Raw genomic sequence first — 144,179 nt, 5'->3', positions numbered from 1 at the left:
GACACGTGGGGAGTGATGTTCTCATTTTTGTGAGAGCCAGGATTGGGATGGCTAAGGAGGTGAGTGTGTCCAAAGTAGAAAATGGATGCATAGAGGAGAAGGTGGGATACAGTCCATTTCACTCTCCATGAGACACTGTCTATGACATTTTTCTTCTTCCTGTACACTGCACACTTGGGTAAAACTAAACGTTTAAAAAGTCACTGATTTTTTTCCTCTTTTTGGATGTCAGTTGACAATGACATAGTTTAACACTGTTGCAGGGAAAAAAGTTTGGTTACTGTAGTTTAATGTCTGTAGGAAAGGACAGCGATGCTCCAGGCGATACACAAAGCAGGGAAAGGACATCTCTCTCCACAGGGCAAGCTGCCATCAACACTGGTCAGAGGAATAAAGAAGAGAAGATGGATGTGGGGAAGGTAATAGTAAGCAGCGGGTTTACAGAAAGGCATGCCCAGAAATGGGTCGTGCTGCATAGAGACAGCATAGCTGAAATAAGTTGTGAGCATTTGGTTTAAGATTTTGTGGGAAAGGACGATTCTTGAGGAGGACTGTGAAGGTGAGAGTGTGCAGTTACTAGTCTCCTCTTGTGACCTCTTCAACTATCCAGTGTTATTTTAAGTCCTAGGCTCCCATGTGATAAATGCTCCCAAGAGCAGTGCTAAGTTTGAAAGCTGTGCCATATAATATGGATTTCCCATACAAATACAATCAGATCTCACCTCTCATGTGAAAATCATGGCTTTTCCTGTGTTGTGATAGCAGCAACAGTTTTTCTGGACTTCAGCAGCCTGGACAGCTGAGCATCCAAAAATTTGCTATGAAGTACTTGCACAGAAATCACTCCAGTGCTCTATACTGAGCTCACCAGGCTCTTGTATATACAGAGAGTAACTCTGTGTCACAGGACGGAGAGTTTAAGGACACTCACTGCCTTTGCGTGCAGTGTGTAGTCACTCTCCACATGCACATTAAACCTGACATGCTGGGCTTGCGTGATGTTTGCAGAGCTGCACGTGGGAAACTTACCTCTTTGAGGCTGCAGAAGCCACCAGTTAGCATCTGTGCGCAAAATCCTCCAAAATCCTGTTTATGGTCCTCGAAATACTAACCTGACTCTGCTGCTTGGGGATTTAATTCATCTGCTAAGCCTGTAGTCCAGCCTGGCTCTTCCAGCTGTCTTATAAAGATACCATTGGAGTGGTGAGAGTACTTTCTGAAATTATATCTTCTCAGAAAATAAAAATAAATATCCTTCCTAAGGAACAGAAATAACAAAAAAAGCTCCTCACCACCTGGTTGCTGTCTGCAAGTAAAAAGGCATGCACTTCAATATTTTCGAGGAACTCAATAGCAAATAGTCCTCATGAGTAGATGTGTCAAGCCTGGCCCCTTGTGAATGGATGAATGCAGGGAAATGCCCACAGGGAATCCTGCGTTACTTGGCACTGCTCCCATTTGTCAGCATTGGTGGACCTTGTCAACGCTGAGAAATTTGCTGGAGGGAAAAGACAAGGGCTAAAAGAGCAAAGAACAAGAAAAACCAATATAGAGACTCAAAGTATCTCCTATTTTGGGTTACTGCTGGTGATTGGAAGTGAAGAATTGTAGCTGTGATCCTGACCATGCTCCTTCCCATGAAATAGGGATTAAACCCCTCCAGCTCTGTCAACAGGCTGACATCTAGTGGAGGTAAAATAATGGGCTGCAGAACTCAACCTAAAATCATCTCTCTGAATGACTATACTGAGTTCATATTATTCACTGCAGATGTTCAGTTCATTTAATTTGTTCATTCCATTTGTGGAATATAAAGTAATGTTATGAATGAATCTATGAATCTTTACTGTAAACTAAAATCACAGATGATAGGTAAATTTGCAGCATTTCATTTAGCCTACACAGAAAGAAGATTAGGATCTAACTGATTCACATAAACCCAAGACTTTAGAAGATTTTCTCTACTTACGGTACTGTGTCAGCCAATCAGCTTTGTAAGACAAGGGCAACAGGACTGGGATTTGTATCTTAGGTGTTAGGAAACAAATACCTACAAAGTTTGGTTTCGGAGCATTTATGAAAGCTACTCTTACATCACCTTAAGAAATAATATTGGAGAAGATGCTATTGGTAACTCAGAAGTTGCCACATATATTATCTGTCTGTCTCTTAAGGACAAAATATATCTAATTATATAGAGAGAGTTGTTAGACTGAGAAATAAAGGGCTGAAACTACACTTCTCCAGAATCTTTTTCTTTAGGTCTTTGTAAATTTTTGCAGCTATAAGAAAAGTTTAACAGTCATGAGAAAAGGGCAGTGAAAATTGTGAGTATTAGTTTTAATATAATACTGTGAATCTCATGAAGATCTAGTTAAAAATCTCAGATCTTATTTTCTTAGAATTGTCCTACGCCAGCTTTATATTATGTTTCTTTTAAACCAGTATGTAAAGGCTGTCCATAAAGTTAAGTTAATTATGTGTCTGAAGGGAAGCTTTGATCCATTCATGTTTTATATGTTTTTCCCCCAAGATCATGTCACTAGACTAAAGTTAAGTGATATATAGATTATTATTTTTTTAAACCGCCATCTTAACTTTCTTAAGCAGCCACAAATATAAATGAAATCAGTTTCCTTCTGCATGTGCTGATTGTAAGATTTGGCCTCTGCAGAAGTCATTATTTGTATTTACATGACAGGATTCTGATTTTCTAAATTTAAAAAACCCACACCCTTTAATGACTGGGAGCAGTAATGCCATGGAGCTATGAATTTCCCAGCTCACATGGAGATAAAAGCAAATTTTGAGGGAGGGAGTTGTCCATCTATTCACCTGTGCAATGTCCTCCTTAAGCCCAGAAGTCATACAAATAAAATCAGCCCACTGTCTGCATCTGTTTGCCACACATTATCCGCTTGCTAGATCTAAACTGCATGGGTTTTATTAGCGTTTCCCCACATCATTTACCAGCCTCTGGATGTGCCTGGTACATCAATAACACTGCATGTGGTTATTAAGTAATATAAATTAATAATTAAAATAAATATTAACTGTTAATACTGTGCAAACACAGACATGTTCAAGGCAGTGTCTGGGATGGGCGAGCCCGCTTTTTGATCTGAGCAAGTGCTGATATTCACCAAATACAAATACTGGTTTCACTGGAGGCGTAAATAAGGAGAAGACACAGTGGTGAGTTGGAGGTGGAAAGCCCCCTCTGAACGAAAGCCCCCCCAGAACGAAAGCCCCCTCTGACTTCTGTCTCCCCTTTCTCCTTGCCCATCATTTTGTTGCCTGGGACTCTGCAGATGCACGGGACTGTGGGTCTTCCCATTAGACTTGGGAAAACATCTTGTTTGTCTCCCTTTCTGTGTGGTCTGATTTAGAGGCAGGATGAGAAGGGGAATAAAGCAGAATATGGCATTCGTGTCTGCTAGACTTCATTTTTGTCTTTTATCCGTGCTCGCCCCACACTGCTGAAATAGCCATCCTTGCCTGCAGGGTGAATCACCATAGCAGGCTCATCATGCCCCTGGGGCTATGCTCAGAGATAACAGGCATCAGGATTCACGCTGTTCATCGCCCGGTGCAGGGGAACATGCAGGATGGCTGCAGGATCGAAAGCAGGATGAGATATTTCTTGTATAATTAATACAAGGTAAGAGGCCTGAACTCCACAGGCCACAACCTCTGCTCTGCTGCTTCTGGTTTATGCCAACGATATTGAAAGCCACAGATGTATGTGACACAGAATCTGTTGAGTTGCTTCCCAGATAGAAACTCTGTCCAGCTACATCTGGTGTAACATCCCAAACTAACATCCCCTTACCTCCTAAAATGTGATTTACGCCTGCGCACTCGTGACTTCTGAATACAGGCTGTAGTTTCCCAGCACCGTCGTGCTCAGTTGGGCAAAAGAGGAGTCACTTGGTAAATCGAAAGCAGGTAACAGAGTCAGTTTTTCCCAGCAGAAGACAAAGGTTTATAAGACCATCATGTTAGGGGAAGAGTCTGAGTATGGTGTGTACCTTCATTCCTGAAGCAAGGAGTGCCTGTGCCGAGGAATCTGTTATAAATCACATTTTTAGTGAGACTGGCAAAGCTGCATAACTCTGGCCTCAGGGAATCTGTCTAATTTGTCAGCTAAAATTCAGTCTCCTGATAGAAAACTAGTCCATTCATGCTTCATGAAGGCTAATTACCCATGGAAGGAATCTGCTCAGGGAACTGTCAGCAGTGATGTGGTGTGGCACCATCATCCGGCTGGGAGCTTCCCAGGGAAGGTCGGCAGAGTTCCCCCTCCTGCTTGCGCCGAGCTTTAGCTGTGCAGCCGCTCTCCCCCCACCTCTCCTCGCCATGTGCACATCGCACCACGGCGCGGTCAGCGGGATGTCCCGAGAGACAAGTGGCCCGATGTGGTGCTTTTGCAGGGAAACCACTTGCTCCCGGTAGCAGGCTGTCATCTGCATCTGGAAGTAGCGAGAGTTTGTTGTAGTCAGGATGGTCTAAAAGAGGCAAGATTTGCAAGAAAAAGTATATTTTGTTAGACCATTAATGTTAGTTAACCATTACCCACGTCCTTCTTCAGACCTGCAACAGAAGCTGCTTACAAACTCACTGTCACTTATGTTTCACACAGAAGGGACACGAATAATGTACAGCAAACAGGAGCATCCAAAAATAATCCTGGGAAGAACCACTACTTCAGTTCTTAAGAACTTATTTTTTGTAATCATTCACTTACATTATGAACTGTAAAAACTCCAACACTGAATAAATTGCCACAGGTTTAACACTTCCCATATCAGAGAAGAGTTTTGTTTCTCTACTGGACTAATGAAAGTAGTCACAAAGATTTTCTAACTACAAATCACAGTTTAATTCCATTCCATAATGTTAGGCATGCAGTATTTTTTTTTTCTTCTAGGAAATAATCCTCTGTTGCTGGTCCTAAATGTCAGTAAGTACCTCTAGCTCTATTTGTTCCATCTTAGTAACATTTTTAAATAACCATGTTTTAGCGCTGCTACATATGTAGCCCAAACTTTAAGTATGTCACTAGAATGGTAATAAAAATGGGAAGAGGTGTTGGAACAATGGTTCAATATGGGGGGAAAACTTCATTCACAATTATTAGCAACCATTAGCAACTAGAGGTTCAGAACCTCTCAAGGCCAAGTTATCCTGTAAGAAATCTCTTCAATTGAGTTTTTAACTTACTTGAGGAGTTATTCACCATGCAGTTACGAACAGGTCTCCTGGACTGAATTAATTATATTGTAAAAGGAAAATAGTATGAATAAGAAGATAAGAATTGCTTGGGGAAAAGTTATGTGCAGCTCCAATGCTATATCCACTTTTTCATTTGTTGCTATAGAAAGGCTTAGTTAAAAAAATACAGTTACCAAAAATTGTTTGCTGCAATTAAAAAGTATAATGCAGGTTGACTGAGTAAGCCTGAATTCAGTAAGGTGCTGAAGCCAATGCAAGTTTGCAAGAAACTGAGCAGTTTTGGGATGATTAGCAACCTTAAAATAATGTCTGTGTTTAAGTTTCTTGATGTACCAAAGCCCCTCTGTTTGAGTCCATCAAGTTTGTGTGTTTGTTCTATTAGATGGCATCAATAACCAGTCTCTTCTCAGAGTGCTGTGTAGAAAAGGGAGCATAATTGTCTGAAAAGAGGCCTATTAAGTGTTTGCTTTTAAATCAAAGAACACTTTTGAAATATTAAATAAAGAGGGACTACAATATATAAGTCACTCCAACCCATCTCAAAATACTGATGCACATTAATGATTGACTTTGGGCTTATACATCTATTTGCTTTCGTATTCAAAATGTTGCATTGTTACCCTGGTAACCCCAATATCTCACAGAGTTTAGCTTATTCTCCATCTAAAGTACACCCTCTTAAAGAAATTCATACAGGTTCTCATGAGAGCACTTCTCCCTTTTTTCCCCATTGTTTGTAAAGGAAGAAATAATGACTGGTTTTGTTGTGAATGGGCCATTTTTGTCTTTTCTTCCTCCCCTCTCCCATCCCATTACGGATAGCTGAGATTTAAATGCGACAGCAGACCCAGCCACTGTGTTCACTGTTTAACAATGTTCCCAGTCTTAAATGAATTGGGCTGCTTTACTCCTGTATCGATGCACATTGATATGCCGCAAAAAGCCTTTCTAAGACATTCCTCTCCTTATTTTAGAGGATACCTTGGCTCTCGAAACAGTCTGGCCTCTCTTGTATTCCTTTAAACAAGGGCGATGCAGGTCTGCTCTGGTAGGCTGGTATTTTACTGGACTATCCTTAATTGCAGTGTATTTCAGCCCTTCTTAGCGTTCAGGGGCCTTTCAGCCCTCGGTGCAGTGGCAAGCGTCAAGAAGAGGTTGCCAGTGAGTCTCACAGCCCCACTTCTGCCCCACGGCATTCCCTGGTGGGGAGACAAGGATGGGGGGAAGAGCAGTAGATACCCTGTGGGAGACCGTACCTCTCAGAAGCCTGAGATGATTTAAATCGTCTGCCTTGAAATTGCCTGGCCTCCCTCCTGCACTGGTGGTGATTGCCGATGATCCAGCTCAGGGAGCTGAGGCAGGTGAACGCAACTGATGTTGGAGCTGACAGCTCTCGGAAAGGGGCAGTCCTGCTTTGCCCCGGGTGGTGGTTCCCACCTTTGCTCTGTCGTTTGAGGTCTAGCAGTCACCCGGTGGAAGAACGAGTTGATTCAAAGGGCCGATCCAGCAGGATGGCTGGAAGCCGACTCCAGGACTCTCTGCCCTCCTTCTTTCTGCCCGCTCTTGGTTGCTTGCGTCCCACACCTCACCACCTCCCACACTGTGCTGGTGTGAGTGTTTCTGTGGCCACACGTCCGTCTGGGTTGGTGACCTGATCTGACTGTTCTGCTTTTGCCTCATTATTCCCATACAGATCAGTTCCTGATGTTGTTCCACCACGTGGTGGCTCAGCTCTCACCTTAACACAAGGGAGGAGATGGAGACCTGCAGGAATGAGGGACAGGGAGCGTGAGAGGGAAGGACGTGATTAATTGGCATTGCCACCCTTCCCGCCAAGTGTGACAGGGAGGGTGATTTTGGGGAAGCAGGTCAGAGCTGGAAAGCAAGATAAACTTCACAGTTTGTGCTGGGCAGACGGCCACCCATACTGCTGTGACATGGCCCAGACTTACAGCAGACCTAACCCAAACTAGACCCCGAGCAAGCCACAGGCATCTCCTGAACCAGAAACTGCCATCCGCACCCCTTCTGTCCCCTCCTGGCACAGGGCAGCATGGGGTTGCCCACACCTGCCTGAGCACAGGGCAGAAAGATGCCAGTCAAGGGAAAGCTTTAGAGAATTAGGTCCGGGGAAAATATTCCCAAGAAGAGGTGGATGGACAAAACCCTACAGAGTCCGTCCCCTGAGCAGGCACAGCAGAGGCGCAGCCACACGCTCACCCGCAGCACTCCGCTAATGCCAGAAACAGCAAGAAGACTTGTTGAGCATTGTGGTTTACATGACAAATCAATGTTTGTTCCAGATGTTGATTTTTTTAATTAAGAAGATTTATTCAGGCTGAGGCAGAAGAAATGAAAGAAGCAAATGCAAGCTTAAAGCTTCAGAAGAGTTTCAAAGCTCGTTACTCGATATTATTTACTTGCTGCATAATCTCTTCTCATCACTCATTGACGTCCAGCAAACAAAGAGTTGAGCTGACAGCAGCTTCCAACTTCCTTCCTCAAGCCAAGATTCTCAAAAATACCTTCTTTTTAAAGTTGCATTTCAGACTCTACAGACACTCTGTCCAATAATGTCCCTTAATAGCACTGTCCTACTTGTCTTTCGCATTTAAGAATCTTGCTAAGAGGACTTCGCCATAAGCTAGTTAAATTTTTTTCGTAGCGAGAGTAAAGGGGAAAAAAATTCCAAAAGAAGCGAAGCCAACGCTTGTATAAAGACAAAACCTCTTTTCTTCATTTTTTTTTTTCTTTGATTCATAAAAACATCTCATTAATCACTGCAGGATTTCTGAGGGGAAAAGTATCTGACATCCCTAAACAACAATGTAAGTTAGACTCACGTGGAGCAGAAAAGAAAAGATTGACTGATTTAATGATTAAACACAAAGAGGATGTGTAAATGACTGAGGAATGTATCAGGGAACATATTAACTGCAGTTTCTCAGTGTGTCTACCTTTGTATTCTTAATAATTCACTCAGAGGAGATGGTCAAGCGGACTGTCTCAGTTAGCTCTTGCTAACCTTAAATGGAAAGAGGTTTTATCCATTTCAATCACAAAACCCCCCATCAGACTTTATCCACTTTGTGACAGTTTATAAATCTGTCTCAGAGGTGATCAAACCTTTCCAAATTTTGGATGATGTTATCTTCTTAAAATTTTGAAATTGGATGAAATAAAGTGTTTTTCAGATCTTTTAAAAAACAGTGACAATTTTTTTCCTCAGATAGATAATTCTCTGAAATTGTCCAGGTTTTGAACAATGTTTATGAACATTTTAATGTGAAGGACGAAAGAAATTTTCATTAAAAGCTTTGCAGTGTTTGGATAAAACCAGAGAAAATAGAGTGCAGCCTAATCTAGGTAGAAATGACAACGCACTGCTACTTTTATTACCACAGTTTAAGTATGGAACTGCAAATACTAAGTGCCAGCAATACAGTCTTAAGGAATTATATGAAAAAAGTACAGACTGAATTTGCTGGTTTAGCAAAAGAAATATTTAGTTTCACTGAATGAATTGCTCAAATGAGGTTAATGAGCTCAAGTGGCTATTTTTTTCCAGTCACACTGGAAATGAAGGTATTTTGTAGGAGTTACCTCCAGGAGATGACCAACCTTCTGCTGAGCACAGATAGAGAGTAAGTCGCTTTGACAATGAAAGTTACTCAGGGATCTAGAAGCTCCCGTTGACCCCAAACAAGGATGAGCATCTCTGTGGCCCCAGGAGCCATTCCCACCCTACAATCTGATCGCTTCCTGCGGCTCTTAATGCACTGAGCCTGGGCTGGTTTGCTCTGGGGTGGCTGGTCCTTGGAAAGCCCTCACACTCTAAATCGGATTTGATTCACGTGTACTAACACAAATTTCATCTCCTCCTTACATCAGCCTGTGAATTTATTGGAAAATAATGTCTGGGTTTGCCCCTAGAACAAGTATGGCACAAACACCATCAGGCCGGTATCCCAGGAGCTTTTCCCACACTAAGGGACAAAAGTACCCTGGGTCTCCACTGGCATTCAGTTTCTGGCACTTCCATCGACGACCCTCAGCAAAGGGAGAACCACAAGATGATGCCTATTGAAATGCAGTCAATGACAGGCTCTGTTGGCACAGGACCATCCTATCTCAACCAAACTACCAGACAGGGAGGTGTTATGTGTATTGGATGTTGGGGGAGCGGTGACAAAGCCACAATTCCCCGTGAGAGACGCCCAAGAACATGAGTGTCCCTGTCTGGGTGATTTTGGCTGCCACCAGCTTGGGTGAGATCTGGACTGATGACCATCTAGCCAAAAGGGTCTGCAGTTCGTTAGTTGCTTCGCGTGCCAAACTGCTCTATTGCACTGTTTCGGATTAACCTTACTACAGAACACTGCTTTGTGTAATGCAGCGGAGCTTTGCTCACTGCAGCATGTGAGTTACTGCCAGCCAGGGCTAGGGGCAGAGCTACTCCAGGAGCGCACCAGTGATTGACTTGGTATGTAGAGTTATAATTGCTTCCTTGGAGTAGTCCATCCTCCTTGTTCCAGTTGGGAACATGCTCAGTTACTACCCATATTAGGGGCATATTATCTTCTCCTCCATGAAAGCTTAGCTGTGTTGCCTTGCAAATTATTGGGAAAAAAAGCCAAAGCACCATCCATTTATGACCACTTCCATGTTCCTCCCCTCCCACCCCTGCAAAAGCCATCCCACAAAGCTTGCTCCCGCAGCCCTGGCCGTCCCTAGCACTGCAAAGTGGTCTCAACACGTGCCTGTCAGGAGTGGTGAGATGTGAGAGAGGCAGCCGTGGCTACAAGTTTGAAAGGAGAAGCCTGACGTGCGCTTTCCTCCTTGCCTTATTGGTTTGGAAACGGAGGGGTGGGGGGAGAAGGCAGTTTCTGGTTGTAACGCACATTTTCCTAGCTCAGCTTTGCTGGAGTACGCATGCTTGTGGTTCATCCTCACAAATGCCATGTCAGGCCCTGGGCCAATGCAAACACCAAGTCTGTCTTCAATATATATAATGAAAAAAAATAGTTCCAGCTCACTCCAAATTAGAGTGTGTTTGCAGAGAGAGGGAGGAAACAAGGAGGACTCTGATAGTTGTAGCCGAGTGATGCTGATCTCTGCCCTTCATAGGTTATGTTGTGGAAAGCACAGCTATTTTCCCTTGCTGGCATGTTTAGAGTTGATTATAATACAATAAAAATGTATTCAAACACACCAGGCTAAAGATCTCGAAGGAATGTATCTTAATCCTGTAGGATAAGAGTTTTCATAGGACTGTGTGGAAACTAAGGTGCCAGCACACCCTGTAATTTGAGGGACATACGGGTGCTTTATGCCATATGCCAGTGCGAAACCTCCAGTGTTCATTCCTGATAAAGACACATTAACAAGTGACATGAAATTTGTTGATTTTGTCTTTAAAATATTCCCACATTGTAAAAGTCTGCAAAAACACCTCCCCCATACTCATTGGTAAAAACATTCAAATCTGACATTTAAATAGGCTGAGATCTTGAAATCTCTTTAGTTTTCTTGTGCCTGGAGATCCAGTCATCCATGAAGCAGAAATAGCATGAATAAAATAAAATAAAACAAGAACTTTGCAAGAAAGGCAGCAACTGAAATGGGTCCTGACAAGTGTTTGATCACAACTGAAGACAGGAAGGAAAAAAAAAAGAGAAAAGTTAACTTTGTTTGCAGGTGGTCAGTCACTAAAAATTAAATTGAAAACAAAGGAGACCATAGAAATTAATAAATTATTCATGACAATTAGTTTGCCAAGCATAAATTCATGCAGTTTTCATTGAGAATAAAGATCCCAGTCTGGTTTCCTGGCCTGATTCCCTACAAGGTAATTACATTGTGCCTACTTTAAATTTCCCCTTCAGTTCAGTGTGATATATGTGTCTTCCTCTCCAAAACCTGTTGTCTAACAAACCTAAAGCCTGTCACTTGCCTTTTGATGTTGGATAGCTTTGGGTTTTACTACAGGACTTTTCATACCTCTACCCCAATAGGCTTCATATTTCTTAGCCCGATAGCATTAAAAAAATAGAGCTCAAGCCATAGCATTGCTAAATCCTAACATTTGTAAGTTTTTCATACAATTAAATATTAAATATTAATTATTAATAATTAATTAACATATTAATGCTCTAGTTAAAAAGTTTCAGCCATGCCACAAGCACAGAATTCAGCCCAGAAAGGGCACTGACTTTGCCCAGCCTCCAAAAGCTGCTGCACGTTTTTATCATTAGTTAGGAACCAAATTTCAGTTGGGCAACCCTCTGCAGGTATGAACCTTGCATCTTAATGCATCCCTGTGGGCTGGGGATTAGCCACACGTGACTTCAAGTTTTGGAGCAAGCTTAAAAACATTTCAAAAGCAGCTGAAGGCTGTTCCTGCAGCTCCACCTTTTGGGAGCTAGGGATCTACCAGATTGCTTGAGTTGGTTATTTCTTTAGTAGAAAAGGACTTAACATTGTATTTGTGGCTGACATTAATCTCTAAAATATAAAAAGTAAAGAACTGTGGAGGTTTTAAAGATGCAGTGATTCCTCACAGAAAGCCCTAAAATGCATTAGGCTGGAGATATTTCTATTCTGAGTCATTTCTGAAGGCTGCTCAGTATCAGCAAGGACCCTGATATATAGATATAGATATATATACACACACACTTCATCATCACCACAACAAAAACGTTTTCATCTGGCCTTTCTGCTTAAGATTCACTTGAAATCATTGTGCCAGATTGACTTGTGATGTAAGCAGACCATGTCAAACATAACGGGTCCACATCAAATCCAATACTCTTCTTGTACGTTTGAGTTGGATTTGGTTTCTAATCCTCCGCTTGCACGCTCACAGGTGATTGCAACCTGGAGACTACATGCCATAAAGTGCTGTGTACCTTCGGCGCTGTTAGGTAATTTCTGTGCTCCAGTGGGAGGTCAAATCATCTGGTCCGTTTTAAAGAGGGCCCAAGCACACAGGAGGAGATGGTACCCTGTATCGGTGGGCTGCAGACATCTGAAACAGGCGGAAAGCAACCTGGGTGCCGTGAACTTCCAGCACACCTGGGTCTGGACCGCAGCACAAGTCTACCTCTGCTGGAAAGAACAGGGATGTGCTGGAGACTGCCACGGGGACTGATCCAGAGCCCGCTGGAAGCTGTGGCACAGACTGCTCCCACTGGGACTTGAATCAAGTCTGCGGTGAGCTTTAAGATGAAAAGATATTGAGGTGACCAAGAGTGACCTTTAAGAGAAGAGAATGCCCCCAGAATAAATATCCACACGTGTTGGTTCCAGAAAGCAAAGGGATGAGTGAAAAAAATTAATAACTCGCAGATCAACAACATAAAGTCCTTTTTACCTCTTTTCACTATTCAGCCATGGATTAAATTGCTTTGATGAATATCAGACATGTATTTGCCTTTCATCACTTTTCATGTTCTAAACCTTGCTCCCAGACTCGGCATCTCTGTTTCAGACTACTAAATATTATACGTGCACAGGAGCAATTTGGTGTATATAATGATAGGCATGATTGTTAAATTGGTTTCCAGTGTCTTTCAGGCTGTGTCCCTGCAGAATTGCAATTAAACACTTGACGAACCACAAGGCCATGGTAATCCCGCTTCAAAACTCTCTGCTGGCAAGGATGGCAGTCTGCCTTCCTTCTCCGCTGAAAGGCGGAGAGACCCAGCCTTACTCAGGCTCTTCTTGAAAATACTCTGTTTTTCCCCTTTAGCTCAGTGGTTCAAGTTTCAGCTGTAACATTCTGCCCGAGTTCCCTATTGCCGCGTAACAATCTCCTCTTTGTTTAGCCCTGCTACCTCATTTCTCTCTATTAGCCTTTAATCCCTGTCAGGGTTTCACCTTTGCAACGATGAGGTCACAGCTCACGTTGATTGGGAAAGGAAATCCTGATGATTGTTGCTGACAGAAAGCTGATAATGCTGGTTTGGGCAGCAATAAATTCTCAGTCTCTAAATGAAGACTAATCTTTGAGCCAGAAATCACCTCTTTCAGTAGTTTTTTTTGGGCCTCATTCACAAATATTTTCCCATGCTCAAGCTGCTTGACCTTTGGAGCATTCAATGCACCTATGTTATTGTGCAGAACTGTTTTCCGGGCATCAAAATAAGCAGCCATCTATCAGTGAGAGGCAGGTGAAATTATGAAATAAATCAATGGTGTTATCCTCATTGGGAACGCAGCCCTTGGAGCTCTCTGCAGCCCTCAGTGCAAAATTGGTGTCTGCTGCTGAGCAATTCTGTCCTGTCAGCATTTCTGTTTCTTCAAACTTTTCTGGAAATCCAGTAGTTCAAATAATTCACAGTACTGTCAAAAACTTCACTTCTGCACTTTATATTGTCTTTTTTCTTTCCGTTCCTCCTGCAGTTCCCCAAAACAGACATCCCTTCAGCACGCCGCAATCTAAGCTACTCCTAGAGTCTTATCTACATAACAGAGCCTCAGCGCTCCCAAATGCAGGTCCTTTGTGCGTGAATTAACTCCCGGACAGCTGTATCCAGGTTCAATGCTCCAAGCAATGAGAAGCTGGTGGCTGAAACCTTCAGCTCGCTCTCTGCCAGTCCCGTCTGGCTATTGTTTTTTGTCTCTGCAGCAGGCTATACTCGCTCCTTTGATCAAAATAACCCTGGACTTGGGTCTGAATGCAGATTTGAACTTTACAAATCGGGTCTCCCCCAACTAACAAAGTGGGCATTTTACTCCCTTTCCTGCTAGCAGTTAACAAAACTCCCTGCTCCCGTGCACAGCTGGTAGCATTTTAGTCAGGCAATCCCTATGTAATCTATTATAATTTTTTTCTTCCTTCCACAGTGTGTTGCTCTTCCCAATGGTGAAAATCCACTATTGCCTGGCCATAATTCTCTCTGAATACAGGCTCCGGCAGAGCTCCTGAGGGGAGCGATTCAGGTGCCTGAGCACAGATGTGCAGCGCCGTAATAGATTGTTTAGGCTAGCCAAGATACCCGCACCGGGCTGGCGGATGTGATGTAGGAGCTATGGAAGATACGCACCTTTCCGGAAGGGCAGCCAAAGCCCAGGCAGGCTGTAATACAGTCCTGAAAAGATCTCAACTAATTTCAGACACTTGAGTCATTTCTGCAGCCTGTCCAGGCAACATAATGCCATCAGAGGGGCAGATTGCTTCTGTGCTCATCAGCTGAATGGGTAAGTTTGGCCCATACATTATCAGGGGTCAAAAACAGATCATTACATGACGGTATAGAAACCAGCGCTTCAGCATTTATACCGACATTCCCACCTTTGCAAGGACAAACATCAATACGTTTGTATTATAATCCTTATGCCTACAAGCATCTACTTTACATATCTTATACATGCGTGTATCAGATCTTCCAGTCCTTTTGTCAACTAAATCTACTGGCCTGTGGGTTAAACTCTTCACAGGAGAAAGGGAAGCTTTGTTCCTTGAATTATTTTGACTCTAGGATTCTTTCCGATTTTGGTTTAGTGAGAACTCTGGCATTAGCTACACTTTGTCTTGTGTGCAAGAGAAATTTCTTATTAGAGAAATTTGGCTGGACCAAGACTCCTAAACCTGCCTCACATCCCCGGCCAAGAACCCCCCTTCATGCATCCGCATCCCACTTGCTGTCAGGAATAGCCTGGTGTCTCGATGACAGCAACAAACACGATGGCTGTAGGTCAGACCAAAAGTCTAGCTCTCCATCTTGGACCGCAGAGCATAAGCAGATACCTGGGAAACGCTTAGGTAAACTCAGCCCAGGGTCCAGGGAAATACCGTTTTTGGAAAGCAGAGGCTGAGGAGCCAGCGCACACAAAGCGGAGACCCGCTGTCTCCTTGGGGCTGGGGGAGCAGTGAGGAAGCAGGAAGGGTAAAAGCAGGAAAGCAGCTGCGATACGGAGAACGCAAGCAGAGATGGTGGCCTGCTTAATCTGGTTTCCATTACCTGCCTTGGCTGAAGAGTGAATTTCCTTAATTGCAAGAACATTATCTCTGCAAGGGATTGGGCTGGATAGTCTGGCCCTTGTTTCTGCCCTTCATTTGTATGCCCTGAGATGTTGGTGAGACAAAATGCTGCATAAATGCATGGGTAAATACACTGGAGCGTAGCAGTTAAACCCAACAGGACCACAGCATCATCCCTCCTGCTCTCCCAGGACAGTATTCCAGATTACAGATCTCACTGTTTTGTGCTGACTCCTTTGAGCATCTGGCCATTTTCTGCCCATGCAGCTCCATTTCACAAAATTTAAACCTCAAACTAAAAACGGGCATAGTAATACATCCTGGAAGGGAGATGTGTGTGTAGATATGCCGATTGCTGATGGATAAAGACTCAATAGATGGCACTTATTTCTCCCGGACCAGATCAAACTTCTCCCGTGCATTGCAAACAGCTTTTTGTCTGCATCTCGTTACAAGCAGCTCTTAATGACACACTACTCTGCATTTTGTACAGATCAGTTGCTAAGAAGGACATGTACTATAGTTTTGAAGTAACTTTTTTTTTGCCTCTTCATTTTATACATCGATATAACATAAAAGCTAAAGGAAAACCAAGTAATCCTGATATTGCTGAAATACATACCTAAGCCATCCAAACTGGCAACCTGAATCTTATCAGAAAGAAAAAATAAGCAGCTCAAGATGTAGAAAACCCTTTAAGGAAGAAAAATTGGGATGTCAAGTACAGTGCTACTGTTCTGCAATGCCATTTTAATCCAGTTACACAACTAGAACTGAGTAATTAAAGTCACCACAAAGCTTTCTCCAGCTCTGCACTGAATTCATTATTTCCATTTCAAAATATAATGGCTTAAGCTAAAGTAACCACAGTGATATTGTCACAGCTCTGTGCTGCTGCAGCTAGATAGGATACCTTTAATCTTTCTCAAGAAATATAGCTGAAGGCAGACTCTTGCAGCAGAATAGCTCGAATGCCATACCGCAATTACATGACAGCCTTTGGGACTGAGAATTGCCTTGGGTTTCGGAGATTTTATATAAATAAATGTTCTTCCTTGAAAAACAAAAAGTTAATTTCATCACTGTTTTAACCCCATTGACTGCAGGCATTTTTCCTTCAAACCCCATTTTCCATTCTAAGTTCTCTTCTTATCTTTTTATCACCTCTTTTTGTTCAAAGGTTTTATAACAATTTTGAGAAAGTTTCCTTCGGAATATTTGGCCTGTCTTAGAGGTGACATATAGGTAGACTAGTGAAGTGCCTGAGAAGAGAAAGGCCTGGCACCCCTGACAAACTGGGGTTTCCAGGAAACTGGAAGGCTGCAGAGATGCCTGACCCAGGAATCCTACACAAGCAAGGCAGGAGGCAGGAATTTCAAAGGTCGGCTCGACCCTTCAGGGCACTGTCCATGGCAGAGATTTCAGCTTCTAGTGCACTTGGTGAGGAACACTAAGACGGTTCAACACCAAAGAGCCTTGGTGAGATCTGATTATTTGATCTAGAACAGAAGTGCACCTAAATTCTACCTGATTAAAAAAAATAATTAATGTAGTGGCTAGGTGCTAAAGCCTAACATATCCCTATTGACTGAGCATGTACAGGCTGCTGGTTTTCAAAAGTTTCTCAGTTCTTGTATTTTTGTAGATTTTCTTGGGGATGGAAAAAGTTGCCTCCCTGACAGAAAGGCCATCTGACCTAGGAACTAGGGAGCTCTTGCTCAACAGCCTGAGAGCATGCCAGGAAAAGAAAACAAAAAAAAAAGGGGGGGGGGGGGGGGGAGAGGGAAATCCTTGCTTACTTTAATACAGGAAAACCGCAAATTTAGATTTTTGATTAGCAGCAGGCAGTGCATCATTTGCTCCTCCATGGCAGGATGCATGCTCACCCCTTCTCCCATCAGCTCAGGTCTACGGTCACTCTGATTTGCCACAGCTTCGTGCTTGAAAACATCAGGCTTGTTTTGGCCAAGAAACAAAAACTGACCTGAGGCTTAGAAAATTTCTGCCCAAACACTAAGTTTGGCAAAATCCTGAAGAGAGTATCACGTAACAGGGAGTGTTGAGCAGAAGTAATGGTAGGCTGCACTGCCAGCTGCTCCTATAAAACAGAAAAGAGGAGTTGGGAGTTTGTCTCTCACTATCAATTACTGTATATTTCTTTTTTTTTTTTGCAGCACCAGGTGGTTTTGATCTGTGCAGCATTCTCCATATTTATACCTCTGACAAAGAAAACCAATGCGCTTTCAGATAGCTTTAGAAAGTGGTTTAACTTACCTCTGCATTTGCTGCAGAAATCAGGTACTCCAGAAAGGATGGGGTCAGGTTTTAAAAAAATAAAAAACGTACCCAGGCTTTACAAACTAGAGGGCTTACAACACAACAGGATTTTTATTTTAATTTGGTCTAGAAATAGTTATTCCCTAGGATGCAAAAGATCAATATCAGCTAGTTCACTTCTATAGGTGGGACTTCCTAATTCCCACCCCCTAGCAAAAGTTTTATGGCTTGGGACTGACAGATACAAAAAGGAAAAAAGTTCCAGTCTATGGAGAAGGGATTAAACTGTATTTCCCACAACATCAACCAGGTTCTAGCCACTGATTGATAAACAGTCCGCATTTTGAATTGCGCAAAGAACATAACTATTTTGTGGGACCGTGGAGGGAGGCTGCTGGCTTTGAGACCAAAACCTGGACAAAGGAATTATAGTCACTACAAGCATAGGTACATTGAACTATGTGTAACTTATTTCTATGGTAAAGCTAAAGGACTTTTTTTTTAAAAAATTATACCATTGTGTTGTTATTTGTAGCTGCTTTGTTGTGCTTATGTGATCTTTTAAGATAATCTAAACACTGGACTGCGAAGAGCACCTGGGTTAAAACACCTTCCACAGCAAGGCAGTGATTTCTTCATAGAGACACTGTGAAAGACCTGTTTGACAACACAAGTGCTTAAAAGGGTTGCATTAGCTGTAGCAATGGGACAGTGAAATGCTGCACAGGGTTTGAAAAGACTGCAGAGATGGAGGAGCTTCTCAAACTGGCTTTGGGAAGGAAACCTGTCACAGGATACATAACCCTTCTGAGTATTATGGAGCTGCTCTCTCAGATCTGGGTTGGGTCACCTGAATGTGGAGAAGCCTGAGCTTGGCCAACAGCAACACAAGCTCCTTGTGTCCGTATAAGCTGTAGATTTAGACTGCATCATACGTGTGCACTGAGGATTTCCACTGGTGGCAGATTAAAAGCTTCGTTCTGAGACAATAAGGGATTTTTTTTTTTCGCCTGTTGTTTGGTGAGATGCAGAGATTTGGACTGACCAGATTTGTTTTCAAAAAAGCATCTGGGTTTTGGGGAAATCACAGTTCTGTGTAAAAATGTGAATGCCCAGTCCCCAAGATACTGAGACTGAAGTAGCAATGTTCAGTTTTCAGTACTCTACCACAACATCATTGAGACAACAGAGTTTGTGTCCTTTCCCACCACGGACCACTTCCCAACTTTGGGGGAAGTCTTGTGGTGTTACTGTAAGACAGTCTCTAGAAGAACCTTAGCTATTCTGGAAGAAAGAACATCCAGTTTCCCTCTCTCTGGGGAACCACACTATCATTTCCAAAGAGATATATTTAAAATAAAAATAATTCAAAACCTGAATCATTGAAATTAATTATTTGAATGATTAAATTTGAAAAATCTGAAGCCTTTTAAAGAAAGAAGTGATCAATTCAAGAATTGTTATAGCATGTTAGATCTATCTTGCTCCATTACTCTATCTCTGGCTGGAGCCAGTGCTGGGTACCTGGGGCAAGCACGTAGTGCTTCTTCCCCAGGACATGCTGTGATCCTCCAGCAATTCATGGCTCAGAGTTCCTGACACACAGGAAAAGTCTTTGAAAAAATATCCCTCTGAGTTTTACTTCTGGGAGTCTGTGCAGCCACTTCTGTAACCTTGTGAAGTTTTAGTATCTACAATATCCTGTAGCAAGGAACCCACAGCTTAATTACCCCTTGTGTGAAGAACCACCTCCTTGTCCATTTTCAGGCTAACCTCTGCTAATTATGCACCTACTAAACATCATTTAATCTTTGCTTATGTATTGTCAAGTGAATGCTATCACATCTACTATTATTATCATAGTAGCTAAACAGCTCACACATAAATGAACCTAGTATAGCAACATCCCTATGAGACAGCAGGAGTAAAAGGGTTATTTGCATTGGCATTCCAGTTTGCGCCATTAGTACACTTCTGAAGTTAATCTCCTGGTTGTCCCCACCTACTATGCTTTGGTTTATACTGTGGAGAGGTCATAGAGTAACAGCTGGATTCACCCTGGATGAAAGTAAATCAAGATGCATACCAAGAGGGCTCCTAATGTGCTCCAGCCTCATGGATGTTCAGTACTATGCATCAGACTAGACTTTTTTTTCAGGAAAAACCTAAACTCTATGATTTCTGTGTTTCTGGAGGGTGAACATCAAATCCTTACCTTCAACTGTTTCGGCCTCCGGATCTGATTCTTTTATGCTTCGCTGCTTGCTGGTGTAGCCAAAGCCTACACAATTCACTCAAGGCCATAGAGAACATCAAGGGCAGCACGAAGATAAAGCACAGCCCTCCTGAGCTGCTGCTTACCTCTTCAAGACATGTAACGCAATTAAGCATGCAGTTATAACCTACTGCATCCAAACACATCAGGCTACATATGACTTCATATCAGGATGCACATCTGATCTGTCACTGGCTGCAGTCATACAAGATGCCCCCCATCACATGAACATGTCCCTCTCATCGTTTTTTCCTTCCCACAGAAAAGTGCTTTTATTTCCATCAATGAGCTCCACAGTGACCTAGGACAATTCCACTTACTGGCTTCTGACAAACCAACTTAGTCATGGATGATGATATAACTAGACTAATAATAGGTCAGCAGTGCAAATACTGTGAGGCCAGAAATAATATAGCATGGTGATGACAGTCTGTTGGTGCTGAAAGGATAAGTGGGCAGTATTACTTTTCAAATGAGATTTATTGACCATGAGCTGAAGGTAAAAAGGCTGCAAGTCATCCCATCAGTAGACTTTCTTCTGCTGTTTAACAAGTGATTATTTGCTCTGCTGTGTAGGTGGTTTACAGTTAGTTGAATCATACTGCCTTGGTATCTTACAGGATATCAGCATTTCTGTTCCTTTGTCCCAGCTGGAGGGCCAATACCATCGTCAATTTGCTTCAAGGTTTACATATCTAATCTCTGGTTTAAATTTAGGGGTGGGCAGTGGGAAAGCACAACATTACTTTCTATCAAGTCCAATATATTTTATTTTCATGCTGTAGTCAGGAAAGAATGGTGTTTAAGCAAATGCCTTTCTGTAAATACCTTAGCAAACACTTAATTGTTATACAGCCAAATTTTGAGGAGATTAAGGAGTAGATATGAAAAAACCCAACATTGTCATAAAAGTCAAGACAGATTAAGTATCTGCGATATTTACGTATGTCAATCTCACAAGGCATCTACAGATCTTCAGAAATCTGGCCATGTGGAAAATGGTTTTGGATCCTCAGAGCCTATCAAATATTTGTTGGGTTCCCCCCCCCCCAAGAGTTTCCTTTTTGGTGTATATATATAAAAAAAAAGAAGGTTGACATGTTATAGAGGGCCTAATGGGCTTAGCATTGCAGAAGAATCCAACAAAAAGAAAACAGGGGGTGGGGAGAGAGACAGAGAAAGAGATTCAGTCATTAATGAACTTCTCTGGTCAAAACTAATAGCAATGCTCCATTGACTTCAGAAAGGCAAATTCAGGCCATGAACCACAACTGGGAGAGAATAAAAGCATATTGTCTGGATAAGACATATGTGCAGTGTAAGTTCAGAGATGGATGCTACTCAGTTATTTTACCATGTTGCATTTATGAGCCAGTTGCAGGGTTGCAATTACCTGGATGCTCCTTATTTGAGCGTGAATTAAGTTTCATTAACATTTACTAGCTGCAGAACAGAGCAGCACATCAACATGGTGGCTTACACGATATTCCAAAGAAATACCAAAGAGCGTGGCAGGTACTGAAGAACCGTAGAGGGCAGGGAGGAAGAAGACTTGTGTATGCAATTTTAATTGCAAAGGAAATTAAATAAGCAAAACATAATTGCCAGGTTGGTATTTAGCCTGTGAACAGGCTATAATATACCTGCTTTTACAAACTCCTCCTTCAAAAATATCTGATGTAAAGTCTTTAACATACTGCAAATAGTTACGTTCTTGGATTTCCTTTAATCTCACATGTGTGGGACTTTACACCTTGAGTGAAGCACCTGTGGTTTGAAGCTGATTTGTTGAACTTATCTGTATCTGATAGTCCCCAACGCAGCATTGTAAATCAGTCATGGCTAATTTGGTTATAGCTATGTTTTAATCTCTTTTTTTTGTTATGACATCCTCCCTCTCAGAATGAGCACTGTCCTCACCGCATTTACCTCATCTGTGTTTACTTTTCCAAATGTTCGTGATCAGGAGCAGAAGTGAAGGAAAACAAGCATTTATAACTCCCTCTTTTCCTGTCAAATCAAGCCTGCAGCCTCCCTCCCAGTCTGCAGATCTGTCAGTAGAATAAGATTATTTTTTCAGACTCCTCTTTTTAACTGAAGTCCTCAAATTCCAGTTAAATGGAGCAGAACGGGGTGATTTAGAGTTTTGCATTTAAAGGTTACACCAGTTTCCATAAAAAGACCCTGATATTGGAGTGAATTCAGTTCAAGAGCCTTTTTAAGACCATTCAGTTACAGACCCTTGCTGGCCCTCTGGCAAGATGCACTGGGCAACACAGATTACAGAGAGAATCACGTTCCTTCAGTGACCGTTTCCTCTGACAAGGCATTGTTGGTCTTTATTTATGATAGGCAGTTTATGTGGTTTCCTGTATTGTTCTATTTATTATATTTTATTTTCATAAAATGAGACTATGTGTATTTTATATGCATATTTTAAAAAATACTATTTTAATAAAAAGATGCAAGTTAACTGAGACTAATAGAATGCCTTAAAAGAAGACGAGATTTGTTTCATTCAGGCTTCATCAATAAGTCATCTTGAACCATAATCTTGTTACGCTTTCTGTGAATGCGGTGAAAAAATATTCATTTACCTCTACTTTATCATACATAACAGAAAAATTATAGGATTTAAACTCCCTAGCCTGCTGTTAGTAGATCCTACCAATAGATCCACAAAGATGGATCCCACAAGACCCTCAGAGGTACTTCACACAGAGGTCTCCCTGGGTACAGCTTTTGGCAGACTGGGAGGTCTCATTGGTTTTTTCTGACAAGAACCAGCCAAGTGATTCATATACTGGAGCTTGTGGTCTATAAATAACTCATTATCTGATCTACATACAGGTAGCTATCAAATGCTCTTCTCTCGTCTCAGCAGTTGCACTGATTGTATCTGGCAGCCACTCAACCACCTAGATGCAAACTCACTGGGCTGAAATTACTTTAATCAGATGGAAACGGGAAAAGCAAACCCATGAACTGCCAGCTCTCCCCCGCTCCTTGTTCAGTCTTTATTTCTGCCTACACTGTTCTTCCATTTTGGTCAGTTCTCGGTTGAACATTTGCAGCTTCTTTGCCCAGTAACTTCCAAGCCTGCATTTTCCATCTTCCAGCTAATAATACTGAAAAGCTATAATACTGAAATATTAATTCCATAATAATTCCAGCTATAATACTGAAAAGTCCTCTTTGTGTTTCCTTCATTGCTTATAGACACCTTCCTCTACTGATAGCATCTGCTTTTGCTTATCCTTTCTGAGGAGCATGGTGAGATGACAGAAAACAGCTTTTGTTTGTCTACAAAGATTTTCCTGTTATCTGTTAGATTAAGCCTCATTTTCCTTTTTACAGTGGCTTGTCAACAAATGGTTATGAAAGCCCATCAGTGTGAAGATATGCTGGATTTTATTCTGCTGGATTTAGTGGTGAAATTCCTGTTGACACAAACGACTGGATCCAGCCCTGCACAAAAAGTCAGCTCTTGCCTACTGGAGACAAAGAAGAGCACCACCAGTTCTGATATGACTGTACCAGCTGTGCCCACCCTGTGTCCCCCCACCAGGGCAGGCCCCAGGAGGGCTCAGTGCTTTCGGGCAGCCTGGACCTGGCACTGGGGATGGGGTTCAGATGCTGAAATCAGGGCAGTTAGTAACAGCCTAGATGCCCCCTGGTCTCCATACTTTTACAGAAGGGCATGGTCTCCTGAAGTCCTCCATCATATCCCAAGCCACACACAGTTGTCTTAGATACCCTGAGACACCTAAAATGGCACTAGAAGCCCATGGTTAAGCAGTTGAATCCCACCCATCAGGTCCTTGTTGACAGTGGTATTTCTGACTGAACACCCACCTTCACAACATGTGGTCTTGGACCACTTGGAGATGAGCAGGACAAATTCATACAAGACTTTTGCTTACCAGTCTGCCTGGGGTCATCATGGCAGGACTGGGTGGGCTAGCTGAAGGCCACAGGGGGCTAATGCACAGGGGACCAGTATATTGGTGAGAAGCCTCTGCAGCTGGGCACCACAAGCTACCAACTCACCAAATTCCCTGGAGACCCCAGACTGCTCCTTACAGATTAACAGCCCTGTTTTACTTCAGACGGTCGCATTTCAGGTAGACCTTCACCTCCATCAGTAGGTGTTTCCAGACTGAAGAGGTGGGTATTCCAGGGAGCTCCTGTTTCCTTAGGAGGTGGCTTCACAACACTGTCCCAGGTTGCTGCTGCTGCCCCTCCTCCCTCCTGGCTCTGCTGCTTTGGAGACCTTTGCTTCTCACCCACTCACCAGGAGAAAACTACCTCTTCCACTTCAAAAGCAGGTATTTATGTAATTTTAAAGACTTCAGTCAGTTCAAGGAAAGAGGGACCCAGGAACCAAGCATGGTGGGAGCACCATGCTACAGAGCATTGTGCCCTTAGACTGGCTCTGCAGGATCAAACCACCCCTTTGGGACCCTCCCAGCTCAGGACATCCCACTGCAGACCGCAGGAGCCAACAAAAGCCACCCCATTAGCACATGGTGGTGAGCAGCCCTCAGCAACATGGGTGCCAAGCTGGATCTCTCCACAGAGCTCAGGACTGCAGAAGATGGTTTCCTTTTTGGCCTCCTCAATTACTATTGCCACCTTGCTGTGATCCCAGCCAGCCTTTCCACTGTTTCTGTGAAGTTTCTGGGTTATTAATTTAAAATATTTCCACAAACTGTCTTAACATTTTTGTATAGCTAAAGCTACCTATTAAGATAAACCAATTTATAAAATTTTCTTGTTCTCCCATGGAGCGTCTGCCACCCGAGGGTTCAATACAACTTGCATTTACTCCCAAAACATCAAAACATGGATTTTTTTCAGGTCCCCATCTACATTGTTTCCATAGACAGAAGAAATAGGTAAAACATGGTGTGAGGAGGTGAAACACTTGCCCAAGGTCTCTTCATAACGTTTGGTGCCTGACAAAGCATGAACTTTTCATTAACTTCAACGGACACCAATTTAGGCTTTTAGTATTATTGCCAGGAGATGAAATAAAAGTCAAAGTGTCCTGACCCCAGTGCAGTTGTGGAGAGTAATTGGATAATATTGCTTTAGGTAGCTTGGGAACCCCACACCGGGCCTCCTTGTCTTGCACAGGAGAAGCCACCCAAACCCATGCCCCAGCAGCCGAGCAGATAGGAAGCCAGGTCTGGTACAATAAGCACGGTCTGTTGGAAATGAGCGGAGCCAGCGTGGTTTCCCTGTACGCCTGGTGTTGGGTAGAGAGCGAAGACATGATGTGCCCTCCCTCCTGTTAATCACGTTTCTGCCCTCCGTGGGCTCGCGCAGCTCCCCTCAGATGCTGCTGGACCCCTGCGGCTCCGAGCAGCACACAACCGTCCATCCAGCTCTGCCCAGCGCTTCCCAGCTGGGAGATCAAACCTGTTGGCTCTTATTTTTCCTCCTCCTTGCTTCACTAGTAGTGTTTTCTCCATTTTGCTAAAAGATAACTGACTGTCACTGGAAAGAGGCTGAACCAAGTGTTTCCCATTCCATCTTGCAAACCCACTGCTTCCATATTCCAGAGGAGACAGGGGTCTGGAGAAGGGGCTGTTGAGTTTTGCTGTGGAGATACCAGAGCAGCCCACTGACCAAACTGCTCATTCTGCCTCCTGTCTCCTTACGGAAAGGCTCCTGCAGAGACAGCCTCTAGACTAAGTATTGAGTACAAAACCACCATTGAAGAGTGGATCTCCAGATCCAACCTCAACCTACCCCTTGGGCCTGTTCAGTCCTTCTGCCACTGCCTAGGTAAGCCCGTCTCTACCCAAGACATGGAGATCTGTTTTAGCTCCTCTCTAACCCTGTCTCAGTAAGCTATTTGCCTGCAGATCTGGGAAATTTTGTGGGTTTAGGAAAAAAAAAAAATCTCATTTTGTCAATGCCCTTCAGTGAGAGCAATCTTCCAGCCACCCACACCTATCAACTAACTGTGCTTGGCCAGACATCAAAAACAAAGTCAAGCCTGAACCACCAATGATTTCAGTCTAACCTTTGCCTAGGATGAGTTCAGGGAAGCCCACATGTTTTCAGACTGCATTAATACCCACTTCTTGGCTTGCCAAGATAGATGCTTTGCTGCATCTATCTGCCAGTCTCATCCATATAACCTTCTTCATTGGGCCTCTCTCTGACATGGAGCAAGCCAGAAGCTTTACAAACACAGTGGCTTATAGGGGCAGAACATCTCATTTTGCTTTGACTGACACAGACCTTGGCAGCTGAAATAGTCTTTCCATGTTCCCAGCTGTTCCACATCTGAGAAACTTAGGGAGGGGGAGGTAGAATAAGGGGCCAGGTGTGAAGCTTACTCAGGGTAGGGGTAAAAAGGAATTATAACCATAAACACTTATAAGAGATCAGCAGCCAAAGGTATATGAATTGGAAAGAGCAGAGTTGCTTGCATGAGTTGAAGACATGTCACTGAAATAAATCCCACATGTATAATTCAAGGCAAAATGAAACTCACTGTTACTAAAGAAAGTGAAGTTTACCATGAGCTGTGAACTGATGGGGTCTGATAAAAAAAAAATTATTGAATGTACTACTTGCAAATTAAGTCTCTAATCCATAAGAGATGAAGCACATCCTAGGTTGAAGGCTACAGAGTCCATTTTTCCTTCTGTTTTGTGCAGTTGTTTTACAAAGTACTTTATCATCTGTCAATACCACAGATAACCTGATGCTTCCTGGCAGAACTGGACAAACAGTCACCAGCTCAATATGTACAAACATACAGTGATTTTTCCACTTTGGAAGGGAAAAAACATTCTTTTCTAATTTCTAAATACTAGACAGCTGGCCACAGTTAAAGCACCATCTAGTACTTTCTGGTTAGCCTTAGTTAAACACATATTTGTAATTTTCAAAACCTAAACTGTAGTTACAGAGTTATGATGGTATCCATTACATTGGTGCTTTTTTATCATTATTACAACTTCTGCCCAAAATGTTGGCAGTATTAGGACAATTCAGCAGCATGTAATTTAACTTACCTCACATCCATAGTTGAGGGTGGTCCCTCTGATCAGGTCTGAGGTCACTGATGGGGCAGGTTCAGAGAAAGTTGCTCTTGCCTTTGCCAGGGTTAGCCTGGCTAGAGAATTCTGAAAGCACTTCTCTTTTATCAGCTCTCCCCCACCTTCACTGTGTGACCTGCACCAAATCTCACTCATGTGAGAACCATCAGCAAATGGCAAAACAAAAGAGCTAATCAACATGCAAAGGTCACTCTGCAAGAATCGCCAGGCCAAGATATTTATCACCTGTGGTGTCAGACATGATACAACTGTTGTTCTTTAATTTGATTTGTTTAAAAAAAAGTTAAATGCACTGAGGGAATCCATTTCCATCAGAGCAATACCAACAGCAGACTTAAGCTAGGTGTGATCATAAAATAATTGTGCTTTGCCCTCATGGGCTCTTAAACACTGTGCTTACCATTAAATCCCACTTTGCATCTCTGCGCCACGTGAATCGTCATGCACCGGCTGGTGACCTGCTCCTCTCGCCGCAGAGCAGAGGAACTCCTGTAGCCCAGTTGCCATTGATGAAGCAGAGGGGAGCAAGTCATGACTCCTGTCTCCTTGCTCCTTGTGGTCGGCGGCTCAGTGGAAGCTATGAAGTTACTAGAGCCACTAGCAGATGTGTAGATGAAGGCACGGAGGAGCTGGATGGTACACCCAAATTATCAGAACAACATCAAACAGCCCAGATCCTTAATCCTCAGTTTTTGTCATTACCAACATTATTTCAGCATGAGCCGGGGCATATCTCAAATGCTATAATCATAAAACTTCCAAGTTGTTCAGAGTTACCTACATGACATTTAGTTAACCTAGTTCAGCTATTAAGCACAGTTCCTGGGAAGAGGCTTTTTTGTGCTTCTGGACCCCAGTTTCCCCAGAGAGCGACCAGCACTGGTTGCAGGAGGGGAGGGAAAGTCCCAGCTTGCTGTTGTTCAAAGTCCTAGGTCTTCTGATGGGACAAGCCAGCTCTGCCAGTTGCCTTTTTAACACAGGAAGACCCCAAATGTCTTCTAACGCACTAAGAACCTGATTGTAGCATGAGTTCGTGGAAGGGCCATGACATTTTGTGGCATGTGAGAACACGCTATCAGTAGGACATGGGAAACAGCACGTGGTTTGGACTCCATGAGGGGGTTCCCCACACCCCTGTCCCAGTGCCACTTCCTGCAATCCGTCAGTCTGGGCCCATGATGAGGGACTGACCCTTTGCTGCAGTACTACAGGTGAAAGTGTCACCCTAGACTGAAGCTTGCAAAGAGCATGGTGGGTCCCCCAAATGGCCATGCAGGCCTGAAGGACAGACATCAACCAGTTCTCTCATCTGCAGCACAAACACACAGAAATCCTCAGGAAAACAGATCTGGAAGCAGAAGGGAGAAAGCATATTTGTATCTTGAGTTCATGTTGCTTCTCTGGATCCTCTGACCCAGTGTAGATGAAGCATGATTGATTCACATATTCTCTCTGCCACAGATGCAGGAAGCTCAGCGACCCCGTGTGGCCTCTCTTCCCATAGGGAGTGACAAAGTACCATCCCAAATGGGAATATCTTACAGAAGAGGGCTTTTGAGTCTTCTCTATTGCCCCATGCTTCACATTGGCTATTGCATTTTGAAGTGATGAGGCATGTGGATTCAGTTGTAAGAAGTAAGTTTAAAAGAGGGTGGCCATAAAGCGTCCCATGATCTAGATGTGATTCAGAGTGCCATGGTAAAATGTCTGGGGTATGAAAACACAGCGTGCCTCTGTCTGTCTGCACCGGCCCCAGATTTTCTTTCTGCAGCTCTTCAAGAACTCTCTTCTGGGTCTGGTGGACATGTTTAACTTCAGTTGCTCAGTTACAAGTAAAGACTCAAGTGATAGAAGAAAAGAAAAAGATGGATGCAGGGAGAGAAAATAAGGAGAGGGAGAAGAGAACCCAATAAAAGGAAAAGGAGAGGAAAAAAAAAAAAGATGAAATAGGATAAGGTGAAAGCAAAAAAAAGGGCTCATTACAGAACAGATAGCGCATTCTTAGCCACAGCAGGAATGAAAAATCTTTCATCAGATCAATGATTCTGGAGACTTGGTGGGTGTACTTTATGTCTCTCTCGTCTAGTAGCAGCAATTTCCACGCAGCCTCACACCTCCTGCGCTCACCACAGGCAGCAGGGAACAAAGACGCTCAGAGAGCAGAAGTGATGTTGGGAAGGGCTTTGGCATTCCTTGTCGTTGCAGAGCGGGGAGGACCGTTCAGCGTCAGACCAGACGGGTAATTTGAGGGAAGGGCGTCCTCCACAGGCACGCGGGGCCGCCCGGGGAGCCCCGGCCCCGACGGGCAGAAGCTGAGTTGCACAGAGGGCAAGCGAGGGTGCGGGGCTGCCTGCAGGCAGGTTGGAAACCTCAGCCAAACTGGGCACCCTGAGATATAAATCAGGTTTCTGGTCCCTCTCGCTTTCCTTAGGAGAAACGGTATTTCTTAACTAATGGCTAAGCGGGTGCTGGCCAACCAGAAGTGGCTCTGGCATTTTTATCAAAACTGTGCTTGCTTCAGGCTCGGCCAAGAGAGAACAATCAAATGCTATTTTGGAGGGTGACTGACTGCAAGCCCTTGGAATGAGCATCCCTGGGAGACCTCAGCTGACATCTTTTAAAGAGACAGCAAAAATCCTAGCTTAGGGAAGAGAAGGATTATTTTTTTTTCTTTTCAGAAAATGGCCTTTTCCACAAATCAGTAGGAATCTGTTTAATTAGTTCTGACTGGGTGTTAAACATAGTAAAAACCAAAAGCAAAGCGGCAGCCAATGGACCCAAACTCGAACCTTGCTATAGAAAACAAGTACCTTTCAAATGAGAAGACATAACAACAAGACAGTAGGTCTGCCCACAAGAGAAAAAAAAATTGCAGAGTGCTTTTATAAGCAGATTTTGATTTTCCAAAAAAGAAAAAAAGAAAGGAGTACATTTATTTATTCTGATTCTACTGAATTCTCACAGGCCTATCTTAAATTCTGCTTGGAACTATTTCAGATTCATTTCGAACACCCAAAAATAAGTTAGTCTGCTGTCCATAGCATCATTTGCTTATTTTGAGATGCACTAGATCGTCATGCAAAAAATAGATTAAAGTGCAGCTTGCTGTTCTTACAAATTATATCCTCACAATTTACTAGCAAAAAACGTTAAATGACACAGATTTGGGGGGGGGGGGGGGGGGGACGGACACACCAAACAATCATCTTCTACATTAACTCTTACTTTTGTACTGATCTAGTACAGCACACAGGTCATACACAATTGACAAGATCATTTTCCAGACACTTTACAATCTCATTTAGACAAGGACAAAGTGTAGACAAAGCAGTTACTGCAAGCAAGCCGACATGCCTGTCCATTTCTGTAGAGGAAGGGCGAGCAATATTTTCCATTCACAAAAGCTCTCTGAAATAAGTTGTGGAGACATGACATAAGGGGCATTACTACTGGAGAGGATGTGGAGGAATCTGTGCTCATCTGACACATACGGCAAGGGCAGACCCTGAGCCCCGGTAGGTACGCAGGATGCTGTGAGTGGCGGGCTGCGAGCCCTGGGACTGCCCACAGCCCGGCTGCCAAGGAGCGTGGGGCCCTCAGGGAGCGAGACAGGGCGCATCTGGCCACCAAAACTGGTGCGCGTTGCCCCAGTTGTGTGCGGGCTCTCAAATGCCCCAGCAACTCGTGCCCTGTGATGCCCAGTGTGGCAAATGCCAGGGACATCCCCACAGGACACCTGGCTTTTGACTTCATGTGGAAGTAAGCTAAAGTAATTGATGTTTCTTTCTCATATTCCTTGTAGTGCTGTTGACTGGCTGCTCACAGGGGATGCATAAACTATTTATTGCCGCTGTGCAGTTTGCTTTTGTCTCAGCAACCTGTAAAAGCAGTTGCTCTGACTTACCTGGTCTCTTACCTCCGCCACACATACTCCTTGCTCTTCAGTTTCTCCATTACCGTCAGATTTATTTGCCCATGACAGCAGCTATGAGAGTACCAAGTCCTGTCACAGCCCTGAATGCACCAACAAGCTCTAATTAGCACGACCAACCTGTAACGGCCTTTCTCTGTAACCCTTCCCTTCATCTGCCTCCCCCTGCTCCTCCTGGGGGCTTGGCCACCGGTGCTCCAGGCCAGCTCTGACGTGGGGTGGCTGGGTGACGCTAAGCCTGTCTCTGTGGAGAAAGTGGTGTGAGAAAGGGCTGCCAGAAGTCTCAGCTGGGGCCTGCGCTCATCCGTTTGGGACCTGCGCAGGGGCCCTCAGCCTTGGTCCTTGGCTGAGCTGTGCTGCATGTGTGCCGTGCCCAACCATGGCCAACCATGGCCAGTCTTCCCCATGGCCTGGGCTTGGCCTCGGTGCTTCCAGCAGCAGCAATATTAGGTTTTCCAGGCCTGGTTTTATTGTCTTGGATTCAGCTGGCCAATAAATGCATCAAACTGTCAACTAAGATTATTGTCCTGTTCAAAAAGGATATCATCTGGCAGCATATTTAGCAGGGACAGTACTAAATGTGTCACTCTTACTTGTGGTGAAATATGTTTTTACACAAACTGCGTCTAAACCTTGAATTTAACAGGAAAAACTCAGAGTGACCTTCCCCTGGCTCATCTGTTAATACCAATTATTACTCCTGATGGGACACAAGCTACACTTTGCTGCAAGTTCATGGGAAGTTTGGAGTTTACATGGTGTTAAAATGTCGCTGTAGGTACCATACCTGATTGCAAAGGGAACTGATCCTCTTCTGTGAAGGACTACCTACCTGTGAAAGCCCAACCCATAGACAGCATCCCTGGTGTGAGCTTCTTGTCCAGTTGCATTGGTGACCTCGCTAGTGTCAAGAGCGAGAGACTTGGGAGACAAGCTGTCAAGCTCAGCTGGGTAAGATAAAGGCAATATGGTCACTACATGAACATCTCCATCCCAGCAGGTGTGAATTGCTCCTCAGGCATCAGGATTTCTTGTTCCAAAGAGCCTGAAAGCTACACCTAATACATACATATACACAATTTTCTGGTAATATGCATTAACACCACCACAGAATACAGAAAAGTTGTGTGTCAGCATCCCCATAAAAGCCTTTCATGAAATACTAAATCCAAGCTGCTGAAACATTGCAGGAGGATCGCTAGAGGCTATTGTACCCGGCCAATGTTTCTAAGAGCCCATGCTCTTTTTTTCTGCCACAGCTGGCACCTATTTCCTACATCAATAACATTGTCACAAACAGACCAAAAATACAAATACTCATTTAAAAAATAAAGGTAGCAAGACCACATTCAGTGATGAGCAGAGCATATTCCCTGTGCTCAGTGGAACAAACAGCGTATTTAAACATCTTCTGACGCTTGCTCCTGAAAGGAGTTGTCTTCACAGGGGTACCTGCATACCAGCTGATACAAGGCAGCTCGTGTTGAATTGGTGGCTTTGTGCCACTCTTCAGAATTAGATATTAAATAATAATTGTGTTCACTTCAGCTACCAGTAAGCATATTTTTAGCTGGCTTGAAATACTGGCCGTCATCCACATCCACTTGCTAATTGAACTACAGATCATTACAAAGAGTTACTGTATTTACTCTGGAAACCATCTCTGTTTTAATTCCTTTATACTGGCATGGATGCGAGAACACAACTGTATTGAACCTGCTGCCGTAAAAAGTGCAGTCTGTCACATGTTGGTGACACTGGTGTAACTCAGTCTGCTCCAAAAGTCGGCTTGGGCCATGCTTTTCACTTCACCCCTCATTGCACGAGGTGGGAGATTTCACCAGGGCCACGTTTGCAGCCCTGATTGATCGCACGTGTTCAGGCACTGAAGCAGTCACGAACTGGACGGGCAAAGTGGACGCTGTAATATTTTTCCTGGGCCAAATTCAGGCGTAGTGTGATTTTGTGGTTGAGACAGGAACACATTAATGCTGCACGAGCTCCAAATAATGGGTGTATTCACAGTGCTGACAAGCAATTTGCTGTGTCGGAGTGTTACAGTCAGTCACCAGCGGCTTCCAAGAGTTACCGTACGCTGTAGTTAGGACAGCTACCCTGGAAAGGCACATGGGATTTCTCTCCAAATCATGCAATAACTTTTGTCATCACTGCACAAGCTTATCCAGCTATCATACGTGGAATGTACTGATTTGAACACTGTTAGGAAACTTGTTTGTTCTTCATTGCTATTGTCCTTGGCTGTCATGCCCTCCCTCTGTAAAAGGAGTAACTATGCTAGGATGACACACGCTGTGCTATTTTGCCTTCTCTATCTGCTAATAAATTACAGATCCATCAGGAAGTGATTTTTAAACCGAAGAAGCAGAAAGTATATCAGCCTATCAGCACATTCATCTGAAATATTCCTAGTTTGTTATTATTTTATTTGACTAACGCTATGGCCCCAATTACTCAGAACCATCTACGTACGCTGAATGCTTACTCAGGCAAACTGTCCTAATCCCACTAGAAATAACTCTGAGGCAATTTCTCCTGCCCTAAGACTTGTCCTCAAAGCAGTCCCTGAGGTAGCACACAAGAATTCTTCCCATCTATGCAGGACGCCTGACTTGTGGCAGAACAACCTGAGACCCGCCACTCCTCCCGTCGAGAATCTGGCTAGCATCTCTGAGCCTTCGCTCATTTGAGTGATTTTTGTCTCTCCATACTCATCTAGTGTCAAAGAAGATAGTTTATCAGGTAATTTGCTCCTATGTATTATCTGTAATTTTGTGTTGTTATTATTAATCATTCTTTGAATGATGTGTGATTGTTTTTCCAAGGCACATGATATCATTCTGCGTATGACTGAGCAGGTGACTCTTAAAAAGCAGACTAATCAACACTCAGCAGTCTGTACTTGTTCTCCTTGTTTTCTTCTAAATGCTCATTTACTTCTGTTTCCCCACAATTAAAAGGATTTGAATGTAGATCTAATCAATCCAAAGAGAGAACAGCAAAAGAAAAGCCCTCAAAGTGAGAGGATCTCAGTGACCATTTCATAAGCACGTTCTCCCACTTGAATGGCTTTCATGATTTGCCAATAAAAATTACAAATAGTTTTACTTTGTCCCATTTGCAACAAGTAAAACTTTATTGTCACAGGTTTGCAGGAGAGAAATATTTAATCTTTCCTATCATTACCAAATTATCAGCATTTTTCCATACGGATCTATTAAAAGTTAAGACACGTCACAGTGACCATGGCACTAAGCACTCTTTAATTTCATTATACACAAAACATAAAGTCATCTACTGGATCAATGTTCTCATATGACATCAGGACTATTTAAAAAGCTGCTTGCAATTTTCAAAGATGATTTGGGACAATGTAGGAAAACAGTTTTCCAGGAAGTAGTGGTAATCCTTCTTCTATCCTATTTTTACTCAGAAATGCAGGCAGAAGGGGTGGGGTGGGGGGGCTGTGTGTGGTGGTGTGTGGTTTCTCCTTTACAGAAAGAAGGTTGTCAATTAGTTTGTTCATCAGTTTGATCCCAAAATTAGATTTCTGCTGAAGTTCTTTCCACTGCAACTAAATACCACTTACAGAGGAAATAAAAGATCAAAAATTACAGTTTAGAAAATCAGATGGAAATCGGTTTTGTATTTTTGGTACTAAGACTACTTACTTTTCCTACGCTGGCAAGAGAAAGAACTTGATGATCTAAGGACAGTCTTCCATCCTCCTTTTCTTGGACTCTGTTAGCGTAATAAAACGTTTTACTTTCCAACTTAAATCAGAATTACGTAGGCTAGTAATCCCTGAAGTCAACAGTATCTCTTGTACTTTGGAATGTTCCAAAATCTCCATTAGTTGTTGAATGATGAAGGTCACCTGCTATAAATATATCTGCATCTTTCTACGCAAATAAGTAACTATTTATTGAAATCATAAGGACTGTAGAGAGGGCCACTAACAAGAATGAACATGTTTTGGGCTGATGGCATCCTGAAAACCAGGCTATGTATGGGGTCCGGATGCTCTCTAAGCGTGGGGGGGAACAAACACTATCAAGAGGGTGTCCTTCAGTCAAATTCTATTTATGAGAATACGTTACCACCAAATCTTCATTTAAGGAGTGAGAACGCTGCAGGCGGAGAAGCTTCCCTGCCACAGGGAATGTAATGAAGACTTCTGTATGTCCACAGTAAAGTTCTTATGGTCCTTTATTTGCAATGGATGAGAGAGCAGGGTCTTTATTAGTCTTATTCAAAGATCATTCAGGTCAATGGAAAGATTCCCATAAGCTTCAGGGGCTTTTGTATAAAAGGAAGAGACAAATGCCTAGCGCCAATAATGACCGATGAAATAGTGGGCTGTTTTGAGTGAGGAATGTGTAATATATATGCATAATTAATTTGCTTACAGGAGATATATTTTTGTATATTATACGATTTTTCTGGTAGGCAGAAACCATAGCATATATTTGAGTATTTCCCATTGGAGTTACTTTATTTCCTCATACCTTAACAAACATAACAAACTGAAACATGGAGCTATTTATTTTCTGTTCAGTAATAAAAAAGATACATTACTTTGATGCCCAGAAAATACATTAAACATTCATTTATTTGTGAGGGTTTCATTATATTATTACATATGCCTTGGTTTGGTGCATAGGAAGTGTACAGTTTAACATGCTGATTTTACTACCGATTTTAAAAAGTTATGGAGCTTTACTCTACAACAGGCAGGAGATGTAGGTCTGAGTTTCCCATGTATTGCTGAGTACAGACGAAATTGGAATTTAAGCAATGTGCCTTATCCTTGTAAGAGGTTAATTTCAATGAGAGGTATTTAATTAGAATCAAACATAATCTTACAATCAAATAATAAGTACAAAAAAGGAGTATTTTTTTAATACGTGCAATAGCTTGTTAGTCTCTTACTATTTCTAATTCCTTTTGCACTTCCTCTTGTAGCCGTAGCCGAATGGTGCTTTTTAAATATCTAGGCTAAACTTTTCAGAAATGATTAGCAATTCTGGGTGCCAATTCAGAGTTATCCTACAGGGGCCCAGAAGTGAGTATCTGGCGCGTCCTGACAATCTGACTCCTTCAAGGTAGTTCGTATTGAGGTGAAATTACTAATCCTTACCAAACTTCTTCCATGCAAAGATATCATATATTCATCCCAATGAACTCTGACGTCTATTTTCTTCCACGTCCTCAGTCACTCCGGTTATCCGGCCAAGGAGCAATAGTTAAGATCTGCCTAAACATTTAGAAAAGGTTTAAATTTCACTAGGCAGCTGAGCACTTTTACACACTACTTATTTATACAGACAACTACTATATCAGGCTCACTTAATTTGCTCCACCCTATGTCTAATCAACATAATAGCTTGTTGTTTATCTTAAACTATAAACCAAATATTTAAAAATAAAACAACAAAAAAACCACTATTGGGTTTTACAAACAAGTATATGACATAATAGTTTGTGGTAATGATTTAGGTTGGAGCGGCTTGCTTGTCTGGGATTTTAAACGCTCTCTCAGAACCAGTACTCAGAGACAAAGATGTGAACATTGACAATGTTACGATGAGATACCACTCCACCCATGACGTAGTTCATCTCCAGTTTCAGGATGGCATGGAAAGGTCCAACAATGGGCCTCACCTGGCGAACTACACCTGTTGGGATAGAAATAGGTTGCTGAGATTAATAGGGGAATCCAAAGGGTTTGGATGAGCTACACCTTCCTCCATTTCAGCAAGAGGAAAACTCCCCTTCATTTTCAGTATCGCTCATGGACAGTTATTTTATCTGTTGCAACTATATATTCTGAAATGAGTTGGGTTTTTTTTAACCACTTATTCAGAGCAATAAACTTTTTAAAAGTCCATGACACCGCTTTCTAAGTAGGACATAAGGAGACTTTCCCTAGGGAAGCCAGCACACACATTGCCCTGAGGAGCACATTAGCACACACACCTGGGAATGCCACGCAATTTCTGGTATTGTGTTGAAAACCACATTTCATTTGGAACAGTAGAAATTATTTGTAATGACAATTACAATGCAGCAATAAAATCAACACTTTCCCTATAAATATCTGATAACACTAATTTGTAAACTGACAGTGTGTTGCATTGTGGATGGATAACCCCCACTGGAAGCAATCGGAATCAAAGCAGGCGAGTTTAATGAGGAAAGGGGGACTATCACAGCGTCTGTCCCTGTGTCACTCCTCACATGGATGGGGGCCATTCCCTCACCAACGTCAGGGGTTGGTAATGAGGAAGCAAGTGGTAAAGGAGAAGCGATCTGTGTCTTCTACGGCTCTCGTCTTTGGGCTTGTTTTACACAGAGGAGCCCCAGTGCTGGGGCACAGCGAGACGGGGACTGCTGAGTGGTGAGGTCCTCAGGGGGGTGGCAGGGGGCCTTCCCCAGCCAGGACTTGCCCCACCACCCCAGCCAGGCAGCAGGGCGGGACAGGGGGCAGCCGGGTTCAACCAGGGGGCCCAGATCACCGGGCAAGTTCATGGTGATGACGCAGGGCCGAAGTCAAACTGGGAAGGCAACAAGAAGACCCAGAGCTGTGATGGAGCTGGAGACCAGCTCTCTTCCAGCACAGCTCAGGCAGTGACTGAAGCTGAAATGGGGCTCCTGGCCTCCGGGCAGGGTGTGGGAGGACCCTGGGGAGGCCCATCTGGGCCGGCCATCAGGTCTTACTGGTGCCTTGACGCAATGTGGCTAAACAGAACAGTGTTACAGCTATATAGCTGAGCTACACAAAAGAAAAGGCAATAGGAGCTTTGCCATTGCCTCCGAAGGCTCAGGCTCAGCCCGTAAACATGTTCTCACTTCACAGTTATTTTCTAGGTGCAGTGATTAGAGTAGGGAGCGACCAAATGGCTCACATCTGAAAGGATGTATCCAGAAGGTCAAATCATGTAAACCCGAGGTCATCCAGCAGGCACAGGGAGTCTGGCAGAGACCCCTTCCTCAGACCCCTCCTTCTGACAGCCAGCTTATCTGACAAGGCGTTTGATTCAGAAGGAAATACACAGTTTAAGAAAGGATTATTTAAGACTTATTCCTTCTGCATGCTGTGGGTTATGTTTCACAAGCAGGCAGCACACCAGCACCTTCCCGGAGTCCCAGCCGAACTCCTATAGCAGCTCCCTACGAACACATTGGCTTGAGATCTGATGGGAGAGATAAACGTTTGCTTATGCAGCCTGTCAGCACCTTTTTCTACGGCAGTGATGGCATTACAGTTTTGTCCTGTTTAAATACCAACTAATATCTTCAGCATGCAGTAAAATTGCAAACTTTTCACCACATTCACTTTGCTTGCCATATTTGATGAATATACTTTTTAAGCATCCTTCCCCCTACAATTTATATGTACATACATACATATATATATATATACTTTTTTTCTCTCTTTTTTTAGTTTTCTTGGCTACTGTCCTGCACCTTATAAAAATGACTGGACTTGGCAGATGATTTATCAAAACAGAAAAGCCTCGCTAAAATTGCCCTCCCTTTAGGGTAGCATTTAAAGCATTTTGCTAACAACACATCACATTATTGCAGGCAGTGCTTTAAATGACAGCCATGGAAACACGCAGCATTGGAATCACTCAGTACTGGCAAGCTGTTTAACCCACCCTGTTAGCAGCTCATGCAGTGATCACCAAGCCCCAGATGGCAAAGGTTGCTGTTTCCATTTAGCAATCTTTTTATAGAGTTCTACACTTTCTTGCTCTGCTCTGGCAGAGTCTGCTCTAGTCTAGAAGTGGGATAGCAAAATTGTGTATTTTTCTGACGTGACGCAATTCCGCTCAAGATGGTTTATGCCACGGGATGGCATCTAGCCATACATTATTGATGGAGCATTCAAAGCAGTTAGTAACTTTCTCATTCTTGTTTGGATGCATTCTGCTAACAGGAAGAAAAAATGGAACATTTATTTTCAAGGTGGAATGGGCAAACACACCGTGATCCATGTGGCAGGACTTTTCCACACAGTTCTCCTGCTTCACTTTTAAAATGAAGCCTAATAATGGTCTGAGAAGCAAATGCTGCACATGCCAAGACAGCTATATTGAAGCAAGAAATTGAAGGAATGTGCAAAGAAACACAATGCTCTCACAATACTTATTTATCCAGTTCGTTGTGCCAACGTCCTAGATGGTTCTGAAATGACCACCAGAGCAAAAGAACTATTTCCCTTCCTCTCCTATTAGATAGGATGATGCAGTCAGATGGGTTTGTGCTACAGTATGTGTCTAAGGATGCAGTCATTCTAAATGGGCAGAATTAAAAAAACAAGAGTAAGAAAAAACCTTGAAATGTTCTACTTGACAAAACAATATGACAGTTTTTCAGCTCTTAGCAGATTTATTCATCTAGAGTTTTCCTTTTTTTTGGTGAAAAGTGCCAAAATGGAAAACCTGAGCATTTTTCTCCACCAAACTCAAGGACAAATGCGGGTGGAAACCACGCAATAGCGAAGCTGCTTAGAGCCTGAAACCTGGCTATGCATTTATCCAGTTCCCAGTGATCCTGTTGCGGTGGTCCCAGGACTTGTCTCAGAAATGCTGTTAAAGGCTCCCTGCTATAATGTGTCCCTGCCTTTTGACGCTGTGTCTGATTCTGTAATGTCTTGTGCCTTTCGTGTCAGGGGTGAGGCAGTGCAGCTATTCCAGACGCAAACGCGGCCAGCAGTGCCTTGCGTTTACTCTCACAAACAGGTGTCTAAGGAAAAGCTTGAGACTCGGGTAATTCACATCCACGGCTCAATGAATCGGCCAGTATCTCGAGAGCATTTAGCACAGGACGCATTTGAAGATGCCATGTGTAATAATTCTGGATGTTTTTAAAGCAACGTGGATTTATCAGTTACTGCAACATTTGCATAAACATGTTGTTCCACTATGCCTTTTGTCAGACTAATGCTGGGTCCAGATTTGTGGTCTGGCATCCGTCAGCACTTATAGCTGAATATTAAGTACAAAAACATACTTTATAGTAATAGGAAGGTTACAATTTTTAAATGTACTGAAAAGTCAGGAAATGTAGAAATTAAGCAGCTGCTTTTTGATCTCTTTTTTACCAGTCTAAATCCAAAGTAGCTGGATGGAGCCACTCAGATTGGACACAGGCATAACTGCAGATTGGGAGTTGGTCCTGGATCACTGTAGCAGTACACACTGTGCTGTGAGTCACTCTCCAGAGGATGCCAGAAGAGCAATGGTGTCGCTCATTAAGTGACCTGAACGCAGAATGCTCTCAAATACCACCATCATCTGGTGCTCTCTGGGACCAAAGCTGCAGACTCTACAGTTGGTAAATGGGGTGAGCTTATTTAAGCAAGTTCATCCAAATCCTTTTCCAACAAAATTACATTTCAGCTAGGTTAGCATTTTCCACCAAAAAAAAAAAAAAAAAGGCCAGGAGAATATTTGCCTATATTAAACCAGGATGAATAACTGATAAGAAACAAAGAAGGAGATTTGCGCTGCTGCTGAATCCCTTGTGCCAAGCAATCTCAAGCATCTGTGTTGTCTTGCCTACAGGCACATTGATGCAAGCACACATCCAGCCTGATGTGCTGCTGTTGCTGTTTATACTCATCACTTCATAATCTGTGACCCAAACACAGACTCAGCCTACAGAAAACCCTATGTCACAGGCCAGGCAGACCACTTTCCAGCAGCTCCGCTCTGTTTGGTTTTGCTTTTTTGTTAACTGAGCAGAGATGTTATTACACGTCCCAAATCTGCTTGGGTATCTATCTTCATGGTTTGCTGACCTCCTTTTAGAAAACAATGACAAGTCTTCTTTTTCTTGCACACTTTGCCCTCATTGTAAACAGGATCTATGCCAATAATTTCCATCTGCTGATCTGTGTAAGCAAACAGTCTTGGCTTGAGAGGCAGTAAGTTTTTGGATGTCACAGTTATTTCTGCAGAGATAGTCTGACCACGGCCCAGAGCTTTTAAAGCTCTGTAATTAATACACCGAGCTGCTCTCTTGCCCTGTTTCTTCTTCTTTCATGTTTCATATTTTGATTTTGTCTAAGGTAAAAGTATGTCACCATGTGCAGTAAAGATATTAACCTAAATAATATGTAATACTTATTTTCAAGTGAGAATAATGACAAACACCAACAATCTTAGAGCTACTGTCATTGGATTACTGAGGCTTTGCTTATCAAAGAAGATGGGATAAATAAGATAGCAAGGTTAATATTGTTAATCTTCCTAAGCCTTTCAGCAGAATTTCTATTATTGTAATCAGATGCCACAGGTATTCCTTGGCTTGTCTATACCTCTTTAAGATATCATTACATTTCTGCGCTTTGAAATATGTGAGACCCTCAGGCAATTCACCTCTGTGTCTGGTTTCTGCTTGTATTTTTGCATTAGGCAGCTGATTTTCTAAGAAGCTCCATTTTGAACTTAGGAGAAACACTGCTGTTTTGTTACCACATTAAGGCATTCTGGATGACAAGTAGCCGCATTATCAGGCATTAACATTTTGTCTCCAGAAATCCAGACTTCTGATTCTGACTTCTGTACTAAGCTCACTGCCCAGTATGCTGAAGGAGCACTTGCAAAACTCTTTAAAATACCTTTTTTAAAAAAAACACTTTTTTTTTTTTTTTTTTCCACTGGTAACCACAAAATCTGCACTTGCAATGAATCTGGGTCATTGTGTTCCTTACACCTCTTGCTGAACACTGCATTTGCATTTTCTCTAGAGAAAGTTCCTCTAACAGGGATCTCCACGGTTAGCCCAAAAGCAAAGCAGAACCAAAGAAGATTATTTTCACACTGCCACTCGAAAAGGCTGGTTTGGGTTGGTAAAGAGGATGCATTATGTTATGTTTTCTGTTCCAAAGGTGAAGGTCGCAGGATTTTCTTGAGTCTAGTCAAATATTTAAATCTGTATGATCGTAAGAACACAGTAGAGACTTAAGTTGCACCCATTCCTCAAAAAGAGAGCCTCGGATAACCTCAACTTTTAAGGACCTCCACAAAATCAAGCTGAGAAGCGTTAGTGGAGCAGGCAAGGAATCAGAGGCCAAAGGGAGAGGCAACAGGGACTGCTGATTACTGGGGAGCTGTATCTGATGACTGCTGAAAGAGGGGATGTGCTGAAGTAACCCCCCTCTTGCCTTACCTGCATATGCATATGCAGGCATATGTATTTGTGTATATATAAACAATTCAAACTACTGCCAGATCAAAAGCTGTTCTTCCAAATAACCTGTGGGCTATGCTCAGGAAAATACAATAAACACAGTTATCAAAAACGTGATCAATTCCCTCAACCACATTTCAAGCTTTGTGTTAAGTAACAAGCACAAGCGCTCTTTTCCTCTTACCACCTTCTCATCTTCCCTCCCCCCACACCCCCCAAGGAGTTACAGCTATATCATTTTGTTCCGGTCATCACATGCCAAAAAACAGTAACCAAACTACCTTTTTTTTCCCTTTTCCTTTGTGCTCCCAGTGAGCACACAGTCTCCTTTCTGTGATTCTTCTCAGGTGGCAAGTTAACAAAGAGACACATGGCTTTTTACTGTCAGTTGAATCCAACAGTATTGTCCCTTTTTCACTAGTGCAGGACTTCACACATGACATTATAGGCAGGTGCTAATTTAGCCAGTTTTCCTGGGAACAAACAATTTATTTAGGAAAACTTGCTAATTTTTTTTTTTTTAAATACTGTTTCATTGTATGATCTGTGGTCAGCTAAAAACTGACCACAGCCTGCCTAATCTTGGGATGGATGGTGAGGAGTTACTGAGAGAGCATGAAGCGGTGAAAAGAACAACAATCCACTTTTCTGAATCATTAATCTATAGTTAACATATTCATCCAGTCCTAAATAGAACAAAACACATCTTTTTATTCATTCTGAGATCCATTTTAAATTAAACACTTTGTAAAAAGTAACTAAAATAATAAGAATGGGATATATATTTGAAATACCAAAGGCAGACAAAGTTGGAACATAGCTCATTGTTCGCTTTTCCTTCAAAATAAGCACACACTGCTACTGAATTTTGTCTTTTTTTTGTGTGTGTTTGTCGAAAAGCTGAGTAGGGAATGAGGCTTAACAGGTGAGAGGCAGGAATACATACTAGGGCTGAAAAACGCATAGCTTATTCTTGCAGAATGCATGACATTTTGGTAGCAATATACTCATTTCTATTCCTCATGAAATAAATAAATTCCCATATGAGATGCATAAGAGCCCAAGAAGCAAATCAGTTTTTTCCCCTAAATTTCCTAATCCTTGGGCTATGAGTCTACAGGTCTGATTGTAAGGGAAAGCTAAAGTCCATCACAAAATGTGCCCCCTTTGAAAAAAAAAACCAGGAAGGCTTGTCAAGAGAATGTGCTATTACATGGTGAGAGACAGTGCTGCCTGTTTTCAGATGGAACTTTGGGATGAGCTGCTAATGACACCTAGAAGAGAGAGGTTTCGCTGACACAAAAAAACACCTTATAATTTTTCCTCTAGCTATTTTCCTTGTGCTTTAAATGGATACTTGGAACATGAAATTATTAATTTGGAAAAATTCAAGTACCAGAGAATGTGGTGAGAGCTGTGGAGCTGGAGCCTAAACTCAACTGAAACTCAGGTAATTTATTGAGCCTTCCATTAACTTCCAAATAATCTCAGCCTATGTTCTGAAGTCCTACATTTGGCTATTCCTGGATCTCTGTTTCCCCACAAAAACCACTCCAGTCCTTTTTACAGCCTTGTCAGAGATGAATAGTCCTAGCTGCCACAACGCAACAGTAACTACCCTTTTTTAAGCAATGGATCTTTGGGAATCACAAAAATAGCCTTTAAATAGTCTGCTAGACTGTGTCAGGCCATGGGTATTTATGATATGTACAAAGCATGGACATAAGTTCTCCCCTAATGTTAGAAAACTTCTTCAATCCCATGTGGATGTTGCAGTAAGGAAGCCAAGAGGTTATCATCTCGGCCTCCTCAAATCTAAAGCCATTGCATGGCTATTAAAGAAAAGTAGCCCAAAGCACCGGCACGCTAGCGGTGAATGTGTGGTGAATAACTTTCTGTAGGGGAAAACCATGTTTACGAGTTTCCCTTAAGCAATACAAGAAGACTCCTCATGTTAATGCAAGATCCTGGACTATAATTTCAAGTTTGCTTTTCTCCTCAAGGCCTCTTGCTTTATACTGCTGGCCAAGATTTTCAAAATTAAGAGTAAACACCTCAGATGCATCAGTGTTACTTAAGAGCCTCATCATAGTTTCAAAAGAGATGTTCAGGCAATTAGGAAGCTTAGGACTAGGGAAATGATCGTTGCAGTGGCTATTCTGAAAGGCAAAGTTGATAGGATCATTCCAGAAGTGAGCAAGAGAAAAAAAAATCCAGCCATGACTAAATGCTTCCTTGGATCAAACCATAGGCAATGAGTTGCAGGTTAGGTTTGAAACCAGACTATCTCGGTCTGCAACATGTAAATACATATCTATAGTGTGAAGCCAAAACTATATAGCCAAATTGGTTTTTGGCTCTGTAGACCTCAACTCAAAGAAGTCATGCTAAGATTTGTAAGAAAAGAGTTATTTCTTATTCAGTATTCATTACAAATATACAAAGTTCATCAATAAGGTTGAAAAATAATTCACATACTGGTAAGAAACAGAAAATGCACATTTTAGGCTATTTCATGAATTTTTTTCTCTGTAAAAAGCTTTGGGGCTCTGCATATGTTAAAGTTTAATTAAATTCCTTTCCTAAAGACTGCTTTTTATTCCAAAAGGTTATGCCAAAGTAACGATATTTGGTGCTTAAATTGCTCTACCAACATAGCTATTGGAGTACTTACTGACCTATACCACACCAGGGGAGAAGCTAAGTGAATCAACTGTTGAGTAATTGCCTAATGTATCCTAGCTTTGAAAATGCAATGCTTCAAACATTGCACATTAGGGAATGTCTGACTGCATTTAGTGGAGTGAAAGCTGCAAAGTTTTTCCTTTCATAGCAATCCAGTCCTGTCACGTTTTCAACATGACCGTGATCCAGAATCAGAATCACAGAATAGTTGAGGCAGGAAGCGCCTCTGAAGACCATCTGTACAACTCCTTGTTCAAAGCAGAGTCACCTAGAGCATGTTGTCTGGGCTGTGTTCAGTATGGTTTTGAGTATCTCTAAGGATGGAGACTCCACACACAGCTCTAGGCAACCTGTTCCAGAGTTCAACCACTTTCACAGTAAAGAACAGAAGGTTTTTTGTATCTTTAAATGGAATGTCCTGTATTTCAATTTGTGCCCATTGACTCTTGTACTGCCCACACCACTGAGAAGAGTCTGTTTCTGTCTTCTTTACTAATCCAGTCATCTCTTTGTAGAAGGCTGCCAAGTTGGTCAGGCATGATTTCCCCTTCATAAATCCTTGCTGACTATTCCCAGTCTCCTTGTCCTTAATATGTTTGGAAATGGTTTCCAGGTGGATTTGCTCCATCACCTTCCCAGGGACTGAGGTGAGGGTGACCAGCCAGTAGTTCCCTAGATCCTCCTTCTTAGCTTTCTTGAAGATTGCAGTGACATTTGCTTTCTTCCAGTCCACAGGAACTTTGGATCATCACAATCGTCCACAGATAATTAAGACTGGCCTCGCAATGACATTAGCCAGTTCCCTCAGCACTTGTGGGGGCACCCCATCAGGTCCCATGGACTTGGGTGTGTCCAGTTTGTTTAAATGTTCCCTAACCTGATCCTCTTCCACCAAGGGCAAGTATTTCTTGCTCCAGACCTTCCTATTGCTCTGAGGGCCTTGGTACTCCTGAAGGCCAGTCTTATCAGTAAAGAATGAGGCAAGGCGGCATTGAATCTTTCAGCTTTCTCCATGTCTTTGGTCACCAGGTCTCTTGCCCTGTTCAGAAGCAGGCCCGCATTTTTCCTACTCTTCCTTTTGCTGTTGATGTATTTGTAGAAGCCCTTCTTGTTGCCTTTCACAGCAATGGGCTGTGCCTCCACAGGCAGTCTCACAGGCATTATGTTCCTCCAGTCCTCTCTAGTTCATGACTGTGCCTAAAGGCGCAATCTAGCTGTCAAACTGCAGGCATTTCCCAGACCACCAGATGTCTGCTGACTTCAGAAAGTTAATGTACACCTTAGATTCCTCCATCTCTCAAAACCTAAATAGTCCTTTTTATTTTCTCTCTTTTTTTTTTTTTTTGTGAAAAGCTATGTCTATTTCTCTCAATTACTTGTGACAATAACAATGTAGGCTCCTGCTATGTGGTGCTCTATAGTTTCTGATATAATCTGTTTTATTAATAAGTGGCTGCTCTTTGGAAAATGAAATATTTCTTGGTAATCATCACTGCAGGCATCAAATCATACAGAAAAATAGCTCTGAAGATATCATTAATCCTTGAGCTGCCACACCTGACAAACATAAATACGGTTAAAGGATTCAGAAAACTCATTAATCAAAATACAAGTACTGAAATAGATTTCCTCTTGCTTTGAAGTATATTGCCCTCATAACATTGTGAATTAGACCTTCATTCAACTTTGATGGTGAACACTTCACAAAAGAATAGATTTGGAGAATCAAGTTAGAGTTGGATGTTAACAAGGTTTCCATGCTGACGGAGAACTGCTTCACAGGCATGTGGCTGGCTATACCTATCTTTGCTGAAGTATCTTGGGACAAGATTTTCAAAAACATGTACTTTTCAAACATGGACCTCTCTGATCTTTATCCAAATTCCTAAGAAAATGGCCTAATTTTCAACTGTTGAGCAACCAAATGCTTATGAAATGCTTCAGAAGTCAGTTTGGACACATAAAATCACACTTTCGTAAGCTACATGAGACTCAGGGCAATTTCACTGTTGGTTTAAGCTGATCAAAACTAGTGATCCTGCTATATCCTCCACCACTTCCCTTGGATTAACACCTAAAAGAAGAGAACCAAAAGTGTAGCTTGCTGCACAAACACTAATGCTGACAACAGGGAAAGGGCTGGAGTGTTTGTTCAGAGGTAGACAGGAGAGGGGGATTTCCCTTTTGAGCACCAACAAAGCTCCAGAGCGCTTGATACAACCCCAATGTTCCCTGTTAGGGAACAGAAAGGCAACGGCGCTTTAGGTACTGTAACAGCAGCATGCACAGGACCCCTTATGACTTGGACCAGTTGGCGCAGTGCTGACCGCAGTGGCACGTTATCTCAGGAACAGGCAAAAAGAGTAATTCAATAACTGCGACTCAACAGTGCAGCTCAAAGCTGTACTGCGTCCTTCTCTGAAAGGTGTAAAAGAGGATCAGGAGTAGGGCAAGGCATCCCTCAGAAAAAAAAAGAGTAGTGTAACAAGGTGGGCCTGTGCCTGCGACCATAAGCAACTCCTATTGCTCAGATCTCTCCCAAGCTCAGAGTATCTATTGACCACAGTAAACATTTACAAGCCACGTAAAGAAAAAGCTCTCCTTTAAAGACTGCCCAAACGATTGTGTCTAAAATTCTCCAGGTACTCATAGCCTTTGAAGTTTCCACCTAGTACAAGTCTTAGTTTAAATTTAGCTAAAACTGAATCTGCTTCTCTTTTTGCCTTTCATTTCACCTCTAAAGAAAAAAAGGAAAAGGAAATTACAGTACAGGAATTACATTTCAGCGTGAAAAAGGATCTTTCTGCCTTATTCAACAGATCAGAAATTTGGGATTCAATTTATTATAAATGCTATCCTTCAACCACTCAACAAAGTTTAATTTCATTAACACTTGGGCTTCTCTAGAAAGCTTTGATTGCTGAAATGCATCAAATAAAGAGGCAATAAAGAGGCCTCATGGTATTAATACATTTTTTGGCCAGGAACAAATGGTAAATATTTTCAAAGCTATTATCTGTCATGTTGGATCATATGGAGCCTTGGGATTATGAAAGAATTAAAAACAACCTTTGATTTTACTGAGGTTTGGCTAGTTTACAAATACTATGATCTTTATTAAGGATACCAAATAACTTCAGAGAGATGTGCTCTTATCTTGGTTTGGCAAACTTCAAGTGCTTTTAGATCTCTGGTTTGCCTTCCAGCCAAACCTCGCAATGGGTTTTAATGTTGACAATGCTGCGAAATCACTCATGCCTAAAATGCAATAACTGTACTTGAAGTACCCTCATTAAAAAATAGTTTCCACTATGTATTTTTTAATCCTTCCTGTTCCACCTTTGAGAACGTGACATGTTTTATGTAGTATAAGAATCTTACATATTACAAAAACAGGTGGAAAAACTTCAAGGCTGAATGTCCAAAGCATGCAAAAAATGCAAAATCACATATATCAGCCTCCTGAGACTTTATTCCCACTATCTTATTTACAGGGGGTTTACTGTCCATCATGGTACATCATCATGTACACGCAGTCTCTCCATTTAGTGAGAATGGCTTAGTTTACCCTACCTGTCCCACAACCACATTATTCCGTTTCAGCCAAGCTTTGATACAGTAGCATATCCATGACACCTGGGCAATTAATTATTGTAACCCTATGCATTTCCTGGCAAAGAGCCACATTATGGCACACAGCACAAAATAGCTCTGTGATTCAATTTACCATGGAAGAAAAAGTACCTAATCCTGAGGATTTGACATGAAAGCCCTTATATAGCTGCTCAGTCATCACCTAGAGGCGACAGCTCTGCTGGTATTGTTAGCGGAACTTCTGACGAGGGAAGCTTTCTGAATCTTAATGTGTGTTAATCCCTGACCAAATTCTCAAAATAAGGCTGAAATAAAGGGTCACTTCACCACATTTGACCCCTTTAAAAATAAAAGTTAGGGTGGGCTTTTTTTTTAAGTGAGCCATGCATCTGTGCATCATACTGGGAAAGATTTACGATATGCCTTGAGTCTCTTATCTTCCGTCTCCATTTTTATAGGGTGTGTAGGCGCTACTGCAGGAATGAGATGCTTGCTATCAACCACAAACTCGGGAGCAGCAGCAGCAGAAGCAGCTGAATCAGTCGCACCAATATTTGACACTTAGAGATCCTCAGAAAAGCAGGTCTCTGACTACTCTAAACTGGGGCAAAGCACCTCAGAAGCCTGAATTCACACAGACATCTCTCAGAGGAATTGCTGTAGTATGTTTCTCGGTGTACTGGATTCCAAATCTGGCTTTATTGGCTCATTTATGTAATATCTCAGCCCACTGTTTAAAATTAATACCAAAAAGTGCATGCTATCGAATCTGAACCAAGGACATTTGGCACTCCCCTTAGCTGTTCCCTGACTCAGTCCATTTCTTTCCTAAGTTGGCAGGTTTATTCTTCACGCCACAGTTCACAAAACTTTGTCAGAGTTGCAGTGTGATTTATTTGTCTGCTGGCTTTATGGAAACTGTAACTGAAGGTAATCTGTATGAATGTTTTTGTAATACACTACACCTTCCTACCTGAGGGGTGAGATGAACATTGATCAAGGAGGAGCGTTTGATTAACCAGATATTTGCAATGTGCTAGAGTGAAATTTGGCATTAGGAAGGTTGTTCCACTCAAGCACTAGACTTATTCTCACCCAAAAAGCACTTTCAGCACTTCTCAGATACAAAACGAAAATTCACCTCCTACTTGAGTTGCTTGTTTGCCTCCAGAAGAGCTCTCCAGCCTGACATTTTTTCTGGAGGGAAGGGAGGGTGTTGAGAGATTTGACTACTGAAGGGCGCAGTCATCAGCATCCCGAAAGGGCAGGTTCAGGCAATAAATCTAGGATCCCGTTTACCAAATGGCTTCTGGGCACCCTCGTCTCAAATGCATAGCTACTAATTTCGACAGGGCAACCTGGCATAGAGAAAAACTCACAAAATATTCTTTGCTGAGGGGCTCCTCTTGTGAAAGGGGCAAGCCTAGATGAAACCAGAACAAAGATACTGAAAGGGACTGTGTCTTTTTTTTAATGTAAGGCTGCAAGACCCTGTTGAAAAACCTGCTGAATTATGTCCCTGCTCTGTGTGCTCACTGTGAATGACTGCACAGCATCGGTTTTGTATTGCCAGACACCATTGTTGTTTCATGCTAATGACATTATAGTCATGACAAAAGGTGGCTGTTGTCGCTTACTTTCTAGTAAGACTATCCACAAGGGGAGATATGTACGTCCTCCCCTCTGTGAACCACGGAGTTCTCCTGGATGCCCTCGCTCTGCCTACACCTAGACTCCATTCCCCACAGAAAAGCAACTGTAGGTGAACTGCTACTTTCAGCATCACAGCCTCGCCAGGACGCCCAAATCAGTCCGGGGATCTCATTATGCTAAACACCGTAGCAAATGCGCGGTAAGAGCCAGCCAGCCTCTGGCCCAAAGATAAAGAGTCTAGAGCAACAGAGGGTAAGGGAGAAGCAGGAGAGGAATGTGAAGGTACTTGCCCGGCACTGAAGAGCAGAGTGGGTCCAGGGACAAAGTTCAGAACCAAATCTTTTGCAATCCAATGACTCTGAATTTAATGTCAGACCATACAAACATTTCCATGGTGGACTATGAAAAGACTGCCACACTGGAAATGGCCAAACTACCTACGAGATACAGAACTACTACCCTTGTGCTAAAGACAGGTTTCCCAAAAAGTCAAACCAACCTCCAGTCTCCTCCTGCCCCCAACCAGCATGGGATCCCACAAGCACACTTTCTTATGCTATCTGGTTTTGTTTACCTTCTGATCATTTTTTAAGTCTCTGCCCAGCCTCTGGAACATATTAAACAATCATGATACCATAGTAGAAATTAGACTACTAATGAATCCAGTGTTGTGCCATCAGTAGTCAAGACACTTTCTGTAATGGTTCAAAAGTAACACCGTGAACTATCACACGTGTAAAAGAGGTTGGAGAGTCAGGACAGAGACAGCAGCAAAATCCTTGCAAGTAACAGTGGAGAGCAGTAATACATATCTGTAAATTATAAGCAACCATTGATACCAGTGTATTCAGGCTCCAGCACAACACCCCTGAGAAGCTCTATAGGTACAAGTGAAATTTTATAATTGTGTTGGCTTTGGATCTTTTTGCTAAGAATAGAACTATTCTGCTTAATAAGCAAGAATATATGCTTAGGTTAGCACCAAATGGGATATGGAAGATTTCAGCCTATCAAAACTACTTTCAGCTGCATTAAGAAATTTAAAAACCTTCCTGAAGTTTACCAGACTGCAAGGTGGTATTACAGTCACCTAAGGAAATGAATGTATAGCTGAGGGGGGAAATGTTTTATAGTATCTGATAATACCTTAGGCATTGATAGGACATTTTTGTACAGGTTGAAAATGCATTCTTCATTTTTCACTGACAGCTGGTTAAAGGAGGAATGCAGTGAAAAGTCTATAAAAGCTTTAAAAAAACCCCCAACCTGCATATGTCTGCAGTTCTGTTTTTCTCCTGCCCATGCTAACAAGTGATGTGCAGTTGTTAACAGTATCTTTTGGATTCAATGCCACCTTTGGCCTGTAACCTCACCAGGCAACAGAGAGTCTATAGCACTTCCTGAACCAGGAAAGAATGGGGTTTCACATCTCTTTTTAATGCAATTGGGTAGAAATATTGGAGGCAACTTTTTACACAATTCTTTTTCTTCAGCTTGCATGAAGTCTACGCACTGCCACTCCACCAGGCTGGCTTTCTTTCCATCTCATCCACTGGAAGATACTTTCTGTAGGTCAGCATAGCTACTTTTGCAGTCTGTTCTCACTTCTTTTGGCTCCTCCATGTCCAATATTGCTGATCATTGATTCCCATTTGGTATATTTTCTTTCCTTGATTTTGCAATACTATCCTCGCCTCTTTCTACTCCTACCTTTGTGGCAACTCCTCCTACATCTCATTTGGGAGACTGTGTTCTTTCTTTTTGTAACATTCCCTGGGGCAGCTCCTTCCTCTGTTTCTAGTTTCTTCTTTTTCGTTCCTCACAACCTGTTCCTACACACTCTCATCTCCTCCTATGACCTCAACTCTTTTTGCCAACAAATCACAAACCAGGCTGATTAGCCACTCTCCATGCAATCCTACATATTTCTTAGCTTCATTAACATCTTCTCCTTGATGTCTCAGTGTCAACTCAAAGGCATAATGGTTAAAACTGACAACCTGACTCTCTTCAGTCCACAATTCTGTGTCAGTGTTGAAGTCCTCACTTTTCTTCTGTAACTCCATCTCTAACAGCTCTTCCCACTCTCTAAACCTTTACCAAAAGAAACCTGTACCTTTTCGCTTTTTTTTTTTAGTGTTAGACTTTTGAGAGTATCTTGTTTCTTTCCATTCACAGAGAGACAGTTTAGATGCAAGTCCTTCTTAAGGCATCATCTCTCTTCTTGTTTGTTACCCCTAGCAAAAAACTGTTTTACTAATGAAGGACTTCCTGCAAGAGCATCTTCCTGGATCTGTCCTTTCTCCCCCTCTTTTCCCAGTGCTCCTTCCTTTCTTTGAATCCCTTCATTTGTTTCCTCTGCTCTGACATCAAGTCAAGGTTTATTACATTCAGGTCTTTCAGTAACACTAGTAACTATTTTCCGGCTCTTCTTCCACATGCTCTTACGCATTTCATCTCTCTCTGAGCTAGTCTATGTCTTTTCTTAAAAAAAAACCACAAACACCAAACCAACAACAAAACAACAACTCTTATAGAGGTTTTCTATATTTTCTCTTGTAGAGAAATTTTGTCTTGTAGAGAAAAGATATTTGGTGATCTAATTTCCAACAGTAGATAAAATAGCTTTGATACTCTGGTCATTTCTCCTGAAATATTACAGCAGAATGAAACATGCTTATTATTCCTTTTACCCATGCATCCATGATTTATTATCAGAGTAAATGTATTCTTTCCTCTACAATATAAGATTAAAAAATAGGCTACACAGATTGAAGAGGCATATGTCCATCAGTGGTCATCAAGCATGATGGTCCAGGTGTGCTTTCCCAGAAGCATATAAATCGATGGTTGCGGTAAGTTGGAACATTATATCTGGAGAAAGATTCCCATATACCTGTCTGTTACTGGCCCATACGTTGGACACTGGTTACTGGGCTAGTTGGGCATTTGCTCTGCTAGAGTCCTTATGTTGCAGCCCCACAATTCTTATGTTCCTATAACTTAATGGGATAACCAAGAAATCTTTCTGATATCGTCTATGCCCTTTGTCTTTTTCCACCCTTATACAAACCATTCCTCTTTCTTTACAAGAGGGACTCACTTTGTGAACTCCTATGGACTAAGATCCCATCTCATTTTTTTGTCTTGAATACTTCCCAGCACTTTATGGGAACACCTAATATTCTGATTATTAATAACAAGAAAAACGATATTATGATGAGAGCAGTATAACTGCTGCTGGCAGAATTATTTGCAATCCTAATTTCACACATACAACACGGTGTCCTGAACCTCTGCCCCTCCAGGTAATATCAGCTGGGGTTTTGTTTTGTTTTTCCTTTTCCAATTCTGCTGCAGGCAGTTTACTTTACAGCTTCCATCCATTAATCTCAAAGTACTTTTACATAGAGGAATTAATTAAGACTCTTACATACAAGAATTAATTAAGACAGTAGTAGGCATGTTTTATCATCTCCATGTTGCACATGGGGGAACTGAGGTGAAGAAAGAGTTGCCCAATTCTTTTGCAGAGCTGGGAATGTACTTAGGCACATACCGTATCCTCTCAGCCTGGTGTATAAGAATATCCTTTCTCTCTTAACGTGGTGAGGCAGATATCAAGTTTACCAAGTAAAATACCATTGACACCCAGTCCTGTTATTCAAAATGGAAACACTTCCCCCAGGCGACTATCTTGGCCAGTCAAATTTCTAAACACATCCTTCTTTCTTACTTCAGGCAGAAAGAAGAACACAGCACGAAAAGCAAACTAATGTAACTACTGTGGGATCTGATAACATTTATACTCTTCTAAAGAATCAACCCAATACCTGAAATCTGTAATCTTATCATCCTGCTTTAACAGACTCTCCCTCTTTCTCAGCATTCACATGTATACTGCTGTTTGATAAAGAAAGAAATATAAACCTAATGACTTATGATTTTTATCTACAGTTCATAAAACCTTTGCACAGCTGATGCTGTACTATCTTGCTTCTGAAATGCAACAGTGCCACCTTCAGATCATGCTAAATATGACATTTTCACAAACCATCAGCATGGAAAAAGGACAGCAGCGATTTTTCTTTTCATCCAGACAAGTCCTGCTAGAAAGCACAGAAGCACATGTATAAACCTGAGCAGAACCTGCACATTCACACATTGAAACACAAACGTTCACTGGGAACAGTGGTCTTTTATTTTCATAAATAAACATTAATAAAGAGCAATCAAACACTACTTTTTAATACCTGGCATATTAATTCTCTAAGCATGAGAATCACAGCATATTCCCCTGCCACGGCACTAGCAACTCACAGGGCAGAGCAGCACATCAGCTGGGACCTGCTCCTGCTCTGCAACCTTCACATAATTTGCCAACTACTCCTGGGTATGCTGGGTCCCAGAGAGCCAAACTACAGTATACACTGGAAATATATACCTGTATGCACGTGTGTGTGTATATACTAGATACACTATACACATTCATACTGGATACAGTACGCATTATATCCCCCAAGAGGGCCCTGCTCTGAAAGAAACCTACCAGAAAGCACGACCCCAGGTTGTGCTGCAGCCCCTCCTGCTAGATGAGGAGATGCAGGTCTAGCGTGTGACCCACACACACAGATATACTTCCCGCCATGTCTCCTCCCTGCCAAGTTGAGACTGTAAATCAAATGTGTGTGTTCCACTCTGAAATGTCTTGTGAACCACAGCATTTGACAGATCTCTTTTACCCTCAGCAGAGGTATTTATTTAAAACTGAACCAGCCTGTCATTAAATATTAAAACAGGTAACAGTTTCAGTAAATGCAGTCCTGCCTTAAAAATTTGATTATTATCCACAAATTGGTGCAATGCTGTTTAAAGAAGAAAGAACAGTTAATTAAAATTACCGTCTCTTTGCTGACATACTACATATTTCATATTTGATTTGATTATAATGGGCAAACCTCGTAATTTTAAAGCTAAGCCATTTGCATTTGTAATTAGAGCCAGTTCTGAAAAAAGTTAACATACTTCTCAAATTAAAGTTTAGGCCTCTGGTATTTTGAATAAAAAACCCATCTGTGAGATATTAGTTCAAATTACACATATTGGACTGGAGAATATTAAATCAATACAGGCTTGAAAATAAAGGTGGGAATTAATTAATTGAGTTAATTTCCTTAACCTTGATCTACAATATTATTGAGAGAAGAAAGTAAGCAGAAAACGTTCTACTCACCCACTGTCATACCGTCCATGTAACGCTTGATGATATCAAAGGAATCTCTTAAATTTCCTTCTGTTATGTCAAATATGATATCTGCCTGGTTGGCCGGATATGTAGGTGTGATGGCACGAAGAAAAATAATCTCTGCAAATAAAGAGCATCACAGAATGTACTAAGAAGTATTTGAAAACATCACTGAAGAGCCCGACAAAATTTGATCCAAAATTACTCGTCCTGAAAGCTGTTGGAGGACAACCCCCTCCCCTACTACTCCCAGTTTGTCCTTTAAAATGGAAAGAAAGAAGATCTGAGGGAAGGGACGATTCAGATGATAGATTTATTTTCTCCTCCTGCATTGTCCAAGAAGCCCTGAAGCCAAAACACTGTAACTTTTAGAGTCCAGAAAGTCCACTCTCAGAAACCAGTCAGACTTCCAGCACGTACCCAAGAGGACAACACAGAAGATCCACAGGGTGGGGAGTGGAGGGGACCAAACAGATAAACCCCTGAACTCCAATTCCCTTACGCAGTTACACAAAGTATTGCTATTACAAATTACAGAGTCTTTTTGAGTATTGGAGGAGGGGTTTAAGTTTAAAAAAAAAGAAGACTATTTTTCAAGCCCCTTGTGAGGGAGGTAAGTAGTATTATTCGCCTCATTACACTCGCTCTACAGATGATGAAACTAAACCATGGGGCAGTAAGAATTCACCCAAGGCCACGCACTGAATTAGAATTTAGGAACATCTTCTGGGCTTCTGTAGTACTCTCAGATCGCTAGGTCTCATCTCTTTTTATTAAATCATGAGGATGGACTAATGAGGGAACAATTTGGGAAGCATCCTGGGCCAAATCCTTAGCTCTGCTGCCAGTACACCTGGTGAGGCTGAAGGGGCGTGTGCGGGAGCAGAAGTGGCTATGGGGCATTCCTCTGTTCCCTCTGAAGTAGGGCCAGCCAAGGCCTGAAACAAGCCACACACAATCTATAGCAGCTCCACACAGCAAAGTTATTGGTGGCTAAATTGCTCCTGTATGAACAAGGATTAGGACATCTCTTGCTCTACTCCTTCTGCCTGGTACAGAAGTGAAGAATCAGCTTTGGCTTTCATTTACAACAACCTTCTGAGATAGCAAGGCTGAGACTGGGTGCATCAGAAACAGGGATTTAGGATCTTTAAAAAAACCCTTCAAAATTATCTTCCTTTCCTCCATCCCCTTCTCTCTCTGTGTCAGTGCCACACAGTAGGCTGCTGAGTGGCTCATCCTACAGGATGAAGGGCTGAAGGCAGTCATCGCACCTCTGGATGTGCAGGCAATCCCCAGTGAAGCTGCCAGAAAATGAATACAAGTGCCAAGGAGCAAAAATTGGCTCTTGATCTGTAAGTTTGTATGTGCACTGAGCAAAGTGTGTGTGATCCTTACAAAACTGCAGGACTTAAAAACTCGCAGGTATCGCAGAAGTCGAAGCAACTACAGAAACACACGAGCGCCCACGAGAGTGCAGCATCTGGGGCTGGAAAACTCACTCTGGATGACTGGATAGCCACTCACTTGGATGCTTTTTGAAATCTTAGCTTAAAAACTTTCTGTCCAGTCCTTGGAATTTTCCCTTCCTTTATTCTATATTTCAAAAAGAACAATACTTATTTTGTTCATAGATCAAAAACAGGCAAACCACAGTACTAGATAGTATATTCAAAATAATGTATTTTGCAATTAATGTTTGCATGTAGATAAAGGCTATGTTCTTGGAACAAGCCACCTGTCAATAGCAAACAACAGACCATAAACAGATGAGAGAAATATAATGAGCACCTACTTCCTATGGCAAAATCTGCAAAAAAGGGAAGAAAAAAGTCATAGGGCACACAGTTATTATGTGAGTAAATGCGGTAACTGGGAATTCAGACTCAATATTTCCTTAGACTGGGAAGCTGTATGAGTTAGAGCTCAGAATTACTTTCTTTGCCCCATAAAATTAAAACTCCTGGATACTGAAGTTTTTAATTAAATGAATAGTACACTATAATTTGGAACTGTGCAAACATTTTACTGCACTGGTAGCTAGTCTGGCTTTAGGCAAGGATTTCCGGTGGAGGTTTTATATGTTGTAGTCTATTAAATGGAACAACGAACAAACCACTTACCTTCAGGTCTTGTAAATTCTCTGAAGGTGGGCAGTGAAATGACAGTGTGGGAAATTGTGTGGACTGGATCCAACACACAGCTGACATCATTTGGTCGACAAGACTTAATGCAACGGATAGTATCTGTCTTTTCAAGTCTGACACTAAGAGAAATGAGAGAGAGATGCATATGTATCCTGAAAATGAATTACTGTGTGTTTTGCAATCCTGGGAGCTAGAAACTATAATTGATGTAAGTGTTCATTCTTCACCTCAAAAACTTAGACAAATGCAGATCATGAGAACTGCTGGGCCACTGAAAAAATTTGGCTTGGCTACGAGTTGCAGTCAAACACCCCACAAAGCCAGTTCTTCAAGCCAGGCGTGTAAGAGTAAGGAGAACGGTAGTGCATAAGATGCCAAGTAAAGTTGCTTTCAAAGTACAGACAGGACCAAACTAGGCCCAGATCCTCAGCTGCAGCGCACTGGCGTGGTCTCACCAATTTCAGTGGAGCTGAACTTATTTGCACAAGCCTTTCTGTACTCCATGTGATATCAGTCACATAAAGCAGAAGCAATTGTTTCCATTCGGGAAATCTGGCAGGAAATATCTGAAGGGCCAACTTTCTTTCATGATTTTCACTGCAGCAAGAGCCAGAAAAGCCTCTCTTCAGTCTTTTTTTTCACATCCCCCTCTTTCCATCTAAACTGAGAAAACAGAGAGGAATGGAAACTGGGGGAGGAAAAAAGTTAACCACATTATTATACCTCAAAGATTGAATTCTGAGTTTGGGGAAATGGTAAGGGTCATTTCATATTCCATCTCAACCAGCTGCTCATTCGTCCTTGAAAGTCTATTAAAAGTTAAATGACTTCTTCTCACCCTTGTCCACTAGAGTGAATTTAAAGTCACTTACAGTTCAAGAACTTCACACAATACCCGGTCTGTGTTCATGAGAGATGAAAGGGCTATGCTGGGACTTACAATGTGATTAAGCCCCACAAATGATCTCAACTTTGACCTGCCCATTTCTTCATATTTCTAAGTGGAAAAAAGAAAAGACTGCAGTGTCGGGGGGGGGCAGGAATTAAAAGATTAAAAGGAAGAAAAATTCACTGAGTAAAAGGAAAACAAAAATGGAAACTTTAGTTTGTCAGATACCTCTAGAAACAAATGGTTCTTGCTCTTTTCAAAATGTGCTACCCAAGTCCACACCTACAAGCCATATTTTTTTCAGATGTTCAAAGGGACTTTATGGCTCTATTAATAATAAATACATCAGTAACTTCTTATTATACGCTACCCACATTTGCTCATCAAAGAAAACAAAGCCAAACACGCTGATATTGTATGAAGCTAAAATAAAGATAAAAGAGAAAACATGAATCAACATTAAGGAAATCATGCTTCAACAGATGTGAACTGGCATAGTCCACGGGAAGGCAATGAAGCTGGGTTAATTTACACCAGCTGAGCCTGGCTTGTTATTCTTACTCTGGAGTTGATGTTTTGAGACTGGCCAGGAGAGACAGGCCAGGAGAGACCTTTTACTTCCCACCGTTATCTGCATACAAAATTTCATCATTTCCTAGAGATCTCACAGGGAACAGAATAGGGCTTTCGGCTGAAAAGCTTCATGGTGGTCATTTTAGAACAAATTAATTCTGGATATATGGGCATAACAGACTGACCTATGGTAACAGATTACATCCCCTTATTTTAAACCTCAGCCACCAAATTAAGAAAGGACTTCCAGGTAGCTGACCCTCATGTCTGTGAAATAAGGATCAGCTAAATTAGATAGTGTAGTTCCAGCGTAAAATAGTCTATTTCAAAATACATAACAAATAGAATTAAGGCAAAAAGTACATAATTCGTGTGATGTTTCCCTCTCTCCCCCCTTTTTTTTCCCTTACTGCGTATAGAGGAGTTTAGTAGACACATCTATACAGCCATAGAAACAAACACTGCATCTTTCCTCCTGAGCTGGGGTCACAACAGCCAAGTCAAACTGGGTTTATTTCCAATGTGTTTACAAATTCTGAAAAAGTTCTTTTAAAAGTTTTTCCTCTTTGCATTATGTAACACGTAAATAACAACTATGGCATCATCTAAATGTTTTAGGGACACCAATAAACAGTAGTTTGCATAATTCATTTTGGGATATTATTACTAATGAAGTACCGGTATGATACATACAGCATCCTAAATTTTCATAGCTGTATTTAGATAATGGAATTTGTATGCAAAAACATTGTGGTGGGAGTGTCTGAAGCATTCAGTATCGATCTGCCTTTGCTCCCTCCTGGGAAGAAAAGAGAGCTTTACTCTTGACTTCAGCTGGAACAAAATTTGACAAACGTTTCGGAAATTCTCATCTAATAAAGCCATGAATTTGTTTAAGATGAAGTCCTAAGTAAGACTCACATGCGTAATTCTCACTTCTGATTCACTGCAGTAAAGCATTCTGACATGAATTAGGTGCCCTGCATACAGAAACAGAGGATCACAATGATCACAAGTCATTTGTGTTAGTTCCTAACTAAAACGAGTTTCTAGATCCATCCAGCTGGTAACCATATACATGTGACAGACAAACATTTGTGTCAGCTCTATTTCTTTGCACCGTTTCTCTCCCCTCTTACAAATCCCACAACCTTTATTTTCTTGCATGCTCCGTCCACACTGCTGAACTTGAGTTTGTGCTTTCCTCTGCCTAAATATTCACTCTCTGATTTCCTTTCTTTTGATATCCCTGCTAATTGCTTCAGCATATCCAAAGTGCAGATGGTAATACTTTGTTCTCTCACTGTCTTCCTTCTTGGGTGCTGGTGTCACTCCTTTTCATATTCTCTGTTGGATTCAATTAGTAAGTTCTCTGGACCAGGAGCCGCAATTTCATTTTCATTTGGAAAGAACCATGCACGTAAATGGTGCTACATAATTACATACAAGTTCTTGAAAGTTCCAGCTACGCTGCAGCATTAAAGCATCTCATACAGGAGACACTGAGCTCCGTGTTCTTGAATTACTTGCTGAATGCAATTAATATGGTAGCATTTTACAATACTGAGGGCCAAATTCTCACACTCCCTTCTTTTCCTGCCAAACAAATATATATTAATGCTTGCAAAATATGAAGGTTATTTTTGAATCTTGATCCTACTTAATTATGGCCTCATAATGAACCAGTAGCCAGAGGGCTATTATATACAAGCATCTTCTGTGGCAGTAAGAAACCCCATTAGCTCAAGTAGCACGGGCTTGTGCTTTCAATATTTAAAGCTGGGACTCTATCCCCACTGGCAACTTCTGGCAGCTTTATAAGGATGTGTCAACAGACTTATTAAACATTGGCATTCCTCGTGAGACTTGAACTCCTGTCAGCCAGCTGGGATAAACTTTGCCCTAGGGAACATGTAATACTCTGGCAGAGTGCTGAGATCATGCCCCAATCTAGTCCTTGGCTGATGATGAGCCTGAGAGTCTGCAGCTTACAGCTAACAGAGTAATTCCCTGTGTTCAGGTGATTAAGGCTTGTGATCTTGCTTTAGAAGGTTCCTAGTTTCTAACCTTGTACCTTGCCTGTGCTGTCTGTATTTATACAGTGAAGCATTTTTTCCATAAATGCATTCACATGGGTTATTCCTCATTCATGTATGGACTGACTATTCTGCCTATGTACCGGGCAGCAGAGATATCTGATCCCAGGATGGCGTAAAAGAACATTAATTTTCAGATTGTGCCTCTGGGACTCAGCTATTCATATCTATCAATACAAGGACGAAGAGTAAAAGAAATCCTTTTCCAACTCACAAAACAAAAAAATTCCAAAGAAATTTCAGTTGTATTGCCTACTTTGTTCTTGACTGTATAGAAGTAAAGGAAGAAAGTCACAGAAGGAAGAAAGATTTGGATACTGGAATTCTGGCTGCCCTTTCAGGGCTGCTAGAGTTTGCTTGGGGATTTTTTGGTGGTGGTGGTGCGTAAAGTCTTTACAGTTAAAAAATCATCAGCTTTCATATAGAAGTTGGAGACACAAAAATGTTATGAGACCAATTAAAAATCTTTTTTCAAATGTTCCTGTAGACACATCTCATGATACATATAGCCTGTGAAACAGCGAGGAGCTCTCTGCTACTAGCCGAATGCTGTTAGGAAGTTTATTGCTGTTTTCCCATCATTACTTTTTCAATTCAGTGGAAATTCCACAGACAGGAAGACAAAAAATCTCTAAAATAACTGTTGTTTAGAGGAGATTCTCTCTTCTACCATCCTTAGAAGTGAGAATTGCGATCTGTACCTGGCAGAAATCAGCACAAGCTCACTGGCTGCAACAGAGCAATGATAACTAGCGCAGCTTGAAAATCTGGCTCCACACTTTCACAGTGACTTGTGTGCTGGGGCACCTCTGAGGTGCTAAAGGGCCTAAGTTATGCCCTTCTGATAGATCTTCAGAAAAGGCACACTATTTGCCCCATAAGTGATGAAACTCTCTAAAGATGTCTCAGCTGAGACAGCTTAAATTATGTACCTATTTTGTTTTGAAAAATTAGACCTAAACATATGCAGCTGTGTATCATCAAATGAGACCAACTCCACAACTGTGTGAAGAAAATTAATAGTTTTCAGTCTCGGTATATTCAGGTAATAAGCTCTTGGACACCAATTTCTGCTTTTTATAATGACGCAGAGTACACGTAAGAATCTCCCCAAATTGAGATTTTCAGTGATGGGGCAAGTGGAGAACTGTAATGATGATGGCAAATAAAATGCAAGTGCAGCATGCAACGGATGAACTAAAACTTTATTAAAATTGGGAAAAATAAGCTACTCTTAGAAGAGAAAAAGTAGCCAATGATGCCTCTAAGTTAGGGATCAAAGCTGTGCAGAGACAAAGATAAAAAGTTTGGCAATAAATGTGTTGACAGTTCCATGGCGGGAAAGTTGCATTTGAATTGTCAGAAGAAGATCTCTGGGCTCTGTGATTTGCCGCTGCATGACCACAATGCCACTGTGGTTGTTCACTTTTTTTGTGGTGAAAAACCCCTCCTGGTTCCCGCTGATGATGGACAGCAGAATTTTATCCCCAGGGACAGCATTGGAAGGGCCCATGCGGAAAATGTCGGTGGGTACTTGAATGTTGGTAGGAAAAGAGAGGTGATAGTAGGTTATTCTCAGAGGCAGGCTCTGGCACTCCTTATTTTCATTACAAGGCAAGCGCTCACAGCGACTGCAAGAAAAGTGAGAACACAAGACAAGAGGAAGATTAGCGTACATTTAGCAAGCGTGATAGGAGAGCAAGGGCAGTGGGGGTGGGAGAAGATATGTTGACTTGCATACTGTATCCATTCTTCAGCCTGGCACCTCAGTCATATTGCAAATGGACATTTATTAAATAAGGCTGAACTTGTCTGTAGTTGGTGCTTTTGGAGAAGCATGGCCATTTTCAGAATTGTTGCCCTTTGCACGCACAGATGGATTGAGTCTGGCACCTCAGCACGCGTGAGAGTATATTTGCATTTAGATCAGCTAAAGCTCTTCCTAGGGAGAATACTGGCTTTCTTATTTTCCCCCCAAGTTTTATTCTTTTGTTGATTGGACATATGTTAAATAAAGAAAGAGATCCCAAGTGGTTAGTGAGTTGATTGTGTCTTACTTGGGATGCCTGGCTGGATTTTAAGACTGAGCAGCAAGCTATTCTGAAAACCACAAATGTACAAGGAGTTGGCTTTTCTGAGAGACAGATACTGCACTATGTATGTTCATCATCTGACAGCATACAGAGGAATGTAAAACTGATCTCCAACACTGCCCGCACGTTAAGGTTTATTTGCTTTGAAAACAAACCTTCTTCCTCCTGACAGGGCACATTATTTCTCTGTGCTACCAGAAGAAACAATAGGCTAACATCCATCTAGGCAAGCACTGAAAACAACATCCAATGGCCTGATGTCTCCAGCATGTGCCCTACACATTCGGTCCACTCTTGCGCAGCCTCAGTCACAGGAATGGTGCTGGTGAGTGAGAAATTTGCCCTCTGCTGCTTCCTTCCCTTATCGCTAGGCATGGTATTACGGTGAAAGATCCAGAGAACTAGAAAGAGATCACCCACACAGGCTGAAAGTGAACAACAAACGTCAGCACTAGAAATCATGATCTGCATGGAGGGAGTGATCTCCTCCCTTTCTGTTACTGAGAGAAGTTCGTCCAGTAAAATACGGCACAGACGGGGCTGGGCATTAAAGTTACTGCTGTTAAAGAATGTTGTAGTTTACCAGCACATTAATGAAGATCTAACATGTCATGTATGTGGTGGGTTTGAGAAGTGTTTAGAGAATTGCATACAAGGAAAATTTATAGAAATTTCAGATTAAAGATGTGCCTAAATCACCATATTAAAATTGGTATCTGAACATCCTCTCAGACAGGTACGTGGAAGTAGAGGTAGACATGACGATGTCAGCTGGATGTTAACTTTGCAAAATTTGGGCATGATCCCCAAATTGGAGCATTTAGCTCCAAACTTGCCTCATGCACAACTATGAATCAATTTAATTATGTGCAAGAGTCTCTTCACTCAAAAGCAACGTTCAGTCCACAGGCTCAGGTTTTGGAACCTAAACTATTTATTCGTTTCTTTACTAAGAAATGCTTCAGCATGAAAGCATGGTTTGCTCCTTACTACCTCAAGGAAATTTGAGCACCCACTTCATTTATTTTATTTTGACATATAAAATTGAACTCCTGTCAGGAGTATCTGGTATCAACAGAGCTGTGGCTCATAAGCAAGCCCCACTTTGTTGCCAGTGCATAGTGACCTGAATTCCAGGAACTTCTCATTATATGCAAAATAAGCATTTTCAAAAAACGTAGTTAAAAGCACCCTCAGCTCTTCCTTTAATATTTTCTATGTTTTCTTTTAATACCACTTGCAAACGAAAGTACAAAGCAATTCTTTGAAGACTTAAATACATTCTTAATTTTATTCATGTGTGTAAAGAGCACGCACAAGTCTTCACAGGATGGCCGGCTAATTAGGTGTGGATACTCTTGGAATATTTTCAGGTATAGTGAGTTCTGTGTTCTTTTCTGAAATGTCATCAATAACCCACTAAAGAGAATTACTTGGTTTTGTTGAAATCATGAGGCTACTTGGTTTTGCTGAAATCATGAAGCAAGTCAAGACAGTTAATTTCTTAGTTGGAAATGTTTTCTTCATGTAAATCTTTTTGGAAGCATGTATCTGCTCATGAGCACTTACATGCTCATAAAGATGCCCTGATTTATTACTTTGTAAAATTAAAATACATTTTATAATAATAGCCAGAATTTTTTTAAGAGAACAAAAAACGGCTTCCTAAGATTTGAAAAAGGGCATTCTGCTGATTCAGTTATTTGTGGAGACAGATGTGCCTGCGGCTAGGAGCTAGAATTATTCAAAATTCATCATCTTTTATCTTATTCTTTGGTGGTGCACACTACACACTGCACACTTCACTATAGGTTTAGTTAATGTGCACTAATTGTTCCATCAAATAACCACAAAGGAGAGATAGCAAATATTATTGGTTTCAGGAACCAGAGTTCATTCTGGGGTCATGCACCACAAAGGCAATAAGCAATGAGCATTTAAATCCCAGTGTACTCTCTAGACCTTCTTTAAATGCTTCCCTTCAGTGGGCAGAAGAAAATCATACAGCGAGGGAATCCAACAACCTGCTGCTAGTCAGTGAGCAGCCCAAGACCCCGGGTGCTGGTCCAGCTCCGTGGCATCCCAGGATGGAGGAGCTGGCCGTACAGCTACCGCGTCCTGCCACCCCGCCGTGTCGCTGTGGGAGAGAGCACGGGGGACCCAGCAGGACATGGGGAGTGCTGAGGAGGCAGCAAGGTGCTACCAGAGAAACCCAATGCAGAGCCCAATTAAACATGCACCGCTTTGAAGTGAGGCAGTTTTAGACACATCTTTGCAAACCTCTGCAATTAGGCGCATGGGTTAGAAAAATAAGCATATATTGCTGCTAAGTGCTTATTCCTGAATTCGTTACTGATTATTTTAGCTCGCTTACTACTCTGTTCTCTTGGGTTTATTTATGTGGCTGAAATACTGGTTTCAAAGAATTAGTCATAGTTTGAAGTTCATGTACCAATCACTGGTTACTCATGAAGGAAAAGAAAACTACCAAAACTAGAGAGCTGCCATTTTAGATAATGAATACAACATTTCCTAATGGAGAAATGAGGAGAAAATACTTTCTGCCTTCCCTCCTGTTAATTTCTGTGCATGGATTTCATTCCATTGTGCCCAAAGGAGTTGAGAGGTATGCAACAACTCCTCATGAGCTGAAGGGAAAAGAACTTTTTATTAGCAGTATTTCTGGCTTTGCAATTTACTTCACACAGGGAAACCATCTCAACGCGCTCAACAACTAACCAAGTATTATTACCAAACTACACACTACACATTTCTGAAATTCGACCCTCTAGATTTCCAGAGCTGTAACAATCTGCCGGACCTCTTAGAATATACTCCACTACAAAGGCATTCGCTCATTCTACTATTGGTTTGTATTTCTCTCCAGCAGGTTGCACCACACCTTGAGGCTCAGATGAACCATCAGCTGGGTTGTATCACCACACTGTGGATCTCTACATTTATGTTAATAGACCAGCTGTGTAGGGAAGGTGGTTTTTGTCTTAAACAGACCGGAACTTAAAGGGAATGAAACCAACTGATGATTGGTTTTCACAGATATTTCTTAACTAGAGCAGAATCTGGAGTCCTACTTCAGGCTCAGGCAGGAATACAATACACAGCAGTACAGCAGACAGGATGGACAAACACTCTGCATGTTCCTCCTGTCTGGAGCCAGAAAGTCTCAAGGAGTTTTCAAGCCACAGAAAAGACAGACCCATCTTCATTTTGCCCTCAGCACCAAGCTTTTATGTCCTATCTTTGTCTCCTTCATCTCCCTTTCCCAACCTGGCTCCTTCTTCCTATCCCCTTTCCTTGCCTAATGCCCTTCCTGGTCACTCAAACATTTGGCATCAGGACTGTCTGCTCAGCCAGTGCCAATCCTCCTCTGTCTAGTCCATCCTCTCCTGGCTGACACTTGATTCTCTCAGTTTCTACCTAACAGCCCTAGTCCCAAAGCTTACACTCCTTCCCTCAGTATCTTTGTGCAGCAATACCAAATTATTCCTTGCTCTGATGGTTTTCATCCAAATCTGGCATCAATCAGCCTTACCCATAAGTTCCTGACTCCTGTGGTTGGTCTCCTGCTTGTCTCTCAGTTGTTTTACCCAATTTCACCCTCTGCCCCTCAAGTGTCTCCCAGATTCTTTCTCCTCACTTGGTCATACTTTCAGATCCTTCCCTTCCTACATTCAGCCTCCTTATCCCTAAGTACACTCTGCCTTCTTACCGAGTCGGCTCTTCTCTCACTCACGCTAGAAACAGCTTTCTTATCCATGGAGTCTGGGTGGTCTTTGAAAGCACAGAAGAAACAGGCTCTGGGGCTGTCAGGGCCAGCAACGCCTGGCCCGGGACAGATAGGAGCCAACATTATGGGGAAGATCAGGCTTCTTTCCTGCGCCCATGCGTGGGAGTGGGCTCAGACAGTCTGTGGAGTCGGTACCTGCACATTTTAGACTCCTTTAAAGAGCTGCAAGAAGCTCAGGTCTGCTAAATCAGAAGAGAACTGTTTGTTGCTAAAAAGGAAAGACCTCTCTACTGATAGGAAGAATTAAATTGCACTGAGGAAGACAGTCAAACACAGATTGCCACTGAGGCTATGAAATCCTTACCATTCAAGGACTTGAAGCAAAAGTTAAACAACTCTCAGAAATACTCCAGGTAGGCCTGATTCTGGTTTGGCATACAGAGGTGGATTAAGATCACCCATAAAGGTCCTAATTTCCTAAGGTTTATGAAAAAAGGCTAAATGCAATTTTATAAAGTTTGTAATTTCAGAAGTTTCAGAGGTTTTTGGTAACGATAACAAAAAGCACAAAAGTAATCTCCTAACAATTTTCAGATTTCTGCTCCAAAACATGACAGCAAGCTGCTAAAAGAAAAATAAAACCATCAAAATGTCTTAAATGCACAAAACAATGTGTTCCTCCCTACCCTTGTTCTTGGAAATGAGTGAACTGCTTTGGCTGAAATTTGCCAAAACTTGAGCCTGAGTCAGACACCTGGCATGTAAAATTTCAGCCGTTGGTTATGTTTTGGCAAAATTCTAAGCAGTTAAAACCAGATCCTAATAATGAGAAGCGACAGGCAACCTTAATAATACGTAGACATGTCTGGAATATAAAATTATTTCCCAATCTGGCTCAATGCAGCACACATTTCTGACACACTGCCATAATCGCTTATCTTTTCTATTATTTTTCTTGGCTTAAATATTACAAATCTTTGACTTCAGTGTCGCATAAAGAGAACTTAATTGTTATGCAATTTGAAAACAAAAAGTGTTTGGCAAAGCAGTACAGCAAGTTAAGTCCTATTGTGAGTAGCAGTACATCTTAATTATCCTTGGAAAAATACCAAGCCTATAGGCTGATCAAGGGGGAAAAAAATACAGAATTTAAGCAAAAGAGGTAAGACCTTCAATAAAATTGTTACCATTAAGGATCGGACCATGCTAGGCACTTTGCTGGTCTTTGGGGAAGGTTACACAGGCTGTTTGCTCCTGAAGCTCAGAGTATCTAGACAGCATCCTGAGCTTTCAGCCTGTAGCATGGGATGATCCTGTGATTCCTTCATCTGACAAGAACCATCACTGCAATAGCTACCATGCAAAAATCTCTGCTTTAAAGATAGTGGGTAAGGAAGCTTCTGGATCACTGAGGGCTGTTGCCTGTACATAAGGATTTTAAGGAAAAATAAGAATGAACAAACTTGGATTTGCAGGACCAAGGCCGATTAACTTATAGCTGTTCCAAAGAAAATACTGGAGAATAGGGTAACAAAATCCCATGGGGTGCCAGCTTGATGGGAATGGAAAATGTGTTGTCTTTCTTACGATGTGCCAATGGAATGCGTTTTGAATAAAAAGGAGAGAAAAATGGTATCCATAATAGATACGATGTTACGAGAAGCCAACTATTTTAATTTTAGAGTCCTGGCATAAGGTTGGGTGAAAAAGTGATTTAATGTCACTATTATGCAAAACTAATGAAGATGTACTAGCTATCAGCTATGTTGCGTTATATATACCAAAAATACATGATTCAGGAATATGTAAATTAGTTTGGATGTAAAAGGGTGCCAAAGAGCTGCCTCATGAAACTGTTCCCTACTGGGCACAAGGTAAAACAACACATAAACCCCGATTCTGGCATGTTGGTATAATACTTGTATCCTGGCTAAGTGCGAGAGTACCTATCTCCCCATTGAACTAACTTGGACTTTTTGCAATAAGCATAATGAACTCATATTGTCTTTGGTTTATGCAAACACATTTTTGACAATAAAATTAGTAACTGTGTCTGTAGCTGTTGAGAAGGGAAAACCTAATAAATTCAACAAGATAGTAACTCAAGGAATTAAAATAATTAGAACTTCACTGAGCAGCTACAGGATTTGTGTCTGACTCATAGCCTAATTATAGGCCTAGCACATCAGAAGAATCTCTCCCTATGAGTCTGAGTTAGGCAGAGTAAGCCATTACAGGGCCCCAACAATCCAGACACAGAGAAACAATTCATTCTACCACTTCCCCAAAAGATCCCTTACATCTCAAATAGCCATTAATTTCAACACACGCATAAAAATAGAGTAAGAAAGAAGATTAACTGGAATGTGTGTGTACAATGCGTATTTTATAAACCAAACTTTGCAACTCAGGGATGTCCATAAGAGTAGATATCTGGTAATTCTGCTTAGTGGCCCATTGCAAATGACTTTTTTGAATTACGATACAAATGAACCCACAATATTAAAAATAAAGAGAATATCTGCATCATGAGGCACTGCTTCTTTATTGATGTGACAAATATAATTTAAAATTTAAATACTATTGGCTCTTCTCAGAATACAAGCATATTTTATAAATATCTGGTTTTATCCTATGAATTCCCTCAACAGCATTCAGATGAAATACATCTGCTGTGCCATTTATACGGCATTTCACAGCTTAAGGTTTAAATGGAAACCAACTAATCCTCACAAAGTCCCTCTGATGAAGACCAGCATTAGCTTCATTCTACAGAGGAGGCACAGAGTACTCAATTTTATCTAAACGATGGTGGGCATATGAACACTGACTGTGACAAGCAATAGCAGGCTGATGATGAATGTGATTTATCAGCTTTCCTCCCTAGCTGGTGGAGCATACACTTACCTGATACAGGGCACGTGGGAGGGACCATGGAGCAGCCTTCAGAAGAACTGCTGGAGTACAGCGTGGCCATAAAGCCCCAGGCGGGAGGAAAAGCACTCATCCGCATCAGCCATAAATTCTAGCTATGCCACTGAAATTTTGCAATAACTTCTCCATACTGCTAGTATCATTTGATGGGTATAAATGAGCTGCCAGCTGCTCCTCCTCCCCCCATACCTCTGTCTCATATTTTCAACACCAGAATGCAAAGACTTTATCTGAGCTAAGAGACACAAATATGGGCAGCAGCTAACATACCACCCTTGCTAGGGTTCCCAGCTTTTTTAACAGAGGTGACAGGGTACTAAAAATAAGACATTCGTGCAATGCTTTGCAACAGCACTGGTAAGACTTCAGAGAGGGAGCTAAAAATAACTCTTTCATTGGAGTATAATATAAGGAAAGACCATGTGTGAAAGGAAATCAAAGTCAGAATTTTGAAGCTGAATGTAACCCTCCTAACAGGTTGCCTGCAAGGTAGCCAGAGAGAGAACATCAGCTTATGGCTCTAGAGATCATTACGATGCAAACCAGACACGTGGCATATTTTAAAGGAATACCTTTTTCTTAGACTGCAACAGAGCAAGAGAAAGAGACCAGACCTGTGTGTGCAAAACATAGGCTGGGCCTACCAACAAAGTACAGATTTGTCAGAATCCATTATGTATTCAGTCAGCAGTGGCATGACATAAAGCTGATCACGTCATCGAAAAACTGTTCAACCTCAAAAAAAGAAAGTACTTACGTATCTCCTGACTTGCGGTAATTTTCTGGACATTCCAAAGACAGACAGCGAAAGCCACCCTGGATGTTAAAGCAGGTCTCATTGAAAGAGCAGTTGTGGCTTTCTGCAACACACTCATCAATATCTGCCAAAAGGAAAAAGGTGAGTGGATTAAACACACGCCTTTCCTCTACTTGCAGGTGCCAGGTGATGAAAGTATCATATTAGGTACGACAGAACATGGGGTGCAATTAAATGTTATTACAGGACTGGAAGAGGAGGGCAGGAGAACAAAAAAGAAGAAAACTAACACAAACAACAGGCAAGAACAGGAAAAGGAAGAGCAGCAGTGCCACTAAGTGGACAAGACCTAAATATTTGCTGAAATGTGTACAGCATGGTATTTCCTTTTAATGGTTAAACTAACTCATTCAATTTTGCAGTGGGTATCTTCATCTTCAGAATTTGTTACAATCATTTAATAATGTTATAAAAAGTATTCTCTACTGCATTCTATAGTTTGTAAGAGAAATTTCCTGTATATTTACTATAAAATACTGGGGGTTTTCAGATTTCAAGCTAAAGTTTACTGCTTTGCCTATAATGTTGTAAGAAAAGCATTTTTTTAAACATAAAAACTTGCTATAACTTTTCAGAAGTCCACAATCCAGTCAGGTCTGCCCACAGTTATTGAACTCACCTTGACAGTTGCGTGCATTGGGTGCCAGCCTGTAACCAGTGGAGGGACAAGTACATTGAAAGCTCCCAGGAATATTAATACATCGAAAGGAACAGATATGCCCTCCAGTAGGTAAAGCACATTCATCAATATCTGCAAGAAGGAAACACCACTAATTTACTGTGTTCATGACATTCAACGAAGTGCACAAGTACAGTGTTCCCGCTGCGAGCTTCAAACACAATTTCATAATTCTAATTGCTGGACAAGGAGAAAGATCATCAGACAGGGGTAGCTGTAGGCAATAAAGGCTGTCAGGAACAAATGGAGGTGTGAAGAAAATTAAAAGCAAGGTAAGGACCCAAGAGGCAAAGGAAATGGATAAGAGCAAGTACTTTACAGTGACGTGCATAGTAGTAATAAAAAAAAGGGAGGGAGAGGAATAGTTTGATCCCTGTTCTTAGAAAAAAGAAGTTGAGATAAAGTGTTCTGCCCAAGGTCCTACTGTCTAGTAAGTCCTGGAAATCTAAGTCCAAATTCAGGATCTTGTCCACGAGGTCACACCCACATCCTCCCTGTATTTGAGGAAAACCTACTTACACGTTAGTTCAGAACCAGCCACAAAAAAAGGATATATAAAATACTACCTAGTAATACTATGTATTACATATGTAACAGGTAAATGTGTTTGTATCTTCACTTGCTGAAGACTAGAAATTTTGTTAGTTCTTCGGAAAAAGAAATTTCTGGCAAGTTACAAAAGTATGCCAAGCTGCAATTCAGTGTCAACAGCAAAGCTGATGTCACACAAGCAAAGGTATTTCTAGACTGGGACATGGGTGGAAGACCTTCATTAAATAAAGTTTTATAGTTTCATAGCTTGGTATAGGAAAATACCAAAAAGAATGAAATGTTGAAATGAAACAATTACAGGTACATGGAACTGTTCACGGGTGTTACAGTGAGAATAAGAAATGACCACTCATTGTCTACCTGCAAAACAATAATGCTTACCTTCACATGAAATCCCATCTATGTCACTAAGTTGAAAGCCACGGCGGCAGTAGCACTGATAGGAACCATACACATTGGCACACTCTTGACTACAAGGGCTGCTCTCACACTCATTTAAATCTGAAATGCAAAATTATACACCTGAACCCCAAATTTCTTGCTATATTCATCACTCCTGCTACAAAGGCAAAACTTTGGAGGACAATTTTTTAAATTAAAAACGGACGGCATGCATGCCACTGAGTAAGCTGGAAATAAGGGGCTTTGGGTCTGGCAGTATAGGTTAACCTGCACTGTGTTATTATTTCCCACTGTCCTTCAAGATGTGTGACTTGGACTCAATCTTTAGGAACACGCTTGCATTTTTATATCTGGCTATCAGCAAGACTGGTTTTGAAGGTCTTGGCTCTGATCTAGCTGAATCACCCTTCAAAATACAGTAAATGTAGACCCATACATCTCTGTGTTATCCAGCCAAAGGGCAATATATTGGAACTGTGGGCTACAGTGGCCTTCATTAATCATAACTGATTTCTCATGCCATTCCAGTGCAGTCTTACAAGCTAAAATCAAATGGAAATACTGAAACAGCAATGAGCTGTATCTCACACTGTATTCCAAAGCATATGACAGCCGTACCTTCACAGGACCTGCCATCAGTTGAAAGTTTGAATCCCATGGTACAAGTACAGTAATAGGAACCAGGAGTATTCTCACACTTGTGAGCACAAAGGCGGCCTGGATAGCGTCTGCATTCATTGATATCTGCAATGATAGATATGTACAGTGGTCTGTGTGTTGGCTGGCTTCACTGCAGCAGTAGTCTGGACAAGAATGTGGTCATAAAAGTTTGATCTTTATTTTCCAGATCTAAATTTCATACTAGAGAAGGAAGGACTTGCTCAAAATGCCCATTTAGAAGCACCCTAGTGCATAATTGAATTAGATCTATAAAGAAGAAAGTTGCTTTGATCTTCCAAAGGAATGTTTTGCTGTAGGTGCATATAAAAGTATCACAGAAAACAATTACATGCACTCTCATAATCTTACCTTTTAACAGGATAACAGATAACGTGTTGACAATACTAATACAGCTTCCTTTGAAGTATCAGCATCTCTGTAATATGGTATTAGATTTATACAAATAATATGGTAGTCAATTTTACATTTAGATGAAAGAGGTTACACAGAGAGCAATAACATTCTTTACGTGGGATCATTTTTTAAAATGCCATGGCTGCATGTATTCAAGTCAATAGGTGCAACTTACCAATACAAGTTCTACTGATGACATCAAAAGAATAGCCAGATTTGCACTCACAACGGTAATTGCCTGGGGCATTTATACAAACATGTCCTTCTCCACAAGGCTGATTAGAGGATGAGCACTCATCCACATCTAAAAAAAGGAGAGAAGTGATTGAAAGTACACTTCTGAGCATGCAAGTTGAGAGAAGAGCAAAATGTTAACATATTTCTGTGTCCCCTAGTAGTTACAGTGTTTTGAAACAGAAAGCAAGATTTTGATCTAGCTCTCAGCTTCCACTAGATCAAAGTCATGAATCCAAACTATTCATACTGAAAGAGGCTCTCTCTCAGGTGTCCCGTTAATGTTGATGGACTTGGGAGGGAAATCAGGAAATCAGACAATCTTTGGAGCATACCAGGTGCAAAATTGTTTTATTATGCACACTCAATATTCATGGATCAGATCTTCACTTAGTGTAAGATGCCAGAGACCCAGAGTCAGTAGTGCTTCGATAAGCCATTTACGAAAATTAAAAACACATGCAAAAACAGCTCTCTCTGCAAAAGCCACCTTAGTTAAAAGCCAGCCAAAGCCATATATGCCTTTCAACATTACTTGAATGGCTTCTGTGGGACATTAAGTGGGCTTTGTGTTATATCTCTGTATTGGGGAGATTTGAGACCACACAGCATTGTTCCAATACACTAATAAAGTCACAGACAATGCCAGTTTTGGGGGTGATTCTAATTTCTCCTCTTCTCAGAATATAGGGTATCATGAGTTATATGAAGGACAGAGAGTGGATCCTTGTCATTCTTCACTTGCTGGGACTGCCATGAGGGAAAGAACAGCATCATGAATTGACTGTGGGAATGCAAAAAAATTGGGCAAAGTGCAAGAAACTGGCAAACATAAATGGTAGATGTTATGTTCTTCAAACTGTTTTCTTCTTCCAAACTGTTAACTTACCCACGCATCTTGTTCCATCTTCATTGAGATGATAACCTCGGCCACAGCTGGGTGAGATTCGCTGGCAGGTATATGAACCATCAGTGTTAATACATATCTGTCCAGCTGGGCATGGCATGTTAGTGCTCAGGCATTCGTTGATATCTATGAAAGCACAAGAAGTCAGTGTAACTATCTACTGTCTGAAGATGTTTAAGGTAAGATGCTTTCCTTATGTAATCGTTCACAGGATTACATCCTGATGTAACCCTTCAGAGTCTGAAAAGTTCTGCCTACGGGAGAATACAACTATTCATGCCATTTAGCTCCACTGATATAATACTTCCAGGGTGAAGATCGGGAGAGGTCGGAGAGGCCCAGATCCCACTGAAAAGCAGATGAAATAAGGTATAGAACTTGCATTCGTCTAAAAGCCTTTGAAAGTCTCCCCTCAACATACAAGAGAGGATCAACAATTCAGTTCACCAGCTCAACTAGTTATGCTGCAGCCTGTGGGTTGTGGCTCACAGTGAATGAGCCATTTGGTAGTACGTGCTCATAGAGATGGTAGCTGACTCGTTTTTTACAGAAAGATAAACTACTGCTCACAGGTATTCACCATGAATACCCTACCTTGTCTTATGGTAAGCTGTCCATGTAAACACATAAGAATGTGAAGTATGCATTCACAAGATTACGCAGCCCTCTACCATCCATCAAATGTATGTCTGGTTTTTTACAAACTGGACATCATACTACTTTGTGACAAAGATATCCTTTGCCTGGTAAGAACCCACTCTAAAGTAAAATCTCAGAAAATGTAATGAGATGAGACTAAGCCGTATTAGAGTATGATCTAGTGCAGTGTATCTAGCCAAGAAGGTAAGGAACTCACTGCTATGTAAGTGCTGTTAGTTTGGGGGAAAGGAGTTTCAGAGTCAGGAATCAGTGGCTAGAGGAGGTACCGAGGCAGCCTTTGCTACCTGGCAATGTTAATGTAACTAAGACCTGACAGTTTGTAGGAGCAGCACTGCTTGTAAGCGTATGGGCTCGCATCCCATAACCTTCAGCAAAGTCCAGCTTCATGTGAATACTGCTCTGCCTAAAATTTCCCCAGCTGTTTCACTGGGATATTATCATCATTCTACAAAGTGGTACTGTGATCCCAGCTCACTAGAATGTAAAATTTTCAACTTAAAAGACACTGGAAAGACAGGAGTTTTCGTACTTTTTCCCCTCAGCACCACACAGGGTGGCACTTGATTCACAGTGTGTAAAATCAACCCGTGAAATTGTTTTGGTAAATACTTTGAGCAAATGCATTTTAGGGGACATAGCTATTGCTGCTGCAAATTGATGTGGCTTTGCTAATGTCAGTGAAGGCAAGCTAACTACTAACTGCCATGGACCTGGTGCTAGCTATGGCAGATATACGTCTTCAAAGGGTTTGCTGTGCACAAAAACTGGCCCCCTTCATTTTAAAGGCTGCAATTTTGTTTTCAGTGTCAGTGTTTCCAGTGTCAGATTTCGGCACTACAGGGTATGATATGGTCAGGAGAACGAGGGGCTGACAATGAGCTAGACTTGGCAGCTGCTGCCGCTCAGCCAGTTCCACAAGTCCAAGACACGCTACGCCGCTGGGGGAATTCAAAGTGAAGTTGAGACTTGAAAATACTACTCAAGGGAATAACTGATAGATTTGTAGGTCACATTAGACAATTCCATTTAGAATCTGCTGGAAACCAGTAATTCTAACATATTTATATAAAGGTTGTAATTCTGCTTTGTAGGAGTCTTGGAAACAAGGCATTAGCCCAACAGATTGTAATCAGTCTTTAAAATAAAACTCCTTTCCACAGTGTATTATAACTGGCCCATCATTCTCATACATACTAAGATTCCTGATAGGCTATAACTAATGGGGGACAGGTCTGGAAAGACCTACATACCTCTAAAACCACACAGACTAATATCATCAAAGCGTCTCACAGAGGATGTCATAAATTACAGCTTTATATACTAAGCTTTAGCTAAAACCTTTTGGATAGAGAGAGATAAAACATCACAATTTTTTCACAAATTTTGTTTCAGATAAAATCCCCAAAGACTGAAGGAAAATGTTCAAATGCAGCTAAGTGCCTCAGGTAACTAAAACCCATTAAAAATAGAGATCTAGTATTTAAGTCTTTTATTTAAATGGTTTTCATTTGTAAATCTTACCTGTGGGACCAAGCCTGCCTTTAAAGGAGCAGAAAAACCACACAGCAGAGCAATGCGTACATGCATGAAGAATGACTTGAGAAGCTCAGAACTCACCCAGTGAAACTACAACTTATAGGCAAGTATTACTTAAGTATTCACTGAGAGAAGAATATGTCTTACCAATACAGTTGCCTAGCGCATCTTGTATAAACCCATTCATACACTGTAGCTTGGGTCGGCAACGGAAAGATCCTGGAGTATTCTGACAGATAAAATCGGGGGGGCAGTTATGAGTACCAGTCTCACATTCGTCAATATCTGGTACATCACAAAAAAAAATTGTTAGCGGGAGTTTGACAGAAGCTTTTTCATCACATTTAAAACATAAGACATAGGTAAAAACGTCAGACAGATTAACCCTCCGCGTACCTTCATGCAATTCACTGCAGCGACCCAGGATCAATCTGACCTACTACCTCAAACAGCATCTCAGTAAAAACAGGTAGAATAAATTAAGGGGGTTTTAATTATTTCATTGTTAAGATTATATATGGGGGAGGGATGTTTTTTATGCTTTACAAGTTTACATCTCACAACTGAATGATTCAAAATTATCATAGAGCACCTGAAGCACCATGTTCAGCAGTGTTCAGCGTTGATTCAGCACTGTGCTTATACATAGGCTCAGCTTTAAAGTCAGTAAGATTTCATTTTATGTCCAAGTGCAATTTTAATTTTAACCTTAGATCCAATGCAGACGTTGTTCACTTCTTTCAAAAGTTAATCAATTGGCCTTGATTCTCATCCATATTAAGGCTTGCAATATCCTTGCATTATTGTGCTTTAAAATGCACATAAATATGATTTCTGCTCACTTCAATATTCTATTCCAGTTCAAAATAGACAATAAATATTTGTGAATATATGGTTCAGACAGAGCAGACAAGGCTAATAAGGCTTCATTCACAAATGTAACCTTGTCCACATAAAAGCAATTAAAATTTAATGTTTGCCACCTTTCAATGGGATGAAATCTCCTAAAGCTATTAAAATACAGAAACTTTCCAGCAATAGGATGCCTCAGGTTTGCCATTTATGCAGTTGAGACAACAGCAGATGCAATTGTTTATCCCTAGAGCGTTGTGAGACGTAAATAATGATTGTGGAGCCTGTTTTAAGTTTAGGATGGTTTAATACTGAATAGGGTTCAGCAAGGCTCTGTATGTTGCACAACTCAGTTATTTTACTTGGCATTTAAAGATCATACAGGAAAATAATCAGTTTTCTATTTTCATTGCTATTAACATAACATTAATAATTAACATTATTAACATATCTTATCCAGGTAAGACATTTCTAACATTAATGGTGTGCATAATTTACTGCCTGTACTCCTTTTTTTCCACCAGAGAAAGATTGTTAATACTTGCTGGTAAGCTATTTGTCGGTCTAAATCTGATGTCATTCAAATCAGTAGAAATTTTACTTCAAAGGGATCAAAGTTAGACCATGATACTTTGAAAAACATTGTCTGTATGTTCCGCAGGTTTTGCATTGGAGTTCGTTCATCAGCTTTTTTATTCACTCTATTATTCATCACTGATCAGTCCCTACAATAAAACCTTACCCAGAATTTTGGTTGAGTTAATTTACTCAGTGGAATGAAATTAGTATGTTTATAAACAATTCTAAGTTCTGGGGGAATAGACGTTCTCATAGTGGAAACCAATTCCACATCAAATAGAGTTTGCTGCTGATGTATATCTCTGCAGAGGTAGCATGTCAGGTGAAGTTATGGATGCACATAACCGCATACTTTGAGCTAGATGCAACTTGAAATCAATAATTTCTTTAGTAAAAAAAAAAAAAAAGAAAGACTATTACCCTTGTGTTCAAACATAGCTAGTCAAGAACAATGCTTTTAACCATTTTTCATTTTTAAATCCTTAAGAATGTTGTGATTAAGAAATTAATCCCTTTGTACCAAATTTAAAGCTCCGGAGGATAAAGGCTTACTTTTTTACAAAAGATGCATCTACCTTAGTGTCTTCAAATTGTAACACCTAGTCGCTCCATTTGCCACACTTCATTTCACGCTCCAAAGTGTGCAAACTTGATTCTTTCAGGTGAAACTAAACCATCAGATATGCTCCAAGAGCAGCACTTAGGCACTCCGCTCACTAATGAGCAACCAATTCACAGGACCAGACTAGAGCTAGCCAGAAGTAATCACCAGAAAAATGTGTATAGTGTGAGTGCTGGGCCTTCAAAATCAACTGTTTCAGTCCCCAGACCAGCTCCTACTGCACCACACAAATTGCCAGTGTAAAATAAATGTAGTTATCTCTCCTGGAAGTCTTTGTAGTAGTCCACAGACAGTCTGATCTGGTGTCTACAAGGTGACAGGTGGAAAACTACTGTCCCAGAAGAACTAGCACTGTCTGTGTGTCCCTGTGTAACTACAGCTTACACAAGTATTTATCCAAAGTAAAAGAGCATGACATAATGATGTACTTATTTTTTTTACTTAACTCTGGAAGATTTCCGTTTCTCTGCACAGGACGTACCTTTGCAACGACTGTCATCCGTTAGTTCATAACCAGTTCCACAGCTTGTGTCCCGCTGACAGCGAAAGGATCCTAATGTATTGACGCAGGTTTGTCCAATCCCACAGCTGTGTGTCCCAGTGATACACTCATTAATATCTAGAATATGCAAAAATGATTTTTTTTTAAAAGAAGAGAGAGACAGACAGTAAATAAGAACCATGAAATCACTGGGAAGAGATGAGGTCAAAGGCTCACTGTGGGCGCACCTCCAACCAGTCCTACTTAAGAGCATCAGGATACAAAGAATGGTGTGGAATGGTACACACCCACAACATGTGTACTCATCTCTGTTGTCAGAGCACGAGCCAGCAAAGACATTTTCACCCTGTTGGTAACAGGACTCATGACTGCTGATTCACTGTACTTAAGAGAGGAAGTTGTATTGAGTGAGAGCAAAGGGCCAACATCATCTGAGTCCAGTGGCATACGATCATAGTGACTACATGAATGAGGTAAACTTTCAGAAATCCTTCCCTTGCTCTGCTACCCACCAACATATGGCTTAGCAACTCCCCAAGCCACAAGGTGCAACTTTCCACTTTATAGCTACTGACAGACATTTCTTTTGTGATTTTTTTAATTTGCCTTTTGAACGCATAAGAAAATTTGGCATCCACATGTATCGAATGTAAAAGTTCTTTCTTCCTTTTTTATATTTCACACTAGGTTAGTGTTAATCTGACCAATCATCAATATCTATTTTATATTCTGAAGTTTGTATCTGAGCTACTTACTCCCTTTTCAGCCAACGACAGAAAAATACTCCTGATGAGTAACGCTTTTCATCCTAGAATAGCTACACAGAACAGGTGAGATGAAGTGTGCCATGGAAGTACTTATTTCTCTCAGTTAGCAACAAAAGGAGCCTAGGCTGACTAGCTCAGAAGCAAATGTCTACATTGCACATGTCTGAAGTCAAGTGCGAAGAGTTCTATCCCAACCCATTTCATTTTATGTACCTTTAGTTCTTCCAGGGGAAACTTAACAATTCTTCCACCTTGACTATTCCCGTGCCACTTATGATATCCAAAACTTTCATCCTTTCTGTCAGTTGTGTCCTTAGCAAGCTGAAGAATCCTACTCTATTTTATCTGCCTTATCAATTACTATCTATGATTATGAAAGAGAACAGGTATTTTATTTTGGCTTTATCCACAACAATAAATTCAAGATCTCCTGGCTCTTCTCCACTTTAAATCCTCCATCTCTTCTACTGATTCTTTCTTAACTCCATCTTCCCACAACTCTCATTCCAACACTCCATTTAAATCAACTGTTTACGATCTCATGTCTTTCCCCAGCTGGCATAAACATATTCTGACCTGTTCTGTCTGGATCTTTTTTTATCTATTCTTGCTCTTTTAAAACACGGATGTTGATAATTGAGGCAATGGCTTTATTTCTTTTACCTTCACAGTTGACACCATCTGGTTGAAGCTGATACCCAACAAAGCAGGAGCAGACGTAACTGGATCCTGTGTCTCTGCACTGCTGAGAGCAAGGACCACCGCCTAATTGGATATTTTAAGAAGTCTTATATAATTAAGAGGCTTTTCACAAGAACTGAAACAAACCATTAATTTACAGGATGCTTGCTGATTTATTTAGAAAAACAGATAAACACACACATATACAAAAGAAGGAAAGTGTTAAACACGGAAAGAAGTGTTTGTAATCACTGGACCTAGTGAGGTGTGTGCAGGAGTCACAAAGGATGTGAAAGACAAGGTCTGGCAGACAGAAAGAGAGGATACTATAGGAAATTTATGCAAAATTTGGCTCATCATTAAGAAAACTTACGTGTTAAAAAGAAATTAATATTAAAATCATTTAATATTGTCACAATAGAGAAAAGGTTATATACTTCCAACTGTTTGTTGTAGGAGTATTGATACTCCCTAGTACAAATAGAACCTGTCACCTTCCACTTTTCAGAGTGGCTGGAGAGGCATTAAGCAGAAGGTTTGAGCTAAGCACAATCAATGCGGACAAATGCAGCTATACTACTTTAAACTTTTGAGTGAATTAATTTTTTAAACGGCAACAATTTCTAATGAGGTCATTAATACACCACTGAAAATTAGGTCTGTATACCGTCCTGGCAAAGGCAAGGACATTAGAAGGAGCCATAGTCTTGTGGTTGAGATGGACAGCTACTGCTTTCTGAACCTCTGCTAATTCTGTGAGTTCCTGTCAACCACCGTCAAACGTATTGTGGAGGTGGTGGAAGAACAGAATTATTTCCATGCATCATGAAGGTGCTCCAAACCAAACTGCTGGGAAGTTCCACTGCCTAGGAAATACAAGTTTCCCCTGGTGAAGTTTGGAAAATTACAAGTAATTTTGGCATGCCAAGTTTATCAGAAAATATACTGTAGACAGAAACTCTAATTTGTAATTAGTCATACCAATCCGTCTCTTGCAGGCAGCTGATTAACTGACAAATGCAAGAACTGATTACAAAAAGAAATAATGCTAGGAAAATATATAATGCATTTTTCTATGCCATCTCTTGTAATTAGCAGCTAGAGACAAGGAGGAGAGCCAGTGTTGGCTTTGACTAGCTAATGACCTAGTAGACATTTCCATCTTCTCTACAGTGTAATAGCTATACAACATGCAGCACAGTAAATCACCTCTCAACTGGAATATAAGTCTATTAAATTGATTTTGTCCTAAATACATTACTTAGTTCTGAAATGCTTGTAGAAAATAATAAATCACTGCTGTTTTAAGTTTATAGACATGTAAATCACATGTGACAAGCAATAAATCAGAATACTTAACAGAACAATAACCCAATAACACATTCTTCCCAGGAGGCAGAACAGCCTGACTAATGAGGACAATAGCCGCTTTTCTTCCTTTTTTTTTCAGGTGATGCATCTCAAAAGGAAACAAGTTTCATTTCATATTCAATCACTCTGATCATCCCAAGAGGAGAATAAAAGAATGCACATATTCAACATAGGATCTCCATGTTCTGAAGAATCCAGAGTACTCCACGGGTTCAATGGGTAACACCTCTGAGGTATTACCCACTAGAAGTTAAATAAAAGTTAAATGTATAGTCTAAGTTTCAGTTGGGTAAGACGAACTCCACTATGGGAGACAATGCCTCGCTTGTATTTAAGAACTATTGAGGCATCGCATAATGGTCTACTATTTCTTAGAAAGGATCTTCATTCTGTTATTTTTACCCATAACTAGCCTAGGCAAAAGGTTTTGGCTAATCTCTAAATCTACGTTTGCTTCGCTTTTATTGGAGGCAATCACAAAAGAGCTGGCTAACAGGACTAGTCACCTGACTTACCTCTGCAGCCATCATGCAGATAAGGATCTTCTTGGTCTAGTTCTTCCTTTGAAATTTCAACTAAAAAGAGGAGAGATAGGTGTTAGAGGAGAAAGCACTTTTCTTCTCACAGTAAAAAGCTGCCTGCTTGGGATGGGCCTCAGACCAGGGTTTTGGATAAACCAGGATAAAATTAAAGAGAATTATTTACATATTTTACAGCTATTTCATACTTAAATTTGACATTCAAATGCACATGGCCATGGGGCATTTTCCATCTGACTCATTCAATATGAAAGTCACGCTGTGATCATAGATTACATATGGGCTGAGATTTTCAAATGCAGGTTCTTACCATGAGGCTTTTAACCAGAGCTTAACCTCATTTTCATAAGACATGTTGTTGAGGCATGCTTGGCTTCCACTGACTTTATAGTAGCTTGGGGTACTCACAGTTTTAATGAAAATCAGATTAACCTCAGTTATTTATTTAGACTTTATTCCAAAAAGAACTCCACACCCAACTTTTGGGCACCTACATATGGCATTCTTTCAAATGTACTTTGTATGCCTTAACTCGGAGAGTTTTGATCAGTGGTACTTCTGCATGTGTCCTGAGAGTTCTTTCTGTCCCCACAGAGGACGTAAAAGGGCTGAATACATCCACTGCCTGAACCCATTGCTTGCCCAAAGGACTAGCTAATGGACTTCCTCCAATCCTGCCATTTTGAACACAGCGAAAATGGTAGGTTGGTAGCGAGATGCGTAAAAACACAATCTCAAAATACTCTGGTTATTGAATAGGAAGCTTAGTCTTATTTCAGTGATTGTCCATAAGCCTATTTAACCAGCGGTCACTTACAAGCAAATAATACATCACGGATGTGAAAGCAAGTTTTTGTGCAGTGGCCCAAAACTGGGTTGGTACATTGAGCCCTCAAGCGACAGGGGTACATTTTGGTCACATAGAAGCTAATGAAATCAGTCTGCCCCAGTCTGGTTTGATTTTGTAGAGGTGTCTGGGGACACAGTACCGGAGATTACTCTTTACATGACTAAGAGAGTGTCATACAGGCAGTCGGCTTGCCTTGCCCTCTGCAGCAGAGTGCCTTGCATGCCTTGCTATTGCATAACACATACACAAGGTGCTAGTCCAAGCAGCTGCCTTACAAAATGGAGACTGATCTCCCCTTCATGACTGACAAAAGTAACTATTCATGTTGCTCGCTCTACCTTTCTACAAGCAGTTCTTGCTGTTGATAGGGATATTTGACATACGTTCAACCACCTGCTTGTTTCTTAGTTCAATGATGAGAACATTGTCGTGCCCTGCTTGTCGACATAGACCCATCTTTGCAATGCATAATGGTAATTATGTGTGCCACAATAACCATGCTAACCATATGCATAATGGTTATTATGCGTGCCACTTGATCACAAGGGTAAGTGGGGAAACACCGTATGTTGTGCTCACAATTCTGGATTTTCAGGTATTGAAATATTTCTCATGTCATGCAGGTACACTGAGTCTGCAAATTTTTGCTATTAGCAGACTGGTCTAAGTCCAAGATACCTACCAGTCCAGTCATTTCAGACAGTGCTAACGGACAAGGGGAATTCCCCTGCTGAGACAGCAGTACACTAAGAAACTGGAAGGGCATTTCTAAATGTTACTTGATAAGGGTGTACATTGACACAAGCCAGGTTTCAAAAACCTGAAACAAGTCTGTTAACACAGTGGCTCAAGCAGACCAATACAAGCTTTTGTGATGGGGTTTGGGTTTAAGTGACTGATTAGGATGATGTCTCCCAAAATCTGTCACTGGTGATTTGCAAGCCGGAGTGCATGTTTTCAGCGTTCAACTGCCCACGAAGGAAGCAATACTCTACAGCATGACTTTTTTGCAATTTCAGGTCTGTATGCTAAGTGAAAGAGACAAAAAAAACCCCCAACGACCCAACAGCCCAGGTCTGTAAGGGTCAGTACGTCCGCACTCATTCTCTTCTGCTCTATGGACTAGGTATGGAGAAGGTGGCAGGAGCTGCTGCCATCCAGATGCCCCTCTCTTCCAATAATATCCAGAGAAATGCAGATACTATGTTTCCCAGAACATTCAGTTCTCCCAGACAGTCCAGGCAATTCAAGCGCCCCCCGGTTTGTGGGCATTTGCCTCTCACACAAAAGCAAACATCTGAATTCCACAGAGTTGGCAAAGGCCATCTGGCTTTTAAATCTAATTAAAAGTATCAGTTGTCAATTTTCTGTTTAATTAGGAATTTATCAGTAGGAAAAATGCTATTAAAAATTAATAGCTTATACTCTGTTTCCAAGGAAAGGATCATTAATGGCCACAATAATCTGTCTTACAGTTAAGTTCTGATAACAGGAACTCAGTGACCACTCTCTAGCTCTTTTAACCTCCTGTGGTATACAGGGTTTCAGCTATCACTAGCCAGGAAAATGAGCTCCAATACACACGCGTCATTAAATTACTCAGAGAAGATCTCAAGTTAGAGAAATTCCAAGAGAAACAATTTAAAGTATAAGCAGTCCTTGTAGTACCCCATATCATTTTGTGTATCACTCTTTTAGAATTTGCAACATAAAATACCTTGCTCCTTTTTAGGAGCATCATCACTGATGGACATATCAATGCCTTCTTGACCCTTCACACAGCAAGCTCTGAAGACAGTTCCACATTGGTAGCCTATCTTTGGGTTGGGTTCACAACTCTGTCCTTGAACTTGGGCAGCCTTTCCCAGCAAACAACAGTAACAGCATATCTGTTTCAAAAAAAAAGAAAAAAAAAAAAAATGTCAAATCCTATCCCTTAACAAATCAATGCAAATTTTGTCAGTAGTGTCAATAGTATTATCTCACTGTGGCAAACTGATGGAATTTTATTTTTCTGCAAACTCTTTAAGAACTCCTGGTATACTTAAGACTCAGGCATTTTAATCTGTAACTGAGTTCAGTGAGCTCTGCATCTGGCCTACATAGAGCCAAGCACAGAACCTGGATGCAGTTCTCACAAATATTGGGTATGTGTGAACGTGAGATGTGGAGGATCAGAATAGTCCACATATGTATATGGAATTTCATCGCTCCCTGTCCGCATAGCAGGGTTTCAAACACCAGCAAACAGTGGGAACTCAACACCTCTGCTTCCCTTTTGTGTCCAGTTCGATTAAACTGGGACATGATCAATGAAGTGCATGACTCAGTTTATAATTAAACTGCCTACTCAACTTCCCAGCAAAAAATATCCCTCTCTGAGCTAACAGACAAGCAAGAGAACAAACATGATTCATCCAAGGTTAGTGTTAATGGGTCATAAAGAGAAGCTATTCTGCTCTGAAAAAGAGACTACATGGTCAAACATTATTTAAAAGCACCACAGTCCTGACATGGCTTCCAGCAGTGAAAAATGACCTGCCTCTTCCAGACCTGCTGAACTACGGAATACAGGAATGCATCACAGAAGTGAACACAGGACAAGTTAATCCCATGGAAGTTTCCTTTTATTTTAAATTGAGGGGACACTGACGATTTATTCAGTTTTCTTCCTCGCTGTTAGAAAGCAGTACAGATGTTTGGTTCTCTGGAACTGGTGTCTGCCAATTGCTACTGTCATGTAAAAGCAGATTCAAGCTTTTATTGTTAATTTTGTTATTCTTGCAGACTCTTTTTTGCTTGAAGAAAATAGTCTACACCACTAGGCAGAGCAGGTGGAATAAAAATTGAACTAAATTTCTGTAATTTGGTGCTTTAAGCACCGCACCTATTGAAATGAAGGCAACTATTACATTCCTTTCACTACTTTGACATGTATACCCCTGCCTATATACTAAGTTTTCCCTTGTAAGGTATTATGTATGTCTCTCTCTCTGTACTGCAGTGAGAGGTTCTTTTAAAACCTCGAGCAGCATGGAAGTAAAATAATAAAACCCTTTTTCCTTGTTTCTTCAATCTTTTTTTACTTTGCACACTGTATGTAAGCATGCTATTTTGTACTTTGTCTTTTACATACACAATTGAATCCCTTCCCTGCTGCAGAATGCTGTATGGCATGAATTCTCCCCTCCTGGCCAGTGCTAGGGTGGTTTTTTCATGCTCACCGTAATGTTGATACATGTTTTCCCTTATTAAATACTGTTTGGTGAGATGGTTTTTAAATACCCACTTTTTTTACTTGGTACTCCAACTACTTCCATCCAGTGGGGGATGCTCTGGTTTCATCACTAATACATCTGGGATATTTCCATCTTTTCTGGCCTTTCTGGATGACTTCAGAAATAAATACTTGATGATCTCTTCCAAGAATTGCAACATTTCTGAGTATCTATTCTAACAGGTCTAACATTTTCCTGTGGCATCCTTCTCAAAGTTTCTAACATCTGTCTATAATTTTGTTGGATTTCCAATTTTCACAACCATAAATTAGAAGACAGAAATGAAAACTGAGCTGAAGATTAATTGTTTGACTTGAGCTTGCATATTTTCGATAACTAAATCTTATTTAAGTTACTGAATACAGCTGATGCCTTGCCAGATTTTGACATTACATAATTCTGGACATCCTCACTGGCTTCTACTATTAGGCATATGAATTGACTCAACCTATTCTTCTCTTGCTACACAATGCTCAAATTGGGAGGTACAGAGTTTCTCTGGATTTTTTTGTAAAGAATGATTGTTAATCTTTCCATTCTTGAAGTGCTGAATAACCTTATGTTCTTTATTTTTTCCAGGTTGAGCCACCACTTTAAAGACCTCTGTCTCCACCTAATGTAAATCTTCAAGTACAGAGCTTCCTAAGTGCCATGGTTTAACCCCGGCCAGCAACTAAGCACCACACAGCCGCTCACTCGCTCCCCCTGCATCAGGATGGGTGAGAGAATCAGAAGAGTAAAAGGGAGAAAACTCGTGGGTTGAGATAAAGACAGTTTAATAGCTAAAGCAAAAGCCATGCATGCAAGCAAAGCAAAACAATGAATTCATTCACCTCTTCCCATCATCAGGCAGATGTTCAGCTATCTCCAGGAGAGCAGGGCTCCATCACATGTAACCATTACTTGGGAAGACAAACGCCCTAATTCCGAACATTCCCCCCTTCCTTCTTCTTCCCCCAGCTTTATACACTGAGCATGATGTCATATGGTATGGAATATCCCTTTGGGGTCAGTTGTCCTGGCTGTGTCTCCTCCCAACTTCTTGTGCACCCCCAGCCTCCTCGCTGGTGGGGTGGTGTGAGAAGCAGAAAAGGCCTTGACTTTGTGTAAGCACTGCACAGCAATAATGAAAACATCTCTATATTATCTACACTTTTTTCAGCACAAATCCAAACCATAGCCCCATTACTAGCTGTTATGAAGAAAATTAACTCTATCCCAGCCAAAACCAGCAACACTAAGTCTTACAATGTGTGTAAGAAACTGCATCTTCATTTAACATAATTGTATGCATTGAACCATTTGTTCCAACCTGTGTTTATTCTAACTGTGCATGATGCTTCTTGATTTAACATCTTGATAATGATAATAATTTATGCTGCAATACCACAGCCAAAACGATCCAGAGATGGAAAGCATCAAATGTTAACTGATGTTTATGGTAACTGGCTTTTAATATACACCCCAGAAGATTCTGCCCTGGCAGTCCTAAAGGCTGACATTGCCTGTTCAACTAAAGAAAAAAGATGGAGAAGCTGATGAATGGCCTTGTGCTCAGAGCACCCAGGACTCTGCAGACCCGCATATGTCTCCACATATCTCATCTGTGAGCTTGGAAAGCCACCTTTTCTTTCAGTGCTCCCACTGTGGAATGGTAATAATATAGCAGTTATAAGGCTAGTTTAACCCATGTTCATGGAGCACTCTAGTATTCTGAGACACAAAGCAGTTTGTCATTAAAACTATCACTATCCTTGTATGACTAATCTTAACATTTCCTTTTTCAGACTAATTTTTTCAGAGTTGTTAGCCTGTTCTGAAAGACTTTGATCCTTTAGTCCCGAGCGCAGTCTAGACTCCACATTAGTTCAGTTCTTGATGTATTTGCAGCCATTTTCCAAAGGCTGCCAGCTGCCTGGAGGCATGTTGTGATGACCATTCACCCATTTGCTGGAACCATCGCTGCCTTCATGGATGGTACAACCTAACAATTGAGTTGTTATTACACATTTTCACTGCCTGCAAGCCTTTGCTTCTTAAGTCATCCTGATAATAATCTCAAGCATTTTTTCCTTTGCCTCTCCCCTGTTATTAGCAAAAGCCCATGCAGCTTCAAAGCCATGCCTTGATCTTCGTGTTTGGATAGAAAGCTGTGTCCTACTTTAAGTCCTGTGATCCCTTTACTACTCTTGTACCTTGCCTTACAGAAAGGAATAAAGGTGGAAGGAATAAAAGAATAAATAGTTACACGTGAGAAGTTTGAAGATTTATTTCTGGTGTGATCAGGAAGCACCTGAAATTGCTTTAATCAATACGCTCTCTTAATTAGTTAAATTTTATGACAGTTGTCTATTATTTATGTAATCATTTAAGTTACCAGATCTGGAAGGGTGAACCATTGCTTTTGTGTATCTGTCCACAAGAGGTCTCTCCCTTGCTGAAATCCACACTAACTAGCAGATGCTATGAAAAACAGACTGAAAAAAAATACATGTAACTCAGTGGAATTTTTCAGATCTTTTGAAGATCTAAACAACAATAAAAAATATTTTCAATAGTCCATAGCAATAACACTTTTGTGCTCACTTAATATGTATAAGCAAAGTATTCTTGACAAAACTGGAGAGATAAGGCTGTATTCTTGATCTTTGGAAAAAGAAAGTACCTATGACAAATTTTGGGGAAAATGTCCCAGCACCTTAAAGAAGGTCAAATTTCTACAAGCTTCACTCCTTTCTGCAGGGCTGTTGCAGTAGAAGCATTCATAAAACCATTTCTACATCTCCTGTATCAGCAACAAATCTGGAAATTGATTACTGTCTTTTGGTGAAGAATTTAAGGATCAATGATTAATTTTGCATCCTTTTTTTCAAGGCAAGAAAAGCTATGCTTCCAAAAAAACCAGAGGAGTAAAATTATGCCCATTATTACCTATGCCTCCCGCCTTGCAGTGTAAAAGATGAGGCAAGTGTTTTCAAAATACAATCTTTTCATCTTCTTTCCAAGTGCAAGTTTTGGATTCAAAAGCAAGATTAGCTGCCTCATTTGCTGCAAAATGCTGTGATTAATCCTACTAACTGAATTACTAAATCACTCTTTCTGCTTCCTTGAAGGAGACAAAGAAGATTCAAAAGATTTCCTACGCTACCTAAGCTAAACAAAACCAGACCAACTCGGGCAAAATGAGATTCAAGCCCATGTGAGATGGGCTTGGTATGAATGTAGAAGTTCATTTACCACAGCAAGGCACAATTGCCAGCCACACTGTACATTTCAAGGTCATCAGATTCAAAATGTATTCAACAAAAGAAATGATGAATTGTTCATTGATATTAGATCATAAATCATCTATGTCCATCGTGGATCTAAGAGATTATCTACAAAGATACTCCTACAGCTACCTCAGTACAGTTATTAAGTGTAGGATATTGCTGTTAGGGAGTGGGGCGGCACAACGTGGCTCACAAAGATTAAATAACACTGACTATGTTTATACCAGTAAATTAAACAGGGACAGTATATGAACCCAGGCATTGTCCCGCAATCGTCTGTAATGTTTAAATATTAGCAAGCTCTAATGGCAACTAACATCCTCTCAGACAACGCTGAAGCATATTTTTGTGGTTAGCACAGGCCAGCAAGTGCTCCCAACAGCCTTCACGTGCTGTGTTTTGCAGGAGAAAGACGTCAGTTATGTGACATGAGCTGTGCTGAGCCATTTATTCTCAGGGCCAGAGATCAAGGCCCTGTCTATCTTGTTTAAGAATACAGCTGTCACCATGAAAACCTGCCATCTTTAAAGAAGTCTGGCCATTTTAAAAAACAGCATCATTAACTCTTTCCTCATGCTGACAAGCCCATATAGGGAAACATCAGTCAACTGATGGGAAAGTGGGTTTCCCTGAACAGTTGAATTCGGTTTTAAAGTTGTCCCATGGCATGTGCTGCTGTTATAAACCTGTCTCTGGTAGCAAGCACTTGAATCTGCAGAGTACTCGCCATCACAGCCCTTGGTCATCTGTTCATAGACCTTCAAAGTACTGACACAGAGGGCTAAATATTTTTTCATGCCACATTCAGATTGGGGTGGACAGGCTTCCTAACAGTAAAGGCTGCACAGAGGGATCTCCATGCCAGAATGTCCTGGTTTCAGCTGAGACAGAGTTAATTTTTTTCTAGTAGCTGGTATAGTGCTGCATTTTGGATTTAGTATGAGAATAATGTTGATAACACACTGATGTTTTTAGTCGTTGCTAGGTAGTTGTAGTGTCTACACTAAGTCAAGGACTTTTCAGCTTCCCACGCCCTCTCAGGTGCACAAGAAGCTGGGAGAGCACAGGCAGGACAGCTGACCCAGACTGGCCAAAGGGACGTTCCCTGCTATAGAATGGCACGCTCCAGACGTAACTGGGGAATTGAGCCACGAAGCAGATTGGCTGCTTGGAAACAGACTGGGCACCAGATTGTTTTATTTTCCTTTTGAATGTGGTGAGCAATTGCATTTGTGCATCACTTGTATTATGGTTATTATTGTCATTATGATTATTATTATTACTACTACTATTATTCTCTTCCTTTGTTATCCTATTAAACTGTCTTTATCTCAACCCACGAGTTCTTTTTTCCATTCCCCTCCCCATCCCCTTGGGCTGCGAGGTGCTTAGTTATCAGCTGGAGTTAAACCACGACACCAGAGCAAGACATACCCTAGACATGGTCTACAGGCGACATATGTCCCCTCTGAGGGAGACACTCCATCGTGGGACAAAATCACGCTGCACATGCAGGCAAGTTTGCGACAACGTGACAATGCCATCAGCATGTGTTACCTTTCTTCCCCTCACAGTGAGAACGTGGATTACTTCACAGCCCTGGCATCAGTGGCATCCTAGTGCCAGGAACATGATCAAGCTGGCAATTTGAAGAGATATGAAACTTGGAAGTCAGACATTGTCTGTCATCTTCTACAGAGTAGATTTTTTTTTATCTGAATGAACCAAAACATTCACCATCTCTGAGCAGTCAGAAGAATTAAAATCACCCTCATCTATTTTAATCACCACTGAAAGAAACCTGTAACAGGATCAGAGCTGTTCATGACTGGGTCATGGTCACGGTCCTGATCTAACTGGTGGAACTTTCTTCCAGAAACACTCTGCAGAGTGGTATGAACATGCTCCCTTTCATGAACTGAGAGACAAAGACAGTAATAAAGGTGAAGGGCAGCGCACATTAACTAAAGATGCCAACGACAGGCGTTTTTATTCTAATATCAAATGCTATTATCACGAGCTTACAGACATCTCCATTCAATTGTAAATCAAAGTCATGTTAACTAAGGACATGTACACAAGCTGGAATTATAAGTACACTGAGAGGATTAACTTTAGTCCTACCCCTTTGGACCACCAATACTGAAAACCACTGAGTTTGACCTGAGGCCATGAAGCTCCAATGAAAGCTAAAGTCTGAAACACGTCTGATTTTCTCACCCATCCCTTCTTACAGTGTCGATGTCTTCTCTTCATGCAAAAATAGTTTCCTAGCCAATTACCCATTCAAGACTTTCCACCCCTTTGCATTCTACCCTCTACCTCTGCTAAAATGTAATGAGACAGTCTGCTTCACTCAACAAGGAACTGTTTCTCTCAAAAGCAGCACAAAGTGGACAGCCTTAACAGAGACAGAAGGTGTAGGTGGGAAAAAGCTGTTTACGTGCATCAAACTGAGTATGGTGACCTTCACAGTCAACCCTTAATACCAATCTAGACAGTCAATACCATTTCTCAAAGATGAACAGGAGTAGGTCTGATGTCTCACCTTGAAGTATTCAGCTTCACAGGTGGAATTTTCACCAATATGTGAGTCACACTCCTCACGCACGTTGGCAAATTCAATCCCGTCTGAACAGTACTGCTTCTCCAGCTGGCTGCGGCAGCACTGTACCTGTGTCATGCTGACAAAAGGATGGAAGCAATGGGAGAAGAATGTCATATATAGGTCAAGAACAGATAATGCAAGTTTTGACAATTAGCACTTGTACTAGTCTCATGGAAAGAGGTTCTGTGGGCACACGTTTTAATTACAAAGTAAAAATATTCTCTAGAAGTAGGCACAATATTTAGGTGATATGTCTAATACAGTTTACCTGCCTGTCTACCTTGCAGTCTGTCCTAATACTTTTTTTAAGCAAATGGATAACTTCAACCACATTTGCCACAGGGCTTAAGGTCTCCAGGTCTTGCATTCTTGCATGTTTTGTGATGGCTGGTGGCTGAAGTGAAGACGGTGAGAACCAAATCGGTGCTCCAACTGATGGAAGGGACAAGTCAGGCCCCGGACATTGTGAGACTCTGCAATCCCATGACCAGTCTACCCTCGTACCTGCTGCCCCTTACTCAAATAAACAGGTACGGTGTGTTGAAGGAAGCTCAGAGGCAATCCAAGCTGATAAATTCTATTTACAGTACAACCTAAAAGCTGTGCTCTGATATGTTAGAGCTCTATAAGAAACAGACAGAAAAAAACTATAAATGCACTTTTGTACCCATCAACATGGGAAATCTTATATATCTTACAGACCAACATTGAACGCATTCTCTTTGCTGTTAAGAGTGTTTACTTTTTTTTTCTTTCCTCTCAACTCTAGTTATTTGAACTGGTAAGTAAAACCTTTTCAAGGCTTACCTAGAAATACATAAAATTAGGTAAAGGTATTCAGCAAACCAATACCTTTTAGTCTTAAAAACCCTTTTATTTACACTGTTGGAAATTTTGGAAGCGTAAGGAAGATAGTGGGTGGGTTAGTTACACCACTGAACTACAGGCTTCTCCTACTGTCATCTGAAATAAGTGGATTCCCATGCATCACCTCTGGAGGAGCTTCCCTGCTCTTGATGACCATACATTGAGCTTTCAGCTCCCAGGCGACGTGAAGGACCCCCTCAGCTCTAAGGCCAGGCCATTCAGTCCAGCCCACTAAAAGCAGGGGACACATGGGTACTGGGCTCAGATTCGGCATCTCTGCATACTGGTGAGGCGAGGTTGTCAAGCTACACTCCTGAAGATTCCCGATTCTTATTTATTGGATTTTGTAATGGTCTGACTGTGCAGATCTCGCTTGGACAAAAACAGCTCTGAGATTTCAATGCATAGGAACGAAAACCAGGATAAGTTCATGAACAAATTATTCAAAAATAGATTCTAAAGTCATAGCTAGAAGTTAAGCCCAGGACAGTAACTTTATTTGGCAGACTATTTGAAGGTTTTGATATTTGATTTAGTTCCAGTTTGGAAGAATATGTAGCTTTTTTGTTGCTGAAATTCCCTCTGAAGCAGAATTTCCATTCCCTGCCCAGCTCTGGGGTGGTCTGACTGTCAGGACTTTAGAAGCCTGTAAAATCTGAACTTCAAGCCCAAGAGTGTGGGAGCTGAGACTTTCCAGCTCCTTTAGCTCTCCAAGTCCTGTTGAGGAGTTAGATACATTAGCCACAGACAAACAAACAAACAGCAGTCTTTCAGTAGATTTGTTTGATTTCCAGTGTGTTTTTTTTTTTTTTTTTTCCAAATACAAGTCATCTCTTTAAAATCCCTGACAAATTGGCAATTTCAACCAAAACAAAAAAGTCTCCTAAAATGTTTCCCACAGCTGTATTCATAAGTGATGTGGCCCACCCCAACTGTAATAAGGAATCAAACATCAACTGAATATTAGATCAAAATACCATTTGTTCTTTCTCAGAACAACAACAATAAAATCACACTTCATTGCCCAAATCCTACAGCGAAGTTGCACTGGTAGCAAATATTGTTTGAGACTGTAAACAGAGGTAGAAATCCTTGAAAGATGGCAGAGAAAAATGCTAGAAAAATCTGCACAGTACTGGTCTTCCAGCTGCAACTTAGGCTGCCCAGCTGAGCATCCTTTTCCCTTTGCGCACCAGCCCACGCGCTGATGGTCACTAAAGCATACCACCACAAGCTCTTCAGACTCCATGACTTTTGAGATGAAAAGTAGCTCTCCCCGTCTTCACTAAGTTATGTGTGTCTCCCTGGCTTAGACCCTAATATAATACATACCTACTTCCTACTTCACAGCAGAGTAAAGGAGCCATCTCTAATGGTTAATAGGACATCTAGATTTGTCTCTTTGCGTAAAACCTTTCAACTCTTCCTGTCTAGCATTCCTATTAACTTCATGTCTACAGACAGCTTACAGTATTGGTCTCTAAAAAAAGAGAAGGTAGAGGAGTACTCTCCTGTGGTTTGCTTTTTGTTTGTTTGTTTTTTTAACTACTCCTAATAATTAAAAAAGCCAAAGGCTACTTCTTCCTTATCTGCCATATTCTCATTTTCAGTTAAAACCCTTTATTCAAATAAATAGGTATTTACAATATGGCTGAAATCTTAAAACACTAAATACAGAATCTCTAGCAGCATGAGGCCTCACAACTGACATTCACTCAGGATATTTCTGGTAAAATCATGCATTTTCTGGTTTCTCTGAAAGATGAGTTTTATTCATGGCTCACAATGAACAGAAATCACTCAGACATTTTAAAAATCCTTATTCTTTGTTGCAAATGCTGATCTAAAATTAAAGTTATTTCACTACTAGGGAATTTGATTATAAATCAAGTTAAGAAATCATGTTTTATATTCTCACTTTTACTTTCTGTTAAAATTTAACTAATGTTACAGATTTTTCATGGAATACATTTCCAGCTGAAAAGCTGCATGTCCATTTACCTCCACAATCCTTTCACATTTATTATTCTCCTTCCCAGAGGATGCACTCCTGAACTAGCACAGATTTCACAATCACCTATTTTTTCTTTCATTTCTTTCCATAAAAGCATTAAAATTTAACTTTGCTCTGAAAACAATGTCTCTGTTGTCAGCCTAATTTCAGTAATCTTTGTCTCTCTCCTTCTATTTATTAGCCTGTCTTCAAACTATGTCAGTGCTATTCATGTGCACAGTGGAAGGCCTTTGACGAAAAATATTAAAATTAAAAAGGAAATGATTCCACTCCAGAATTATTTTATAAAACCAAGCAGTTTAACATGCAACAGAAATGAACTAAGGAAAAGTAAGAGCGAGAGCAAGATCCGGGATTATGAGTTACACAATATGACAAATGAAAACAATAAAGAGTGTCTCAACAATGAAAATACATATATTTGAACATGTGTTATAAATTAGCAAGGGACAACTGATTCAACAAACCTCAAAATTAACCTGTTGCAATCCATAAACTACTTTGTAGTTTACTTAATATAAGTTTTCTTGAAGGTAAAGGGTAAAATTATATTGATATCATATATTATGTAGAGAAACAATACTGATAACATTGTGGCAGAGAAAGGACTGAATTTGACAATATTCACAAAGTGAACTAAGCAAGTTATCTTAAATGAGTGGCAATAAAACCCTGACAACATAGCAGACTATTCTATCCCTCTGACTGTGAAGCCAAAAATCTTGGTGACTGTGAGGCACTCTTAGCAGGCCAGGGAGATAATAATTAATAAAGACAACTTCTCCAAAAATAACTTTAAACAGCTTTTTCAAGCATAAAACTGTCACAACTTTGATGTCCAAAATCTCAGGCTCTTCCGGACTTAAAATGGCATAAATCAATAAACATCTATCAGCAGTTAAACCTCTGGTGCCTATCACTCCAAATACTCCTGTCTTCTTATTTCCTTGTGTTCCCATCTGCATCTGTATCCAAGCGCTGCTGCTTGTCTCTGCCTGGGAACACAGATCACCTTTTTTGCTCCGTTCTGGCATAGCACCTAGCAGCATGTTCTGTAGCTTCTTCTTCTATTCATTTTTGCAACACTAACAATAAATAATGTTATTCCCAATGTAACTCCAAAAAGACAGTGCCAGAGGCATGCAATTCTCATATGGAGATATGCTGCTCCTGGCCCAGGAATTAAGATCACTTGCTAAGAGCTCTGGACAGGGGAAACTCTTCATTTTGAAGGGATGAAGATTTGCTGGGCAGGTTGAGTTCCAAACATAAATGGCAGCTGTTTCCACCTGTTGTGAGTTTAACTCCATCACAAGAAATTAATGGGCAACAAAGCTGTTGTTATGACAGCCAAAGATATCATTCAGTAAAACTCTACACTCATATTTTACTGAGTCATGAAGGCACAGAGAAAAATACTGTCATTGTCCAGAGTGGTAATACAATGAGGTATACTCATCTGTGGGACAAGCAACCACAGTAAGAGACTGCAGACACGACTGGACATTGTGCAAGGAACCTGGTTTTGCTCGCAGCTCTGTGCAGTATGACTAAATACCCTCACGTGCTTGCAAAGGGAATCAAGCTCCCTCACTGTTCATTCTGGCCCCAGCTACACTAGCAATCAGGAGCAGAATTTGGCCCTTACTTTTGTGTCTGAAATGGCATCATAAAGTGATCTTCCTGTACCTCTCACAGATATGCCAGTTTGCAATCATAACTGGAGTAAAATAATATTGCTATTAAAGAAAGTATTTAAAGGTGCTAATTTTATTTTAGTCATTTTTAGAGTGGAGCCAAGCTTCAGGGGGTGCTATGTTTATTTATCGGACAGTCATGAACAGATGCAACTGAACGGTATTTATCCACTTCTTTGTTGTCAATAAGCGCTCACACCTCTCACCGAATATGTGAGTTTACCCATTTCCGATTTACCATTACATAACTCTAATTTTCTTAGTTACATATCAGTTAAGCATAAAAGCTAGATAAAGTATTAGTAAGCTTTTTTCAGTTCCTATGAAATCCTAAAGACTGTCTAAAATGGCAGTCTTTAAAAGAATTACATTTACAGCAGAATCACAACTCACATTAATCAAATGATCATTAAATCATCAAGATTCTCGCTCCCAGATTGTTCAGTAAACTTGGTTTCCGTTTTCCCTACCTCTGTTTTGTCTGTAACTCTTCTGACTCTTCAAGTATTTCCTAAATTGGGATTTAAGTCCTATCTGTCAATTCTTCTGCGTAAGAGACTGCTTTCAATGCCAATATAAATGCAAAAGTCAGAAAACACGGACAGACTTGCCTGCAAGACACATTCTTTCTGTAATAAAGATCAATCCAACTCTTTTACAATTACCAAGTTTAAATCACTTTGCAATCCATTTGAAAAGATAGAGGGGAGCAATGAAATGTTTTAAATACAAAGTCCTCTGTGAAACTGCCCCTCAAACAACCAAATCACAAGTTGTTAGCTCCACAAATTAAATGTAACAAGTGCATTTAACAGCAAAAATAATGCAAACTACCATTTGCACAAAAAATACGAATGCCCCAACCACGTAAGAGATTCAGAATAACTAAAATGTTACAGTGCAAATAATCTTAACATTTAATGTCATTATTTCATTTTCCAGATTGGATAATAGAAATTAGTATTCTATTAAATGTCAGTAGAATTAAGATATCTATTTATTAACTAAAGGTTACTGTTTTCTACGGTCAAACACATTTGACAGAAGTCGAACGCTCTACATAACTAGGAATCTAATTTCTTCTTAAGCTTTAGGTTCCTCCATCCAGCAATTCAACCAAGAACTGCAGGAGAATTATCTGTGTGGCACCACACAGGAGAAAGAGTTTTAAAAAGCTGTCTTACATACGTACATATGCAAACTATAGATGATTCATGTACAGGTTCTGTTGCATTTCTTGATAAACACTTGCCTGAGAATTTGGACCACTGTTGGGCCAGATTCACAATCAGCATAAACTGAAGAAGCTTTGCTGACATCAGGGGAGCCATGCTGAGATGTACTGACTGTAGGCAGAGTCCAAGCCCTGCGAGCAGAGTACAGTGGAAAAACTTCTGACTAAGAGACAGCACACATCAAACAGATTAGAGCTGGGTGACTCTACACTAGACCAACAGCAAAAATTTAAATGACTTAATGGAAGAAAGGTAGGTACTCAGTACATACTCCCCACAGCTAGATAAGGATTTGAAAAACTGCTTTAAGAGCTGGGTGCTTCATCTTCTAAATCAGCTTTCATACCTGTCACTCCCATGGTTTTACATGAAAATACAAACTATAATTTAATATAAAATACATAACTATATACCTGCATTCTCTGGACTCAGATATTAACGGTAGAGAAGTACATATTCTGTTTTTATTTGCCCATTCAATACCCTTGTCACAGCATTCTTCCATTGAAAGATCTGCAGAAATGAGGAAAGAAAAACACAATATATTTAATACAACCTTAGTAAATGGTATAGCATCTGCCAGTTCAAAACAAAACAAAACAAAAGAGAGCCAGTTCATTTTCCCCTCCCTAATCTGCACACAGAATAGTGCACCCATCCAAAAGGCAGCCATGGCCAAATGAAACATCTGTTAGCACCTTGCAATCAGCCCAAGCGCTGGAGGTATTCCTTCATCAGTGAAGCAAACTGCAGGTTCCCTTAACCATTCACATAAAGACACAGCCTAGGGACTGATACTCCAGTCCAGAAAACAGTTCAGATATATACAGTCCTGCACAATAAAATGATCTGTGGGATTGCACACCTTTATTATCAAAAGTGGCAGTAGCAACAAGCAACCTTTTTAAATCCTGAAGAATATAGGACAAATCACTGATATGAAAGACAGATGAATCTCATTATATGTTAATTTGCAGAACTATTTTCTCCTGAGGTTATTATCCAATTAATCTGTTTTACTCAAAAGTATGTCTGTAAATGCATAAGTATTGTACAAAGAAACAGAAAGTTATATAGTATTTGGATCACTCATATGAAAGAAAAATTAATATAGATATCAACTGATACCAACCCTGAAACTAAGGGGAAAAACATACTGAAAATAATTATTTGGGCAGAGTATGATTTTTGCAAAAGTCTCTAATTTAATAAAACTAAATACTGTTAATGAACTGACAAGCACTACAGGTTTGCTTCATATTCCAAGTGCAAAAGTTCACTGCACAGCAGGTGTATCAGAACTTGGAATAAAACATGAGTCACATTTTCCTATTAATTATCTTGTAGTCCAGACACTGAACAGCTCCTTGTATAACAATACAAAATCTGTGTAAAAAACCATCTGATTATCAAGAGGGACAGCTTTCTAATGTTTTCTCATTGTTTCCTAAGTTTTTTGACTGATGGCCCTCACAGGCTGCACCCATGAGCGCTGAGGGAGCTGGCTGATGTCACTGTCAGGCTACTCACGATTATCTTTGAGAGATCATGGTGAATGAGAGAAGCTCCTGAAGAATGGAAGAGAACGCATGCCTTCCTGTCTTCAAGAAGGACAGGACAGGAGATCTGGGAAACTACAGGCTGGTCAACCTCACTGTTTGGGAAGGTGGTGGAGGAAATCCTCCTGGAAACAATGTCCAAACACATGAAGGACAAGAAGGTGATGGGGAGAAGTCAGCTTGGATTTATGAAGGGGATATCATGCTTAACTAATCTCATAGCCTTCTACAATGAGGTGGCTAGCTTGGTGGATGAGGGGAGAGCAGTGGATGTTGATTATCTTGACATCAGTAAGGCTTTAACACTGTCTCCCATAACAACCTCCTAGACAAGCTGACAATGTACAGGTTAGGTAAGTGGACAGTGAGGTGGACACTGGAAGGAATGCACCCTCAACAAGTTCACAGATGATACAAATCTGGGAGGAGTGGCTGATGCACCAGCTGGTTGTGCTGCCATCCAGAGGGACCTCAATGGGCTGGAGAAATGGGCTTCATGAAATTCAACAAAGACAAATGCAAAGTCCTGCATCTGGGGAGGAATAAGCCCTATGCACAAGTACACAGTTAGGACTTACCAGCTGGAAAGCAACTCTTCAAAGAAGGACCCAGGTGTCCCGGTGGACACAAGCTAATCATAAGCCAGCTACACACTTTTGTAGCAAAGGTGGCAAACACCATCTTGGGCTGCATTAGACAGAGCATTGGCAGCAGGTTGAGGGAGGTGATCCTTCCCCTTTGGTCAGCACCAGTGAAGCCACATGCGGAGAGCTGTGTCTAGTCCTAGGCTCCCCAGTTCAAAAAAGATACAGACATTCTGCAGAGAGTCCAGTGCAGGGCCACCAGGATGGTTTATGCACTGGAGTATCTTTCATATGAGGAGAGACTGAGAGAGCCGGGACTATTTAGTCTGTAAAAAAGAAGGCTCGGGGGGGATCTGATTGATGTTTATAAATAGCTGATGGGAGGGGATGAAGAAGAGGGAGCCATACTCCTCCCAATAGTGTCCACTGACAGGATGAGACAATTGACACAGATTATACCATATGAAGTTCCATCTGAACACAAGAAAACACTTCTTTACTGCAAGAGTGTTCAAACATTGGATGCTCTCAGGAGGTCCCTTCCAACCTAAATGATTCTGTGACTGATTACTTAATGAAAAATAAATAAGACCCTTTCAGCTGTAGGTTGCTGTGCTGCACAGAGGAAGGCAAAATCTCATTTACTTCTTTTTGATGGAGAAGCTGAAGTACAGAAGGATGAAATGACTTGCCCAAATGACACAGCAAGCCGGTGGCAGAACAGGGAGTACACACCAGGTCACTCCCAGACGCCCTCTCTCCATGGGATCATAAAATGCCTCACATGACTGTCTCATCCTTAGTTTTGCTCCAAGCACATCTAAAGGGTGAAAAATTCAGTAAGCAGCAGCATTATATTCAAAACTATCCATCTTCACAAATGACTTCCTGCAGAGTCTAGTAAGGACAAGCATCTGTCTCCTCTGGCTTTCCCTATGCCAGTTACAAAGCCGTCGTCCCCCAGGTGGTCCTGATGTATGGGGGTTACAGCCCCCTTCCATCTGTCCATGTATCCACCTCCTACTCTGTTGCAGTTATCAAAATAAGCCAAAATATTATTTACCCTGTTCATGATCCCACTTACTTTGATACGCGTCAGACCGAGTTTACATGAGTATCTCACCTGGCAGATCTTCATGTGTGGGAAAGTTAAAAAGCAGCTGAAAGCAAGTAAGGATGATAACCCCCTTCCAGTCACTCAGCTGTTTGCAGGGAACAACTTATATTCCCGACTAGTGATTATAATCCAGCAATTCAAAGCTAAAAGGAAAGAGCTAAATCTTAAGGTAGGTACTCTTAAGGTAGTTATCAATTCTACAGTGCAAAGCTCTGGACTACTGAGCATAATTCTGGCCATCCCTCTTTAGGAAAGAATACATCAAAATGGAAAACATGTCCAGAAAGGCTAGGAGGATGGTCTGGGGAATCAAAGCCCTATTATATGCGGAGAAACTGGAAGAAATAGACCATTTTAAGCCTAGATAAGTAAAGATTGTGAAAGGATGTGGTTCCTGTCAACAAATACTACTGCAGTAAACAATAATCAGAATTATGGGATCAAGTAAACCAAACATTTTTTAATAAGAAAATCATTATACTTATAAATGGAATTACATTAAATGTTAGTTTATAACAGAGCTCTGTACTCCATGACCCAGGTCATCCTTCTAGTCTTACTGCATACCCAAAATAACAGTCAAAATTCTGTCATTATGAAGTCAAGGCAATAATTCTCTTGAATTCCTCAGTGTGTCCACAATTCATGCCAGTGTCTGAAAGCTAATTGTAGTTTATAATGCTACAGAGAAAATCAGTCTTGTAAATAAATATCTGCCTGTGGTGAAAGACATGAATTTGCGTCTGATCTCTTCTTTGGGAATAGGGACCCTGTCTGGTGCTGTCTGCCAGTGTATTGCTAACAAACATTATATGCATCAAATTTCATACAATGTGTTACAAATAACCATACTTTTAGTGCTGTTGACTGCAATTAATCTTAACCGTGTTGAAAAACGATACACATTTAACTGAAGTGCAGAGCTGGCTGCAGGTTTTTGCAGGGCTTTCTACAAATGGGTCTTTAGCCAAGTTCCTCCCCAGAAGGACAATCCCTGGCTCTGGACACCAGTTCTTCCCTCCCAGCTCTGGCAACACACCTCTACTCCAACCAAATAACTCAAGAATTCAAAGCAGGCCAAGCTAAGCAAGCTCGTCTGTAGGAGCGCAGCAGACAAAGAAGGATTTCGGATAGTTTGTTGAGGGAGAACTGTGGTCCAGGCTCATTTTTTTGGTGACATCACAATTCATATCCTCCAAAGATCCTGCCAAAAATCTCTTGAGAATAGAGGGAAGTGAAAAACAAGCAGTAAAAAAAGGACTCCACCCTCAAGGCCATTCTTCTCAAACACAACAATAAAACAGTAAAAAACATTTTCTCTAGCTTGGCTTTGCAGTTTGCTTTTAAAAATTGGCATTTGTGGACAAACCTCTATTCTTTCAAAATCTCAGAAAGTGCATGCCTCACACTTTGAGTGTCAACTCCTGATTGCACTGGAACCAATTCTGACTATTTTGGCATCAAGAGTTGTTAATGAGTATTTAGAAACAGGACAGACTTAGCGTCTCATAACTGCATTTTTCCAGTGCTGTGGATTCAACCATACATGTGCACATTCACGTGGCTCCCAGGTGGAAATCTTTCAGCAAGCAGTTCATACGGAGGCCATTTGTGCCTCCTTACACCCTCTTCAGGGGACCAATAGCATGGGGGGAGCCACGGCCTCGCCTCAGTTTCTCATAACTAGAAGTTTGTAATGCAGGGCATCTGAAAGGAAGGGGTAGTGGAAAGCAGATGGTAGAAACTACTCTGATTACAACATCTTGAAGAATCTCACATACTGCGCAGAAAGTGATGGTTCTTTTCTCTCTGAATGTGACTATGTGTCTTTTACTGCAGTTGATGGGCTTGTGGCACCCCTCAGAGCTGGAGTGCCAAAGATGATCAAATAGGAATTACAGTACCGCTCTTCTGAACCTGGTGCTCCTTCAACTGTTTTGCCAAGTGCATAATGTTTCATGCAAATCAGCCAGAGAACTCTCAGGCATCTGAGAGACAAAACACTTCTGGGAAAGGCTGATCATACTGTCAGTGTTGAGCTGAAATGTGGCCTTTTATTTGGAGGGAGAAACCCTACAGTAAAGTTGTAACATGCAGGAATACACTATCTGGTCCATTTTCTAAGTTTGTGAAGCAATTGTTCAGCTTTTTGGTATCATGAGACAGAAAAATATAAAGATAAACCTGAGATCTGTTAAGATAGTAGCATGTTTACTTCCTTTTCACTCAGATATAGTAATTTTGCATGCTAATTGACTAATTGAGAAAAATCCAAGTCTATTTTGGATAAAAATCAAATGCAGCTTCACCACTACTTTGTCCCTGTAAAAAAGTATGTGCAGCAGAGCATCCGAAAGAACTTGAGCCATGTTAGTATAATAACAGCGAGGATGCCTGTCCTGATGTTAAGGTGGTATATGCAGTACTCAGAGATTTCAGAAGTCTCGGGAAAAAGACAGTAGAAAGACAGCTGGAACTCAGATCTCTAATTTTACAAAACCTGTCATGAAGAACACCTATCAGGTAAGAAGTGATTAAAGGTCACACAAATCAAAACATTTTGTGCATGTGATGCATTCATGTGCTAGCTATGAACTATGCTTATATAGATAAAATGTGTATGAGCATATGGTTGTTTTAAAAAAAAGGTAGTTTGCTAATCTTAACAGGATTGCCATACTGTGTGGGAGTTCAAAGCAAGAAATGTGGTTAAAATCTGTACAACCTTAGACTTCTGTGATGTAAGAATTGCTTATTCAGCTGTTACAGTGAGTATTTTCTGCACAAGAAAGATAAGCTTAAGAATGTTACCCAAAAGCATGATTCCTGGAATGAGAAACCCTGAATTGTTTCTGGGAATTGTGCAAAAAATAAGCAGAAGTAAAAAGGACTGGATAATTTTCATGGCAGTAGCATTCCAGCTAGATCAAAAAGGGACACGTTTTTAAGTAACAATCTACAATAGCAGCTCTTCTGTATAGCTGTTGACGATGGAAAAGCCTATGTACAATCCAGGATTAGATAGCTGTTCATTCCTCAGTGCTGATCTATGGAACAGTTACAAAGCTGATGAAAATATCAAACCAAAGCTACACGTGAGCCTAGGTGGGCTTAGCAAACTAGTGCTAGTAAAGCTTTCCAGTTCTTCAGTGCAGTAAGTGATGTGACTGTCAAATTCAGCCCACATAACCAGCTACAGTTGGGTATGGATTTGGAAGTGAGTCCAGGTCAAGGGGTCAAAGTCACACCTCCTTATGAGGATATTTTCAATCTTTTAAGCACATTAATTGATTAAGTTTGTAAAATGTGGTGCAGGTCTTGCCCTTCACTCAATTTACTCTGTAAGAGACTCAGCACTATGGAATGTGAGAAAACAGAACATGACTATCACTTCTCAGCATATGCAGATGCAAGCAGCAGATGGACTCTGTGAAAGCTCAGCACTAGTCCAACACGTTTCAGTAACAGCATGTCATCCATTTTTGAACTCATGCCTACAACAGACATGCATTGGTTTAGGCTTCCAGTAAGAAAAATACTTTCAACTTTCACAGCATACCTTTCTGACGAAACCTTTCTTGTCCTGTCAAGAAAACTGTGATGCTCATCCATCTAACTGTCAGCTGAAAAAAACCACAAGTCCACATACAGAATTTGATACTCAACATGACAGATTGGCCATCCGTATTATTCAGAGTCACATTCTTTGCCTTTCAACTCCCTTTCCATCTGTACTCGCCTGACACAAAACCAGAGCAACTGCATATCCCTTTAGCCAAGGCTCCACTATAGGTGCTATAGAACTGGGGCAGACAAAGCGTGCTTGGCCTGGTCTGCTATGCCAAACCAACTGTTCTTGAACCAATGACACCTGGCTAATATTAGGTGGACAGGTCAGCTACCTTTGTGGCAGGTACGGTAGTCAAGTGCTGGCAGCTGGGATTTGTAGTCTTGATTTTTTTGGCTGTCCTTACAACAAATTGTGAAAATGCTGTTTCTGGCAATGCAAATACACTCTGGCTGGCCACGTAAGGCATCAAATAGACCCAGAGATGTGCTTAGACAAGAGGGAAGCCAGCTGACTTCAAAGGTCCACCTGGTAGTAGACTAACATGATAAGTACAGCCTTGTGGCATCTTGATCTTGCGTGTAAGCCTAGGGATTAGGCACACAGAGTAGAGGAAAGGGTGCAGGAGACCTGAAACTATAAAAGAGAAAGACATACAACAGAAAATCTGGCCATGATTCCCTGAAACAAATGCTTTGAATTGGGAGTAGTGGAGTGATGCAGGAAAGCATTATAATTTTCCAACTGAGATGATGTATTTGCTGGACCTCTTCAGACTGGAGCTGGAATGAAGTTGCCCCTCCTCCATTTTATATGCAGAGAAAGAAGTGAATAGGAGCTTTTCTTTTTCTGCAGAGACCTTCTTGTTTACCTCAAGACCACACACCAAATATGCCAATATACTGATGGGGTAAGAAAGATGAACAGACACAGCTGAGCTGTGGCATTAGTCACCTTTGACCAGTAAGCTATTCTTATTCCTTCCACAAGGTTGTTCTTATAGGTTCTCACAAAGAATACACCAGCTTGAACTTCGTAATAAATGCATGAAACTTGGAGCCAGGATGCCCTCTCTTGTAATCCCCAAAACAGCACAAGCCAGTCTCCAGGAGGCAGTCTCCAATGCATCTGTTGCAGCCTGCAAGGCATTGTTGACCATCAGCTGCCCCTCTCCAGTACTTCTCTAGACTACTTGTTGCCCTCAAAGAAGGCCTATGACAATGGTGCCTCTCTCTCCCAAGTGTGGAGGTCACATTGGATCTTTATGGACTGACAGACAATCACTCACAGTTCACATACTGCTAAGAAATACGATATTCTCCCTAAACAGACTTAAAGGGTTTGAACCTTTACCTTAAGATGAATTCTCAGCTGAGTGTGATTATTTCAGGATAGCTGAAATCACTGAAGAAACCCAGTTAGCACACTCACTAAAGTAGCAGCACCCTAAAGGAAATGCCTGGTATGTTAGTATGTTTTGTGGTTGGTTTTAAAACAGCCAAAATTTTACTGGAAATTTTCTTAGGTCTGGAGAACACTCATTTATGGGGAATGTGGCTCCAGTAGCACAAGCAGTGGCCGTCACACAATTAGGGGGATATTCAGATATGGCCAAACCTCATTTTATGAGGTGTCTGTTTGCAGTTAATAAAAGAAACTCTTAAAATCATTCATGGCAATAGCTGGTGATGAGGTAGCTGCTGTGTTTGGTGATAAGGACAGGCCTAAAGGAGGCAACGGTCTGTTGCAACATGCCTTATTTTCCTTGGTGGGGAAAGTTAAGTGCTTTACTGTGGGGGTTTTTATTTTGTCTAAGTTCTAATAAAAAAAAACCCTTTCAAAAAAGGCAACTGGCTACTAAAAAATTAGAAAAGAGGACTCCATCTATTGCAGGAAAACTATAAGGTATCCTATATACATATCAAAATATCACAGAAGATAGGGAGGTAGGAGCCCTCAAGAGGTTATCTTGTCCTACCCACTACTCTCAGGCAGAACTGATAAAATTTGGTCAGTTCTAGGCAGATTTCTATTTAGTTGTTCATAATGACATTAAGCGAGGCTGATTCCACAACCTCTCTAGAGGATCCCAGAGGATTTTTAATAACATATTACCTCACTGTCTGCTCCAAAAGCCCATTTAAACTCATTTCTTTCTTGCTACCTCTTACACACAGGCTCTTACACACTTCAACAACCCGTATCTGAAGACTGCTACTTCATGTGGATGTCTTTTCTGTCCTTTCAAATTAACTTGATTTTTTTTCATCTTTCTGCATAGGTTATTTCTTGGACTTCTATGAGGAGGCTGGAGTTTGAAAGATACTAAGACTAGAAGACTGAAGGCTGTTCTGACAATTTCTAGAAGACATGAAGAAATTGAGAGAAGTTTAATACCAGAGTCCACTGAGTCAGCACCATATAAACAGCTTAGTGTAAGTAATGGCTGTCCTAGACTTTACATACTCACATGAGCATGAAAAAAGAGGCTACATTCACAGCTCTGATGGGCACAGGTGGCCTAAAGAACCCAGTCTCACCAAGTTGGCACAGGTGGACCTACAAAAAAGACTTGTAACTGGAAGAAGAACAGGAACTGCTGTTTTATATAAGGTGTTACAATTAATCTGTTGTTAGTCCTGTTCATTTGTATAAAGGCCATGATCCAAAATGTACCATAGTAAGTGACAGTCTTTACATAGAACTTAAAGACCTTTGGATCAAGTCCAAAAAAATGTATATATTTAAATTAAAGCAATTGAAATAAGACGTATATGAGAATATGACAGAGCAGCGCATCTCAAACATATATATGCTCAAGCATTTCTGTATTTTCTCATGTGAAATGGTTACAGGAAAACCATTTTCACACTGGGATTTCTCTATTTTCATCTGACCAGAAAATTAGAAAGAATAAGTACGCTTTTATATACTGCTTAAGTGACACATATCTACTGTGTAGGCATAGTTATTGCTGAATAAAAAAAAAAAATACAATGATGAAAGATTCTGATATTCTACTACTGCCATATGTAAAGAATAGTCTGGAAGCACTATGCAGATGGGATAAAATCTATAGCACAATGGGATAAGGTTCAAGTAAGTAATGAACAGAGAAGGAACTGAAGACCTACAGAGCAGGGAGAAAATAAAGATCCATTTTTTGTACATATTTATATAGCAATGATTTAGGAAAAGTTTTCTTTTGGAGAAAATGTTACTAAAACTCTTCCATGAGATTTTCTTCATTATTGAATTTATGTATACCGAGTTGCAAATTTATACCTAGCTCTTCCAGATTTTCCGTCAAAGTATTGACATTAGAAGTGCTCAGCACTCTGAGCTTGGAATTTAGTCAGTGATGAGCTTCAAAGCTGGAAGACTGAAGTATTTCGAACAGATGTACTGGTAGCATTTGTACAGTATATCCTTCTGTACAGTACATTCTTCCAGTGCTTAGTAAATCCTAGAAAATATCCTAAAAAGCTGGAATATACCAAAGTGTTTCTCTATCAATACTTCAGCATTGATACAAAAAAAAAAATTAGGTATTGCTTTCTTTATTACTATGCTTAAGGTCTCGGTCCAGATTTTGACAGTACTACACTCAAAAGTGAATGCTTTAGCAGGGAACATCTCACATGCTTGTGCAGTATGGGTCATTTGTGGGTGCTACCATAATGCAGAAAATAATGTACTTCCTATACTTGTGTGGTCAGTACTCAAAACTTCACCAGAGATGCCATTCAGCTTTCTTTGAATGACAATTTTAAATTAATTTGATTAACTGAAAAGAATTTGAATGAGAATTCCTGAGAATCTAGAAATTCAATTTCTTTTTAAGATCCAACAGCCCATACTTGAAATCCAAAGGGCAATTTCTCAAAACTTTTAAAAAGTCTAAAGTAGATTATACTAAATACAAGGCAGAGACAAAGTACTCACGAGTGATGGGGGAAAAAAAAAGTGTTATTTGCTTAAAAAAAGCGAAGGCAAGAAGCTTCATTAACTGCATTAGGCAAAGATGTGCCAGTGTATTCGGGAAAGCGTTAGCACTGGAGATCCTTCTTTAGAAGTGTTGCATCCTGCTGATGAGAGATAACTTTCAACACAACTTTTACTGGACTGTCCCAGTGTCTTGCCAGAGATGATTTCAGCAGGACAAGAATCATCAGGTGGTCTGATAAACAGGCAGGTTACTGTCAGCATTTTTCCTTTATTGTACACACTCTCCCAGTCACTGCAAATTAACCAGTACATTACCTTTGTAGATACCACTTTGACTATTCCTTCTCCACTTATCTGACATTTTTCTGAGTGTTTCTAAACTGATTTTTACTCACTAAATATTACGAGCAGTAATTCTTTACATTCTTCTAGGGCTCTTCGCTGACCTGTACTGACCTTTCCCCTCCTTCGTATTCAGTCTTTTTGCTTCCACTCTTTTCCCTCTTGGTCCTGACAATTCCTTCACTGACTTTTTTGGGGACAACTTTTCTATTCTTTCTCACCCTCCAGTCTTCTCAATCTTCTGCCTCCACTTCTACAGTTTATCGTGGAGCAATGTTAGCCACTCTCCTAGTTTAATTATACGTGATGGCTTAACTATTAAAATCTTCACACCTGGCCTACTTCCTTCCAACGAATCTACACATAAAGACATGTGTCTGGCATTTCCTGAGCGCTTTACAAAAATGTTTGCCTATTCTGGCTAAAATGATCTGCTTATTTTGTTCTTGCTTAACTTCAGTCATTTTCCTTATTTCCTGTCACTGTCAACCATCACTTTTTGCTACCTTTTTCACAAAAGCTTTTGCTCATTTATCTCTTTCATACGAAACCACTCTATGCTACCATTAAAATTCTTGCCCATGCCCTGATTTCTTTTTTATTTGGTTTTCAGCTCGCTCTTTCTTGACCTTCCCTGTCTCATCCCCTTTTATTCTCTACAGATATTTTACTACACCTAGCAAACCCATTATTCTCTGTTTACTGAATTGATTTCGCCACCTACCTCTCCAGATCTATCCATAACTCACAAAACCAAACTTACATTCTTTTATGGTCCCAGGTAACTCTATTTCTGTCAAGTCACAGAGAGGTCTAAGACTCATCTTTCATTTCAGAAAATGCTAAGTATTGTAGAACAAGTTGGTCTTTTATTAAAAACACATGTAAAGCTGGTATGAAATTTGCAGAAGGGCCTGAAGTGCAACAATAAATAAATAACTTTTGAAAATGCACTGACCTGCTATCAGATAATGCCTGAAATCTGACTGAATAGTATAAATATACTGCAGTAACTTGATAAGCTAGTTTATGTATTTTCATCTTGGATTTCACTAACATGTCTGCTTTCAATTACACAGATGAAAAACAAGAGTTTAACATCTTGCTCTTCCCTGATTGCAATAAAATGTCGAGTCTGAAAATGACCTATTAAAAAGAAACTCAACTGAAAACTGATTTAGAGACAACATTCAGATTTTAGAACTGTATTTTTTGGTAGTATGTGATTTTGGGGCAGATTTTATCTATGACAGCGGGCAAGAAAGCATAGATTTAGCCTTTTATAAGTCCTACCTCCACCCATATACTGCTTATAAACTTACTGCTATAAAAGCACATGTAAAAATCATAATCTTAAAATAAAACTCATTCCACAAAGTCAGTGGAACATTTTTTTTTATTACAAACTATAAGCTCAGCCTGAAAAGCCATGTTTCCAGATGTTTAGTGAGTTAAACTGTCTGTGCCTGTAGTACCAAGGCATGCCAAAGACGCAGCTAGAGGATGAACTATTCATACACTGACTGGACATAATGATGTAAGTAATTCATCTTCTTCAGTAGACGGTAGCTTGCCTTATAAGCAAAAAAAGGTTTTAAAAAAATGTGATGTTTACAATAAACCAAAGCTGCATTATAAAATTTAGAAGGTTTATAAGACCTTTACTTTTGCAAAGAATGATGTGCTTATGTATATTCACATGCACTGGGCAGTTCCAGTGAAGGCAGTCCCTTTCTGTTTTTTTCAGAATGCGGACTTTAATTAATAGATACTGATGATTTGATGATTTATTAGTAAGGAAAAGCAATTAAGAAAACTGCTGGTAACAAGCTTAGGAGGAAGCTGTATTTCAGAAATATGTTTCCTAGTAACTTGGCAACTGGATCACTAAAGCACTTAGGAGCTCCTCTTTGCCCCAAGCCCCTTTATGCTAGTCACACAGAGGAACCCGGGCTCTGCCCCAAACAGCTTGCATTTAAACAGCATGATCTCACAAGGTAATGACTTCATTTGCCTGCAAAACAGATGGCCATGTGAAATAATGCAGGAAAAAAAAAAAAATCTTTGTTACAGCAATTACAATTACTAGTAATTACTAAATTATTAATTACATTTACTACTACTAATTTGACCTGACAAGTCTACTCTTCAACAGGTAGTGTCCTTCTGCTTTCAGACATTTAAATCTAATTTTATTCAACATACAGTTTCCAAAATTCTAAGGATGCAGAAATTCTAGATGAAATTAAGAGGATGGATTCTTATTTGAGAATAAAAACCTGATATACCTTTTATTGCCAAATTTGGCTATACTTTGTGTCAACAAAAACTTTGAAAACTTGAACTTATGTATCCAATTACTTACCATTCTTCTAAAAGAGTAGTCTAGTAGTTAAGGTTAAATGTACACTGAGATTACAAAATGAAATTATTCAGTGTTTTACAATAATGTTGAATACTTAAAATTACCATGCCCTCTCCCTGTGATACATCAAAGCCACAGTTTTGCTGATGTACCCTGTTGCCTGAGAGAAAGTAGGAGTATCTTTGGATTCTGGCACTAAATGTTGCTTTTCTAACCTTCTTTATTCTGTCCCTCCTTCTTTAAAAGGAGTGGCTAACATCTCTCTATCAAAAGCAAATATTTGGAAGGATATCTGTGAAAAGTACTCTGCTATATGAAAATCTAAGAGCCAAAACACTGTCACAGTAACAAATAATTGACTTCACTGGCTTTTGTCTGCCATTGTTAGGCCTAGGCCAGAGAACATATGTTTGTAAATGTTTGCCTGGGGTACAGCACACTCAAGCCTCAACTCTGAATGGCCCCCTTGGGGTTACTCTAACCGAAAAAGTCACTTATCTGTTAGCTATGATAAATTCATTATCACTATATGACAAGTAATTTCTTCGTCATATCTCACCAGTTGTATTTGTGTTGGAATACTACGCTGAATTAAATCAATATCCTCTTTTTATACAGTATTAAGAGAACAAGAAAAAAATGCATAGTGTGGAAAGGGAGTCATGGCCCACATCCAGATCCCTGCTTAGAAGAGCAACCACATCACACAATTTCATAAATGGTTCACATTTTGTCTTCAAAAAGCCTGCATCCTTTGCTTCACTATTCTTCCTGATCCACTGAGATTTCAAGTAACTGTTGATCCCTTCTCCCTTTTTTTGGGGGGGCACAATTTGGTCCCCAACAGATCAGACCTGACACCTCTCCTGACCGCCGGTTCCGGGACACATCACCTTCGCGGTGCGCAGTTTAACCCGACGCCCACCACCGGGCACCCTTCGTTACAGAGGGGCAACGTGCGACGGCTGGCGGCAGCGCCAACAGCTCCGACATGTCGCAATTCTCGGGACATCGGGCTGCAGAAGCCCCGGAGCCGCCCCCGGGGGACCCGGCCGGCTCTGCCGCCAGGAACCCGGGGGGGCGCCCGGCCCCGGGGGCGGGGGGGAGGGGGGATCGCCGGGCAGAGAGCGCAGCCCGGCCCCGCCACGGCCCGACTCACCAACTCCCAGCGGCAAAGTCCGTCCCGGCGGAGCCTCGTATCGACCCTCCGGAGCAGAGATAACCTGCTCGGGTGGCAGCGGCCCCGGGGGGCGATCGGGAGCCGGCGGTGGCAGCGGGCGGCTGCGGCGCAGCCGGTGCACGCCACGCCTTTCTGCTCACTTGAACGTGGCAGCGGCGCTTTAAAGCCTGCCCGGGACGTCCAGGGGCACGGGGAAGGGGGGGGACACACACACCAGGGGAAGTTCAGCTGTCTTGCTGCTCCAGCCCCCGAGGGCCCGCTCCGCAGCCGCCGGACCCCGGTTGCCGTCCAGAGCGCTCGCTCCCTCCGGCCCCGGGAGAGGGAGCAGGAGCGGGCACGCCCGGGGCAGCCAGCCCGGGGGGGGTGGGCAGCGAGGCGGCCCGCCGCCGGCAGCCTCCCGGCCAGGCGGGGCTGCGCCGGCGGCCCGCAGCTCGCCGGGCCGCCCGGGACCCCGCGCCGCCTGCCCCGGGGGGCAGAGCCGGGCCCTCGGGCGCCGGAGGGAGAGCGCGGCGCAGCGCAGCCCCGCGTACGCCCGCTGATCCGCTCGGCTCGGCGCCGTTCCCCGCACTTACCTTGGCCCCGGAGCGAAGGCACCAGCGCCAGGAGCAAGAGCAGCCGCAGCGGCCGGGCCCCGCGGAGGTTGTCCATCGGCCGCCCGCAGCTCCCAGCCGGCGGGAGCACTCGCACCGAGCGGGGGCTTGGCTCTCCTGCAGCGTCCAGTGGGCTCCCCCCTTTTTGCTTGCTGCTGCTGCTGTTTCTGATGTTATCCCGAGCCGCCTGAGACCGGTTGGAAAAGCTTGCAGGAACCCCCCACTCAGTGGGCTTTACAAAGATTTAATTCACTGCCTACCCGGTTAATTGTACAGCCTGCAAGTGCTTAGCAGAACAGAGCTGCCACGGAGCTTGGAGGCAGAGACCCTGTCGCTTCTGATACCCCTACTTCTCTCCCCGCCACCCCCACACACGCTGTAAAAGTGACTCCCTTTAGCTCGGAAAACTTTACAGATACTCAGCGTGAACCTAGGGACGGCGTGACTGATCTGTGAAGGAGAAATGCAGCGACTTCTCTCGGTGCCAAGTAGGAGAAAGCCACAAACAAAGGCAAAGCAAAGAAAAACAAAACAAAAGAAACCACCTAGCAGAGAAAGAAAGGTTTAACCTCTGGAGGGGAGATTTTTCAACCCTTGTTCTTGGTTTTTCCGTCGATTTTACTCCTACACAACTTTTGTCAATAAAAAGATTTTTTAAAAAGCAGAGATATTCTAGACTCTTTTGATGAAATTCACTGAAAAAAAAAATTCCCTTCTTTCCTCCCCCTCCTCTTAGCAAGTCAGGATGAGAATTTCAACCCAAATGAGGCAGTCAGCTCTGCTCTATCTTTCCCCTCCCTCCCCCCCCCCCTTTTTTTTTTTACCCCAAACCTCCTTATCTTATTTAAACAGGAACACAAACACTGATAGTGGTCAAAGGAAGAGCCTGAGTTGAAAGCACCCAGTTGGCTATGCTGTTGCCAAGATCTTCAAGATAATGTGGGGGGATAATATTTGCAGGCAAATGCCTATGGAAACAAATGGAGAGTTCATCACCCCTCTATACTTTGCCCTCGGTTTTACTCAGAAAAACAGCTGGAAGTTAGTTTGTGTTTACTTGGTAGTTGTACCACATGCACAAGAGTATTACTCTTGTAACTACTCAATAACTCAACTTTTTAACATCTCTCCTCAAAATGTGCAACTGGAAAAAGTATTTAAGGTAGTAAAAGTGTGCATCTTTTGTTCTGCACCAGGTTACTCGCTCTTTTCTTACACAAGAACATAAAAATGGCCATATGGCCAAGGGTCTAACTAGCCCAGTAGGCTGTCTTCAGCAATGATCATACGTGGTCACCAAAGCAAGAGTATGAACAAGGAAACCACATGTGATAATTCTCCCAACTACTCTCCCAGCCTCCAGCTGCTTTGAGTTTGGAGCATTTCCTCAGTGGAACGTGGTTTCTGTGCACTTATTAGTCCCTGGTGAATTTCTATTCCAGGTATTTATCCTGTCTCCCTATGAGTTCTTGAACACATTTATCATCCAAAATATCCTTTGGCAACAGGTTTCATGGATTTACCAGTGATGGTGTGAAGGGCCGTTTCCTTTTGTTCCTTTTGAACCTCTCCACCAACCTTCTCATGGTCCCTCCTAACTCTACTGCAGGAAGAGACATCAAAGAACTGACCAGTATCCACACTCTTACTGCCATTATCATATCCTGCCCAGGTCATCTTTTTTTGACTGCTGTTTCTTTTTAATTTGTTTGTTGTTGCTTTTTCTATATTTTATCGGGAAGGGGCAGCTAGAAAGGGGAGGAAAGATGGAACGGTGACTTTATTTAGAGGTATTTTTTGCTTCATTTTTCTACACATGCATGTCTATTTCTGTCTCTTCTTTAAATGCCTCAGTTTATAAGGATCTTACATCAGTTACAGCAGGACCTTGGCAGTGTTTCATCACAACCGCCGAGCTACTGTTTTTCACATTTCAGACAGCTGCAGGAGGCAACTAACAAAGATCACACCTTGTCTAAAGTTTGTCAGAGGTGGAATCCCCTCTATAGAAACCCTGGATTTAGTTCAATACTGGCTTATTTCACTTTACATTAAACCCTCTCCTAATTGATTAAAGGCAGGTAGAAAGAAGTTCACCAGTTTGACTAAAACAGTGTAAAGTCATACATAATAGCCTGTCCACACATGGAGTCCCCCTGATTAACACCATGTGTGGACATTCTTACTCCAGAGTAAGAATTCCTTGTTCCTGTTCAGTTTGCCACCACAAGCTGTTTACCAGAAATGAGGCAAATTCAAGTAACAGCTTAAGAAATATTTCTAGAAACTATCACGGCTATGGTCATCTGCAGATCTGATAATAGTTTTTTCCTTGGTTTGGGGTGGGGTTTTTTTGCATAGTATTAATACACATTTCCCGAATAAATTGGCACTCTCACCTACAATCAGATTCAGTGGCCTCGAGTACACGTGATTCTAATTACTGACCCCAAGCTTTGTAGTGAGCTAAGCCATGCACTTCAGGCTTGATTCAAAGCTCCTGGAAGTCAATGGAAAGCAAAGGCTTATGAGAGGGAACATTTTGCATAACCACATTTTTTCTTACATCTGTTTGCAAAGGCCTTGTAATCCTTTGTGTAGCTTTTAAAACAAACAAATTCTTTAATGAGGATTTTATTTTTACTTCAGAAGAATAAAAATCATTTGCAGAAGCTCAGATTAATGAGTAATGACAGCGTAACAAATCATTGCGCAAGTCTTCCAAGGGTCTTATTGAGAGTAGATACACGCAAGTAGGCTGACAAAGAATTTAGAATTACTCTAACAAATCCTCTACCATCTATGGAAGCAGGTTCACAGTTGTCATTCGGCTACTTAGTTTTCATGGGAACAGGAATTCTTGAGATGGCCTGAATAAGCCTATGTAAGGACATCAACTTCTGCCTAGTGAACAAAGCTGCCCCATAGTCCCAGCTGTTGTGCCTCCCAGCTTCTCTGTTTTACTGCAGCTCCCAAATCCTGCTTAATTTGTTTGCTTCCACCCATCTATTGCAGAAGTTGAGCAAAAGAGAGGGAAAAGAAATTGCTGTATCTTCTGTGTTTTCAGGAAGGATGTTGCAAGGAAGAGAATAGATTCACCTAGAAATGACATCTGCTTATAGTTCCTGAAGGAAAAGTCCTTGGCCCCTATAGCAAAAAAATGAAGCTACTTTTTGGCTCTTATTAAGGTAATGTGCCACTCTAAAGATGCACAAAAAGGCCTCTTGCCTTCCTAATAAGAAGAATACTTCACTGACTGCTATGGATGCGCAAGGATTAAGAAAGCCTGCGTGGTTCTTACCATCTCCTACCGTAAAAATAAGACCCCAAACTCTACAGTAGGCTATTGGAGTACAAACAACTGGCTCAGCTTAGCTCCAAACACAAGTATGTGCAAAGTACAATTGGCATTCAGCTTCTTTCCTGGAGAAAACATTACCTGAATCTTTTCTGAATTAAAAAACAATTAGAATAATAAGGAAGACCTCTGTCCAAAAGACACGTGACAAGAACTGTGTCACATAATCATTTTAATATTGGAAGGTTTGGAAATTTTTAGTTTTTAGCATCTTAATATTGGAAATGGATTTTTAAGGGCACCATTCTGACTATCTTCCCTGTCCTTCTGGATAGTATCATCAGGTTTCCAATTGAATTAGAACACACCTTTTACAAAAAAACCCCAAACTTGTCAGAGTTTTCAGAGACACGTGCACCATAATGCCCATGGCAGGGGGGTTGGAACTAGATGATCTTTGAGGTCTCTTCCAACCTGAACCATTCTATGATTCTATAATAATCCTTGGTTATTTTCTGAAAGTGTTAATGGCATTACAGATAACAGTCTGTTGCTTATTTTGAGTCTACATCAATCCAGTATAGTTTTTAATATATCTCTGGGCTTGTATTCATGTTGAAGTTACTGTCACTCTGTACTCAGTGCTTTGTGCATCATCAGTGACCAGCAAAGCACCTTAGGGTAGTGTAGCTTGTGGACACTTCATATGCACTTTGCATGTCCTTGTTAGGGATTAGCTTGGAAAACCCCCCCTCTCCCCACCCTTAGATAAGTCAGTTTGTCCCCCACGCTGCAGGCTCATCTTCATTCTCAAATCCCAAACTACTGACTATCCACACCAAATGGATACCAGCCTGAGTCATGCCAGGCCCTAGATAAGCAAAGGAAGGTGGGAGGACAGAGAGCCTCTTCTGTTCCCTAGCGTGTACGAAACTGCGCCTCCAAGTCTAACCAAGAAGGCTGACCTAGCCGCCACCTTGTATGCCATCTGGCTTATGATGGCGTTCTGTCAGGCAGAGAAGCTGGCTCAGGACTCATTCCAGAATAATTACAAATGTCAGATGAAATTTATAACCATCCAAAATTTGGACTGCTTTTTATATAAATAATATTTCATGTGTGTATATAGGTATATGTAAGTGTGTTAAGTATATATAAGTACATATACAATTAATATTACACATATGCATATATATAATCATGTGGACGCCAATAGCCCAAGTTGCTTATACCATATGGGTAGCAATACAGACGCTTGTATCCAAACCAGAGTATCTACCTGGGCTCTATGTTTCAAATACCTAAAGACTGTTAGAAGAGGCTCAGCTTACTTTAAAGAGCTTTCCTTGTACAGACAAACCATTTCACTACTAGATTAATCTCTGAACATTTTTTTCCTCTTTGTATGGATCAGTCTGTGAATATCAAGGCAGAATTTAATTTTTTTGTGTTTGTTTGTTTTTTGTTAAATATTCCAGACTGGGTGTCATAACACTGAGATCTTTTCAACACCATTGCTTCTAAGCATTTTGAGTTTTTACCCATTTTGGAGTTTGTGTCCATTTTGTAAGTTTTGCCTATGTTTTCTTTTCTTTCCTGTCTGATTAGGAAGAAAATGTATATAGCTATCTTGGACATTCAAAATGCACACTGGGTTTCTATTAATATGTATAAGGTCTGCTTCTAAGACAAGGAGGAGTTTATTGGGGCATAAAGGAATGCTTTGATGATCCATGTCATTTCCCTTGTGGCATTACTTGTAGAATTCAGGAATAACTCAATCTGACATTCATGGGGTATTTCCTGCCTCTCCTTCTAGAGATGCATCCTCCCAGTCTCTCAGATCTCCCCCTTCCCATAAATTTCCTTTCCCCTTCTAGACTCTCTCATGTCACTGCAGGCAGAGCTAGTCTTATGTGTGGACAGGCAAGGCGTTTTCCAGGACCTGAGGCCCAGGAAGGCTGGGCTACGTTTGGATAAGCTGGAGAGTGGTGTGAGTCATGCACATGAGGGTTGGAGGGGACAATGGCATCTGCCTTAGACTCTGCTTGGGGCCTCCGCAAATCTAACAACAGCAGGGATCAGTCATTATTTTAGCTGCAATCTCTCAGAGGGTGACTCTTAAATTTGTCAGTCAGCATCTGTACCAATGGTTATTTTCACTGTTCAAACAAAAATAAAATCTCATTATAAAGGGTGGGGAAAAGCCATCAATAAAGTAAATGGCTATTCTGGCAAAAGGCCATTTCCCTTCCTGACATCCTTGATAAATCTGAGCTCCATCCCTGTCAAACAAAAATAATATCCAAGTATGTGACCAAATGATCTTTGGGAAAGAGAAAATATACAAGTGAATATAAGACATTTCAGGTTTGCATAAATAAAATCCCAGAGTCTGTTGTATCTAATAGCTTAAAATCAGGAGCACACAGTTTTCTGTGTCCCCTCATGGTCACTTAAAATCTGCTTCATTCAGTGCTATTTCATAATTGGTTTATGATTTGCTGTATTATTTACAAAAGTTTTTGTGTAAGTCTGGTAAAGAAAGAAGCCATCCTATCCATCTGCAAACAGTCCCAGACTGCCAGAAAACTTTCATCTTACTAGTAGAAACTACGATTTAAACTCAGTATAATGTAAGCAGACAGTCAGCAGAAAGAGAATGAACACTGATAAAGCTCTGCAACAAATTCATGTATACTCCTTTTCCCTCAGCCTCATAGACAGCCTCTGTTTCTTTTCCTCAGTCTCAGTTTCTTTAACCGAGGTTCCCAAACTTTATTTACTCGTGTACCACATCTTTTAGCCTTCACAGCCTTGGGCTGTAATATCTTTGTCCCAGGAACCCAAGATCATCTTTGGTGGCCTGATTCTACAAACACATGTTAATAATATTATACACAGGGAGTGGGGCTTGCATTCACACAATGCTGACACAATTGTGAGTGGTGGCTATGGGAGGGCACCTTATACAAATTAATTTAAAAGTTATTGTAGTGTAGTAAACTGTTTGGAAGAAAAATATTATAAACTTACCATATTTTCTGGCATGATTCTACAGAAACTGGCTGCCATCTGGTATATACAAAGTTGGTGGACACTGGGTTTTAATTGGAAAGGTGAATGAATCAGAGTATCTTTGGTCAGCTGCAAAAGGAAAAATAAACAGATTAGCCCTACTAAATGAACCTAATGGGTTAAGCTGTTCCATGCTGCATGTACACTGTGGCTCCCAGGTCTCAGGGCAGACATTTTCATTTGTATATACTACATCATTAGCCACAGCCCATGTAAATGAGTAGACCGGCTCAGAGTCTTTGGAGAAGAGCTGTAGAATAATGTAAGTTTTCTATAAAAGCTGAATTTTCTGTCTCTCTGAGACTACTCTGACACTCCTTTCTTAGCTCCTGGTTGAGCTCTGGAGGCAAAGCTACCAACAGAATTTAGGTTCCATCTAAAAAAAGCTTGAACCAACCAGCCCTATACTACGCATTTTATTCCAGAAAACCCTTTCCGCCCACTCTTATTTCTTTCAGCTGTGATCTCACAAGTGTTCTTAGATCTAGTCATAGAGCTTGGGACTGAGTCAATGACATACTCCTATGAGCAGAAAGACCAGTCCCCAGCGCAATGTATAAAAAAGAGGATGTGACATACAGACAACAGCAACTTACACCAAAGGGAGGTAGAAAAAACTTGCTCAGTCACCTCTCAAAAATCCTCCACCCCCTGCAAGGCCTAACTATTTAGGAATTAATTATCTGGAAGAAAAGTGGCCTGCTAAACAGCAAGTTTGAGCAGACTTTAACAGAGGTTCTGTTTCCAGCTCTCACTGTGGCTTATGAGATGTCTTTTGGCAAGATACTTTACCTCTCTGTGCTGCATTTTATCTATAAGAATAACCTGATTTGTAAAATGTTTTGAGCTCCATAAAATTAAACAAGCTGCATAACAGTTAGCTGTTACAAATTAGCAACCTTGAGCCATTAAATTCCCATGAATGTGGTATGAAGTAATTTAGGCCAATTTTAGCTTAACTTCTATATTTCCTGTGTTTAAAAGCAGCATCCTATGTAGTCGTCTATATTAGAATAATGCTAGTGCTCTCATATTCTTTTCTCTAAACTTAGAAATGTACAGACAGTCAGATTTCCAGCTGAATAGCAGATACAAACATTTACTTTGATAGTTATTCCATAATTTATAGTTCTGAAATGTTCCACAAGCATACAGGCCAGTCATTATGAGGATCTAACTTGTGCATGTAATAGCTTCATTGCAAGTCAGAAAACAGGATTCTTTCAAGAATTTAGATTTCCCATTAAATGGGTGTATTTGGGAGTAATATAAATTGTGTCTTAACTCTCAAAAAGCAGATAGCTAGGAAGAAAAGCATTTGCAGAATCATTAACATCAATCCAGAAAAAGAACTTTCTTTATTTGTAGCTTTCACTTTTTTCTTCAGTTTATGCAATATACTGTATTTAATAGCTCCGCTAGAGATGAGTGAAATCTTGGCTCAGTGGAGCCAATACTGCCGTTAACTCTTCTCCTACAATGAAAATCCAGATTGCCTAAGAAACTGCCCTGCCTCTGTTAAGACCATGATCCAGACTGCTTACAAGTTGAACTGACCTTGTACAATTACTAAGGCTGTTATTCTTGAGAAGTTGCCAAAACCTTAAGACAAAACTAGCATCATAAATTATCCCCAAACTTTTACCCTGGAGTAAAACAAACTTTCTCCCTTTATAAGTGAAAGCACCTATGCAGACTTACATCTTCCAGTGGTTTCACTGACAGTTTTTCTTTCATCAAAAGCTGGAGAAGGACTGTTTACAAGGGCAAGTACTGATAGGACAAGGGGTAATGACTTTAAAATGAAGGAGGGTAGATTTAGATTAGATATTAGGAAGAAATCCTTCTCTATGAGGGTGGTGAGGCACTGGAACAGGTTGCCCAGAGAAGTTGTGGCAGCCACATGGAACTGGCATCCCTGGAAGTGTTCAAGGCCAGGCTGGATGAGGCTTTGGGCAACCCGATCTAGTGAAGAGTGTCCCTGCCCACGGCAGGGGGTTGGAACTAGATGACCTTTGAGGTCCTTTCCAACCCAAACCATTCCATGATTCTATGATATGAAATTAAAAAATTCATTCTCAGTTTCAGAAAGAAACTCACGTTTCTTAAATGAAAACTGATGAAATGTTTTGCTCTCAAGTCTGACATTTCACTACATATACACTAAAATAGCAACATTTGGTGAAATATTAATATATTATTTTGTATCTCCTGAAGCTATCAGAATTAAGAATGATTTAAATATATGTTTACACCAGACCATTCGTTACTATGCTTGCTTGTTGCCATCAAAATATAAAGATGACTCTGAAGACCAAAAAAAAGCACTTAAAAGGACATATATGCACAAAGTGTGGAGACACACAGATAACACTTCCACATGTTCCATCAAATACTTGGCAATCTAATTCAGTAATCTACTAAAGTTTCTACACTCATTTATTTAGAATGTGCTTTGCTCCTCAGATCTGTTCCACTTAGCAGCAGCAATACCAAAAGCCAACAGTTTTGTTTCATTTACTGAAGCCAGGGCATTAGTATCAACCATAACTTGACCTTATACTGCATATTCTACTACTTAGCTATACATTACAAACATGACAGGCTTGGTCGCATTACGTTTCACGTGATGCATTGTGTGTAACTAAGTTCTGCCCGTTTCCTGACCACTACAAAAGGGCTGAAAGCCAGGTAACAAGAAACTCTGCATTCAACTTGTAACACAAAATTCAGCAACATTGTCATAGTGCAACAACACCCCTAAAAATCCAACCATGGAGTCCTCTAGAACAATATACTAAGGATCTTCTACATTTAAAGTGCTTTGCTAAACATACTGAATGCAGATAGATGTTAATGGTCATTGAGTAAGTCTTTGTGTCCCCTTAATAAGCTTTTCTAGCCACTTAGATGCATTTTTCGTTTGAACTCTGGGTAGTTTTGCAATAGATGTTAAAGTACTGTTGTCCTGTTCCTAGGTGAAAGAAATTTGACTGTTCGCTCTGAACCAGCAAAGCTAAGAATAGCTTTAACTTTGCAAGTAACTGCCACTGAAGTAAATGGTAATATTTCTATTGTAGTGCTATAAGACTTATTCCCATGAGATGGTATGTAGTCTGATTTCAATATAGCAAAACACTTCATCATTTTTTAATAGTCTTAACTTCAGTGGGATTACTCACACACCTTAATTTATATATGCCCTTAAATTCTTTACTGAACTGGGTTATATAAAGTGTCCTAAACAGAAAAGCTCACTCATGCTTTTCATGTTCCAAAGCATATGTTGGGAACTGTAGTCTTTCACTACTATTTCTCAAGTGCTATTTAAAAGCTAGCATTTGCCAGACTGCACCATGGGTCGAAAGAATCTCTTTCACATACACGCTACTCATGCCTCCTTCTGTATTTTCTGACAGCTCAGGTCCTTTTGATTTCATTTGTTGTTACAGTGATCTATTTCCTTTTTTAGAAAAGCCAGCCTTACTAGAAATGTCTGTAAATTCTCTCCTGTTTTGCTGTTCTGTTTCTAGTAACAAAACCCATGCTGGAGCTCCTAAAGTTTTCACCGCTAGATTTCTATTCAACTTAGTATTGGGGAAGAGGACATGAATAATAATATCAGCGTTGCTTGTGTATGTCTAAAACTGACCTTAGATTTTGAAAAGGTGGAACAGTCTGTTTCTCTGATATTTTATTTCTTCCTTGAAGGAGGCAAAGACTGTTGTTTTTAAAGAGCTAGCTGGCTTGTCATTGAACTTTATTTTCTTGGAGAACAGACAGAAGAGTGTGTTTGTATCTCAGAAAAGTGTATCCCATATTCGCTTTAATCAAGAGTGAAGACACCGTAACAGGGACTTTCAGTAGACTACAGGCAAATATACTGTTACATCACCATGACTATTATTCATTGTGTTAGCTAAATGTAAGCTCTTTCAGGCATGGCTATACATGGTAGAATCACTCCTTTAGTTGATTACACAGACATTAGCTGTATACCGCTAGAGTATCTGGCACTGTGGCATCCCATTTGTAAGACAGACCCTTAGATATTGCCTTGATATAAAGAGTAACTAATAATAGTAATAACAGTATATGTACTTTCAATAAAAAACAAGGGGAAACCCTTTTTGCTGATAGCCTAAAGAATGCCTTTCAGCTGTTCTCTCTTCCTACATTCCATGGCTCCTCCTTATACAATGTACTTAATATTTGCCTTAGATGCCAGTTAAAATACTTGAGCTTTATGCCGTCAAAGTTGATAACAGCTTCTCACCAGATTGAGGGCTTTAGAGATGGAAGATTAACTAGAGATCTTTCTTGCTGGCAGGCCAAGTCTGCTCTTAAGAGCACAGACAGGATGGACATAAGGCTTAATTGTTTATGTGACTATATACAGTCCTCATTATTATGCTAGCAAGGTAGCAAAAAAAGTCAAAAAAGTACATATCAGAAAGACTTTATCAGCCTTTATACTGCTTTCAGCATGGGCTCTTTCAAGCTTATTTTGAGTATGCACAGTATTTTCCTACGGTCTTATGTCCTATATGGGCCTTACACCCAAACATACGATGGCAGGGGAACCTCAAAATACCTCTTCCTAAAATTTATTTAACTAATATAGGTCGTAGAGAAAGCTTCTATCAATCATATCTATGAACAACTATCCATAAAACTTTCATTTAAGAATACTGCCAAAAACCAGCAAGTCATTTGTACTTTTCCTCCATCTCAGGCTGTTGTTTTAATTATTTTATACCTAGTATTCTTTGGGTAGTTGCTTTTTTTTTTTTCTTTACAGTCATTTTGATGATTGCTTTGGCTGCCGTGGAACCACCGTATGCCATGGTTACTCTGCTTTTGTGACACACTGATTAATAAAGTCACTTTAAAGTTCCTTTGTTCTGTTCAGAGTAATACAAAAGGGTTTTGTTTGCAATCTCTTTCTTCTTAACAGACACAGCTGAGCAACATATACAGCAGCCTGCAGCAATTTTAAGTTATGCATTATGATTTCTATCTCCCTCTGTCCCGTGTGACACTGTTCAAAATTTATACTTCTTTTTTTTTTTAGAATATGAGAAATGCTCAGCCAATGTGAGTTTGTCTAGCTCACTGTTTAACTGTTTACTCAGTTCATACTACTTTTGGCTTTAGCATTCCCATTTACCACCCAGGTTGTATTTTATTTGGAGCCATTTTCATGGAGCTCCTCTCTACTTCAGAGGACTCAAATAAAACCAAAAGGAATAGCTGTTTTCCATTGTACACAGGACAGTGGACTGACATTTCCTTTGCAATGTGGGATTGGAGCTGTCACTATAGCACGTATAATTACATTTATACAATGAATTATTTAAGCACTCTTAGTTATCACAAGAACAGGATATGTATTTTCTGGGGGACGCACACACAAAATTACTTACATTTACTTAAATTACCACCTTCTCTTTTGACACTAACACATATGAAAAGCACTCATAATTATTTGTGTAACACCACAAAAATGCTAAGTTTGAGCCTGTATTTCTTTGCTCGTTTGTGTCTTTATGTACATATGCATGCATTTTTGTGCTGGCCTGGTTTTTGGATCAACACATCCCCAGTTCCAGCTAAAATGCATGGGAAGTTAATGTTCAGTGTCTCTCAAAATGAAGAATTCTTGTTTAAAAGTCCACTTGTACATTTCAGCAAGTTAGATGATTTTGCCTCAGGACTCCTGCACTCCAGCCATAATTTCAGGGAAAGACTGAACAGATATATCTGAAAAGTCATCCATGGCATGAAGAAAAACAGAAGTGATATCATAACAAAAAATGCAAAGGAAGTATAAATATATATATGTCAAGATTCTCAACTGTGTAAATCCTCATGGCTCCACTTATTTCAACAGAACTGTGCCAATTTACAACAGAAGAGGATTTCCAAATCTTGGAAAAAAAGAAGGTGTAGTATCCTATGTATTTCTGTACTTCTGTATGTAGGATAGGAAGTTTGCTAGGGTTTTTCAAAGATATTCTAGTTCGTTTCTTTATTTAAAAAAAAAAAAAAGATAGAAAAAGAAAAGCCTTTTAAGAAATCCTAGCCAAAGTTTTGAAGCTTAGACTTGGAAAAAAACCAATCACTGTAAAATCAGACCTTTAACACATCATGGTACAAAGCACTACACTTAGCTGTAATACTTAAAAATATTCTGACACTGCTTGTAAAATCATATATAGGACTTGGATTTAAAGTTCCTTCTGTTATTACATTTCCCGTCTCCTTTTTTTTATGGTTTTTTTTTTTTTTTTTTTTTTTTCCAGAGTCAAAACTTCTTAAAGCCTCTGCTTCAAATGAAAGAAAATCTGATCCCAGATGTCACTAATTGGGAACAGGTTAGCAGAGAGATTTAAACAGAGATGCCTGAAGTTACAATTCATCATGTGGGATCTCACAACAGTCTGTTTCACTAGGCTATTTCATTTAGTTTCTATGACAATAAGCTTTAACTAGTACCACACAAAACACAGAGGATACATTTAAGCAGGAAAATTGCATTAATACAGGTCTTTTTAAATGCTATTAGTGTTTGCAATATATGATATACCAGGTAAACATCTCCTTTCTATCCATAGGTTTGGCATATGCACAGATCGAAAACGAAATCCATTAATCAAAGTGTTTTGTTTCTCATATCAAGCAACCTGTTTCTTAACTTCTGACATTTAAAAAGTGAATTTAAATTGAAAAAGTTAAATGCCTTGCAGCAGATCATTAGTTAAAGAACATTTTAAAATTAGTTTTCTGTAACAAACAAGATATTTGGAGAGTGAAGGAGGAGTAGAGGGAATTGTGGTTAGTTATGATGTAGACGTGGTTTTGCTGCTGGAATCAGCAGGAATTGTGCCATTAATTTCAAGGGTAGAAGGAGCAAGCTAACTACATCACAGTTGCACTAAACAAATCAACGGAAATATTTACTGCACGCAGGGTTAAAATAGGCCATACTTAATTTGAAATCTAGTCTTTAAAAAAATAAAACCAACGAATTACAAAAAATCAAGACAGTTTTGTACGTTTACATGCAAGCTTGATCCAAAGACCCCTGAAGTCAACTAACAATTCTTAACACATTCCAACTAGCTGAAATAGCCTGATACAGCTTACTACCTGCTAATTATTTGAGTAAGATACTAGCACTTGTGCTCAATTTAAAATGTTGAATTAGTATTTATAAGCCTTTTTTCCTACAATCCAATGTAACAACATAATTGAACATATAAATTCTGGCATGCTCCAAATTGCAGTATTTTGTGAGCTTTATTATCCATTGACCTGTGTCTCATGTTCGTCATTAACACTGGTGCTAATTGTGAGTAAGACAGAATAACAGTGGGGTTTTTCTTTCATTTTCTTTGCTTTGTCTCAAATGACTATATAAGTGTCCAGGCAAGAGTTAGGTCCATTGAAGTCTATGGCAAAATTCTCCTTGACTTCACAGGAAATAGGATCCAACCCAAGTTATGTGAAACACTTTATGTTGTGGAGGTGACTTTAGCCATATTCTGTCCTCCAAAGAAGATGAAAAATAGCAGGCAGTTGGTATATACACATATACTAATCAATCATGTATTTATTATTCTAGGACGTCATTTATTAGTGTGTAAATTCTTTTTACTCTTAATTTCAAGATCTTGTGAATATTAAGATCTGCAGTTGAATACTGCAGTTGAGATACACTGGTTCTGAAAAGAAAGGTTTTACATAGTGAGATCCCATTTTTATTTTTCAAGACCACTTTTTATTGCTGGATCAGTAGGTCATTGTAGTTATTCTGATATGCAAACCTAGAGAGTCTGACTCTCTTTCCCGTTATACTAGTCTTTGCTCTCACTGACATACTGTGATGTATTGTAGGAGCTCAACAACCCCTGGATATTGAAGAAGGTGTAATCCCTTTGGAAGCCTCAGCTCAGGAGAAGAGGAGATGGAACTTAAAATTGAATTTCACCAAAATGGAGTTTTTCACTTAAAAGAAAATCGATGTAAATTTTTCACTTAGGGCAACTGGCAGCCGCACCTGAATTCTAACACTTTCCTGTTGGTTTAAAAAGTTCCATAGTTTTTCTGTTCATTTAATCCCTGGTTTCTTTAATGGGTTCGTATAATGTCTCCAGACAGAGGAGCTCAGAAGGCTTAACAATGTAGGTGAAATGGAGAAAAGCGAAGTGCTGTCTTCTTATAACAATTATGCAAAACAGGCAAGTAAGACCACAAGTAAGTTTTCACCAATTTGTCTTACAGGATATTTCAAGATCTTGAAGGAAGCGTCCAAAGTACTCTTTCAAGCTCAGAATGTCTTATCATCTTCAACATTTAGTTAGGAAACAAAATGTTATCTACCCTGAACAATGGCAGGAGAGGTGACTTTGGCTTGTGGAGGGAAGAAAAGGAAGATGAGAGGAATTGCCATATCTGCCTTATGTTATGTAGCCATACACCTCCACACCAGACTGGGACAGAAGCAGGCACAACCATAGACATTTTCAGTGCATGCAGCAAGCTTGCATGAAGACTTAAAGCAGATCCCCATGACACAAAACACTGAGGTGGCAACATCACTACAGAGTGCAGTAATATTTCTTTTTCCCTATGAACTGGAGCAGGCAAACACTGACATATACTACTCAGCTCCCATCAAATTGTAAGTACATACATGCAATGTGACCAAACACTGGAAATACATGAAGTATAGCCGTTTGAAGGGATAGCCAGACATATCCAGCATATACCCAAGGCAGGTATACACAAGGATAGGAGCAACTCATTGAAGTACTTGCTCTGCTGCACTGCAATTCGGAGTTTTCTCTTTCAGCTCTGTGACTGTTTGGATCAAGTCTGTAAGGGTCTAACAGGTCCTCACTTGAAGTTCTAGCAGAAGTGGAACGTTATTTTATTAGGGACCTTGAAGGGATCAGAATGAAAAAAGTTAGTTGGAGGCAAAAGGTACAAATGCTATTTCTGGTTTTATGACATCCATGGTGTGCTCAAAGCATGACTGGTAGTTATGAGTTCCACATTAAATTCATTATGGAAATTAAATGCAAACACTGTGATTACTAGAGAATTAAAATCAACATTATAGCATTTTTACATTTCTCTCAATCTTCTAGAAGTACTAAGAGAAGAAGAAAGAGGCTGTAACACCTCAAAGTAATTTAAATGCAACTCTGTTTGTTTGTACCTGCTGTGTCTCCTTTCAAACAGCCAGTTTGGCTTCCCAGTGAGGAACAGGAAAAATGAATCTACTATGCTGATCAGAAGTATAATTTTCAGACTACATTCAGTTCATATTAAAAGATATCCACATAGGCACAGATCTCAATCTGTACTACAGGGCTAAAGAAAACAAGGCAATGCAACTTCTGCTGTAGACTAAAATTTTCATTGCTCCTTAACAAGCCATTTGCAACTGCTTTAGAATCTGAATTTCAAACAGATTTGCCAATACGAGGCCCTCTGATGTACAATTTTTTAACAATATGAGAAAGATATTTCAGCAATTTGCCTGAACATATAACCTGTTGGCAAAGTAGAAATTGTTTGGTTATGTCAAAAGTGGCATACATTACTTTAAGAAACGGATCTCCTATGCAGCAAGGAATTTAAACATGACTGTAACTTTTAAGTACCTGAACAATGCTATTAATCGAACAAGACTCCTGTTTAAAGTGACAAACTATGTTAAGCATCTTCCCAAATGAAGGCTCAGTACTCAGGAACTGATGCACTCTGTCTTACGATTTAAGTAATATGCTAAGATATTAAAAATTCTAAATGCCATCAAGCAAACTGTCTAATAGCATTATTTATTAGAGCTAGAGGAGGATAAGAAAATTAAAATATCAAAATTCTTATCTATGCTGCTTGTGTTCTTATACTTGAGTCTTGGATGCACTGATGTTGGTAGCAAACTTCTTAGTGAGTTTTCCCTCCTTCATTCAAAACTTAAAAAATATTCTTATTCCAACTCAAAAATTTTGCGCTTTATAATTTACTAGATGTGCAGACGAAGAAACAGGCTGTTGTCTACTACCCGATACTGTTTTATTGTACGTTTACCTGACATTAAGAACTAAAGTGATGTGCTAACCTTACAGAAGATTATGATTATTGAACCAACAAGTAATATAAGCAAAAGCCTTAATGTAGTAGAGAAAAATCCTGATTTTATCAGAAATCTTGTACTAGATCGCTATAGTTTATGCGCATATATATATAAAAATATTAATTTTCTAATCAGTCAGCAACAGTCTTCTTTAGGTAGAATTCAGAGTCCTACTGTGCTAACTAGAAGACTTACTGAACTGTGAACAAAGTAGGCGTGTTAATGGTGGACAGCATGGTAGCATCTGGACAGACAGTGAATTTTCACTGGTTAGACTGAATAAATAGTGATTTCATTATTTATCCCTTCATTAGTAGTTTTTATGCTAATATAACAATATTATTTTCAAAATCCTAAACTTGCATAAACCTCATGAAGTTAAAAAAAAAAAAAAAAGATTATTAATTGCTGTAATAGCATTAAGCTAAAGTTGATAATGTAAAATACACTCTTCTTAAATCCCTGGAATTCATTAAAGAAAATGTTATGAATTGTAGCTATGGTGGACTGAATGTTAATTTAATGCATGTGCTTTGGGAATGTGCATTCATACATAAATTCTCAGATGAAATATTTGAAAGCATTAATAAAATCTTGGACAGCAATATTCTTCTAGATCTTAAACTGTTTAGTTTGAGGTTTTAAGAAATATATGCGTTAAGGAACCACATAATTTTTTGTTGAGTCTTAGCTGAAAAAAACCAACCCAGCTGATTCTTCAGAAAAAGACATTCTAAAGGGTTACACATTCTGGAGTGTTACAGGAGCCTTAGTGAATCAGCAAATGCAGAGAGCACTATTCTGCTTGAATGAATGACAGAATACATTTATGGAACAGTCATGTTTCCTGGAAAATCATGATTAACATCAGCTTGGTTTTGAACTCTTTGGTTTTTTTGTCTTTTTAGGCTTTAGGGATGAAAATTTAAAACAGAAACATGAGTTTCTACTCACCCTGTACTGAAAGCATGTATGGCAGCTTAATAGTCTTACAGAACAAGAGAAGAGATTAATCTCTAATTAAAGCACGAATGTCAACATAATTTTAACTGAAATCGTAACTCTCTAATATTGCCTATGTGGTATTTTATGCCCCAGTTTTCAAGGGCAACAAATACAATGAAATATCTAAGCCTGACTGCCATTCAGTCCAATTTGGAAGCCAGACTCCCTGAATGTTTTATGAAAATATCAGCTCTAAATTCTTCCTTAGATATCTAAGTAGCCTAATAACACAGAACACCAAATGTCTAACAATCTTTAGCTGGGTGACTTCGGTCTTTATTATTTTTAAAAAAGATACACATTATTTGCACTTCTTATATTCACAGCATGACTGCTCAGCATCTGCAGCTGAGCAAAAGAAATAAAGTTCATGTAAGATCAGAAATGCTTGGTTGAAATATAAATGTACCTGGTAGCATAATGTGTGGCATAACGGTGTTCTCTGTTTTGTTTTCAATCCTGAAAATGCCTAACAGTTGATTTGTTTTTTTGACTGTCATTAAGCAATGAATCAGTGTTTTATGAAACTAAAGATCATAACCTCAGAATCTTGCTCAAGTGGTAACAGCTGGTTCGATGACTCTAGAGTTGTTTTCACCATATGTATCACTTCACATCTATTTACACTGAATTTGCCCATTTTGTTGCCCAGTCACTCAGTTTTATAAGTTCTTCCTCAGAGTCTTCTCTTTTCTACTCTGAATAACCTAGTATCTTCCACAAACTTTTAATCTCAGTGTTCACCTCTGCTTCCAGGTTATATATGAGTATGTAGAATAGAGTAGATCCTAGCACAGGCTGCTGCTTAACTTTGCAAATGACCACTGTCCATTGTAAAACTGACTTTTTACAGTTATTCTCCTTAGTTGATATTTTACTCAACTGTTTAGCTGTGCAAGGACCTTCCTTTTTGTTCTATGGCTGATGAATTTCCTTAAAAGCTCTTAAAAGCAAATAATGAAGTGAGGGACATCATTAATGCATTACATATCTGCACAGACTATATTGCCTGCAACAAGGTTATCCACAAATGTGTTGATCCTCTGAAAGATCACCCCGAGATCTGTAAGGCAGAACTTTCCTTTCTAGAAACCATACTGAGTCTCTTTTGTACATCATATTTAGTCAGGTTTCCACTCATTGTAATCTTTATTATGCATTTATAACAGATTTCTGCATGGAACAGATGACTGAACTTTATAAACACTAACAAATCAGTATTTCCAAACCGCAACAGGTAATGTTTTACAAATATTGGGGCAATAAAGCAAAGAAAGTGGCTTAAGGGGAGTCAGACGATGCATCCTTGCCATAGTTCCAGTGGCCCAAGGTATGACGGATGGGGTAATACCTTATTGTCCTGCTAGATTGCTGGGGAGATAATTATGGTTCAGAAAAATCAGAATTTCCTTCTTGCTATCTTGACACTGCTGAGGAATACAAACCAACTTAGGGCTGCGCTAGCTGTAAATTTGCACTGTCATTGCTAATAGTAGCTGAGGTCAGCAAGTGGCTCACCAAAGCTACGTTTAATCCTCCTCATTTGTGTTCAGGCTGCCTGGTCTGGAAGGGGAGCAAATGAGTACATTGCACCTTTGCATTTCAGATCCCAAAGACATAGAATGGTCTTACTGCTGTTAACTTCTTTGCACAGATGTGCAGCTGAATTGTTATCTTCTAAACTTCCGCTCAGGTTTGACAGCACATGAGAGACCTTGTTACTCAGTGAGTGACATTCACAAAGCAGAATCTGCCATTCTGAAACCTGCAGAGTCAGCTCAAACAGAAGACAGTAATATCTTTCAGGGTGGAGAAATGGCTCTGCTATCTTCAGTCTGTGCTACTGCAGCCTTAGCAGTGGACACAGCCATGCTATTTCTAGTCTTTAAGCTGCTAAAATATTAGATTTGTTAGTGTGCAAAAGCAGCAGCTGATGAAGCTGTATTGATTTACATCAATAGTAAACTGGATTGCTTGGCTTTACTTTCATTGGAATGTACCATTCTGTAAGCCAAAATCACAGGTTTTACCAAAAATGTAAAGTCAGATGATTAATTATTTTTCTTTAACTCATGAGAAGGAAAATAACTAAATAATCAATTGTGAAAACCTAGAAACTTGGAAAGCTAAAGTTGTCTAGGAAGCAAACTCATATAGTTTCTAGCCAGATGAAAGATTACTTAAAGTACCTAGGAAATTCTTCAAAGAAAAATACAGCATTTAACTGTGAATCTTTTCCTTCCCTATGATGGCATTTGATTTAAAATTAACTGTGTTAACTAAAGTTACTCTTTTAAAGTGATACTCACAGCCAGTGTTCCACAGCCACTTGCATTACCCACTATCCTCTATATACCACATTGGTTTACAATCCCTAGAAAGCTCAATCTAAACAGAAATATTTTCTTTTTCTATTGTCTGGAGGAAGACTAGTCTTCTAGGCCCATCCATGAAAACTACCTATGGTGCAAAATCAAAGATGAGTGAAAAAATATTGTCCAGATTATGGCATTCCTAATGTAGTGGATACATTTCTAATTAGTATTTATTTTAAGGGTAGCTACATTTGTAAAGATATTTGTTAAGGCATTTAATTCTCTCTGGAATTAGCACCTAAATATATTTAGAACACCGTGTAGGACAAAATGGGAAACAGAATTCTTTTTAGATGCCAAACAAAAGCACATGTGTGCAAAAATATTCCTTATCAAAATTTAGGACAGAAAAGTACAGTGAGAGGCGAACACACAAATGGAGGACAGGCTAATAGAAAGATGGCAGTGTTCACATAAATCAGTTGTCCTAATAGTTGAGCTGCTTAGCATCCTCTTAGTGAGTGTTGTCAGCTTTTTTCTTTTATAAATAATAAGTCATTCAACAAAGTAACCATAAAGTAAATTCAAGGACAAGCAGCGCTAGTAGAGCAGCCACAGATTAGTGTCCTGGGTGGGGGCAGCGGCTGTACATATATAGAACAATTGATTTCAGTTCCTCCTGTTTTAATGAAGACTAGTTTATTACAGATCTTTTATAAAAACAAACTGATGCAAGAGGCAAGGAGTAAAGAACGTGTTTCTGAAGATGTGTTGTTCACGTCTGTTGGTAATAGCCAGAGTCTGGTCAGCACTGAAGTGTGGAAACCATATGGTAAGCTTCACAAACACTCTGAAAATACTGCTGTGAAAACTACTTAAGACAGCAAGGAGCATGTTAAAACTACAGCATTCTTACCATAAGCTTCATCAGCATGGATGAAAGAGGCAGCTATAGCAAACAGATGAAAATCAGAATATTTTAGGGCAATTGGTGGGTCTTTGTCAATAGAAGCTGTGCACGAATTTAGAACTTTTTGGTCTGTAGTGGTTGTAATAACAATAGGTACAATTAAACACTATTGCATAGGAAAAAAGTTGGTTTTGGTTTTTTTTAACCTTACAATGTGTTGTAATCATTTGAAACTGTAATGAATTGTTGGTTTGATTTGTTTGCAGGGCATCTCAAACAAAAAAGATTTTTAGCATAAATACTTTTTGTCTAAATTAGTAGCAAAACACAATATCCATTCAACTTCATTCAAATAATCCAAATAGCCAGGCTAATGTCCCTTCCCCACCCAATCTACTGTAGAGCAAGTAGACATTCAGTACCCCACAACCTTTTTATACCTAGATTTAAGAACTGGGCGGTAGAAAGGAAATCCTTTGCTTTTAACACCTCTGTGAGCACAAAGCCTAAGCTACAATTCTACACCTATAGTTATGCTTCTAGCTAAACTGATCTGTTAGGAATACTAAGCTGTCCCTGATAAGTGAGGCTTATCTCCAATGCAAGTTTAAAATTCAATTTACCTGCCTCTTCAGTACACCATTAAATATGGGATTCAAGAATTTTCCAAAAGAGAAGAATCTTCTTAAGAAGAAACTTCTTAAAAGTGAAGAATCCCATTAGAAATGCCTCCTTTCTCTATCCAGCCACTGTAATTCAAAGTACAAATACTGCACCGCAGCATCAGATAAAGACTATTCTCTATACAATAGAAAACCCACAGGTAAATGATCATGACTTGCCTTACCAATGAATGGCAAATACTTCCACTGTGGACTGCTGCTTCCCTGGGCACACTTAGGTTGTGTTACATGTCAGGGAGCTAATGTGAGGGGCCAATCCATCAGACTGATCTATTCAGCAAATTTGCAAAACAATTTTTACCTCAGCACATTAAAATTTCCTGCCTGCAGCTGATTCTTGCTCTGTGTTTCTCCAATTGCATTACTGCAATTTCCTCTTTCATTTAACTCTCCTGTGTGATTTCTAGTTGAGCTGGTATAGTCTTTGTAGATAAAAAGTCTCCTAGGGCAAACATTAAAGGCTAACAAAAAAAAAAGAAATAGAGGCAAGAAGGACGTTAGATTGTCTAAAATACTTTTTAAAAACTAAATTAAATTGCTCTTTTCTTCTCCTAGTATGTTCACACTTCTGTCTCTTGTACATTATTTTCACAGCCTGAACCAAATTCAATAGACACATAAATGTGCGAAAGCCTATTAACTTCCATTACAGCTTGTGACAATAGGTACTTGGGTAGAGAATGACCTTATCTGATCCTAGGTCACTATTTAATTAGATGCCAGAGAATTATTACATGAAAGGTAGCAGGTGAGGGAAAGAACATACACATTTCTCAACTTTAGGCAAAGCTAAATTAGCAGCTAGAACTTCTTAGACTCCAAATTTGAGACACAAATATATATGAAGCAAGCATCATTAGTTGTTATTGTGCACATAATTTTACAAAAAATGTTAGTGATAAATTAGTAACTGGCATAGCAAACTGCAAAATTATCATATGTGGTTGCCTCAGAGATTCTCAGAAACATAAGATATAATCCACACAGATTGCTTAATTTCAGTTTTATATGAGGAGGATTGCATTAGAGATGATAAAGAGATTTTGTATCATGCTGTCAGTTTATTAATTCCTAATCTCAGGGAGTGGGTCTCTGAACTGGAATGTGACATTGGCAAATATACATTTTGTATGTGATAGGCCTACTATAACAGCTAAAGCAACCAGGTCTTGGATTCTGTCATTAAGAAAAAACATGTCTGAAATGATAGAAGAAGATGGAATTTTTTTTTTCCTCAATTTTAAACAGCAAGTTGTGTGGCATCTATACAACTCCATGGCTGCCTCAAATTGTAAGTGATACAGTTTCCATACTCTTGAGAAGGCAGGAATCCACCGAATCATAGATTTCCTCTTCATATTCCAAAATAGCCTGGAGTATTCTAGCTCAACTGGGAGACAGTAATGTCTCACAGAGGCAGAGGACAAAGAACCACCTTCCCTGTCTCCCAAACAATGGTACCTTTCCTTCTCTGTCCCATAGGACTGCTTCAATTGCAGTCTATTGGTACTATTTATGCAGCTTGGAGTGCTTTTTCCTATTTAAATGATAGAAAAATATTTGTTCTGCTTCCCTGCAACTACCAAGAATCTGTAATTTCTGAGTCTTGGGAAAACCTACATTTCATATATGTATATGGGTGGATTCATTATGAAGGTGGAATGATTAACTCTGTCCACAAAATCACTATTGAATACATTTTGAAAATACTACTGAGTAAGTTCTGGAACTCTAAACTCTTCCCAAAAGGGATTAAAACTTCCTGGTTTTGCATAGAAGAATTTTACTCCATTGGAGTTTTTTCTTCTCAATGGAGAGCTGTTACTTCTATTACAGTATTCATTTAACTATTTTTGCTTTGCTTTTTTCTTTTCATTTTACTTCTTTTTTTTCCCTCCTACTTTTTTGTTACTTTTTTCCTTTCTTTCCTCTGTCTAAAACCTTTTGAGACTAAGAAGAACAAATGAAAGCAATGAGAAACCAACCTATGGAAACTAACAATCTATTTTGCTTGTATATTACTTCAGAAACAGCTTATGATGTCTTACTTGTCTTGATAATTATGCAGTTATCCAAACGGTCTGGAGGTTGTGCTTTACAACAGTATGGTACGTAACTGACATACAGATGTTCCTTCTTTGTTCCACTGAATGTCACAGTGATACTGAAATGAAGATGTTTAGATACGTAGATGAACATTTTAAATAAAAGAAAACTTTACTTCATACAGCTGCCTTTTTCTTTTCTTTTCTCTTTTCTCCTCCAATCTTCCACTTCCTTTCTTGTTTTCTTCTCATAATTTTTGCTGGACACTAGGTAAATATTAAGACAAGTCACACTAAAATATCAATACTAACACTTGGTTCCTGATGTTTTTTTTCCTGTCATTATTTGAAGCAGATGTTTAAAAAGATACAAACTCCAGTTGAAGTTTCCTGTGGCTGAAGAAATTAAGATTTTTTTTTTTATCCCATGTAGTTTTTTTGGCGATGAATACAGCTGCAGGCTTTTCTTCAGCTAGACCTTTAATGAATCCTTCTCCATTAACTATATTCTGACTGACGGGAACTTCTCGCTGAGACCTTTCCCATTTGGTCAAATGTGACTGAAATTGGCTAAGGAGTGCCAACTTATTAGGGGAGCTATCCAGGTAAAGTGAGACACAGAATAGTTGTATGCACTTTTTCCCAAAAGGAGACCTGTAAATTATTTTCTGTATTCTTCTTATTCTCACTTGTTGAATCTTCGCCAGGCTAGAATATCATACTATTTGGTTGCACCCACGAATCAGGAGGAGTAAGGCTGTCCCCCTGTTCTTTTTCTCAGTTCTTATCAGGTCCCAACTAGAGACATATCAAGTACAGCAGAGTCATTTGCCTCCTCTCCCCCGACAACTAATAGGTAGAGAGAAACTGAAGGACAATGAAGAAAATTGAGAACCATATTAACTTTTCTGCATTGGAAACTTTAAAAGTTTTTCACTGTGACATGCTGAGTATCTTCACAAAGACAGCTCTAACTACTACTATAAACAGAATTCTTCATCTAAACGCCAACACATACATTCCATTCCTTTTTGAGAGGCAAGAAATGAAGTCAAAGAATCACAGAATGGTTACAATCTGTGGAAGGGATCTCTGGAGACCATCTGGAGACTCCCTAAGCAAAGGAGAGCCACCTAGAGCTGGTTGCCCAGGACCTTATCTAGACAGCTTTTGAATATCTCCAAGGATGGAGACTCAACAACTGCTCTGGGCAACCTGTTCCAATGCTGTCATCCTCATGGGAATGGCTTCCATCCCAAGTACAAAAGGATAGCCCCATGCAAAAATGGCACTATACACTGGGGTTTTTGTAGAAAAATAATGGTTTAGGTCAAAACCAAAAAGCTAAAACTGAAAATTCATGTTGGCAGTCAAGCAAATCATCACAAGACTATGCTGCTCATTCTACTTCATAGCTGTTTGTATATTCATATCTACTATTAGGGCTACTATTCTCACCTAGCAAGTTTCAGTTCTTGTTCATTCTCTGTAAAATGAAGACAACTCTATATATTCACACTCAATACCATCATATCCTTTGATAAAATTATAAGCACGCATCAGAAAACAGAGGACACCAAAAGCACCAAGATCCCACTATAGACTTCTGTTAAATATCTTTATCTGTTCTGTTTAATATATTTATCAATGATCTGGCCAAGGGGATCGAGTGCATCAGTTTGCAGAGGACATGAAGTTGGGCGGGAGTGTTGATCTGCTTGAGGGTAGGAAGGCTCTACAGAGGGATCTGGACAGGCTGGACCAATGGGCTGAGGCCAACTGTATGAGGTTCAACAAGGCTCAGTACTGGATCCTGCACTTGGGTCACAACACCCCCATGCAATACTACAGGCTTAGGGAAGGGTGGCTAGAAAGCTGCCTATCAGAAAAAGACCTGGGGGTGTTGATCAACAGCTGGCTGAATATGAGCCAGCAGTGTGCCCAGGCGGCTAAAAAGGCCAACAGCATCCAGCAGGAGTAGGGAAGTGATTGTCTCCCTGTACTTGGCACTGGTGAGGCCACATCTCGAGTACTGTGTTCAGTTCTGGGCCCCTCACTACAAGAAAGACACTGAGGTGCTGGAGCATGTCCAAAGAAGGGCAACAAAGCTGAGAAGGGTCTAGAGAACAGGCCTTATGAGGAGCAGCTGAGGGAACTGGGGCTGTTTAGCCTGGAGAAAAGGAGGCTGAGGGGAGACCTTATCACTCTCTACAACTCCCTGAAAGGAGGTTGTAGCCAGGTGGGGGTTGGTCTCTTCTCCCAAATAACAAGCCATAGGACAAGAGGAAATGGCCTCAAGTTGTGCCAGGGGAGGTTTAGATTGGGTATTAGGAAAAATTTCTTCACTAAAAGAGTTGTCAATCACTGGAGCAGGCTGCCCAGGGAAGTGGTTGAGTCACCATCCCTGGAGGTATTTAAAATAGGTGTAGATGTGGTGCTTAGGGACATGGTTTAGTGGTGGACTTGGCAGTGTTAGGTTAACAGTTGGACTTGATAACCTTAAAGGTATTTTCCAACCTAAACAATTCTGTGACTCTGTATTCTATGACTTTAATGATTTTGGATGTAGACATGCACCACTTTGAACCAAAACTCACAGTGTCTCTTCAACGTACCTCTCCTTCAAGATTCCAGAAAAGACAGACATCAGTTTAATCAGATCAGTAAACATATATTGATGCCGCATAACAACTATTATATGTGTTATACATATATTTTCTCTAGACATTCAAGAAAATACAGCTAAAACTTAGAAACACAATTATATTTTCCATGGAAAGTAGGAATAAAAAAAGAATTCTAATTTGTGCACAGCTTAGGGCCTGAAACTTCAGCATTCAAATCTCTTTCTCTTGCATATAGTCCTAATTTAGATCACAGTATGACAGCACTATTTAGTCAGATAATCAGAATTTGATTATTCTGTGCATCTAGGACCTCCCGTTTTAGCATATTAAAACTATTAACATGGCTCCATTCTAAAGATAAACAACAGTTTCTAGACACAACAACAGCTTTTGTTTGCATAAATGCTTTTTACTGAATCTGAGCAGCATTTGAAAACCATACTTTCTTTGTTTAATGTTACTTGCCAAGAATGAGAACACCATTTGGGCTACAAGCTTAGTGACATCATTGCTGAAGAATGAAATGATTTTCCCATCTACTTAAAAAAACCTGGATGCTATATAATGTTTAAAAAAGGTAATCTCCATTGTCTTTTCCTAGTATGTACATTTCTAATAATTTATATTTCCTAGTGGGTACACCTCTTCTATTTTTAGAGGTCAAACAGATCATGCAGAAGATAGGGCTCCTAACTCTTTTTTCCTCTATGCATCGCAGAAAAAGGAAAAACAAAACTAGCATTGAAAAACTGCTAGTTACAGGAAAATATGAACTACCTATTGAATCAGAGCAGTTGTCCATCTGCTGCAATATCCTGCCTTTGACAGTAACTTATACTATTTGTTTTAGAGGAAAGTAAAAGAAAGACACAATAGATGATACCTTCGAAAGAACCTGCCCATAGTTGTATTATCTTTCTACCATTGAACTGTTAGCTCCTGAGCCAGTAAAGCACTTAAGTGCATACCATCTTTAAGCATTAATAGTTTCATTGCCTTGAATTAAACCACACATGTTCTTAACACGCTTCAGTGATTTATCAGATGGTGGTCTTAATAGTTGGCTTAAGCCCCGAAACATGGCTGTTTACATAGTAATTTTCACACCATGAGCAAAGCAGTTCAATAGATTCTCATTAACCATATAAACAAATGATTTTAGATTTTATTAAACCACCTTGAAGATTCTATTTCCTTACATTATGTGCTGCTTTCAAACATTTCCTTCCACAATTTTAAGCACACTGCCTTCCATTTTCATTGTCTTCTGTTATCAGAGAATAAATAAGATGGCCCATTCACTTTGGCTGTTCTCAGCCATGCTATTTGTAGAAAGCTTGAGTGACTGGAGACACCTGAGCTAGCCCAAACCAGGACTGATTTAGATTGCAATTCCACATGAATGCAACTGCTCTACTTTCAAGGTTGGCTGCATTTCAGAAGCAGTCGGTGTTATCACATGGCACAGAAGGCAGTTAACTAAGTCTCTGCAAACCTGAGAAGAGAACTAGTAAGTCCAAATAATACAAGACCTGTAATGGATCAATGTATGCATGTATTAGCTGAGATATTTGGGCCTACTAGTTGCCCAATACAACTTGAAGTCCATTGTACCACCAATTTATCTTATGTATTTTTATATCTTTCTATGTGACATAAAATCTTTGGCATATTTATCTTGTTCTAGTCCATTGTTCTACTCTTATCTCTATAATTTGATGAAATTATTTAATCTTACGATTTGACAGTAGTGCTGTGAAATAGTCCCTTCAAATTTCAAGTGAGCATAGAAAGTAGGAATAGATCTAAGTATTTGTTTATGTTATTTGCTACAGAATTATTCTCATTTTACAGACTGGAAATTAAAGTGGAGAAAGCTTAAAGAATGCTCTTTTGGTCAGGCACAAAATGTGTGCAAGGATATGCAATCATGATATCCCCTGTTCTACACTGTTGCACAAACTATTTTTTTCTTTCTCACCTCCAAAATTACCCTCTCTCTACTTCAGAATTTTTTGACCGAGGACAATCAGAACCAAGCATGATGTATTCAATCATATGTTACTGAGTTACATAATTTCTTAATCTGTTTGGGGTTTGGGGCAGTGTCAGATTGGCTATAAGCTTTCTCCCATCTGTCTGTACTTGCCTCAGCTCTTTTTCTTCAGTGGCTACAATTCCTACTTGACAGGTGTCATTTTTATAGCATTCGTTATCTTTCACTAGATTTAATGTATTATCATGCTGCTTACTGACTTTATCAGCGAAGTGCTCTATGTAGTTACTATTACATGAAAGTGCTTCCTTATGTCTCTTAGGTTTTCAGAGACCTGGGCTAGAGAAGGTATGATATTTATGCTATGTCCATAGATCACCATAACTTGCTTGTTTTCTATGGAAATAAGACTTGCACAGTCATAGTGCCCATATTGCCTATCTTGCATTCCTGCTTTCTCTTCACACTAACACATTGAATCTCTTGCCAGTTTCAACCATAATAAAGAAGGTAAAGTTTTCAAATATAAATTCCTTTGAATTTCACAAGTTGAGCTTGGAGAAGGTGGAAAGAACAAAGCTAATTGCCCCATTCAGGGAAATGATATGGCAGCAGCTCAACACTTCTGTTCGATGTGGCTTTGTAGCTAGTCAGTCAGCACACTTGTAGGTCTGAACAAACCACACAGTTTGTGGTAAGGTGACATAGGAGGGAGACTAGGAATTTTATTGCAAAAGTGCATCATTGTAGGATAAGTTTAAATACCATTATTTAATTTAGCAACAAAGTCTTTTCTACAACTGTATCATAATACCAGAATACAGTAAATCTCATTGCTAGAGACCTATTGTACAAACTGATTTTTAAGTGGAGATGCTAGTGTTACTCAAGTACTTTCTCTTGACATTTACCTTCAACAGAAATCAACAATCCAATATTTAATCCCATAGTAGCTAGTTATAAACTATGAAATTTTCCAGTAAACTGAAACATATGAATTAATACACACAATGCAACTGAACAAACATATAAATTCATAGTAAGGCAGGTCAATAAACCCTGGGACAATGATTGTTACTCAGGCATCTTTAACAGTCTATCTTACTGGCAAATACTAGAATAACTAGAGAGAAGTTACTTGCTGTGCTGGCCAAACTTGGTACGCTTTTATTGTTCATTAGCTTTTTCCAATAAGCTGATCTTTTGTACTGAAATATGACAGTAAAACAGTCTTCTAGCACTTATTAAGGCACTGAAGGAGAAGGTTGAGGCCCTCCTTTTTCCCAAAGCCTTTTGCATGTTGAGCTATAGATCAGTAACTTCTGGGCATATGGGTTTTATCTGACAGAAATGCAAAATGTTATTTTCTTTAGCACAAATTACATTTCCAGAAGAGAAAAATGTGTACTATTTCTTTAAAATCTTTTCAGCCTTACTTATGTCTACCAGAGGCTTTTTTCTGCTCCACTCTGATGCATTTCCTCATAAACTGAATTATTTCACAGTTCTGTAGCTTATTTATAGACAATAAGCTAAATTTAAAACTGATGCTATATGCCAGACTTATATGACAAGGGCATTTGTCTTGAGCAAGGATGCAAAAATCCTTTGCTTTCTCAAGGCATACAATTAAAAACTTGAGTTTTATCAAGAAGAGAGGAAAGAAAATTGCAAGTCAAGAGAACATTGCTGCAAGATCCTCTTTTTTTATACTATTCACTTTTTGTACTTAGTTTATTCCGACATGGAATGTAATTTGAAATACATGCCCATTTGGCAGCCTGTGATTCTTCCATCTCTACACAACCTGGATCTTGAATATAATCATGCAGGAAGAAACTTCAAGATTTCTGTTCAATGTCTCAAAAAAGTATCCAGATTGTAAGAGGAGTAAGTCTCTCAAGTGTCCTTCTGTGCTAACTAAGCCTGTGCAGAACATGTAATTTCTTGTCAAACTGGCAGGTATAAACAACTAAATCAGGAATGAGCAAGAAAAAGACTGTAACAGGTGTGTGGCAAACCATGACACCTTTGCAGAATACTAATGAATCAATGCACCTTGTAAACTACAGAGTAAGGGGGCAGACATTTCAGAGTGAAACATAAGTTACAGAAACTCTGTAGCCTTCCGTTGTCTTGAGCTTGGTACATGCTGCTTCTCATGTTTTGAGAGAGTAGTAACATACAGCCGTACACATTTTCACTTTCAAATCATGGCTGCAGGCAAGTGTCCAATATCACAACTACAACCTTGGTGACTTCTGCTCTATTTTGTTCATAAATTACCTCTCAAGAGGCTCAAAAGTGCAAAAATTAGAAGTACTGATTATTACTTTCATAATTTACTCAGATTTTCATACAGGCATGCTTTTCTATTTTTAATTTTTCATCAATTATTACTTACTTGTTTTTCTATTTTTTTCCCATTCTGTTTCTTGGTTAGACATCTGAAAACATAGACGATTTAGTTAACTAGCGTGAAATCTATTTTCCCTTGTCTAAGGCAGACCTTGCCACTAACCCTTATATCAGTGAAATTCTATCAATCACACCACCTTA

At 40.4% G+C, this 144,179-nt stretch overlaps 1 protein-coding gene and 1 long non-coding RNA gene across 10 annotated transcripts; both read right to left on the bottom strand.

Moving 5' to 3' along the window:
- Window positions 1–34,994: 34,994 nt before the first annotated feature.
- FBLN1 (fibulin 1) lies at window positions 34,995–114,279 on the bottom strand. 9 transcript variants are annotated; one of them, XM_075760363.1, is made up of 18 exons: window positions 114,083–114,277; window positions 113,496–113,700; window positions 98,674–98,773; window positions 92,388–92,523; window positions 85,007–85,178; window positions 82,416–82,475; window positions 80,512–80,613; window positions 79,061–79,198; window positions 76,674–76,811; window positions 74,313–74,456; window positions 73,365–73,493; window positions 72,734–72,859; window positions 72,095–72,214; window positions 71,102–71,233; window positions 70,423–70,546; window positions 57,309–57,451; window positions 55,174–55,305; window positions 34,995–36,481 (listed from the first exon to the last, which is right to left on the bottom strand). In XM_075760363.1, exons 2-18 carry the CDS (start codon window positions 113,569–113,571, stop codon window positions 36,342–36,344), a joined length of 2,112 nt encoding a protein of 703 aa, XP_075616478.1. In that variant the 5' UTR covers window positions 113,572–113,700; window positions 114,083–114,277; the 3' UTR covers window positions 34,995–36,341. The 9 variants fall into 9 exon arrangements, with proteins under 9 accessions (XP_075616478.1, XP_075616482.1, XP_075616469.1 ...); XM_075760367.1 differs by lacking the exons at window positions 113,496–113,700; window positions 114,083–114,277 and adding exons at window positions 105,080–105,143; window positions 112,903–113,127; XM_075760354.1 differs by lacking the exons at window positions 113,496–113,700; window positions 114,083–114,277 and adding exons at window positions 105,080–105,143; window positions 107,274–107,372.
- On the bottom strand, window positions 95,730–98,626 carry LOC142602801 (uncharacterized). The gene is made up of 2 exons (XR_012836626.1): window positions 97,496–98,626; window positions 95,730–96,413 (listed from the first exon to the last, which is right to left on the bottom strand). It is a non-coding gene; the product is annotated as an uncharacterized LOC142602801 (long non-coding RNA).
- Window positions 114,280–144,179: the final 29,900 nt, after the last annotated feature.

Source organism: Balearica regulorum, chromosome 1, assembly GCF_011004875.1.
Source record: "Balearica regulorum gibbericeps isolate bBalReg1 chromosome 1, bBalReg1.pri, whole genome shotgun sequence".
Taxonomy (NCBI): Eukaryota; Metazoa; Chordata; class Aves; order Gruiformes; family Gruidae; genus Balearica; species Balearica regulorum.
This window is presented reverse-complemented; position numbering and strand designations above follow the sequence as displayed.

Bases quoted from the DNA above. Each gene is read 5' to 3' on its own strand.
- FBLN1 (XM_075760335.1), bottom strand. From the start codon at position 106,237: ATGCCTTGCAGGCTGCAACAGATGCATTGGAGACTGCCTCCTGGAGAC. The intron at 85,179-92,387 runs GTGAGACATCAG...TTTTTGAAACAG, and splicing joins GTGAAGCTGAATACTTCAAG to ATATGCTGTTACTGTTGTTT. The intron at 70,547-71,101 runs GTGAGTTCAATA...TCCTTTTGGCAG, and splicing joins CAATGCACGCAACTGTCAAG to ATATTGATGAGTGTGTTGCA.